Below are 115,000 nucleotides of genomic sequence, written 5' to 3' on the forward strand. Positions count from 1 at the left end.
AAGTACCGCTCACTTATGACCTAATGATCCCATTGAGCGTGAACATCGAAAACAAAGCATTGTGACCAGATATCATACTTAGGAACAAAAAAGAGAAGAAGGCATTGCAAATTGAGGTGTTAATACCAGTGATTTTGAACTAAACAATGCGGAAATCAAGAAAATGACCAAACACCAAGAAGACCTCAAGAATGAAGAGAAAAGATCCTGGACACTGAAGAATGCCAAAGTTGTAAGCTGGAGATATGGAAATTATGACAAAGAACCTCACAAATATATTAAAAACCATCCCTGGGAATATTACTACAAACAAACTACAGTTGGAAGCCATCCGGGGCTCAGCGATGATCCTGAAGAGAGCCCTCGGCACCAAACTTTGAAAACAGAAAACTTCACAACTTGGTCCGTGAATTGTGACCCCCTTACCAAAATGATGGGTGGATACTTTGAGCCCGCCCTTCGAGGACTCCATTCGGCATTCTGAAACCCGCATATGTAGATACCAATCAATGACACACACACACACACACACACACACACACACACACACACACACACACACACACACACACACACACACACACACACACACACACACACACACGGATACTGTGAGACCTGGTCGGTCTATTTCACCTCCTGATGAAACCCACCCACTTGTGGAGATAGCAGGCAACAGCAACTTGCACAGACACACATGTACACAGACACACACACACATTTTGAGACCTGGTAGGTCTCTGTTTCACCTCATGAAACCCATCCACCACATGTGAAGAAAGCAGGCAACAACAGCAACTTGCACGTACATGGACACACATGCACACATACACATGGATACTTTGAGACCTGGGGCGTGTGAATTTAAAACCCACGCTATCTTCCTGGCAAAGGTCTGCATGCATGCATGTGTGCTCGTACATTCAGCGACCTTTGCACCCCACCTGTCGGATCACTCCAAATATGATTCGTACATGCTAGTCTCCTCAACAGAGAGAGAAGGTTGGGGAGCAGGGGGATGGGTGGAAGAGAGATAGAGGGTGGGAAGAGGAAAGGGGGGAGGGAGGGGAGCGGTCAGAAAGAGTGAGGGGTGGGAGAGATGGGTAGGGTTGGGAGGGGGGAGAAAGAGGAGTGGGATAGGGGTGAGAGAGGCAGAGGAGTGAGAGAGGGGAGGAAGGAAGGAGGGAGAGGGGTGATGAAGGGAGGGGGCTGAGGAAGCCAGAGGGGTGAGGGATTCCGGATGCTGTAACGCCCAGCTCATCATCCATCCGACAGATGGCACACACATTCATTAATCACCCGGCCTGTGAAATACCGGGATGACAGTTTAATATAGCTGGGTCGGGATACGAACCCAGGCGACAGCGAGCAAGCATATGTACCTCTTGGCTTTCCTGCCGTGATATGACAATTCATCATTTCATAACTGAAAACATGTTTTACTCATTGTGATCAAATATTTTTTTTGTCTTCCTATCTTTCCTTCCTATTCATTATTTTTTTTTTTTTGCCTTCCTATTTTTTACCTTCCAGTACAGAACCATTGAAACTGAAATGCGTACCAAACAGCTTCACCAAGCAAAACGGTTGAATAAACTTTTCAAAACTAAGCGTTTAATTTTCATTTGTATCTATCTATGCCGAAGTGACGGGTAGTATAATGGAAGATCGTACAAAAAGGGGAAACGTCGTGGAAAATAAAATTTCACATTTTCAGCGAGCCAGCCACCGCCTGTTGCACCGCAGAACAAGACGTGGCTAAGAACGCATGCGAGAGACCCTGGAACTTTGTTCAACTCCATCGACGTACTCAGTGTTCAGTGACAGTGTGGATATTGTAGAGCGCTTGCTAAGTGGCTTCAGCACTTCAACGAAATAGTTCATAAGAAACAGCTCGCTTGGCACGCGATGAGCAATCACTGAACCGTCATATTAAACATACACCTCCTAAACTCCAGAGACACCCGAAATGTCAAATATGTCCAAATTGGACAAATGAACACTTTTTAGGAGTCAGAACTGCTTGTAAGTTCGATTTTGGAGCTTAATTTTCTGTAATTCTGCTTAGTTTAAGAGATTCTCGAGGTTATGGCATGTGCTAAAATGGAATAAAGCCGCGAATGCTGGCATCTCTGGGCGTTTATAAGGATTGCAATGTATCCAGCGATTCGTAGTGATGATGAACAGGCATTCGATAATATGAGTGAGGAAAGGGGAAAAAAAAGGCTTAATCGTTAAGAAATCGTTGCGGCCTGTTCCAATCAAGGCATGGTTGAGCAGGCCAGAAAACATGGCGGCTTCAGACCCCAGCGAAGTTACCTAGGAAACACCTTACGACCCCAGAGAGCAAGGTGGCCAAGGAAGCGCCTGATAAAGGACATAATTAAATAAGGTCGTTAATTATCTTCAAAAGGGGTGTTTTAATTTACCCAAACACCCAATTTTCACTCATACACTTCCTTAGAGTTTTGTTATTATGCACGCAAAGTTTTAGGACACTGGGTTTCATGTTTTTGGATTTATTGAGGAGACACACACACTGACACACACTGACACACACACACACACACACACACACACACACACACACACACACACACACACACACAAACACACTTTTATTAGTATAGACGAGCAAATACCACCCGTTGCTTCGCTGACGGTAATACGAAAGGGGGGAGGGAGAAAAAGAGGGAGGAAGAGGGAGAAAGTGGTGGGGGAGAGAACGGGGAGAGTGAAGAAGTGGAGGGGAAAGGAGAGAGGAGGGAGGGGGAGCGAGGAGGGGCCGGGGAAGGTAAGACATTGTGAGGTGAGAGGAAGGAAAGGCAGACGTGCGGTGGAGCCTTCATTACAATTCAGACCGTCTCATCAAAATGATTCTGCATAGAATAACAGTGAGGATGAAAACAAAACAATGTCTGAAGTCCATTTTCTACCAATTATACAATAAACACGGCCCAGAGACAAACTCCCGTCTGGAGACAATCTCCTGTCCGGCCAAGTCTGGAGAAAAACTCCCGGCATTTACACCTCCATTTACACCTCGCTCTCCAAAAACATGGACCAACTTCTATCCTCTCATCCCAACTCTCTCTCTCTTCCTCATACGTGATGACTTCAATTGCTATCATGCCAGTTGGTTGAGTGTGGGTACCTCTCTGACCTGCCATGGCACTTCAGCAAAAGACTTCTGTGACTCATTAGGACTGAATCAATCGGTCAACTTCCTGACCTGGTTCTAAAACAACTGTACTCCATTTATTTTGGATCTTATTTTGACCAATTTTCCTGAAAATATCTGTTGTTCTTCCTCTGCTCCAATAGGTTCATCTGACCACGTCCTTGTCAAAGTGGACATCTCTCTGGCTGTTATTAGAGAACCACCATAGCGCCGTTGAGTCTGGCATTTCACTCAGGCTGACTGGCAGGTTCTTCAAGCAGCCATCAAACTTAGACTGGTCTCCCATCGCTACTTTCTCCAACATAAACTCATTCTGGGAATTCTTTCAAAGAAACTTGCTCTCCCTCATGCACAGATTTGTCCCCTCGTCTTCAATTGTCCTTCCCTTCCTCATGCCCATGGTACACTGAAGCTTGTGGCAAGGAAGTTGTCCTGAAACAACTTGCCTTTGCTCATGAAAAGCAAATCCAACTGAAGGTAATCTCAGTTCCTTCCATAAAGCTCAGCACAAGTGTCTACATGAAGCTCTACCCTCAGGAGAGCCAGAAAACAACATCATTCTAATCTCAAGTCTGAACTCTCAAACCTCTATCCCTCCTCCAAATCCTGGTGGTGTCTAATCAAATTTGTTTCTGGTGTCTGTTACCCCTCCATCCCCTCCCTTCCCTCAAATGGCCACACAGCTGATACCGCACATGAAAAGGCTGAATGCCTGAACTCCGTGTTTGCTTCTAAATCTTGTGTCCAAAACCCATCGCTTTCTGTACCCACCTTACCCAGTCGCACCCAGCTGTTCCTGGACTCTGTGTCCTTTTCTCCTTTATATGGTATCCAACGCCATCTCCACTCATGGCTCGCAGACTTCCTCTCCTGTCACAGCCAATGTGTGACCCTAAATGGAGTTCTCTCATCCCCTCTTCCTGTCCAGGCTGGAGTTCCTCAAGGCAGTGTTCTGGGTCCTGTTCATTTTCTGGTTTTCATCAATGATCTCTCTGACTCTCTGGAAAATCCTCTTTATCTCTTTGCTGATGACTCCACCCTCTGCCGTGTCATCTGTCATCCCTCAGATCGGCAAGCAGCAGCTTCTTTGCTCATTGCAGATCTGGATAAAATCACAAACTGGTCGAACATGTGGAACATGTTTTTCAATCCTGACAAATCTCACACTCTCACTATGTCTCTCCGAAAGGACCGTCTGGAACCCCCCTCCCCCCCCAATCTACTTTCTCAACAATCCTCTTGAAGAAGTCCTTTCATTCAAGATTCTGGGCCTCACTACCTGCCATGATCTTTCCTGGTGAAGCCACATTTCCAACTTGGCCTCCAAAGCCAGTTGCCGACTGGGCAACCTCCATGTGCAAAGTCCTTCCTCTGCCCATCTGAGGTCCTGACCACATACAAAGCTTTCGTTGTGTTGTGCATTGTGTGTTAGCTCTCATAAGAGTCTCGACAATGTATACAAAAAAAAATGTCAGCGTATGGTTGAGCAGGCCAAAAAACATGGCGGCTTCAGACACCAGTGAGGTTACCCAGGAAACGCCTTAAGACCCCAGAGAGCGATGTGGACGAGGATCACCTGATGAAGGATATAATTAAATAATGCCGTTTATTATCTTCAAAGTGGTGTTTTAATTAACCCAAACACCCAATGTTCACTCTTACAATTCCTTGGAATTTTCTTGGTATGCATGCAAAGTTTCAAGCTGCAAGGTTTTATGGTTGTGGAGTTATGGAAGAGACAGACACACTGACATGCTGACACACACACACACACACACTTTGCCTTTTATTAGTACTGGTACGTGCCCGTACGTGCGTGGCCATACGTGCAAAAAAAAAAAAAAAAAAAAAACTTTCAAACCGCGTGCCAGAAACAACCACACAGGCCGTTCCTTCGCTCTCGTAAATGACGACTTGATTGGGGCAATGTGTTTATCTATAAATGCGCATAAGAAATCGAGAAATTATTAGAATACAGTAAGTCATCACTATCCGGAAGTGGTGCGTGCCCGTACGGAATGTTCACATGCATTCCACGAATTATTGCTTGCATTGAAGTAACAACTGCTGTTGTAACTTACACACACAGAGTTAATTAAAATCCAAATTAAAATCAACTTTACCTCCCTGTCTTTGCTTGCCATGACATTCGCTGCCATTGACCATTGCCACTCCTACGCCACGTAACTAAATGGCGCCCTTTCCCCATCGGCCATGCCTACGCAACGTGTTCTGTCATTGGTTTGATAAATAAATCCATAACTTGGGAACCACTTGTCCGATTAATATCAAACCTTGAAAAGGCACATCCACAGGGCCCGAGCAATACACTTGGCAAGTTTCAATTAGATCGGACCAGTGGTTGTCGAGAAACAGCGGTCACACACACACACACACACACACACACACACACACACACACACACACACACACACACACACACACACACACACACACACACACACACAGCTGGAATTATGGATAGATATAGATGACAGGAAACCCTCTTTTAAAAATAGTATCGGATTGTAAGGAACATTCTCATCTTTAGATTATGCATCATTTTCAAGATGTTCAATATCAATGCGATTATGGAAGCAGATTCTTTCCTGAAATTTGCTTCATTATTATAGAGTCAAACAATTCAGGGTATAAGGACCATCTGTTTATTATGTTATCATGGGGAAGGTCAACAATTCCACCACATTTGTGAAAGTAATAAACAGATGGTCCTTCAATGGGATTCCAATGTAATATCACCCCATTCAAGAAGACATTGCTCACAAAAATAAATAGAACGGTACTCGGGAGAGCGCATATCCCCGCCAGACTGAACAGTTTACGTTTTGTATTCCACTGATAGGCTGGATCTGGATCCGGACCTCCAAAACCCAATCAGCTTATTCTTGTCACCTAACCAACTCATCCACCTAATTTTGTCATAACTCGTCAGCAACTTTTTTGAAATATCATGCTATATATCGCTTTTGGCCCCATTATTCTCTCGATGGTGATCGACGAATCACTTAAAAAATTAAAAAGTTCTCGTATCCAGATTCAGAATCAAATCTTCACCAAAATCAAATCGATTGGTCCTTTTTTCACACCCAACCTGTATACCAAGTTTCGTCTGGATCAGTCCACAACTTTTTGAGATATTGTGTAATATTTTGTTTTTCGCCCAATCACTCAATGGTGAAGAATCACTTTAAAAATTCTCAGATCTGGATTCAGATCTTCACCACAATCTAATCATTTCGTCCTTGTCACACACCCAACCTTTCCACCAAATTTCGTCTGAATCCGTCCACAACTTCTTGAAATATCCTGTTCACAGACAGACAAACAGACGGACAGACAAGCAAACAGCCGGAGGGGAGAACAACCTCTGGCCCACCTTCAGTGGCATGTGAAAAATTAAAAAAATATCCTATTGGGATCTGGATCTTCACCAAAATCGAATCAATTCGTCCTTGGCAGACACACAACCTGTCCACTAAGTTTAATCCAAATCTGTCCACAACTGTTTTGAGATATTGTACTATATATTATTTTTGATCATATTGCTCAATGGTGAAAAATCACTTTTAAAATGCCAGATCGGGATCTTCACTAAAATCGAATCAATTTGTCCTTGCTGCATACCCAACCTGTCCACCAAATTTCGTCTGAATCCGTCCAAAGCTTTTTGGGATATTGTAGTCAAAGACAAACAAACAAATAGACAAACAAGAAGACGCCATGCAGAGGATGATACTTACGATATCCCTAAAACAAATTTGACCATTAAAATAATTGGTGGTTGAATTCAGTGACGTGATTTGCAAACTCTCTTCAAATTTCAAGTAATTCGAATGAAAATTGACAAATTTAGAAATTTCGCCTTTGTTGCCCTTTTGACCTTTAGACCTCAAAAAAAAATTGGAGATTGAATTCAGTGATCTGATGTGCAAATCCTGTTCAAATTTCAAGTCAATTGGATGAGAAGTGAGGATTTCAGAAATTGCCCCTAAATTGTTGACCTTTGGCCTATGTTGACCTAAAAATTCTTGTTGTTTGAATTAAGTGACCTGATATGCAAATCCTCTCCAAATTTCAACTGAAGTGGATGAAAATTGATGATTTTAGAAATTTTGATAAATTTGTTAACCTTCGGCCTATGTTGACCTTTTGACCTCAAACATAATATGCTTCTTGCTTTTGACCAACTCTACTATTTCATGAAGTTTCGTGAAGATTGGTTTAAAAATTTGACCTGTTGGCGATTGACATACAAACAAACAGAAAGACAGAATAACGCATGCGACCAACAAATATAGATGAAACATCTTTGATATTCGCAAGTCACAAACAAGACAGGGGTGAAAACACCTTCAGTGGCAGAGCAAACGAACAAAGAAACACACCGATTATGTAGTCTTCAGTGATCAGTGATCCTTGACCCAAACCCTAACCTTAGAAATTTCACCGAGTTATAGGAATAACTTTTTAGGAGTTTAGGTTTAACTGTGATAATGCGATGGCAATAAAATAGTTGATCCTAACTTTGTGTTCTTGATGACATGGCTAACACAATAAATTTGATTGGGGAAGTTGTCACGAGTAGAACTGAAAACGACGGCGTGGACAACATTTCCTCGAGTTACACATTGGCATTGTTTAAATGGAGACTGCTATGTTGTTAAGCATTGCAGAATACGCCGTTCCGTCGGAGTGCTTGCTTGAGCACTTTGAATCAAGCAAGCCACTTGGCAAGCGATAGCAAGCTGTTTTCTAATGGAACACACGTCTGAGCATCGGAAGGTTAGACCACCAATAATACTCAAGGGTCATTCCAGAGGTCATTGAAACGATTCTTATGTCGTGTATGTCTTGCATGTTATGACTCTTCACCCGGCCGAGTAATGACAGAGTCGAATGAGGGTTCTCGAATGATACGATTTATTTCAGAAGATGGCACTACGCATGCGGAATGCAGCCCAAAGGCCCTTCAGTCAGGTGCCCCCGGACCACATTGAGATTTTTACTTCAAAACAGTTGTATATATAATCACACAAAAGCAAAACTGGGTGTGGACTATAAGTGTGTGCTAAGGGATAAAGAAATAAAGAAATAAATGCGGCAGTGGGCTTCTTTCCCCCCTCCCTAGGGGCCCTCAGGGAAGTTGAATCAGTCAATCCTCAGATTCGCAACCCAACAGTTCATCTTGCAAACTAATAACTTTCTAAGACTCCTACACCCCTACACTGGCACCTGCTGATAGCAAAGGCGAAACTCTGGTGATGACTAAGAACAGGAATGTGTGGGATATCAGCATACACAGTTTTCCCAAGGACATGCTGTTGTGCAGCTGCAGAGCCATAAAGGGTTATCAAAGACATAGTGAAAACAGCATGATACATTTAAAGCAACATTTTAAAGCAAGGTTTGAATCCTGACAGCTGATAAATATACAACTATTGACGATTGATTATTCAATTATGGCTCAAATATGACCACCTAGCATATAATCATCATAACAGTTCCCTCCTTGGTCATATTTGACCATACCCAGCCATACCTGATACTCACCAACCGAGTGGATCCCTCTTTGGTTCCTGTAGCAGCTACCCCTAGGCCCCCGTGCCTGCCAAACGGGATTTGCAAATGCCGTGGATAGCCATCAACATTCCCCAAATGAGAAGTCCCCAACTGCCGGTGGTTCAGGTTAGCTTCTGTTGTCTTTTGTCTTGCCCACTGCCACAAGTCTCCCATTAAGTTGTCATATACAAATTTGATGTTAAGTCCACACAATATTAAAGGCACTACAAGTCTATACAATATTAACAGCAACATTATTATTTAGGCAATTATACTCGACCCTAATTACAACAATAATATTTACAATATGCAAATGTAATAATGGGTGAGCAGCACTGTGAGCGCTCAAGGCATGGTGTAAGCTCCTTTCTCAACTTGCGCTAGAAGACAAAAGAGTCTCATGAGATGCATATTTACATATAAGGGTCATACAAGTATTTTCCATACATGCCTTCACTACCTGGTATTGTCCATTTTCCACGATTATGCATATGCTAGTCAAAACACTGCCACATCTATCATAAACCTCCATCAGCATTTTACTTGTAGATTTCCTTTCTTTCTTGTTACAACTTCCTGTATCTTCGTGTGTAGTGAGATGCGTGAGTCCATGTTTGGCTTACCTTTTCACTTGAAAGTTCGTTGAGTAATCAGTAATACCTGGAAGAGTCTTCCCCAGGGCGCCCTCCGCCAGAACACCTTGTTGGCTCCTCAGCTGGTGGGGGTCGTGTCTGGTTGTGGCCCCATACAGAGGTCCTCGGGGTCTTCCTCCATGAGTTCGCTGTTAATTATTATGATGGCCTGGGTGAGGGGTGAGGCTTCACAGCATTTCTTTAGACAAATGGAAATGAGACGTTTGATCAGAAATACTCCAAAAATGATTCCCATGATGATTAGGATTGCTGCCCCTACCAGGCACAGTAACCAGTCTCCCCAGTCATGAAATATAGATCTCCACCCTGCGTAACCCTCCTTGCGTTCCACTCGACCGCTCGTGAGAGCTTCAAGCCTTATAGGTGAAAACACCTATAAGTGAAATGTGTTCTTCTCCGGGAGGTTACTGTATTTTCACAAGATTTCACAACTATACTCCAAAAGGGTTCTTTAGGGGCCCATGGAACTTGGATAATTAGAGATGCGTGTTGACCCCATATGAATCCTATTTGTGCAAAGTGCCCCCGCTGGGTTTTGTCTTGCGTTTTGTTCTGCCAAGCCACTTCTGTCTTTTCTGCATTTTCTGACGTCCCCCCCTCCCAACAGGTTTTGTCACAGCATAAGACCATCGAATCGATTTTATTTCCTCGTTTCGTTCTATCAAATCATAAGTTTCCTCGGCTTGGACGCAAGACAGTTCTATGAGCTGCTGTGGCTGGATGGTTGTCAGCCCTCTGGAAATGAGTGTTGCGGTCTTGCCAGGTTCCTTTGAAAATATCTTTACCTTATCTAGTTCTTGGTTGTATGTTTTCCCCAACCTTGCGTATTCACCTGCTTCCATTCTTTCTCCAGCCGCTCCCCTCCTCTGTCGCTGTGGGGTTGGTACTGGTTCATTTCCGTGTCCCCCTTTGCCACGGAGGTGTATACGGTTTCTTTGGCTTGAGTGTGTTAGTGTGTTGCCTAGTGATAGGTCCCCCCACAAAGGAGTAGTGTGGGAGTTGCATGTTGTGTCGTCAAAGGTTCTGTCACTGTCTCCGTTACTACAAGGTTTACAGCATGCCACTGCACTGAACACTGCAGTCAACTGCAACATTATTATTTGCAACAACAACAACTGCAAGATTATTTTTAAATGATACCTCCGTATGAGGCTCCAACCATGACAAGAGCTTGCAGGACTGGAAGTTGCTCTGGGTGCGTGGTGAGTGGATGTGAAGGCCGAAGACCTTACTGTACACTACTGTAGATTTTGATCAGGCAAGCATACCTTCCATCCATCTCCTTGTCTGACGGCCAGTAAAGTGTTCTGGTGTTCGTTGCCCCATCTTGTGGTTCTGGGGCGCATCTCAATCTGTTCACCATTCTTCCTAACTCCCCTGCACTATGTCCGTTACTAACTGCCATTGAGATGTGCGGTGTTAGTCCTTCTCTGTGCTTCATTAGTTCGCGCTCTCTGGCGGCTTGTTTCACCTCCACCGCCGCTCCTTCCTTCCCGATCCATCGGTTGGTTGTCATCAGAGAGCGTTTGACGGTGTAATCTCTATGTGCTTTGGCCACGTATTCATAATCCTGCCCTGTTTCATCGTAGTCGACAGTGAGTGCAGTGCAAAGCCAATTCCATTCCATTCCTTCCAGATCGATGTCGTTGCTAAGCAACCGTTCCTCTACATCCCTTTAATTCCGCTTATGCTTCCCAAATCCAATGAATTTATCCTGACAGATAGAGGCTCATATAAAGACAACAGACATGCTTTTCTGTCCGCTTCCAGACAAACAGCTCGACCCCGACAGGCAGAGAATCGAAACGCTCCCTCGTCAAGGCCCACGATGGCTGCGTGTTCAAACAGCACGAGCTCCGCCCGTAATTTTTCCCAAAAACACAGCTATCCTCATCAGTGCGTAGCCTACCAAACGTCCTTGTTCTTGGATGTCTGACATGTAAACAAGGACAAATGTGTCCAAGAGCCACGTCCTAAAGGTTTTGTCTTTACCAGAATAATAATAATAATAATAAGAACAACGCGGAACTCTCTTAGAGCCGGCGTTCGCTACGCAAGACGCGGCTAAAAAGATAAACCCACTTTAAATAAAATCCGTTCCTTGTTCAAAGCATTTAAATCCCCCTTTCCATCTATCCTAAATCCCTCGGTCCCGCGTCTCTCCCGCGGCTATTTTTTTCCCTTTTTCGGTCACGAAGCCCAATCAACAACAACAACAACAACAACAACAACCGGAACAAACATATATCACAGCCTTGTTTCAAAGTATTGTCGCTTCTATGTACCGATAGCGCGTGCACTCTCCTCGAAACACAAAATCGAGCGATCCTTTGAAACGTCAATGTCCATATTAATTAATTTTACCACAAAGCTATCTCTTTAAAATCTAGTTTGTCCACCATATTCAAAATCAGCCGCCTCGAGAAATTCTCGTACATTGCTCCGACAAGCAGGCACGTTCACAGCAGGGTGTTAATTGCACTTTCAAGTTTGACAAAGCGCGCTGGGCCCATGCGTGATTACGTCATCACGCACTCACATGAGCAATACATCTTATCAGCGCGTTGGTTTTTACGATCAAACTCACGTAACAAATATTTGACGACATCTCAAATACGTTCGTTTTAAATCGGAATTTTTACAGAATCCTAAGAAGGGCGTCCCCAAACTTTGTAAAATGTGCTAATCCATCTCGTAAACCCTCACGATAAGCTGTCCTTCGACGGGACGATTTCGTGCTTTCGTCGCGCCCGTTAAATCCGACGGCACGTCATGTGACTCGCAAAACCCCATAAAATAAGTTTTTTCCCAGATTTACGAAAATCAAGTATAAAACATGCTTAATGACCCCAACAATGAAACCAGAATTGAAACTGACGTTAAAACGAACCCGTAACGTCGATCAGCCTTACGAAACATGCAAAGTGGAAACAGAACTGAATTTGAATTTGAAATCAAAATGATGCTCCGTGGAGACCATCCATTTATCACGTATCACGTACAGTGTTCAAAGCCAAAACAGCATACAGAGTTTATCGGACCATGAGAAAACCCGAACGTTGGTCCATTTGACATCCCACAGCACGAGTACTGTAGGGAATTCTCACACATAATCCCCAAACTGTCTGCTGAAGTGGTTTTAATTATTCAATTCCCCATCGAGTTCACACACACACACACACACACACACACACACACACACACACACACACACACACACACACACACGCACACACACCCACACACACACACACACACACACACACACACACACACACACTCTCTCTCAATGACATTTGCCCATCACTATGAATTAACAACACGTGCAGAATCGGTCATCATCGTCCTTCCTCCGGATTTGGTGTGCGCAATTCACCTCGTCAAAAGTCTTCACATTAACGATGACGACCAATCATTATCTCCATACAAACATACAAGTTGTTCCACACATACAAGTTCCAGGTTGGAACACTCAACTTACGTCTAGCACAAAACTCAACCTTCCCCACCACATTGTATTCACAAATACATCCAAATAGGTAACTCTACAAACAGCCCTTCTCCTGGCTCATTAACCTTGTGTTTTTTTCCCGTTGGTTCAAGATTCCCTCTGAATCGAATCGCTTACGTCCTGTCTCACTTTGTGACTCCGTTAGCCACGCTGCAAACGCTCTCCAGTGTTTTCCACTTTCACCGATAACTTTAAGTGTTGTTCCTTTGGGTAACTCTATGTTCTTTGCAGAGTTATTCCCCATCTTTTGTTCTTATCTTACCAACCGCCTAATAGCTGTAAATCGTTTCTCCTTTTACACCGGGACCGAAATCCCTTTCAATCAGCCGCCTAATAGCTGTAACTCGTTTCTCCTTTTACACCGGGACCGAAATCCCTTTCAACCCGCCGCCTAATAGCCTCAAAGCCCAATGAAGGCCTCTAACCTTCCCTCTCTATGGTACAGGATTCCAACCTGTTTCCTCCTTATTTCACACGGATACCTTTATCCTCGACCCTTACCGGTTCTAACATACGGCCTGCCAGCCCTCTTTGTGCCCTTCAAACAAACCGCATTCGAATCACCTCATATGTTTTACCGTTACTGTTCTTGATCCGAGCAGATCCTGGAGCTGCGTCCAGCGGGGCACTGCCCACCAAGTGTACAGTTTTCACCTAACTAGGGCTCCCTGTCTTAGGTGCCCTATACGTGCAATTTCCACGTACCTTTAGCTGAACCCTTGCGATCGCTGTACACCAAGTGGAGTCCCGCCGTCCACACCGCCAGCATCAGTCGAATCCCATCCTCGTCGCCAATTGTTATGACTCTTCACCCGGCCGAGTAATGACAGAGTCGAATGAGGGTTCTCGAATGATACGATTTATTTCAGAAGATGGTACTACGCATGCGGAATGCAGCCCAAAGGCCCTTCAGTCAGGTGCCCCCGGACCACATTGAGATTTTTACTTCAAAACAGTTGTATATATAATCACACAAAAGCAAAACTGGGTGTGGACTATAAGTGTGTGCTAAGGGATAAAGAAATAAAGAAATAAATGCGGCAGTGGGCTTCTTTCCCCGCTCCCTAGGGGCCCTCAGGGAAGTTGAATCAGTCAATCCTCAGATTCGCAACCCAACAGTTCATCTTGCAAACTAATAACTTTCGAAGACTCCTACACCCCTACACTGGCACCTGCTGATAGCAAAGGCGAAACTCTGGTGATGACTAAGAACAGGAATGTGTGGGATATCAGCATACACAGTTTTCCCAAGGACATGCTGTTGTGCAGCTGCAGAGCCATAAAGGGTTATCAAAGACATAGTGAAAACAGCATGATACATTTAAAGCAACATTTTAAAGCAAGGTTTGAATCCTGACAGCTGATTAATATACAACTATTGACTATTGATTATTCAATTATGGCTCAAATATGACCACCTAGCATATCATCATCATAACATTGCATACCAGATAAAAGGATCGCACCCAATTTTGTGTATTGATATACAGTTCCGACCAAAGGTCGACACCCCCTTTCAAAATTTGCACCTTTTGTTGCCTTTATAGCCTGGAGTTAAATTGCATTAAATCAGACTTTTTCCACGTTTATTTACATATCGTAACCCACAACTTCCAAGTGAAAAACAAATTCTACAAATATTAGAAAATTAATTAAAAATACAAAACCAGAATATCTTCATTGGATAAGTGTCCATCCCCCCCCCCCCGAGTTAATACTGATATGATGATACATCACTATGACGTCATATCAATTTTTATGATGTCATTCCTATTTTTTTTACATTTTTTGTTTCACAATCCAGAGTTTTCATCGGATCTTCGTGAAACTTGCCATGTATATGCAGAAAGCCCACGTGCAGGGAGTAACCATCTCCGATTTTGGAAATTCTTCCTAGAAAAAAAGTTGATGTCATAATATCACCGCTAATGGAAATCGCTTCTACCATTATCTCCGAAACTAGGCAAGCTGTTTGAATTTTGTTTGCGGGAATCAAGCCGGGCATTAGCACAGATAATTTATCACAAACCTGATACATCACAATGTCATATTCGTTTTTATGACGTCATCATTAAGAGGAGGAGGATCTTAGCTCATTTGAGCTTGTTTTAGAAAATTGGCCGAAAGGGCCTTTTCTTGGCACTTTGGACTCAGTTATTGCCTGGGGAATGGTCTCAAGAATATATCTGTCAAGTTTGGTTCGGTTCCGTCCACTAATAACTGAGAAATAACAGTTTAAAGAAAATGGGTCGAAAGGGCCGTTTCTCGGCCCAAAGGGCCGGAGTCGCACTTTGGGCTCAGTTATTGCCTGAAGAATGATCTCTAGAATATACCTGTCAAGTTTGGTTCGGTTCCGTTTATGAACAACTGAGAAATAGCAATTTTTTTAAAAATAGACCAAGAGGGCTGTTTGTTGACCCAAAGGGCAGGAATCGCACTTTGGGCTCAATTAAAGCTTGGGGAATGGTCTCTAAAATATACCTGTCAAGTTTGTTTCGGTTCCGTTCACTAATAACCGAGAAATAACGATTTTTAAGAAAATGGGCCAAAATGGGCCGTTCCTCGGCCCAAAGGGCCGCAATCGCACTTTGGGCTCAGTTAATGCCTGCACATATGTGTCTAGTATATGCCTGTCAATTTTCATCGAATTCTGTTCACGAATAATGGAGAAATAGACGTTCAAATGAACTGTACACAAGAAAAGAGAGAATGCCAGCGGCGCCTAGACCCAGTGGGGAGGAAGACCCCACGGAGTAACAACAACAACCACCCAGGTAAAGTGCATGAAGCAAAACATACCTACTGCTTATGATTCAAAACACCTCACTGCATTGGAAAATGTGCGGATAGGAATACTGGACTGTAAATTGTGGATACTTGTAATACTCTTCCCCACCTCGAGTGGCGTTACATGATATACTTTTACAAAGAGAATTTACGTCCCAATCCACCCCTCTGCCCCCCCCCCCCAAGAGCACCGGCAAAGATAAAACGACGCCTATACATTAATTGGGGTCATGCTGATCCTATGTAGCAAGTCTGGATGTAACCAGACCAGAACTGTAAGAGGAGTACAACAAACAAATAAACAAACAAACACACAAACACTGGTCCATGAATTATAGTGGGGATCCATTATAGCTGTGGGAATGATCTTTAGGGGTTAATAAAACTGTTTAGTCGAACGATAGTTTTTTTCTGAGCATTTGTTTAGATAAGCATGATGTACTATTTGGCAATGGATATGCGTCATCACTCGCATAAGGTTTGAAATGATACAGCTGCACAATTCCCACAAAAGCGTTTCGATTACTAATTTTAAATCCAACTCTTTCTTCAAAATCCCGCATCAGCTTCAACATACTGAGAATCTTCAGAGTTACTAATGATGGTGGAATCAGTATCGGAATCTGAGCTCGAAATGCACTGTTTCTCTACGTAAAGCCGCCGTTTGGATCAAAGTGGGTTCAATGTGTGAGTCACTGGCAAAATTGAAAATCAACACTCCAGGGCTGTTTTTTGACACTTCATGATTGGCAAAAAAAAAACTTCAATTATTTTTTTCCCTTAAAATAATTAGACCGTGATTAATGATTCTCAATGGTTTTCATGAAAAAAAAATTGTTTGGGTTCCCCTTTAAAAAGGGCATCATCCCATCAAAGAGAATGTGCAGGTGTGATGTATCTGCATCGAGAAAGTCGGCCATGAGCCTCACCGCAGGAGCTGATTGCCAAGGTAAAACAGCATTGAAGAAGTCTGCAATTGCTTCACCAAGGGAGCTCCCTCACACGGCACAGCTCGAGGTTTGTCAGTTGCTCATGTGGAGAGAGAGAGAGAGAGAGAGAGAGAGAGAGAGAGAGAGAGAGAGAGAGAGAGAGAGAGAGAGAGAGAGAGAGAGAGAGAGAGAGAGAGAGAGAGAGAGAGAGAGAGAGAGAGAGAGAGAGAGAGAGAGAGAGAGACACACACAGAGAGACAGAGAGACAGAGACAGAGACAGAGACAGAGACAGAGACAGAGACAGAGACAGAGACAGAGACAGAGACAGAGACAGAGACAGAGACAGAGACAGAGACAGAGACAGAGACAGAGACAGAGACAGAGACAGAGACAGAGACAGAGACAGAGACAGAGACAGAGACAGAGAGAGAGAGAGAGAGAGAGAGAGAGAGAGAGAGAGAGAGAGAGAGAGAGAGAGAGAGAGAGAGAGAGCTTTGAAGAGAGTGACTGTTGCACTGGAGGAGAGACAGCTGTTCCTGCAGAAGAGAGGAGAATGCCTGAATATCTGAGTTTGCAGAGCTTAGTGTGCCAGAGCTGTGAACATTTATTTCCCCCAAAGCAAAGAGGGCTTTGAGGGGAGCGATGGTTATGCCGGATTGCACCAGAGAGCTGCTGATGAGTCAAATTCTGCTCCAGCACTTCTGCACAGCTTGCCTCCGGGTTTGAAAGCGATCTCTTTATGTTGTTTTTGTATTCCTTGTGAAGTGTTTTTGTCGAGTGAGTGAACGGGCGCTAAGATAAGAACTGTTCACAAATCTGCGTCACTTGGGATCACATTGTGGGTAATTTGAGGGAATATTGTTTGTTGTTTATTGTGCACTGCTTATTGACCATTTCTTGTGGCTTTTATTTTAATAACAATCCATGAACTGATACTCCTGCCTGACCTCCATTTTTGCTGCATGAGTGGTTGAGTTCTCACGATCGGCTTCAACAGCGCATCCTGCCGCCATAGCCGACGTACGCATGCCAACACTCTCCTTGTGTTGTTGCTTCACAACCACTCCACCTGGCCTCACCTTTCAAACAGGAGGTTTTACACAACACAACCTTACTCTGACTATCTTAAAGGTTAACACTCACCACCTTCTCAATGCACATATTACATACAACTTATCTCTAAACATATAACTCACACAGGGAGAAATCTGAGCTGTGTGATTACACGGTCAATGCGACACTTGCTGCAATCTCGCTGTGGAGCCATCAGTGTGAGAGCTACCACACTGCCTGCAGGACTCCATTATGCCTGCCATTAGGCCCTGCCTCCACATACCCTTCTTTGTTGTGGTTAACTGGAATGCAAGTATAATTTGTGTGTACTGCAACCATATCCTGATGTAGTTATGTTAGTTTTATGCTTCACGTTGGAACACTCATTTGAAACCATTGGGTCAATTTTATAGCATTTATGGCCGATTATGATGGGGTGCTTCCACAGTTGTGTATTATCGGCCGCACATCAGGGGCCGCGCTTGAGGCCACCAGGGGCCACCAGTGGCTCGTGGGCCATGCAATGAAGAATAGGGATATAGCTTGTCATAAGACCATAAGACTATAATATGGAACGTGAACACATAGGTGAGATATCTTATTGTATTCGATATTTGTCAGACATAATTACTTCCACTACAGAACGTGGGTGGAGGTTATGTTTTCACTCCTGTCTGTTTGTTTGTGTGTCTCCTTGTCTGTGAACAGGATATGTCAAAAAGTTGTGGATGGATTCAGATGAAATTTGGTGGAGAGGTTGGGTGTGTGACAAGCACGAATGATTAGATTTTGGTGAAGATCCGTATCTGGATACGAGAATGTGTAATGTGATTCCTTACCATTGAGATGTGGGGTCACAAACGAAATATAGCATGATATTTGAAAACGTTGTGGATGAGTTGGTTAGGTGACAAGAACAAGCCGATTTGATTTTGGTTCGGATCCTGATTCGGTCTATCGGTGGGATACAAAATGTAAACCATTCAGCCTGGCTTAAGTATATGCACTCCACTGAGTGACGTTCTAGTTTTTATTTTGTGTACATCAAAGTCAATAAAAGTTAAAATTATCACAAGGACTTTATGGACACGCTCTATATAGGCTAGTAGCCTGGGTTCGAATCTGGATGCAGCAGTAAACTATCATCATGGTGTTTCATAACAGGGTGAGCTGTCAATGTGTGAGCCGCTCCTCGGATGAATGACTGGCGTCTGTTCTTCTAGCATTAGTTTCCTGGGCATTGAGGAGTGAAGACTCCACGGTGTCCTTTGCAAAGGGTAGGATAGCTATCACTGGCACACTGAACAAATTCCTGCCCTGACTGACTGCTCGGAAGGTAACGGCAAACCACTCAGCATAACCTTTGCCAGGAAACTGCTTCAACAGCACCCACACTCTGTAAATAATATGATACGTCTCATCTCATCCTAAATTTAAATGGATAAACTGATTGATTGAATGAAGATGGTGTTGTAGTGCAGGCATGATGGGTGAAATAGCTTCCTCCTGTGTTAAAGTTGCAATTGTATTTCCTGGTATACCCTGATGATGTCCCTGTGCTGCCCCACTGTTTTCCTCCCCCTCCTCGACAACCCCATTGGAGACCCCTTCAGGTTCAGGATTCATCTGCATTCCCAACACTGTTTTGATTCAAACTTCCTATTTCCCCTTCTTCCAGTATTTCCCTTAACGTATCTTTGCTCTCCTCCCCATGTAAGGCACCCTCTTAATTATTCTTCATCCCCTTTTTAGCCGTTTCCACGATGCACCGATCATGACTGACATGCACATCACATCCTCAGCACCATCAGCTCACTCACCATCTCTTCGACATTGTCCCTTTTTGTAATTCCGTCTTGATACAATCTACTCCTGCTTTTCATGAATGTAAGGTATAGACTGACGATGTGTAAGAACATGTAAGATGGAGAGATCTGAAGTAGTCTGCAGGAAACGTGGTTCAGGAAACTTTTCCTTTCGTCCATAGTCTTCGCCGTAGAGACGAAGCGTTCAATGTGCCTGGCTTTTTACACACAGTGACCGATGTGGAATTCTGAGGGGCTTTGCAGTAGGAGACATGAGTCCGTGCATCTGTCACTGTCTCTCTTTCTCTATATTTATCCTTTGATAAATAGACATCCCTCTCCATGCTAATGCTCTCTGGACATCATCTGGATGCTGCTCCGTTTGAATGTCTTTGATGAACTGTTTATTTGGGTGATCAGTTCAAAATGGACATCCAAGCCCTGTGTTAATTTAAACTTTTGCAAACTTACGTGACTGTTCTACTTCTTTCTTTTGGATGGTGCTTGAAGATGTTGCCCCATTAGAGATCTCTGCCTGAATCCTGCAGTTCTTTCTCTCAAGTCTTTGCAACTTTACCCAGAATAGTTCAAGCTCATAAATTTGAGCACCTCACCACAATCTTCAAAACAATCTAATAGCTCCTGGTACGTCAACGTTAAGATTTTATATAATGGCTTCATCCCCACAATGAACAGTAAACTGGGAATTCCATCTGCCGGCATTAATTGGTGGACGTTAAAGATACCACGGTGTCCTTCACAAAAAGAGTTGAAGCACCCTGAACAAATCCCAAATTTCTGCTCTAACGTACAGGGGGCAGTGACCTCAATCCCTAGCTAAGGTTGGTGGAGTACAGCTAGCCATATGGCAACTCAACGGACACAAGACATACGAGATGGTTGCTCATTAACCTCCTCGTAGGTGCAGGGATCCGCCGTCGAATGACTTGGTGATCTCATATGCCGAATTAACAACCGTTGGTGGGAAGATGATCTTCGCACCTGAAATCCAATGGTTTGGCTCATCTGAAACCACTAATGATAGGACGTGATGGCAACCCCATGTGACTTTAATAGTTTGGCTTGTACCAATGATGAATTTACAATTGTAAATAATAGAATGCACCGTTTTGTAAATAATAAATACGAGCAACACAAATGGTACAAGGTACGAATTCAATAAGCTTCCACGATGCCAAATGGGCAACCATAGTTACATATACTCACAACAAAAAGAGCAATCAGAGATTGCAGACCCTCGCCAGGACTAGTTTTGTGTGGTGTTTGTTTACTGGTGTGTTACGTAATTGGAACTGCCACTTTATAACTGCTGGTAGTAATGACCAGGTACCAAGACACCCCGCTTTGATCAGACACCTGACTGTGATCCATGACGTATATTATTATTTAATTGAATTCAGAACAGTATTTAAATAAATTCAATTTAAATCAAATGGAAGACAAAATACTGTAGGCACAGTACTGCATTGGAGTCATCAGAAGGAACCCAAGCAAGCAAAAAGCAAAGATGAAGTTATCAGGAGGAATCTGGGTAGGATTCGGGTCTCAGCTGCTACTCCTCAAACCCACCCAGGCACAGCCAAATGAGCCTTATTCCAAAAAATATATATATATATAATAAATAATAACCCAGATTCAAAAAATTAAATAAATCTGGCTGCCAGATCATGCATCCAATCAGGTTGAAATTTAAAGTATATATTCCCCGTCACTACTAGATCATAACCATGAAGTTTCATGTTGATCGATTAAGCAGTTCAAGAGAAATAATTTTTTTAATTTTTTTGTTCAATCCAATATGGATGCCAGACCATGGTGACCTATCAATTATTCGTGAATACTCTGTTAATCGCAAAGCTTGGGGAAGGTGTGTGACGTTCCCCCTTGATCTGTCCAGCTATTGTGGAGAAGAATGTACTTTTTTAAAAGGTTTTGGGGTAAATCCAATATGGATGCCAAATCATGTGATCTATGATGTCAAAGGTGGGATCATTTTGTTCCTCATGGATAGGCGGTCATAGCTGTAAAGTTTCGCCTTGATCTGTTCAGCTATTTCAGAGAAGAAGAGTTTTGAATGTTTTTTCTTCTTAAAAACAATACGACTGCTGAATCACGTGACTGATAAAGTCAATGTTTTTTTTTTTTACTGTGGACCAATTTATCACGAGAAGACCCACAAAAATTTTCCTACTGATCGGATGTAGCGTTCTACGTCTGCAATTATGATGTCATTATGATGTCATGACGAAGGCACCTATGACCTCAAAAAAATCATCCTGATTCCCCATGAGGAGTATTTGCCATGTGCCAAGTTCTAATTTTTTCCTGTGTGCGGTTTCACAGATACAAAGGTCCAAAGTTTTTTATTCTTTCCAACATGGCTGCCACACCATGTGACCTATGACATCATAATTATCATTAAAACATTCTACATAAGTCGTCAGTCGCTCCTATTGTGAAAATTTCGTATTAATCTGACAAGGGGTTTCAGAAAAAAACCGGACTCACGTTCTGCGTGGACAAACAAACAAACAGACAAACAAGCTGGTAGGCGACATGGGTGGTCGCTATATAATTGCATACTAGTCATACAGTTTTTGACGGATCGGGCTGAAAATTTTTGACAAAGAGGTTGATTATAGTGTGCATAAAAGCGCAGAAGCCAATTTTTGATTTTCGAAAAAAAATAATTTCAAAGTCCCGTTGCTAGGCAACGGTGGTGTCCATAGCAACGGTGCTCAAAATCATACAACTAGATCCTGGTATGAACCTACCAGTCAAGTTTCATCACAATCGGTTGACTCCTCTGGCCTCCAGAGCTGTCCATTACATACAAACAAACAGACAAGCCAGTAGGCAACATGGGTGGTCGCTATATAATTGCATACTAGTCATACAGTTTTTGACGGATCGGGCTGAAAATTTTTGAAAAAGAGGTTGATTATAGTGCGCATAAAAGCGCGGAAGACGATTTTTGATTTTCGAAAAAAAAAATATAAAAATATTTTCCCGATTTTTTTTGAAAAATTTCAAAGTCCCGTTGCTAGGCAACGGTAGCATCCATAGCAATGGTGCTCAAAAGCATACAACTAGATCCTGGTATGAACCTACCAGTCAAGTTTCATCAAAATCGGTTGACTCCTCTGGCCTCCAGAGCTGTCCATTACATACATACAGACAGATGGAAAACCTGAGAATAACGGTAGTCGAGCGACCACCCAATAGTCTAGCGACCACCCAACAGACGGAAACCCTGAGAAAGGAAACCCTAACAGCGTGGTCGGATTGTATCGGGATATGCACCGACGGATGGACGTTCAATGACTGGAGTGCACAAAGGTGTGATTCAGCAAGTAAAACAAGTTGCCCCAGCAGTACAAGTAACCCATTGCATTGTGCACAGAGAAGCCTCAGCAGCTCACCACTTGGAGCCACAACTATAAACTGGCTTTTTGCTGCACTATGTAATGAAATGGGAGCTCATCACGTCCACCTGTTTCTGCACAGCGAGATCCTCTGGCTGTCACGTGGACGAGTATTGCAACGTGAATCTGAGCTGCACAAGGAACTGGAGGAATTCTTAACAAACGCGAGCTACAGCCATGCTAGCCAATTCAAAGACCAACTCTTTCTTGCCAAACTTGCATATTTAGCTGATATATTTAACCTTCTCAATGATCTCAACCTTTCATTGCAAGGCAAAGATTCAAACATTTTGATGCTTAATGACAAAGAGATGGGATTCATAAAGAAACTGGGTGTGTGGCGAACTCGCTTGGAAAATGGAATTACTGGAATGTTTCCGCTGCTCACGGAATTTCTCAGTAATTCTGAAATTTGATTGCCCAGCATCAAAGCATTTTTGACTGCTCACCTTATTGCCTGGGATACGCAATTTGAGACCCACTTCGGAGACATTTCAGGTGACAAGTGGCAGTGGATCTGTCCACCGCTCTCCGAAGATGTCGTTTCAAACACAAAGCTTGGCTGCCGAGTCCAAGATCAGCTGGTGGATTTGTCATGTGATGGCAGCCTGAAGGTAAAATTCAGAGAGCAATCTCTCAGGGCCTTTTGGCTGTCCGCTGAAAAGGACTATGAAGAACTGTCAGGTGAAGCAATAAAAATATTGCTTCCATTTGTAACAACCTATGCTTGTGAAGCTGCATTCTCTTGCTTAACAGCCTTAAAAACAAAGTACAGATCTCGGCTCCAGACAGAACATGACATTCGTGCCTGTCTATCCACAATTTCTTCTCACATTGATGGACTGACAGGGAAGATTCAAGCCCAGAGCTTTCATTAAGTTGAGTAAGTTATAGCGAACGCAGTGAGCTTCATACTTAACGCGTGCACATGAGAGAATAGGAAACAACAACAACAACAACAACAACAACAACACAATACCCCTGCCTATTTGGAATCCGTGTCGTTGGCTATGACCTTTTGCTTTCGGTTGTTGTTAAACGCTGTGCGGTGTATAAACACGATTGGGTTTTGTTTCTATCCTGTGAATATTACTTAACGCGTGCACATGAGAGAATAGGAAACAACAAAAACAACACAATACCCTGCCAATTGTGAATCCGTGTCGTTGCCTATGACCCTTTTGCTTCCGTTTTTGTTTTGTTTCTGGTTTTTGTCATGGGGAATGATGCATGCCGGGAGATAAAGGCATCGTCGGAGACATGAAAGACCCAAATATCAGACATGGTGCATATTTCCTCCACTGATTTTAATAAAGATATCTCCCGCATCATCAAAAAATAATTTTTAATCGTGATTTACGTTATTTGATCGCTGATTCCGAATCCAGGCCGAAGTAACCGGAAACTGCGTATACATTTGTGAACAAGTTGTAGGTAAAGCACGGACTTCTTAAAATAACCTGGACCAGCAACGGCCTCTGTCGACTGAAGTCGCCATGTTGCGTTACCAATCCGAATTCACAGATTGAATATATGAGAATTTGTGCCGAATTTCTCGCTGGAAACAACATTTTTGTACAGCTTAATTAGAAGAACAGGATTTTCATTTCACTAACAACAGTCCATTATCACTACCAAGCGAATATAAGCTCTGCAGCACGAATCAATCAGGTGAGTGAGTACGAGGTGTCACAATTCTCATGAATGATTATCATATCATATGTCATATGATCTGATGATAATCAATGTAATGTGTATAGCTAACCCCCTATGGCTTATAATATTTGTATTATTATAGGCCATATGGCAGTAGCTTTCAGCTACCCCCTATAATAATAGGCCTTATGGCCTATAATTAATAATATATTGACCAATCATCAAAACATTGAACAGACAACGGACAACCTTAATAAATATGATCTATAATCTACAGACTAACCTATGGCCTCCTATTAATATGTGTATATTATAGAGGGTAGCTTTCTGTAGTAGGTCGAAGCATATTGAATCAGTACCAGTCTCATTAATGTTTTCATGATTGATCAATATATTGTTACGAATTTCGGTCCACCCGGCGTGCGATCGGGCACGTAACTCGAATCGCGACCACGTCGCCCACCGGAACGGACAATTCAGTCGTGCCCCTCCTTGGAACTATCGCCGGGAGCTAGTCACGGGTGGGTCTTTCGACCCCACCACAATCGTGCCAATCGGCCACCCGCGCAGGATAGGGTTGTTCGCCAAACTCGACCTACCTAAGTACCTGCGCGGGTCGTTAACCGGGCGATCGTACCTCGCCGCTACACCCTTCTACCAATTCCTTCCGTGATGCAAGATGGAACTTTCAAACAAAGGAAAGGACGCAACAAAACGGGGAACAGTTGAACAAGTACATTTATTCCACACTCAGACAAGGCGAGCACGTATTCACAGCCATACAGTAGAAATGCAATTTACAAGCAAAGCAATGAAAGTAAGAATTACAACCAAATAAAGCAATGTTTATTTACATGCACTTAAACAGTTTCTACTTTACAATACACGGCACCACAACACGCATTCACACAAAAGCAAAGGAAAGACCCCCTCAAAGGCAAGGGAGTCAGACTGGGCCCGTAGGCCTAATGCGAGTGGAACCTGGAGGAGCGGCCAGGTCCACGAGACCGAAGGGTCCTACCCGCGTCCTCGTGGTGCGATGGCGGGCAAGCCGCGATGTCAGCGTAGCTGTGCCTGGCTTCGTGCCCCTGGCGTGGTCGGCGAGCTCTCTCTGGCGCTCCCCATCTGCCTTTCCCGTCGGCTGCGAGCTCCGTCTCCCGACTCGAATGCCCCGCCGACACTGCAGACTTGACTTCTTCTGCCGACACTCCGCCACTGCCACTCCACTGCTCCCACTTGGTTCTCTGCCGACGTACTGCACCTTTTTTTCTTCCGTGAGCTCGCGCTTATATAGCCCGGGGGAGGGGCGTCTGTAAATTTCTGGATCACAGCGGGTTCGGAGGCGGGGCTATGCCACCCCATGCTCAGCCATTGGATGGATGAAAAGGGGGCGTGAAGCATTCCTGATCTGATTCTTGAGGCGAAAGGAGCAAATTCACAACCCATGGCCCGGCGTGTGGTAGAAAGGCGGAGGTGGTGGGAGTTTGGTTGTTGACGGGCGTCGTTTGAGAATGGCGGTGAAGCGATGTTTGCGGGGTGGAGTTGTGGAGGTAAAGAGGCGAAGGTGGTGGTGTTTGAGTTGTAGTTGCTTGGGGGTGATGTTGGTGGTGGCGATTCGGTTGTTGGGGGATGATTGGTCCAAAATAATGATAGAGAAAAGAAAAAGGGCTAACTCAAAGGATCGCAGCCCTGTGAACATGGAAATTCCCTCAAAACAACGGTGAGGAAATCTAACTACACACATATTTATCGTCATAACTGATCTAAGGACCCTTTATGGTGTATTGCGAATTTCCACAGCCGTAACAATATTTTAGGCCATAGTGAGTAGCTCAAAGCTCCCCTGTATGGCCTATAATATATTGATCAATCATGAAAACATTGAACAGACATTGGACAACCTTAATAAACATGATCTATAATCTACACACTAATGAGACTGGTTTAATTTGCATTGACATATAGAAGCTGACGATCAACTATTATAACCGCAGTAGGTTGAAACATAAGATATGTCGAAACCGAGGAGAAACACTTCAATGCAAATGGTTAGTAAACTATTGATGTGCAAATAGGATCAGTTTGCTGAATTTTTAACCTCCACCATCTTCGAAGATGGATGGAGGTTACTGTTTTCACCCCTTTCTGTTTGTTTGTTTGTTTGTTTGTTTGTTTGTTTGTGAACAGTATTATGGAAAAACTCCTCGACGGATTTCGACGAAACTTGGTGGGGGGGGGGTTAGGTATGGTCCAAGGATCATGCCATTAAATTTTGTACTTGGTCCCCCCCTCCCCCCAAAAAAATTGTTGGAGAAAAATTTTTTTTTTTGCATTTCTACGTTTTGTGATTTCCAACCCCCCCCCAAAAAAATAGAGAATTTTTTTTTTTTGCATTTCTACATGTTTTAAGTGATTTCCAACCCCCCCCCCCCAAAAAAATAGAGAAATTTTTTTTTTGCATATCTACATGTTTTAAGTGATTTCCAACCCCCCCCCCAAAAAAATTGTTACCCCCCAAAAAAATTGTTAGAGAAAAAAAAATTTTCTTTTGCATTTCTACATGTTTTAAGTGATATCCAACCCCTCCCCCCACCTCAAAAAAAAATTGTTCGAGAAAAAAAAAATTTTGCAACTTTTTTTTCAACAAAATTTCGATTTCTTTTTTTGCATTTCTACATGTTTTAATTGATTTCCAACCCCCCCCCACCCCCAAAAAAAAATGTTGGAGAAAAGAACTACAACTCTATCAGCACTGTTGACGTCATATTTAATGAATAAGATAGAAGGTTCACTTGAGTGACCCAGCAGTATTGGCAGCGGAGGTTTTGCACTCTCCCGAGTGCTCCCCCTCTAGTTTTCTGATGGGTTTATCTTTCAATCCAGTGTTCATGGTTCGAACAACATGGTGGAGACGAACCTTTGTATAGCACTCACAGATGTGCTGTATGAGAGACAAAATTGAATTCTAGACGCCTGGAACTCATTTCCGGCGTATTCCTGGATAATATCGTTTTTTTACATTTTCTTTCGAATTATCGACTTACTTTGCCATCATTTAGATTGTAATATTGGCGTTTAGCGTTTAAATTGTAACTTCTTGAAATAATACTCTAAAAATAGATTGACGATTGAAAGAGAAAAAAAAGCATCAATAATCGCATTCTTACCGATGAAAGGTGCATATGGAGCTCTTCCCAGACTTGTTATTGCATCCGAACGCCACGCACTGTGGCATTTTTACGTTTACCGGTTCAACATACTGGTAAAATAGTTAAAACTCCTAAGGTATCTACAGGTTTTTTGAATTGCGCGTGACGAGCGAGTGGCAACGCAACATGGCCACTGAGCCATTTCCGGTGACTTCAGTTCTCACTGCTGCGAGTCGATGGCATTGCTGGTCCAGGTTATTATAAGAAGTCCGTGACGTAAAGTCAGAAGCGAATGAAAGAAGAATTCTACGTTCACTTCAAGTATTTTTTTTGCAGATGAGATCCTGTTCTAGGTGGTGTAGTTGTTGTTGTGAAGGTAATGTTGAGGTAATATTTATTTTTTCAGATGAGATCCTGTTCTAGGCGGTGTAGTTGTTGTTGTGAAGGTAATGTTGAGGTAATATTTATTTTTTGCAGATGAGATCCTGTTCTAGGCGGTGTAGTTGTTGTTGTGAAGGTAATGTTGAGGTAATATTTATTTTTGCAGATGAGATCCTGTTCTAGGTGGTGTAGTTGTTGTTGTGAAGGTAATGTTGAGGCAATATTAATTTTTGCAGATGAGATCCTGTTCTAGGTGGTGTAGTTGTTGGTGTGAAGGTAATGTTGAGGCAATATTTATTTTTTCACATGAGATCCTGTTCTAGGCGGTGTCGTTGTCGTTGTGAAGGTAATGTTGAGGTAATATTTATTTTTGCAGATGAGATCCTGTTCTAGGCGGTGTTGTTGTCGTTGTGAAGGTAATGTTGAGGTAATATTTATTTTTGCAGATGAGATCCTGTTCTAGGCGGTGTAGTTGTCGTTGTGAAGGTAATGTTGAGGTAATATTTATTTTTTCAGATGAGATCCTGTTCTAGGTGGTGTAGTTGTCGTTGTGAAGGTAATGTTGAGGTAATATTTATTTTTGCAGATGAGATCCTGTTCTAGGCGGTGTAGTTGTCGTTGTGAAGGTAATGTTGAGGTAATATTAATTTTTGCAGATGAGATCCTGTTCTAGGTGGTGTAGTTGTTGTGAAGGTAATGTTGAGGTAATATTTATTTTTTCAGATGAGATCCTGTTCTAGGCGGTGTAGTTGTTGTTGTGAAGGTAATGTTGAGGTAATATTTATTTTTTGCAGATGAGATCCTGTTCTAGGCAGTGTAGTTGTTGTTATGAAGTTAATGTTGAGGTAATATTTATTTTTATCAGATGAGATCCTGTTCTCGGCGGTGTTGTTGTTGTGAAGGCAATGTTGAGGTAATATTTATTTTTGCAGATGAGATCCTGTTCTAGGCGGTGTCGTCATTGTGAAGGTAATGTTGAGGTAATATTTATTTTTGCAGATGAGATCCTGTTCTAGGCGGTGTAGTTGTTGTTGTGAAGGTAATGTTGAGGCAATATTTATTTTTTCAGATGAGATCCTGTTCTAGGTGGTGTAGTTGTTGTTGTGAAGGTAATGTTGAGGCAATATTTCTTTTTTCAGATGAGATCCTGTTCTAGGCGGTGTCGTTGTCGTTGTGAAGGTAATGTTGAGGTAATATTTATTTTTGCAGATGAGATCCTGTTCTCGGCGGTGTAGTTGTCGTTGTGAAGGTAATGTTGAGGTAATATTTATTTTTTCAGATGAGATCCTGTTCTAGGCGGTGTAGTTGTTGTTGTGAAGGTAATGTTGAGGTAATATTTATTTTTCATAGCAAAAAGACTGTTTAATTTCATATATTTAACAAGCGAATGTCCGAAGAATTCTACGTTCGCTTCTCGGCTTTGCCTATTCCATATTATTTATACTCTGCCCTCTTCATGTATTTATATCACTGAAAATGTGAAGCAATAACACTACAATTGTTAAGTTTTGTAGTGTTATCATTTTAAAACTAATTTAAACACATTTAGAAGGGTCTGCTTTTTTCGACTACACAAAAACGCTCGTTGTGCGTAACATCACAATGAGTCTGGCATTTGCACAAAAAAATCGTTTTAAAATGTTGTGAAAAAAGTGTGTAAGTGGTCCAAAGGAAAAATATAGACACCAAGGTGGTCCATGCATTGAAAAAGGTTGGGAACCAGTGAGTTAAAACATTCTCAGATCCGGATCTTCACCAAAATCGAATCAGTTCGTCCTGGGCACACACTCAACCTGTCCACCACCCACAACTTTTTGATATATCCTGCGAACAGACAAACAGACAGACAGGGGGTGAAAAAGAACCTCCATCACCTTCGGTGGCATTCTCATATTGTATCACAGAGCAACCCTACCTTCGATGCGAAGCCAATAAAATGAAAATAAAATAAAATAATAAAGCCTTTTTATTCCTTAAAATACATGGTTTTGTTGAAAAACGGTGGTTGGAGACTGAAGGGATCCGACTTTTTCTTAAAAGGAAGATTTTTTAAAACAAAAATTGTGAGATTAAGTGGATGTGAGTGGTTAAGCTTTTGTTGATCATGATTAAATGTGTGCATTTCATTTGGCACTCATGTTTGGGGACTCAATTGGTTCGGATCATGTTAAAACTTGATGTGATGGTGGACCTGGCGATGACGTCACGGCGACACATATTTTGTCGAGCTCCGGTATCTCAAAATTTGCCATGAATACACCGCTGCTTGGTAACCATTGCGCATATTTGATGCGCCTAATGGCCTGAGTTGAGGTTCCCTGTAAGAGAGCCCAGAGCTTTTTTTAAAAAAAGTGAAACTAATACAAACAACACGATCCGCGGGTTTCGGAAAGGAATCTGTGGATCCGTGTGGGATTACGTCAACCCTTTATACTACACTTGCGTAATGACGTTTACAGCCTTTGTACACTTGCGTAATGACGTATTACTGCTTTTTACACGTGCGTCGTGACATAGAACCGCCTCTGTACACGTACGTAATGACGTAATACTCCTTTTGTTCTATACAGATGACGAATTGCACTCGTACCGAAAGACGTATTGCCTTTGCACACTTTATCGATTACCATTCGGCGCTGAAACTAAAAAAAAAAACTTTTCCCTCCCTCAGTCCGCGCATGCGCAGTGCGGACCCCTTTGTGGAGGCAGCCAAACGTTGCAGGTTCGATTTCGGGCGAGGCGCGGGCAGCGGTGCCGATCGAACGGCGAAAGGAACGTCACCTCGATTTTACCCCCTTCATAACCGCAAGCATGTCCGGCCGCTCGATCCGAGCGGAGACCCGGAGCAGGGCCAAAGACGACATCAGGAGGGTCATGGGCGCCATAGAGAGGGTCAGAAGATGGTAGGGATTGATTATCCATTTCCCTTTTCTCATCGTTCCGTGTTTGTTATACCGTGAGGTACATGCAGATATGCCCGAGTGCTTCCTCTCCCAGGTTACCCCCTCATCTCAACTTGTGCCGCCTTTGTTTGGGTTTGGGATCCGGGGAGGGGCTAAAGGGCGGGGGGAGGGTTCCGATGTGCGACTTCTCTTCAATTCATTTTTAAATGCATGAATTACCGAAATATATTTTAAATCGTCTGTCCCTCTGTCTCTCTCTGTCCCTCCCTCTCTGTCCCTCCCTCTCTGTCCCTCCCTCTCTGTCCCTCCCTCTCTGTCCCTCCCTCTCTGTCCCTCCCTCTCTGTCCCTCCCTCTCTGTCCCTCCCTCTCTGTCCCTCCCTCTCTGTCCCTCCCTCTCTGTCCCTCCCTCTCTGTCTCTGTCTCTCTCTCCCTCTCTGTCTCTCTCTCGCTCTCACCCTCTCTGTCTCTCTCTCGCTCTCACTCTCTCTGTCTCTCTCTCTCTCTCTCTCTGTCTCTCTGTCTCTCTGTCTATCTGTCTCTCTGTCGCTCTCTCTCTCTCTCGCGCTCTCTCTCGCTCTCACTCCCGCTCACTCTCTCTCTTCTCTCTCTTCTCTCTCTTCTCTCTCTTCTCTCTCTTCTCTCTCTTCTCTCTCTTCTCTCTCTTCTCTGTCTGTCCCTCTCTCTCTTTCTTCTCTCTCTCTGTCCCTCTCTCTCTCTTTCTATTCTGTCTCTGTCTCTCGCTCTCTCTTTCTATTCTCTGTCTCTCTTTTTATTTTCTTCTGTCTCTCTGTCTCCCTATCTCTCTTTCTGGTCTCTGTCTCTCTCTTTCTATTTTCCTCTGTCTCTCTCTCCTCTCTGTCTCTGTCTCTCTCTGCTCTCTCTCTCTGTCTCTCTCTCTCACTCTCTCTCTCTCTCTCTCTCTCTCTCTCTCTCTCTCTCTCTCTCTCTCTCTCTCACCCTCTCTCTCTCACTTTCTCTCTCACTCTCTCTCTCTCTCACTATCTCTCTCACCCTCTCTCTCTCTCCCTGTCTCTCTCCCTGTCTCTCTCCCTGTCTCTCTCTCTCTCCCTCTCTCTCTCACTGTCTCTCTCACTGTCTCTCTCACTGTCTCTCTCCCTGTCTCTCTCCCTGTCTCTCTCCCTGTCTCTCTCCCTGTCTCTCTCCCTGTCTCTCTCCCTGTCTCTCTCCCTGTCTCTCTCCCTGTCTCTCTCCCTGTCTCTCTCCCTGTCTCTCTCCCTGTCTCTCTCCCTGTCTCTCTCCCTGTCTCTCTCCCTGTCTCTCTCCCTGTCTCTCTCCCTGTCTCTCTCCCTGTCTCTCTCCCTGTCTCTCTCCCTGTCTCTCTCCCTGTCTCTCTCCCTGTCTCTCTCCCTGTCTCTCTCCCTGTCTCTCTCCCTGTCTCTCTCCCTGTCTCTCTCCCTGTCTCTCTCCCTGTCTCTCTCCCTGTCTCTCTCCCTGTCTCTCTCCCTGTCTCTCTCCCTGTCTCTCTCCCTGTCTCTCTCCCTGTCTCTCTCCCTGTCTCTCTCCCTGTCTCTCTCCCTGTCTCTCTCCCTGTCTCTCTCCCTGTCTCTCTCCCTGTCTCTCTCCCTGTCTCTCTCCCTGTCTCTCTCCCTGTCTCTCTCCCTGTCTCTCTCCCTGTCTCTCTCCCTGTCTCTCTCCCTGTCTCTCTCCCTGTCTCTCTCCCTGTCTCTCTCCCCTGTCTCTCTCCCCTGTCTCTCTCCCCTGTCTCTCTCCCCTGTCTCTCTCCCCTGTCTCTCTCTCCTGTCTCTCTCTCCTGTCTCTCTCTCCTGTCTCTCTCTCCTGTCTCTCTCTCCTGTCTCTGTTTCTCCCTCTCTCTCGTCTCTCCACTCTCTCCCCTCTCTCTCGTCTCTCCACTCTCTGCCCTCTCTCTCGTCTCTCTCTCCTCTCTCTTCCTCCGTCTCTCTCTGTCTCTGTTTCTCTCTCTCCTCTCTCCTCTCCTCTCCTCTCTCCTCTCTTCTTCCTCTCCTCTCTCCTCTCCTCTCTCCTCTCTTCTTCCTCTCCTCTCTCCTCTCCTCTCTCCTCTCTTCTTCCTCTCCTCTCCTCTCCTCTCTCCTCTCTTCTTCCTCTCCTCTCCTCTCTTATCTCTTCTTCCTATTTTCTTCCTCTCCTCTCCTCTCTTCTTCCTCTCCTCCCCCCTCTCCTCCCCTCTCTCCTCCCCTCTCTCCTCCCCTCTCTCCTCCCCTCTCTCCTCCCCTCTCTCCTCTCCTCTCTTCTTCCTCTCTTCTTCCTCTCTTCTTCCTCTCTTCTTCCTCTCCTCTCTTCTTCCTCTCCTCTCTCCTCTCTTCTTCCTCTCTCCTCTCTCCTCTCTTCTTCCTCTCTCCTCTCTCCTCTCTTCTTCCTCTCTCCTCTCTTCTTCCTCTCTCCTCTCTCCTCTCTTCTTCCTCTCTCCTCTCTCCTCTCTTCTTCCTCTCTGCTCTCTTCTTCCTCTCTCCTCTCTTCTTCCTCTCTCCTCTCTTCTTCCTCTCTCCTCTCTTCTTCCTCTCTCCTCTCTTCTGCCTCTCTCCTCTCTTCTGCCTCTCTCCTCTCTCCTCTCTTCTTCCTCTCTTCTTCTTCCTCTCCTCTCCTCTCTTCTTCCTCTCCTCTCTCCTCTCTTCTTCGTCCTCTCCTCTCTCCTCTCTTCTTCTTCCTCTCCTCTCTCCTCTCTCCTCTCTTCTTCTTCCTCTCACCTCTCTTCTTCCTCTCCTCTCCTGTCCTATTTCTCTACTCTCTTCTTCCTCTCTTCTTCCTCTCTTCTTCCTCTCTTCTTCCTCTCTCCTCTCTTCTTCCTCTCTCCTCTCCTCTCTCCTATCCTCTCTTCTTCCTTCCCTCCTCTCCTCTCTTCTTCCTTCCCTCCTCTCCTCTCTTCTTCCTTCTGCCCTCTACTCTCTTCTTCCTCTCCTCTCTCCTCTCTTCTTCCTCTCCTCTCTCCTCTCTTCTTCCTCTCTCCTCTCTTCTTCCTCTCTCCTCTCCTCTCTCCTCTCCTCTCTCCTCTCCTCTCTCCTCTCTTCTTCTTCCTCCCCTCTCCTCTCTCCTCTCTTCTTGCTCTCCTCTCCTCTCCTCTCTCTCTCCTCTCTTCTTGCTCTCCTCTCCTCTCTCTCTCCTCTCTTCTTGCTCTCCTCTCCTCTTGCTCTCCTCTCCTCTCTCTCCTCTCTTCTTGCTCTCCTCTCCTCTCTCTCCTTGCTCTCCTCTCCTCTCATCTCTCTCCTCTCTTCTTGGTCTCCTCTCCTCTCATCTCTCTCCTCTCTTCTTGCTCTCCTCTCCTCTCCTCTCTCTTCTCTCTTCTTGCTCTCCTCTCCTCTCTCTCCTCTCTCTCCTCTCTTCTTGCTCTCCTCTCCTCTCTCTCCTCTCTCTCCTCTCTTCTTGCTCTCCTCTCCTCTCTCTCCTCTCTCTCCTCTCCTCTTGCTCTCCTCTCTTCTTGCTCTCCTCTCTTCTTGCTCTCCTCTCTTCTTGCTCTCCTCTCTTCTTGCTCTCCTCTCCTCTTGCTCTCCTCTCTTGTTGCTCTCCTCTCTTGTTGCTCTCCTCTCTTGTTGCTCTCCTCTCTTGTTGCTCTCCTCTCTTGTTGCTCTCCTCTCTTGTTGCTCTCCTCTCTTGTTGCTCTCCTCTCTTCTTGCTCTCCTCTCTTCTTGCTCTCCTCTCTTCTTGCTCTCCTCTCTTCTTGCTCTCCTCTCTTCTTGCTCTCCTCTCTTCTTGCTCTCCTCTCTTCTTGCTCTCCTCTCTTCTTGCTCTCCTCTCTTCTTGCTCTCCTCTCTTCTTGCTCTCCTCTCTTCTTCCTCTACTCTCTCCTCTCTTCTTCCTTTCCTCTCCTCTCTTCTTCCTCTCTTCTTCCTCTCTCTTGAAGGTTTAAAAAAAAAAAAAGTCGATATGGCTGCAGAATTACGTGACTGATGAGGTGAAATTTATTTTTTCTGTGGCAGGGGACTTTTACTCAGAGAGTAGTTAATGCATGGAATGGCCTCCCTGGAAAGGTACTGCACCAGAAAATGTAGATAAGTTTAAATTGGAATTAAATAGGTACCTGGAAGTTATGGAGATAGAGGGGTATCGGGATGTTGACAGGACTTTTCGGTAGCTTGAGCATTGATGGGTGATTGTGTACGGAGTGCTGTTGGTGGGGGTGTCTCGTCAAGGGGTGTTGTGTGGTTGATTTTGTATGTTTTTAACTCGGCCCATGCCCCCTCTCCTGAGGGGAAGAAGAAGAAGAAGAAGAAAAAAAATTAGTTATTTAAAAAAAAATTATGCATTTTCTGCCTTGGATCTTGTGTGGATAAATTAGTATGGTGTTCGTGCAGGCTTGATGGGCTGAATGGCCTCCACCTGTGAGATTTCCTTGTATAAATCATTCTACTTGAGTAGTCGCTCCAATGGTGAAAATTTCATCTCAATCCGACAAGCTGTTACGGAGAATAACACTAAAGTTCTGTGCAGACAAACAAACAGACAGACAAATGAAAAATCGTGCTTAGCACGACACTTGGCAAATTAGTTGACCTTTCTGTGTGGTGGTCCAAGCTGTAATGTCATGGAATGTGTGGTATTTATTTGTTCGTACATTAATAAAATGACATGACATCACAAATAACAATTATCAGGCGCGTGTTGTCATGGTAACGGCAGCAGATTGAAAATTTTCACAACTAATTTAAAGCCACCATGTGCCATTCAACAACTTATCATCGGTGTTTGTTGCCTTCATTCTGATCGTAGAAAATATTTGAAAATACCTCGGAACATTGCTTTTCAACCAGTTTTACGATCCCGTTATCAGGTTTGAAATATGTTGTAAAACAAAAATATGTATTTTATATGTGTTTTTCATGTTTTGGGTGACCCTGACCTTGATCTTGGGTCAATTTCGATCAAACATTGTACACATGTTAATATTACATGCATAAATAGACAGTATAAGTTTCAATATAATAAGTGCAAAACTGTTTGAGAAATAGCCATGTGTAATTCACAAAATTCCCATTGGTTTATAATGGGCGATAATATAAAGTGATGCAGAATCCTGATCTTGAACATCACCAAAAGTTGCATATCTTTTTGCACTGTGGATTTCTATCATCTGTTAAAATTTCATCCAAATCGGTTAAGAATTGTGACCTGTACAACGAATATAATTTTTTTTTAATCATGCCAATAGCTAAAAACTTTGACGTCATACTCTTGCGAAAACTGTGCATAATTTGTACTAAACATGCATTTTAAAACATTTAGATATTCCATTGACGTTTGTTTTGGCGTCAACAGGAAGTCGCTACGACTTCCGGTCACTGAGTTGTGTCCAAAAATGTGTTTTCACGTTGTGTGACGTCACGTCGTGGCATTTAGTCCGATTAAGACGGGGTTTGGACACAGACCGTCTCAGGTGGATTGCCTATCAGGTGTTAAAATTGAAGAATGACTGGTCCAGCCGTTTGGTCTGTAGACGACCGGACAAACAAACAAACAAGCAGTCATAGACTGGTACTTACGAAATCGTCAACTTGACCTCTGACCTTGTCTAATAAAAGCTGTCTCTAGAGAAGGTAGCGATGCAAACCAGTAGTTTTTACGATGATTCTGTACCAAACCATCAAAAATCGAATGTTTGACCTCACTGTGACCTTGACTTTTGACCGATTTTGACCAAAATCTAATCAGCGCTAGCCATCACCCTCCTGAATCAGGTGGTGTAATTTGACATTGGTAGCTTCTTCTGTTCTCGAGTTATTTTTTTTTGATGTTTGACCTCACTGTGACCTTCACCTTTGACCGATTTTGACCAAAATCTAATCAGCGCTAGCCAGTACCCTCCTGAATCACGTGATGTAATTTGACATTGGTTGCTTCTTCCATTCTCGAGTTATCGTGCCAACAAACAAGCAAACAACCAAGTAGTCATAGACTGGTACTTACGAAATCGTCAACTTGACCTCTGACCTTGTCTAATCAAAGCTGTCTCGAGAGAAGGGAGCGATGCAAACCAGAAGTTTCTACGATGATTCTGTAGCAAACCATCAAAAATCGAATGTTTTGGATGTTTGACCTCACTGTGACCTTGACCTTTGACCGATTTTGACCAAAATCTAATCAGCGCTAGTCATCCCCCTCCTGAATCACGTGGTGTAATTTGACATGGGTAGCTTCTTCCATTCTCGAGTTATATGTACCAAACCATCAAAAATCGAATATTTGACCTCACTGTGACCTTGACCTTTGACCGATTTTGACCAAAATCTAATCAGCGCTAGCCATCACCCTCCTGAATCAGGTGGTGTAATTTGACATTGGTCGCTTCTTCTGTTCTCGAGTTATTTTTTGTTGATGTTTGACCTCACTGTGACCTTCACCTTTGACCGATTTTGACCAAAATCTAATCAGCGCTAGCCAGTACCCTCCTGAATCACGTGATGTAATTTGACATTGGTTGCTTCTTCCATTCTCGAGTTATCGTGCCAACAAACAAGCAAACAACCAAGTAGTCATAGACTGGTACTTACGAAATCGTCAACTTGACCTCTGACCTTGTCTAATCAAAGCTGTCTCGAGAGAAGGGAGCGATGCAAACCAGAAGTTTCTACGATGATTCTGTAGCAAACCATCAAAAATCGAATGTTTTGGATGTTTGACCTCACTGTGACCTTGACCTTTGACCGATTTTGACCAAAATCTAATCAGCGCTAGTCATCCCCCTCCTGAATCACGTGGTGTAATTTGACATGGGTAGCTTCTTCCATTCTCGAGTTATATGTACCAAACCATCAAAAATCGAATATTTGACCTCACTGTGACCTTGACCTTTGACCGATTTTGACCAAAATCTAATCAGCGCTAGCCATCACCCTCCTGAATCACGTGGTGTAATTTGACATTGGTAGCTTCGTCCGTTTTTTTTTGTTTGTTTTTTTTTTGTATACCTTGGTCGAGGCTAGTATGAGAGCTAACACACAACTCACAGCAAGGAGGCATGAGACAAGAGGGGCGGGAGTGGAAGGGACAAAACAGTGGGGAACAGACACATTAGGTGAACTGTGGAAGGGAGAGGGATGGGGATGGGACGGGGAACATGGCGAAGAGAAGATGGACATTTCAGGGACTTTCAGGAAGGAAAGCAGGAGAAATGAAGGAAGTGGGCTTGGGTGGATTATCGGGGGTAGAAAAGATCGAGGATTTGGATGGGGGAAGATAAGAGGTGGTGGTGAACAGCTGTTTTGAAAGCCTGGAGGGAAGAATGGGAAAGAATAGAGTGAGGAAATTTATTCCAAAGGCGGGAAAAAAGAGGAATGAAAGAGTGAAGATGAGCAGTGATTCGTGATTTTGGTAGTTTTACTAGAAGGGGGTTGTTGGCGGACCTTGAGCGCCCTGTGGAAATGTGGTGGGGACATCGCAGAGAGAGCAGGGGGGGGGGCAAGGCTGGAGAGGAGTCGGTAGAAGACAGAAAGACCACCGACCAACCTGCGGTGATTGAGTGAGAGGCCCAAAGACTCAGCTTCATTGCGGGAGATGCCGATGATCTTAAATGCCCTGGTTTCGACAGCGTGAAGCCGAGAAAGGTGGGAGGCAGGAGCACCAGCCCAAAGGGGAGAGCAGTACTCCATCAGGCTACGGACAAAAGCTTTGTAAGTGGTCAGGAGCTCAAGAGGGCCGAGGAAGGACTTAGCACGACGGAGGATTCCCAGTCGGCGACTGGCTTTTGAGGCGAGGTTGGAAATGTGACTTTCCCAGGAAAGGTCATGGCAGATAGTGAGACCTAGAAGCTTGAAAGAAAAGACTTATTCCAGAGGATTGTTGAGAAAGTGGATGGGGGGGTTTTGTAAACGGTCCTTTCGAAGAGACATAGTGAGAGTGTGAGATTTGTCTGGATTGAAAGACATGTTCCACGTGTTGGACCAGTTTGTGATTTTATCCAGATCTGCAGTGAGTGAAGAAGCTGCTGCTTGCCGGTCTGAGGGATGACAGATGGTACGGCAGAGGGTGGAGTCGTCGGTAAAGAGAAATAGAGGATTTTCCAGAGAGTCCGAGAGATCATTGATGAAAACCAGAAAAAGAACAGGGCCCAGAACGCTACCTTGAGGAACTCCAGCCTGCACAGGAAGAGGGGATGAAAGAACTCCATTTAGGGCCACACGTTGACTGCGACAGGAGAGGAAGTCTGCGAGCCATGAGTGGAGATGGCCTTGAATACCATGGGAAGAAAGTTTGGTGAGTCGTGCAGGGTGCCAGACTGTGTCAAAAGCACGTGATATGTCCAGGGATACGGCTCGGATTTCCTGTCTGGCATTGAGGACCTCCATCCATTGATGGGAGAGCAGAAGCAGCATATCCAGGGTAGAGTGACCTGGTCTGAAACCAAATTGATGATTGGAAATCAAGCCATTGGAGAAGAGGAAGGATTTCATATCTGAGGCGATGATGGATTCCATCACCTTGCTGATGATTGGGAGAAGGCTGATTGGTCTGTAGTTATAGGGATCTGTTTTTGCACCTTTTTTATGCAGGGCAGTGATGTTAGCAGATTTCCAAGCAGATGGCAGATGACCTTGGGCAAATGAGAGGGTGAATAGAACAGAGAGAGGGTGAGCAAGAGCAGAAGAGCAGGCTTTGAGGACACGTGGGCTGATGCCGTCTGGACCGGTTGCAGAATCTGACTCGAGGTTTGAAAGCAAGCTCTCCACCTTGTCAGGAGAAAAGGATACAGAGTCCAGGGACAGTTGGGTGCGACTGGGTAAAGTGGGTAGAGATAGTGATGGGTTTAGGACACAAGATTTAGCTGCAAACACCGAGTTTAGACATTCAGCTTTATCACGTGTGGAATCAGCAGTGCGGCCATTTGAGGTAAGGGAGGGGATGGAGGGGGAACATACACCAGTAACAGATTTGATTAAACGCCACCAGGATTTTGAGGAGGGAGAGAGGTTTGAGAGTTCAGACTTGAGATGAGAAAGATGTTGTTTTCTGGCTCTCCTGAGGGTAGATACACACTTGTTCGGAGCTTTGTGGAAAGAACTGAGATTGCCCTCAGTTGGGTTTGCTTTCCATGAGGCAAAGGCAAGTTGTTTCAGGACAATTGCCTTGCCACAAGCTTCAGTAAACCAAGGGCGGGAGGAAGGTTAGGACAACTGAACACGAGAGGGGATAAATCTGTGCATGAGGGAGAGCAAGTTTCTTTGAAAGAATTCCCAGGATGAGTTAATGTTTGAGAAAGTAGTGATAGGAGACCAGTCTGTCAGTTTGATGGCTGCTCGGAGACCCGGCCAGTCGGCTTGAGTGAAATGCCAGACTCGACGGCGGTGAGGTGGTTCTCTGATAACAGCCAGAGAGATGTCCACTTTGGCAAGGACGTGGTCAGAAGAACCAATTGGAGCGAAGGAAGAGCAGCAGATATTGTCAGGGAAATTTGTCAAAATCAGATCCAGAAGAGATGGAGTACCATTGGTTGAGATCCGGGTCGGGAAGTTGACCGATTGAGTCAGTCCCAATGAGTCGCAGAAAGCTTTTGCTGAGGTGCCATGGCAGGTGAGAGAGGTACCCACACCTAGCCAACTGGCGTGATGACAATTGAAGTCATCACATAAGAGGAAGAGAGAGTTTGGATGAGAAGATAGAAGATTGTCCATGTTTTCGGATAGTGAGGTGTAGATGGAGTCATCACTGTTCGGTGGACGGTACAGTACACATATAAACATGAGGTGGGAGTGGAGGGGAAGCCGAAGCCAGAGGTATTCCTGGGGGTGTGGGGGAGTGAGAGCAGTGCATGGAGAGTGAGGAATAGAGTCTTTGATGAAGAGAGCAACACCTCCACCAGGACGAGGCTCAGGTCTATCATACCATAAGAGGGAGTAGCCAGGGAGAGATACTTGGGAGTCAGACACGTCTTGGGAGAGGAAAGTTTCTGTTAGGCAGATAATGTCTGGTTTGTCAGTGGCAACCTGTATGGAAAGATCTGAAAGGTTTGAGCGAAGGCCCCGGATATTTGAGGTCCACACTTTTAATGAAGAGGAAGGGGAGGAGGCTTTGGGTGCAGGAGGTGGAGGGGGAGGGGGAGGGTAGGACAAGGGACGAGGGGGGCAGGTAAGGAGGGTTGCTGAAGGAGTGTGGGGTATTGCAGAACAGCGAGGGGAGGGGGCCGAATGAGGAGGAGAAAAGGCTCTGTGGTGGTGGGGGAGAGGGGGCACAAGAGACAAGGAAGAAGGCAGTTGAGGATTTGAGGAGGTGGAGTGAAGAGATGGAGGTGAGAGGGCAGTGGAGGGAGGCAGGTTGGTGGATGAGAGGAGGGGCAACTTTGAGAAGGAAGAGTGAGGGGGATGAAAGGTGGGAGAAAGGTGAGGGGGGGATTTTTGAGAGAGGTGAGAGGGAGGCTTGGAGGGAGAAGAGTGGGATGGTTGCTGTGAGGGGTGAGGGGGGTGAGTTGGCACTGAAGTTGGAAAAAAAGAATGGTTGATGGAAAGCGAGCATCCATGGCAAACTGTGGTTTTTAAAAGTTTTAGGTCAGAGATGCGATTTAACACAATTCTTGATGGATGCAATGAAGGCGAATTCAGAGCATGGAGAGAAGAAGCGCTGTAATAGTTGGATTTATTAGGCAAGGAATGAAGGAGAGGTCGAAATGAGAGCAGTCTGTTAAAATAGCAGAAGAGTAGTGCATTGTGAAACAGTAAAGAGTACCACATGTGTGAGAGAGGAAGATGAAGCATTATAAGATCGTTTTTGTAGTTAAAAAATAATGTATGAGAGAGTTCAACAGATTAGGTCATGGAAGTGTAAAAAAAAAAAAATCGAGGAAGAAGACGAGGAGGAGGTTAAGAGGAAGAAGAAGAAGCAGAATCGGGAGAAGGTGAGCGTGTTGTTGTTGTTGTTGGGTATATATATATATATATATATATATATATATATATATATATATATATATATATATATTTTGTTCATATTAATATATGAGAGAGTTCAACAGATTAGGTCATGGAAGTGTAAAAAAAAAAAAAAAATCGAGGAAGAAGACGAGGAGGAAGTGAAGAAGAAAAAGCAGAATTGGGAGAAGGTGAGCGTGTTGTTGTTGTTGTAGGGTATTTTTTTTTTTTTTTTTTTTTTTGAGATAAGAAAGAGATTAGTTGGGAGAATGGGGGATGTTTGGAAAGTGGGGAGGATCAAAATTGAAGGTAATGGGGAGGATAGAAATTGAAGGTAATGGGGAGAAAAAACAACAAAAAAAAACAAAAACGATCGAACACCGAGTGGAACCGGTAGGCCCCAAGCCTAGGCCTAGGCCTCAAGCACAGGTAAGAACGTCGACAAAAATACTCACAAAATAGCACGATTTTTGAAACAAAACCGAACTAGCAACACACAGTAACATGTAGGTGAGAAAATTAAACAGTTAAAATGGGACAAATAACAACCGGAAACTTAGCTTTGAGAACGTCAGCAGGGAGCCCCAAAGGAGACCTCTCGCTGCTCTAAAACCGGAACCGGAAGTCAAGTTATCGAGTTCTCGAGTTATCGTGCCTACAAACAAACACACACAAACAAGCAGTCATAGACTGGTACTTACGAAATCATCAACTTGACCTCTGACCTTGTCTAATAAATGCTGTCTCTAGGGAAGGTAGCGACGCAAACCAGAAGTTTCTACGATGATTCTGTACCAAACCATCAAAAATCGGAACGTCGACCAAAGCAAAAATCTCCATTTCTCCACGCAATTATTTAATATTATTTTATCAAAGTCGCAAAACCATAATATTCGGCCATCCACCAACAATCTTTACATAATCCAACGGCTTAGCGAGTCAGGCATGCGGCGATAACCTTTATTGGGATAAAAAATGACTTTTAAATACCATGTTTATCGAAAACACCATCAGCGTGCACACGGAAAACCTTTATGTCATCAATGATGCCTCTGCTCGAGCGCGCTGCACCACGTGACGAGCTGTGACACGGCGAGTGAAATATTTTTTATACAATCTTAAAACGTCTCCAAAACATCCGATTTTTATTTTTTTTATTTTTTTTTTTTTTAACCAGAATTTCGACAACCGAGTTTTAAGCGTCCTAAGCGATCGCAAAAACCGAAGACAAAATTAAAATCGAAGTTAAAACGAACTCGTAACGTCGACTGAAGCAAAAATTTTCCATTTCTCCACATGGATTTACGGAATTATGTTTGACCTCACTGTGACCTTGACCTTTGATTTTGACCAAAATCTAATCAGCGCTAGCCATCACCCTCCTGAATCACGTGGTGTAATTTGACATTGGTAGCTTCTTCCGTTCTTGAGTTTTTGTGCCTACAAACAAACACACAAACAGAGGACGGAAGTCATCAATATACTTACGAAATCTAAAGATTTCGTAAGTAACAAACAGACAGACAATAACACACAAAACCAAATAATATACTTCAAAAATCTGAGATTTTTGCAAGTAACAAGAAATTGCTCATAAAGCAACACTTGGCAAAACTGAACGAACTTCAGTGGCACTTGGTGGTACCCATACCTCATACTTGACCCAAAGGTCAACTTTTTTAATTTCTAAAATCCTCAATTTTCATCCGCGTGACTTCAGATATGAAGAGTATTTGCATATGAGGTCACTGAATTCAACAAAATATTATGAGGTCAACATTGGCCAAAAGGTCAACATAGGCCAAGTGATCAACACAGGCCAAATTTCTAAAATTGTCAATTTTCATTCCATTGACTTGAAATTTGAAGAGCATTTAAATATCAGGTCACTGAATTCAACCACCTATTACTTTTGAGGTTATCATAGGCCAAAAGGTCAACATTGGCTACATTTCTAAAATTGTCAATTTCCATCCGATTGACTTCAAATTTGAAGAGGATTTGCATATCAGGCCACTGAATTAAAAAAAAACACCACTATTTTTGAGGTCAACTTCGGCCAAAAAGGTCAACATAGGCCTAAATTTGTGAAATTGACAATTTTCATCCAATTCACTTCAAATTTGAACAGGATTTTCATTTCAGCTCACTGAATTCAACCACCAATTATGTTTGAGGTCAACATAGGTCAAAGGTTCAACATAGGTCAAAGGTCAACAACTTAGGTGTAATTTCTAAAATCCTCAATTTTCAACCGATTGACTTGAAATTTGAACAGGATTTGCATTTCAGGTTAATGAATTCAACCAACAATTATTTTTAAGGTCAAATGGTCAACATCGGCCTATTTTCTAAAACTGTGAGATCGGGCCAAAAACTACATATATAATGGTATCTTTAAAAGTTGTGGATGACATGTGACAAAATTAGGTGGATTTGAGTTGGTTAGGTGACAAAAACAAGCCAATTCGATTTTGGTTCAGATCCAGCCTATCAATGGGATACAAAACGTAAACTGTTTAGCCGAGGTGAAACTTTACACGTATGACCGCCTATCCATGAGGAACAAAAGGTTCACACATATGACGTCATACTGTAGGTCACATAGTTTAGCAGCCAGGTGAAACTTTACACGTATGACTGCCTATCCATTAGGAACAAAAGGTTCACACATATGACGTCATAGGTCACATAGTTTGGCAGCCATATTGTATTTACCCTTAAACCCATAAAAATCTTCTCCAGAATGGCTGGACAGATCAAGGGGGAAACTTCATACAAATGTTCCCTAAGCCATGGGTATACAAGTTTAAGGAATAATTTATAGGTCACATGGTTTGGCAGCCATATTGGATTGAAGAAAAATATGAAATAATGTTTTCTCTGGAACCTCTTTATCAATTGACGTGAAACTTCACAATTATGATCCTCAGTGATGGGGAATATATGTTTTAAATTTCAACTTGATCAGACAGACTCATGGTCTGGCAGCCAGAATTGTTTCAATTTTTGATCTGGGTTGTTTTTGATTCATTTATTTATTTATTTTTGAATAAGGCTCACTTGGCTGTGCTTGGATGGGTTTGAAGGTGGAGGAGTTGCAGCTGAAATGGGAATCCTATCCAGGTTCCTCCTGATAACTTCATCTTTGCTTTTTGTTCGTTTGGGTTCCTTCTGATTACTCCAATGCAGGACTGTACCAATTTGGTCTTCCATTTGATTTGAATTGAATTTATTTTAATCCCATTCTGAATTCAGTTGAATAATAATTTTTAAAATGTAATGGGTTAGGGTCAGGTGTCCAATCAAAGCAGGATGTCTTGGTACCCGGTAATCACTGCCTGCAGTTATAAAGTGGTAGTTCTAATTATGTCTCATTAATTACGTAACACACCAGCACACAAAACTACACAAACATCACACAAAACCCAATTGATATGGTTTGGGATGAGTTGGACCACAGAGTGAAGGAAAGGCAGTCAACAAGTGCTCAGCATATGTGGGAACTCCTTCAAGACTGTTGGAAAAGCATTCCAGGTGACTTTCTCATGAAGCTGGTTGAGAGAATGCCAAGAGTGTGCAAAGCTGTCATCAAGGCAAAGGGTGGCGACTTTTGAAGAATATGAAATATAAAATATATTTTGATTTGTTTAACACTTTTTTTTGGTTACTCCATAATTCCATGTGTGTTATTTCAGAGTTGTGATGTCTTCACTATTATTCTACAATGTAGAAAATAGTAAAAATAAAGGAACACCCTTGAATGAGTAGATGTGTCCAAACTTTTGACTGGTACTGTAACTGTTGAAAGGTATCAATTTGGTGAAGTCATGTGATGATCAGGTCATTTGAGTGCTCGGCAGTGTTGTTTTTCCTACATTGGGGTTTGTAGAACAACATTGAAAAGCCTTGATTGATCACGCCCTGAATTTTAGGTGAATTGGCAATAACATATGAATGCATTGAACACCAAACTTGTGATATAAATGCTTTTTTGTGCTCATTTTTGGGTCTGATGGTGGGTTCAGTTTGTGGTGAAAGACATATTTTCTACTTGCTTCTCCAAATCTCAAATGACTGTAAACTTCAGCTTGTACCCTCCCATCTACCCCCTCATTGATTATATTTTCAACACCATCTCTTTGTACTTTCTCGGTTCCTTCTCCACCCAGGGAGAAAAAGTGGGTGACTATCGATGACACATCATTGCGAATTTACAAGTGGGTACCTGTCATAGAGGCAAAGAGCGATGAGGTACGAAATGAGACTCATGACTCGGACTTTTAATGCATGTTGTTCACCCTCAGCTGAGCATCTTCTGCTCACTCAGTCACTTTGGCACTCTGCTGATGTTAGCAAAGATAAATTTGTTGGCTCAACAGCTATTTGTTGAAGGCCTTGATCTTGCTGTGAATGTTGCCATTGCGTTATTTGTACTTTGTTGATGAATACCCGAAAACAGCATCGGCAGTTACCATAGTGTTGTAAATATTGTGCAATATGACACACAACTAACATATTTGAGTGATGAAACATCCTGCCACCACACTTATTTTCACTCAATTTTGACATAATGCAACATTTCCTGAAGAATAAGAATAAGAAGTTCGTTCAGAAATGCTATTTCATTCCTGCATGTCAAATATTCAGAATTCCCTCCATAAACAAAAAGTTAAATTTTCGAGCACAATTCTTGCCCTAAATTTGACTTGGAATAACACAAGTGACTTGGTTTTGGAAGAATCAAGTATGAATTTGTTTATCTAATTCATTTATTTTGTGTGCTCAGCAATGAATAACTTGTTCTTCAATATAGAGTTGGATCATTTTCGTGATAAATATAGATGATTTTCTTTCTTCAGAGGTGATTTCAGCTCCGTATGGACTGGGGACATGATTGCATGATTGCACTGGGGGCATATGGGCCCATTATTATGCAGCTAAGGCACATTTATTAATGACTTCTGTGCTTTATAATGGTCGGGTTTTGTTTAATATTCAGGTTGAAGTGCCCAAATGAACCATTTTCTCATGTTTATGACAAGATCTTTCAGCTCAGTAAGTCAAGAAACATATTGTGATGGACGTCGTCTCCAGATAACTCCAAGAGTTGGGCACGTCTTAAAAACACATGATAGCCAGTCACCCCAGAACTTCCCGCGGAATCCCATGCCCAGTGTCTTGTCACCATACAAATAATACTGGGAAACGAGAGAGAACTGTGCCGGCGACCACGCAACAGATATTAATTAGCTGGCTGAGTGGGACCAATTGTTGCGTAACCACTTCTCATGATCTACAAGCCCAATTAACCCTTGGTTACCCAGCCCTCAGCTGCCTTATGTCGCCATCAAAACTCAGAACTAGAACTGCACTCGGTAGAGCGCATACCTCCACCAGGCTGAACATTTCACGTTTTGTATCCCACTGGTATTTTGGATCTGCATCTGGACTTTAACCATAATCTAATCGCCTTGCTCTTGTCACTGGGCAAAACCCAACCACCAAATTTTGTCATAACCCATCCACAACGTTTTGAAATACAGTGCTCTTTATCGTTTTTAGCCCTATCTCTCAATGTTGAAGAATTGCTTTTAAAATTCTAGTATCCAGATCTGGATATTCCAAATCTAAGTAATTCATCCTTGTCACATACTCAACCTGTCCACCAAATTTTATCTGAATCCGACCATAACTTATTAAGATATCCTGCTCACAGACAGACAAACAGACGGGTGCAAACATCATCTCCGTACACTATCGGTGGTGGAGGTAATAGTCAAGACCAAAAATGAGTTCAAGCATGTATTAGAACAAGCACATATGTACAAGGAGATTGAAAGGCATGTATACATTCCAGCTTATCCCATAATTGACATCCGTGCCCTCGGATCCTTATCAATCACTTATCAACATTACAATAACCTGGTGCCAACATGCATCCGTGGGGGAGGGGCAAGATAAGGTTTGAGATAAGAGAAAGAAGAAGATGTGGTTGTGTGGCATGCCCCTGCTCTCGGTCCCTCCTGCACGCCACCAACATGTTGCCCTCTCTGTTAGACAGAGAGGAAACCAACCCCCACACCTCATTGGTGTGTTTGAGCCTCGACCTCTGGTGGCATCTTGAGATTAGCCTCGGGTTTTTGGTGTACTGTCAACTTAACTGTGATTGATCGATCCATTTGGCGCAAGGTACTGGCCCTCAGTCCTCACCAAACCAGTTTGAGGTGGTTTCTACAAATGTTTGCTCGGAGGGTTAGAAGCAGAAGGCATGGTCCCAGTGCGGATCTTCAGCAAAGCGTTTGTGACGTGGGATGCAAGAAATGTGTGTAGAAAAGGATTTAAAACATGAAAATGACCCGTGTGAGATTTCTAACTCCACACTTGCAACGCATATCTGCTTCCATGAATACAATACACTTAAAAGATAAACAGAATAACTATGAAATAACGAGATTGTGTGTGTGCGTGCATGTGTTTCTGTCTCCCCATAGGTCCAAAACTACAACAATACAGTGTAGTTGAACATTTTGTTGAAAGGAAAATGATTGTTTCCTGTAATTTTGTTCTGAGAGGTATAGTAAGCCAACTGGGCACCTAAAAGTTACCTGTGCATAGAAATACCCACTGGTCACAGAAATAACCACTGGACATAGAAATGGCTACTTGGCACTTTGGACACCATTTTTCAAAAATCAGCCTGCACTATCGTTTTTAGCTCAACATCTTACCTTAGAAACTGTTTTCAAAAAAAAAACTGACCACCATTTCCCACCTGGGAAAGCCTAATTGAATGTCTTGTAATATTGTGTCTGTTTTTAAAAAAATTTGTATACCATGTCAAGGCTCGTGTAAGAGCTAACACACAGAACATATTACAAGTAGCAGTACATTCAAAGTACGTGACATCACTCGGGCGCCTTCGTGCAGCCCATGCAGACTGGGAGGGAGCGAAGTGCAATAATTGATTAATTGCATAATTAAAATAAATAAATAATGATTGTAAAATAATTAATTTCTCAATCAATTGCTGAAGAGCATACCTAAACCACCACTGTTTCAACAAATACTCTCTATAGCCAAATCACTAGGTCACTGTCATGTCCAAATATCAGCTTCCGAGCTCAAAAGATGCCTGAGATATTGCCAAGATGAGAAATAAAATAAATAAATAAATAATAAATCGATAATAATTAATTAATTGATTAATAAATAAAATACCGTTTTTGCCAAAGCACATTCATTTTTATCTCCAAATTTCAGCTTCCAAGATCAAAAAATGGCTGAACCATTGCCCGGACAAACAAAACAAACGGAGTAAAAACTGAGTAGTCCCTTCCTTCGACACCCGGCGATGTCATGCATTGCCTAGATATGGAATTGGGAAGGAGTGGTGTGAGAGGCAGGAGAGAGAAGCACGAAACAGTGGGGAACAGAGACGCTAGGAGATCTGTGGAAGGGTGAGGGGTGGGGTGGAGTACATGGGGTAAACAAGATGGTGTTGGGAAGGATCGTGCCATTAGGGAAAGAAAGCGACTTTCAGGAAGGAAAACTGGGAATTTGAAGGAGGTGGGTTTGGGGTGGATTAACAGGGGTAGAAGAGATCAAGATTTTGGATGGGGGAAGATGTGAGATGGTGGTGGCCGTGAAAAGGGCCGTGACGACAGAGCTCCGGAGGATTCCAGAAGAAGCCTTCCGGGGGTGCATCGAAGCGTGGAAGCAGAGGATACACAAGTGTGTGAGACTGGAGGGAAACTATTTTGAAGGGGACAAGCTGTGATTTCAATATATTTTTGGGAATAAAATTTCTGTCAAGTCAGTCCCGTTACTTTTTAGACGGACCTCGTACACATTATAGCGGCCTCTGGTGGCTTCCAGACAGATGTCAAGGCCAACGTTGCCCAGATTCTGAAATGCCTACACCCAAAATTTGGGGCCTCTAGTTGCTTTGGTTCAGCCATGAAAGAATAACAAATGCACAAACACATATGTTCTCCTCTTCCTCTTCCCTTTATAAGGGGTGAGGTCCAAAGGTGCCAAGCTTCTGCCCTGCCTCGACTACAATACTCCATTTCTCTCTGTCCTCGGTAAACTCTCTCCAACTACTCCCGCCTTACTGATATCCCTCCTCACACAATCCTCTCATCTCAACTGTGGTCTCCCTCTTTTCCTCCTATCTTGCTCCCTCAACCTATCCACTCATATTGCCATTCTCTCTTCGGCCATCCGCACCAAGTGCCCGGTGCATCTCAGTTGGCATTTCACCAATCTCCCCGTCAAGCTCATGCATACCAATTTCCTCCCTCAGTTCATCCATCCTGTCCACACTTTTCACTCGCACAATCCTCCTGACCCAGTTGTTCTCCCAAACTTGCAGCCTCTGTTATTGTCTCTCTGTCAGTGCCACCTTTTCCAGACCGTAAAGGTAGGCCGACGTTACACATGACAGATCTTTCCCTTTCAATTTCCTTGATGTCTTTCTGTCTGTCATTAATCCTACCACCCTCCTCCACGCATTCACACTCGCCTGAATCCTCCCATGCACCTCCGCCTCCTCCGACTTACCATACCTGGTCACTATTTTGCCCCCCCCCCCACCTCCCAGATACTCAAATCTATTTCCCTGTCTGATCTCCTTCCCCTCTAACCTGATATTTATTTATTTTCTCTGCCAACTGATCCATGTCACCTCAGTCTTCTCCATACTCATCTTCAACCCATGCTTCTCAAAATTTCTCATTCCACTCCCCCAGTACTTCCTGCATCTCCCACCTATTCTGCACCACAACAGCTAGATAATCTGCATATAACATCCACCCCAGAATACCCCTCATGTTTACCTTCCTGCTTACCAGCTCCACCACCATGATAAACATGAGTGGGCTGAGAGCGCATCCCTGTCTCAAACCGATGTTCACACTGAACTCCTCAGACATCGGAGGACCACCCTTAATTCGTTCCCCTGTACATCCCTTCCACCACCGTAACTTCTGCTTCCGCCACTCCCATCCGTCTGTGTCACCATCACCGTCTCTCTCGGGACAGTGTCTTAGGCCTTCTCCAGGTCCACAAATCCCAATGTCATTTCACCTTGCACCTCCAACCTCTTCTCCACCAGCTCTCTGAGCGTGAACATCCCATCCGTCATCCCACTACCCTTTCTAAACCCCTGCTGCTCTTCTCCGATCTCCATCTCCACACTCTTCCTTATCCCCCCCATTCAGAATCCTCTCCAGCACCTTCATTACATGACTTAGGAGCATAATGTCTCTGTACCATCCTGGATCTTGAACGTCTCCCTTTCCCTTCCATATCGCTGCAGTTAACACCTTAAACACAAACTCTTGAAAATATGTACAGTGTATAGATTAACCTGTACCTTTGATGCAATAGATTTATAGCTATTTATCAACTTTCAATGTAAAAAAACAACCTGACTGGTTAAATACAATTCCCCTTCATTCTATCGCCTTTAATGACTTTTGTCAGGATACACGTGGCCAATTTGTGACCACACAGAGCAAATGATCAGAAACTTCTTCCGGCAGTGATACAGCAGCCATGACAGGTTTGGTGTCTAAAGGAAAAACCTCGCAAGTCATATCGAGATGGTTTGTGATTCAGAAGGTTTTACCTTTGGACGGTAGAGGTCTCCAGTCATGTGGGCCTGAAAATGCATTGTTTAAAACTTTTTGTATCGGTTAAGCACATGAGAACCATTCGTTGAACTTTGTTGCTTTGTTGTCAGTGATGACTTTTTTTTTTGATGCATTTGGAGTAATCATCTAACAATTCGGTTTTAAAAAGAATAATCTGTCTTCATTGCCAAATAGAAGCTGAAATAAGGAAAAGCGATTTTTGTGGGCGTTATTCAAATTTAAACCATGTAATTTCAATATGAAATACTTCGATATCTTAAGAGCAAACGTACAACAGCTCAAATCTTCTCTTCCCGCTCTAAATCAGAAGGTTCGCAAGAAACCAGGAAAAGAAGGAAAATTCGGAATGGATTCTGGAACTTCAGAAAATGGAATCTCTCCGACTATGGTTGAGCTCAATGGTAGGCTTTGTGATTTATATTTGTGTTTCTGATTGTTTCGATTGAAAGGCTGTGTCCTAGTTTTCCTATCGATATTACTTTTCCTTTTTTTCCCCTCTGACCTATTTGCATGTACAGATGAAAGTAGCAGTCACAGCTCTGTTCCAGATGCTTCACCGCTCAAGAGGGAGGGGGGATCGAGTCCAACGCAATGTTCCCAAGAGCTTCCAGAATCACGTGATGGTGGTAATGGACTATTGGTTTCTTAGTTTACTTGGTGATTGTACATATTTGGTGTACCTTGATTTGGAGTTCTGCACCCAGTTGCTGAAAGCTAGGATAAGTGCTATCCTGTGGATAAATTGCTTGTCCGAGGATAAAATTTCCAAAGTTTTCCACACAGTGTGGCCTGAAAGTTCCTAACCTGGTGAAGTCCTTCAAAATACTTTTAAAATGGTACTGTTTCCTCAGTTGATGATACATTGTCGGTTATTTTTATTTTTATTTTGGTATATACTTAGTCGAGGCTCGTATAAGAGCTCACACACAGAACGTATAGCAAAGGGAGTAGGAGAGAAGATGGGGTGAGAGAGGTAAGTACAATCATAGTGGACAACAGAGATATCAGGAGATCTGTGGAAGAGAGAGGGATGGGGTGGGGGAGGGGTGCATAGGAAAAATAAGATGGACATTACAGGGACTTTCAGGAAGGAAAACATAATTTGAAGGAGGTGGGTTTGGGGTGGATTAACGGGTAGAAAATATCATGGTTTTGGTTGGGTGAAGATATGAGATGGTGGTGAACAGCTGTTTTAAAGACCTGGAGGGAAGAGTGGGATTGAAGAGTGTGTGGGAGTTTGTTCCCGAGGCGGGAAAAAAGACAGATGATCGAGTTGATCGAGATGATCGATCGATGATCGAGAGACAGAAAAAGAGCTCATGTGTTGCCAAGGAAGGACTTTGCACAATGGAAAATGCCCAGTCGGTGACTGGCTTTGGAGGCCAGCTTCGAAATGTGGCTTTTCCAGGAAATATCATGGCAGATAGTGAGACCCAAAAGCTTGAGTGACAGAACTTCTTCGAGAGGATTGTTGAGAAAGTTGATGGTGTGGTGGGGGGGGTGGGGGTGGGGGTTCCAGATGGTCCTTTTGGAGAGACAAAGTGAGTGAGTGAGATTTGTCAGGATTGAAGGACGTATTCCAAGTGTTTGACCAGCTTGTGATTTTATCCAGGTCTTCAGAGAGTAAAGAGGCTGCTGCCTGCTGATCTGCGGGATGAGAGATTATACGGCAGAGGGTGGAGTCGACAGCAAAAAGTTAAAGATTTTCCAAAGAGTCAAAGATTACAAAAACACAGGGTCCAGAACACTGCCTTGTGGAACAACAGCCTGGACAGGAAGAGGAGATGAGAGAATTCCATTAAGCGACACACGTTGACTGACAGGAGAGGAAGTCCGTGAGCCACGAGTGGAGATTGCCTTGTATACCATAAGAAGAGTGTTTGGTAAGCAGTGCGGGATGCCATACCATATTGAAAGCTCACGATATGTCTCGGGAGATGGCTCTGAGCTCATGTTTGGCATTGAGGACCTCCATTCATTGTTGGGAAAGCAGAAGCAGCATGTCCAGAGTAGACTGACCTGGTCAAAATCCAAATTGATGATCAGAAATCGGGCCATTGGTTGAGAGTAAGGATTTCATGTTGGAAGCGATTATTGATTCCATGACCTTGCTGATGATTGGGAGCAGGCTCATTGGTCTGTAGTTGAAGGGATCCGTTTTTGCACCTGTTTATGTAAAGCGGTAATGTTTGCTGATTTCCCAGCAGATGGCAGATGACTTTGAACAAATGAGAGGGTGAATAAAACAGAGAGGGTGTGCAACAGCAGCAGATCAAGTTTTTAGGACACGTGGGATGATACTGTCTGGTCCGGTTGCAGAATCAGAGTCGAGGTTTGACAGCAAGCTCTCCACCTTGTCGGGAGAAAAGGACGCAGAGTCCACGAGCAGCTGGGTACGACTGGGTAAGGTGGGTACAGAGAGCGATGAGTTTGGGACAAGATTTCAAAGCAGAGTTTCGGCATTCAGCCTTTTCTCAGGCATTGTCAGGTGTGCAGCTATTTGAGGTAAGGGAGAGGATGGAGCGGGAACATACACCAGAAACAGACTTAACCAGACACCACCAGGATTTGGTGGAGGGAGACGGGTTTGAGAGTTCAGTCTTGAGATTAGAAAGATGTTTCCTGGCTCTCCTGAGAGTAGACACACACTTGTTTCAAGCTTTGTTGAAGGAACTGAGATTGCCTTCCATGAGACGAGAGAGATTGAGAGGGAGAGATTGAGAGAGATTCTTTGAAAAATTTCCCAGGATGAGTTGATGTCGGAGAAAGTAGAAATGGGAGACCAATCTAGAAGTTTGATGGCTGCTTGACGTCCCTGCCAGTTGGCTTGAGTGAAATACCAGACTTTTCGGTGCTGAGGTGGCTCTCTGAGAACAGCCAGAGATGACCACTTTAACAAGCATATGGTCAGATGAATTGATTGAAGCAAAAGAAGAGCAGCAGGCATTTTCAGGGAAATTGGTCATAAACAAATCCAGAAGAGGTGATGTACCATTGCCTGAGATCCGGGTCAGGAAGTTGACAGATTGTGTCAGTCCCAATGAGTCACAGAAGTCCTTTGCTGAAGTGCCATGGCAGGTGAGAGAGGTACCCACACCCAGCCAACTGGCGTGATGACAATTGAATTCACTGCATATGAGGAAGAGAGCTTTGGGATGAGAGGATAGAAGTTGGTCCATGTTTTTGGCAAGCGAGATGTAAATGGAGTCATCACTGTTTGGTGGATGGTACAACGCACGCGCGTGCGCACACACACACACACACGAGGTGGGAGTGAAGAGGAAGCCACAGCCAGAGGTACTCCTGGGGGTGTGGTTGAGTGAGGGCAGTGCATGGAGAGTGAAGAATACTTTTTTGATAAAAAGAGCAACTCCGCCACCAGGATGAGACTCAGGTCCATCATCCCGGAGGAGGGAGTAACCAGGGAGAGATACTAAGGAGTCAGAGATGTCTTGGAAGCTGAAGGTAATGAGGAGAAAAGACAATAAAAACTATTATGTATACAAACGAGGAAAGGGTTAGGCCTAAACAAAACCTATATGAAAGGTCCAACAAATACTCACAAATTGGCACAGTTTTAAAACAAAAAAACCTGAACTAGAAATACTCAGTAAACACCGAGACAACAAAATAACAGTAAAAACGTGACAAAAAAACGACCGGGAAAACTTATATTTGAGAAAGTCAGCAGAGATGATGATGACACGACCAAAGCTCAAGAACCAGAACCGGAAGTTAAGTATCGGATAAGAATTTTAACCACAGGATATCTCTTATCCAGTGGTTAAATTATCCAACTTTTGAGCAACCAGGGCCTGGACTGGAAACTTACAAGGCCCTGAAAATCTTGGATATCATACCTTAAAAACCGGGACATTTGGCAGTGTCTTATGTGAGTACAAGAGTATTTGAGGAAAGCAAATTTCTTATTTTATTGTATTAAATAAATCCCAATAAATCCCAAAGTGAATAATTCTGAGGCGGCCAAATTTCAGATTCCTAAGGCGTGTTTCCCTGGTCAGACATTGTAGCTAACCTTAAAAGGAAATGACTCGCATTTCAAAAAAAATAAAAAAAATAATAATTACCGCCTAATACTAGATATGATCATGAACAAAATGTTTACTTTACATCCTTGTAATAAATGAAAAAGATACCATAGAGCAGCAGCATCAACAAATTTCCCAATAATTACTGTGGAGGCAGCCATGTCTTGCCATTTAGTGTCCTTGATTCGCTGTGGAGTGTCACCTGCTTTATCAAGCACTGCTAGAAAACAGAGGTGTTTGAGGTGACAATACAAGAGCAAAGGGATTGTAAAGGTACAGCTTGAATGAGAAACTCGAGCAAGCATGTAAAAGAGTAGTTTCATTAGTACCCACCAAACGAGAATCGTTTTTGGTTTGTTTTTTAGTTGTTTTTTTTTTTAATACAATAATCTCGGATCACAAAGGAGTTAAAATGACAAAAGACAGCAGATTCACAAACTTCCAAATGTGGAGGTTTGGAGGAGGAACAGTACAAAAAAATGAGTCACAATGGCTTGGGAAGGAACATGATGGGAAAGAGCCATCATGTGTAGAAAATATCATGGATGTGTATGGTTGAGGGTAGGAGGTAGTGATAGGTAGTGCATTTGAAAAAATGAAGTGAGGAAGATTATGTATCGGACACAGGGAGACGATTCCACAATTGAAAGAATAAGGGACGAATTAATGCATGTTGGAAACCAGCCTGGACTTTGAAATGGTGAGCATATGAGAGTTTCTCGAGTATCTCATGCAACCTGGGGTGGCTTTGGGAGGTTACATGTAGGAAAGGGTGGGATGAGCAAGACCAGATGTAAGCTTGTATAAAATAGAGGCCACCAACTTGCCGTCGATCGGAGCACGACAGTCCTTGGAATAAGATGGGAAGCAGGAAGAAGGTGAAATTAGTGCAGTAACGGAATTATGGGTGAGGACAGGTTTTATCTTGTCATATTGTGTTGTGCTGGGTCATCAGGTCAAGGACCGGCCTGGTGTTGGCTTTGTGGTTAAGGTGGCTGGCTTAAGATCCGAAGATCTTGAGTTCAAGACCCTGTCGGGCTGTTGAATTAATACCAGATTGGGTTGACTCAGCCTGTCATCCTTTCAAAGTCAGCAAAATGTGTTGTGGTAACAGGGGAATTGCGTTAGTGGCACAGCCACACCCCCAGCCAATGATGCTACCAGCAGCCTTGTGCTGCACACGGAGGAGGAGGAGGAGGAGGATCAGGTCAAGGAATTGCTGGAATTAAGGAATTAACTTCGTGAGAATGTAAAAGAAGGCACTGACTTCCCTCTCCTCCCCCCCGCCCCCCCCACCTTCCTTCACCAATTTCAGACTCTGTGATCACCCCTCAATCTGAACCATCCTCTGGTCATCCTCTTCTTACTTCTCTTGGAAGAGATTCAAATTCACACAGTACAAGGAAGGTGAGGTGTGTGCGAGTGTGCGTGCGTGCGTGCACGCTCATACCAATTCTGTACAAACAAGTTATTTGCTAACACAAAATTGCATACATAACTTTAAAAGCTGTGCAATATAGCAATTAGCTTTTACACAAACCATTCACTATTGCGAAGGAGAATGTTTGTTTGTTTATCTGTAGTTATGCCAAAGACACCACGCTGGAGCTCAAATTGTATTTCATCATATTTTCAGGTTTGATAAATGGTGTTCATCCTATTTACAGATTTTGACAGTGATGTCATATCATTATTGGCTGATCTCATCCTGCTACCTGATTACATGTACTCTTACAGCACCACAAAATCTTGAAATGATGTGGGTAGATGTTCACAACCACTTTGAAGGCTCATCTAACATACCTACACATTGAATGGATAACAGCTGTTCTTTAACTAAAAAAAACCCCAATAATGTTTGTATGACAGCATGGTGCACCATAAGCTATTCCTTGTGGTGCACCTTGTACAACTCCTCATGGGCACCTTCAACTACTCCCCATTCTTCTACTCCCCATGGTGCTACCCATTCATCTACTCTGCATAGTGCTCCCCATTCATCTACTTTGCATGGTGCTCCACATTCATCGACTCTGCATGTTGCTCCCCATTCATCTACTTTGCATGGTGCTCCCCATTCATCTACTCTGCATGGTGCTCCCCATTCATCTACTTTGCATGGTGCTCCCCATTCATCTACTTTGCATGGTGCTCCACATTCATCGACTCTGCATGTTGCTCCCCATTCATCTACTTTGCATGGTGCTCCACATTCATCTACTCCCCATGGTGCTCCCCATTCATCTACTTTGCATGGTGCTCCCCATTCATCTACTTTGCATGGTGCTCCCCATTCATCTACTCTGCATGGTGCTCCACATTCATCTACTCCCCATGGTGCTCCCCATTCATCTACTTTGCATGGTGCTCCCCATTCATCTACTTTGCATGGTGCTCCCCATTCATCTACTCTGCATGGTGCTCCCCATTCATCTACTCTGCATGGTGCTCCCCATTCATCTACTTTGCATGGTGCTCCCCATTCATCTACTTTGCATGGTGCTCCACATTCATCTACTCCCCATGGTGCTCCCCATTCATCTACTTTGCATGGTGCTCCCCATTCATCTACTTTGCATGGTGCTACCCATTCATCTACTCTGCATGTTGCTCCCCATTCATCTACTTTGCATGGTGCTCCCCATTCATCTACTTTGCATGGTGCTCCCCATTCATCTACTTTGCATGGTGCTCCCCATTCATCTACTTTGCATGGTGCTCCCCATTCATCTACTTTGCATGGTGCTCCCCATTCATCTACTCTGCATGGTGCTCCCCATTCATCTACTCTGCATGGTGCTCCACATTCATCTACTTTGCATGGTGCTCCCCATTCATCTACTTTGCATGGTGCTCCCCATTCATCTACTCTGCATGGTGCTCCCCATTCATCTACTTTGCATGGTGCTCCACATTCATCTACTCCCCATGGTGCTCCCCATTCATCTACTTTGCATGGTGCTCCCCATTCATCTACTCTGCATGGTGCTCCCCATTCATCTACTTTGCATGGTGCTCCACATTCATCTACTCCCCATGGTGCTCCCCATTCATCTACTTTGCATGGTGCTCCCCATTCATCTACTTTGCATGGTGCTCCCCATTCATCTACTCTGCATGGTGCTCCCCATTCATCTACTCTGCATGGTGCTCCCCATTCATCTACTCTGCATGGTGCTCCCCATTCATCTACTTTGCATGGTGCTCCACATTCATCTACTTTGCATGGTGCTCCCCATTCATCTACTTTGCATGGTGCTCCACATTCATCTACTCCCCATGGTGCTCCCCATTCATCTACTCTGCATGGTGCTCCCCATTCATCTACTTTGCATGGTGCTCCACATTCATCTACTCCCCATGGTGCTCCCCATTCATCTACTTTGCATGGTGCTCCCCATTCATCTACTTTGCATGGTGCTCCCCATTCATCTACTCTGCATGGTGCTCCCCATTCATCTACTCTGCATGGTGCTCCCCATTCATCTACTCTGCATGGTGCTCCCCATTCATCTACTTTGCATGGTGCTCCACATTCATCTACTTTGCATGGTGCTCCCCATTCATCTACTTTGCATGGTGCTCCACATTCATCTACTCCCCATGGTGCTCCCCATTCATCTACTTTGCATGGTGCTCCCCATTCATCTACTTTGCATGGTGCTCCCCATTCATCTACTCTGCATGGTGCTCCCCATTCATCTACTCTGCATGGTGCTCCCCATTCATCTACTCTTCATGGTGCTCCCCATTCATCTACTTTGCATGGTGCTCCCCATTCATCTACTTTGCATGGTGCTCCACATTCATCTACTCCCCATGGTACTTCCCATTCATCTACTCCCCATTAAAGTACTCCTCATGGGCACCATACATTACTCTTCATGGTGCACCTTAGACTGTTCCCCATGGAACACCTTAAACTACCCCTCATGGTGCACATTAAATTATTCATCTACTCCTCGTGGTGCACCTTAAACTGCAGTTCGTGGTGCACCTTAAACTGCACTTCGTGGTGCACCTTAAACTGCACTTCGTGGTGCACCTTAAACTGCACTTCCTGGTGCACTTCAAACTTGTAAACATACGATAAACAGCCATCGAGCACTTACAGAAGCATCCGATTGTTAAAAGTGGCAAGGAACTGACTCGTGGTGTCGATAATTTTCTGATGACCAAGATGACCAAAACTAGATTTGATTTTTGCTTTAACTTTTTTATGCCCCCATTTTTTTTCGGCTTCCACCAATGTCATTGTGTGTTCATGCATTGATTGTTTAAACCACAAATTCATAATTGAACAATTTTTTATGGCAAAGAACTATTTTATCATGACAGTATATACTAGAACCATACTTAGTAGAGCACATACCTCCACCAGGCAGAACAGTAAAAGAGCAGGTTTTGGGTCACTGATGACTTCGTGTGATTCGAAGGTTGTAAGCACATTAATAATTAATCGTTGGGCAATTATTTTCTTACATTTGAAACAAAATATGCAAAAATTGACTTTTACGTCAAAACTTTTGTCAGTGATCGAAAAACAGTCCAGAAGTTACCGAAGATGCTATGACGTCACATTCTCCCCCTAAACTTCGTGAACATTCGGAAACAGCGTGTGAACAATGGCGAGATGCGAATCAGAGAGCGATTTCAGCGGCGATGAAATTGAGCGTTTTCATTCCGATATTGCCGTGGACGAGTCGGAGGATGATGGGAATTTATACTATGGAGTTTCTGGCCCTGAGCCATATAAATTTGAGCCACTTGCAAGCGCCAGAAAACGGCCTATTTCATGTACAAGTGGCAGGACTGACTGTCCGGCAGTTCACACTGACAGACTCCACCAGACAGATTGGTTTGTAGATTTTCATTTTCTTGTTCGATGCGTAACATAATGTAAAGTTTGATTCGTCTGTGACTTGATATAATAATTTTTAACCCTCTCGTCACTCAAGCATCAGAAATAGAACGAATCAATAATGGACCCAAATATATTATACACCGTAGCCTTGGCCTTGAAGTCTTTCTGACAGCTGAGCTTGACCCCAGCGAAAGTGAACAGTTAGAACAAACCCCAACTTTCAAGAGACTGTTGTGGCATATCTATCTATAATTCCAGGTGTGTGTGTGTGTGTGTGTGTGTGTGTGTGTGTGTGTGTGTGTGTGTGTGTGTGTGTGTGTGTGTGTGTGTGTGTGTGTGTGTGTGTGTGTGTGTGTGTGTGTGAGCGTGCGCATCACCGCTGTTTCTCGACAACCATTGGTCCGATCTAATTGAAACTTGCCAGGTATATTGCTGGGGCCCTGTGGATGTGCCTTTTCAAGGTTTGATATTAATCGGACAAGGGGTTCCCAAGTAATGGCCATTTATTTGCCAACCAATGACAGGACACGTTGCTGCGTAGGCGAGGCCGATGGGGAAGAGATTCTCAGCCGCGTTCCCCATTACGGGTTACAACGTACGGACTTCCGGATAGTGTATTCTAATAATTTCTCGATTTCTTATGCGCATTTATAGATAAACACAATGCCCCAATCCAGTCGTCGTTTACGAGAGCGAAGGAATGGCCTGTGTGGTTGTTTGAAAGTGTTTTTTTTTCGTGTTTTGTTTTGTTTGTTTTTGCACATACTTTTTTTTTTCTTTTTTTTTTTCTCTTCTCTTTGTGTTTTTCCTTGCGATGACATTGCGAAAGGGCAAAATACGTTGGCGCTAATTGAATAATTGGCCATTAAAACTAAATTGCGAATAATTGTAGGTGACACAGTGTGAGAAGATGAAGCAGGAGCCAGCTGAGGAGGAGAAGGCTGAGTGGTGGGCACAGCGTCATGCTTCATTCTCACTTGAGCAGTTGTTTTGAAACGAGCTCACTCATTGCGTTGCCTTCGTAATCCTCGGCTGTGAAATGGTCACCACAAATAACAAGTCTATCCAAAGGGTCCTCTTTACCCGTTTTCTTTGGGGGAAAATTCGCCCGTTTTGTTTGTACAAATCTTATCCACTGCCGGCGAATGTTTGATTCCTTCAGGAATCGGTGGGAGCGATTACCCGTTTTCCAGCCATTTTCGCAAAACATGACGACACACGTACGAGGCATGATGTCCAAATATCCAAATAACTTTGTTCTACAATAATTCAAAATAAAAAAGGATAATATAGACAGTTGCAAGCTCAAAAAAAAGCGAAAGAACGGCCCGCTGAACTGGATACTTCTTCAATGAGCGAGTGAGCGTCCGCTTTGTTTTGGAGAACGTGACGTCACCATCCATATATGGCACGCTGCTGTTTTTTCAACAGCCTCGATAAATAACAACTCTGGAGTTAAATTTCATTAATCTTCCCAATAGTTAGGCAACCACAATAGTTTGCATCCGACTATTTAATGCACATATAATCATATTGATAAATTTTCAGAACATATTTGGTGACCCGCAACCTGCTCTTTAACGTTTTGTAACCCACTGATAAGCCAGATCTGCATCCAGACCTCAACCAAAATCTCATCAGCTTGTTCTTGTCAACTACTCAACTCATCTACCAAGTGTTGTCATATCGAGCTACTTAGCGAGGTACCTGTGCTACGCACGGGTGGGAGCCCAAAGTCTCAAAAGAAAATGTTTTTGAGAAATTTTATAATTACAGCTGGATGATGTAAAGGTTTTTAAAAGTTAGTTGTAAAAGTAAAAGCAATTGGTTGTAAAAACGACGTCTATTTGCCAACATTTGCAATTGCTTGGAAAAGCGATGATGTCGCCAGCCGACGTTGGCCTGCCAGACAACATCAGATCGGCCTAACGTCGAGGCAGACGTTGGCCTAAAGTAAATGTTTATCTGGGTTATCACACATTTAGCACTTTCCTATATTATAAGGGCTGTTGCTCACCATGAATGTGCTCTGTACCCCCATTAGAAGCGTCGTGGTACACTGCCAGTGAATCACTGAGAGCCGGAGACTGGACTGAGTTTTAAGAGGATCAGTGAAAATTGAAAATGGGGGCGGGAGAGGGATGAGGAACAAGAGAACTCTCATGAGATTGGGGAAGATGCAAGAAGTGGGAGGGCGAAGTTGTTTTGTGAATGAACCTTCAGTCCTTCACCACCTTCACTGTGCTAATAAGTAATAATTTCAACCTTTGGCAAGGAAATGCTTCACTATTACGTTTATTGAATGCATTAAATGTTCAAAGGCCATCCAATTATCACATACGCAAATATGGCTGAAATATGAAGGTATTTCCAGGAAATATCATGAGCTTTGTGTTGCTAACGTACTTCCAGTGTGGCAGTCAGCTGATAAATGATGAATAAAAGTAATAAGGCAAATAAAGGTAAAGTTTGAGGGCCCCTAAAGATGAAGAACCCCTGGCCTGTGCTCCACGGGCACCATTATTCCAGGTGTGACGTGAAGGGACTCCAAAAGCTGCTGGGCAGAAAATTTGGTGGGGCTGGCCCCAAAACTGTGGGAGTAGTACTGTGTAAAATATAAATACCTTTAATGATGATGAAGCTGTTAACAATGACTGGTTTCCCGAACCAGTAAATGTTTCCACATGCGGTAAATGGCGAAACTGCAAATGTCGAACCTGTGAATGTGCTGAGAGACAGACAAACAGACAGACAAACAAACAGACAGACAGACAGACAGACAGACAGGTTTCATATGGGTGGAAACTCAAAATCATAATTGTTTGAGAAATTTATGAAACCTCCCACCCACTTTAGGACACCCGCTGGGACCCCAAAAGGTTCCACAGAAGGTTTGGTGGGGCTAGCCCCAAAAATGAGGGAGTAGTTTTGGGATGGAAGGATGGATGGACAGACAGACAGACACTCCTACTTTATTATACTGTAATGATATATCGTTTTTGACCCCACCTCTCAATGTTGACTCATCACTTGAAAGATTGAAAAAAAAATTCTAGATCTGGATGCGATCTTCACCAAAATCTAATCAGTTTCTCTTTGTCACACACCCAATCTAGTGACTAGTAATGCAACATGAGCAGCACTGCCCCTCGATGCCTGAAAGTAGGTGCCATGGTCACAGCATGATTATATAGGACAATAGGGAAAGGCAAATCGATATTGAGAGGAATGATTAATGGACAAGTACACTATTTGCAATGCAGGCAATAACTGACCGAATCTGATAAATATTCTTGCTGAAAGGATGTGTGAGGTAGGGAGTGACTCCGAGGATCGGGTGTGCCATGTCACGAAAAACGTCTCGAAGCCCGAAATTGTACCTGACATTTCTCGGCTTTTCAGAACTCATAACTCGAAGGCCTTGGTGTAGTTATTTGAAGTTTACTGGCAAAGAACGTGTCCTTAAGGATGGGTTAATCCTCCACATTTACAATTTAAGATTTTTTTTTTTTAACACAGTACTGGCTTCCACTAGGTGGTGCTATACGATAAACATACTGTACATAGAGAATTGGAGTTCTTCCCCCAACCCTGAACCCCCGGGGGTTATGAAAAAAAAAATTTCTTCTGATGCACACCCTGAGTACAATCACCACTTTTCAACTTATTTTGTCTAACGGCATAACGTCAAACAAACAAACCCATAAACAGACACTTCTCACATTATATAGGTCCTGTTATATGAATATTATTTTAAAAAGGCTGACTCCAGAATGTGGATTTCAAATTGAAAAGAAGAACAAACGAGCGACGTGCACATTTGGTACTTTTGCCATAGTGGTAAGGACCCAGAGGGAGGAGGGTCAAATCCAGCTCAAGGCAACACGATTAAGGATGTGGATGAGAAGCTTGTGGATCCTGAAGTAGTCTAAAGGATTGTCATTAACAAGCTCAAATGAGCTAAGATCCTCGTCCTCTTAATGATAACGTCATAAAAACGAATATGACGTCATTCTGATGTATCAGGTTTGTGATAAATTATCTGTGCTAATGCCCGACTTGATTCCCGCAAACAAAATTCAAACGGCTTGCCTAGTTTCGGAGATAATGATGTAGGCGATTGCCATTAGCGGCGATATTATGACGTCAACTTTATTTTCTAGGAAGACTTTCCAAAATCGGAGATGGTTTCTGCATATACATGGCAAGTTTCACGAAGATCCGATGAAAACTCTGGGTTGTGAAACAAAAAATGTCAAAAAATAGGAATGACGTCATAAAATTGATATGACGTCATAGTGATGTATCATATTGGCGGTAATTCATCTCTGCTAATGCCCTGTTCGATTCCCGCAAACAGAATTCAAAAAGCTTGCCTAGTTTCAGAGAATTTTTAGGCGATTTCCATTAGCAGAGATATTTTGACGTCATAACTTTTTTTTAAGGAGGAATTTTCAAAATCTGAGATGGTTACTGTCTGCGCAGGGTATTTTTACATATATATGCCAAGTTTCGATGAAAACTGTAGACTGTGAAACAAACAAGTTTCAGAGATAATGGTGATATTATGACGTTAACTTTTTTTTCTAGGAAGAATTTCCAAAATCGGGGATGGTTACTGTCTGCGCGTGGGCTTTCTGCTTTCCATGGCAAGTTTCACAAAGATCCGATGAAAACTCTGGGTTGTGAAACAAAAAATGTCAAAATAGGAATGACGTCATAAAAATTGATATGACGTCATAGTGATGTATCATATGTGCGGTAATTCATCTCTGCTAATGCCCTGTTCGATTCCCGCAAACAGAATTCAAAAAGCTTGCCTAGTTTTGGAGATAAATTTTCAGGCGATTTCCATTAGCGGAGATATTTTGACGTCATGACTTTTTTTTCTAGGAGGAATTTTCAAAATCGGAGATGGTTACTGTCTGCGCAGGGTATTTTTACATAAATATGCCAAGTTTCAGGAACTTTCGATGAAAACTGTAGGCTGTGAAACAAAAAAGTCCACAAGAACAACAACGTGAGTAACACTTAGAGATCCTCCACGAGGATCTAAAAATCCACCTTGTCTGGTCGACACGTGATGCAAGTTTATACTTCATGGGTGATTTAAAGCAGCTTGGGTGACATTAAATGTTTACAAAAGCTGAAGTCTGAAATGGAAAATAAAAAATGATGACATCAGAAAATTTAAAGCAGATTTGCCACTTATCATTTATCCTCTCTATCGCTCCCCCTCCCCCACCCCCACCCACCTTCCCCTTTGTGCTTCCTCCATCCCTCCCCTTAATTTTTCTTTAGCACCCTGGCTCCTCAGCTGAAAATTCTCCACCAGCCAAACGCCAACGCTCAGACACAAGTCGCTCTCCACCTGCCAGCTAGCCATACTCGGCTACTCCCTGCCTTCTGACCAGCCAGCATCTCCTTCATCTGCACACCAGGCAGCCAGCACCTGGTCACTCTATTCGCCAGTGATACTCTCACTGCTCTTTGTGTGCTCACCAGGCAGCATCCACTGACTTTGCCTACCAGTAAGCTGGTAATCAACTCTTTTCAAGAAAACTAGCAAGCACTCGAATACTAGCTCTTGTGAAGACTGAAGGGAGTTTTGGGATGAACTTGATGCTTGGGTAATTTTGGTGCTATGTTGAGGCTGGAGGTAACATTGATCATCTTTTGAGGCTGATTGTAAGTTTAATGCTTGAATGATGGTGCGTTTTGTGATTGAGTGAAGCTGAATGAGACTTTGGTGATTTGAGTGAGGCTGAGGTTAAATTTGGACTTTAGGTCAGCCTGATGTGGAGGGGAATTTCGTTTGCTGCTAAGGTGTGACCGTCTGTGATTTTGGTGCTTGGGCAAGGCTGAGGGATAGTTTGGTCCTTGGATGAGACCGAGGATGAGTTTGGCATTTGGACATGACTCAGGACAAGTTTGGCACTTGGGCGGGGCTGGGGGCGAGGTTGGTGCTTTGGCGGGGCTGAGGGTGAGGTTGGCGCTTGGGCGGGGCTGAGGGCGAGGTTGGTGCTTTGGCGGGGCTGAGGGCGAGGTTGGCGCTTTGGCGGGGCTGAGGGCAAGGTTGGCGCTTTGGCGGGGCTGAGGGCAAGGTTGGCGCTTTGGCGGGGCTGAGGGCAAGGTTGGCGCTTTGACGGGGTTGAGGGCGAGGTTGGCGCTTGAGTGGGACAGCCTAATTTTGGTGCTTTGGTGGAGCTAAGTCTGAGTTGGGTGGGGCTGAGAGTGAGATTGACACTTCAGCATGGCTGAGGCTTAAGGGTGAGTTTAGTGGTTGTGGATGAGCGAATTTGGTGTTTGAGTAGTGCTAAAGGCGACCTCGGTTGTGGAGGACCCGAGTGCTTGATTATGGATAGAAGTGACAGAAGCTTGAGCAAGACTCGATATAGTGAGTCGTGGAAGCTCTGGGTGAGCCATTGGAGATTTAGTTGTTGGTACAGCTTGAGTTGACATGTCAAGAATGATGATACCTCGAGGTTTCTGTTTAAATGCCCGCTTTCACGGCGATTTGTGAATGCAAAAGGGAAGGATGAAGAAACACACAGGGCTTGTGCAAAAGCCTTTAAGGGTTAGAGTCTGTTGCAATGCAAACCATATTTTTTGACATTTTTACGTTCGAGTCACTGTGACTTAGTTGCTGTATCTCCTTTAAATGATTTATTTAAAAAAATTTTTTTACAAGTAACTTGTGCTGTGTCATTCATTTGAGGGAGTATAAATGTATGGTCATTCAATGCCGCCAATTTATTTGGAGGACATCGTTTTCTCATGTGATCATGATCATTGGTGAATCATGTTTTGAGTTTGGTCCTTGAAGCCCTCCAACAGTTTACATTTCACTCTAAGTAAGCATTACAGCATCTATGAGCATTTTCATGAAGCACAAGCCTCTGCACATTCCAGCCAAGTACTCACTCTCCAATCTTTGATGACCAGACTAATACTGCGAGGCAAGTGGTGATTGTGCAGACTGACGTAAGCTGTGCAGGCATTTAAATTTCAGCTATGATACTGGCCAAAAGAGTTTGGGCATTTTAAGCACAATACGCGACTTTCAAAATGATGTAATCCACCCCCAGAATGCTCAGTGCACATGCGCAGAAACCCCTAAAACCCACCACGACGAGAGACATATATTGTATGTGTCAGGTAAGGATTGTTCCTGAACATAGCTCAGAGCTTCTAAAATAAGGCAAAAATACGTGGAAAAGTGCCTGAGGGAAAGGGGTGTACCTCTGCACAATGAAATAGATGCATACCAGGTGGCATAGTCTCCCAAAATACAAATGCAAGCCTTTGTCCAAAGAAGCTTGGGTTTTTGCCTTCCCTTTGAAAGCATTATTTATTAACCTCCACCATCTTCGAAGATTGATGGAGGTTACTGTTTTCACCCCTTTCTGTTTGTTTGTTTGTGAACAGTATTACGGAAAAACTCCTCGACGGATTTCGACGAAACTTGGTGGGGGGGGGTTAGGTATGGTCCAAGGATCATGCCATTAAATTTTGGACTTGGTTCCCCCCCCCCAAAAAAAAATTGTTAGAGAAAAAATTTTTTTTTTTGCATTTCTACATGTTTTAAGTGATTTCCAACCCCCCCCCAAAAAAAATTGTTAGAGGAAAATTCTTTTTTTGCATTTATACATATTTTAAGTGATTTCCAACCCCCCCCCAAAAAAGTTTGAGAAAAAAAATTTTTTTTTTACGTTTTCAGTGATTTCCACCCCGCCCCCAAAAAAATTGTTCCCCCCCCAAAAAATTTTTTTTTTGCATTTCTACATGTTTTAAGTGATTTCCACCCCCCCCAAAAAAAAAAATTGTTAGAGAAAAAAAATTGCAACTTTTTTTTTCAACAAATTTTTTTATTTTTTTTTTTATTTTTTTTGCATTTTTACATGTTTTCAGTGATTTCCAACCCCCCCCCCCCCAAAGAAAAAATGTTGGAGAAAAGAACTATAACTGTCAGCACTGTTGACATCATATTTAATGAATAAGATATAAGGTTCACTTGAGTGACCTAGCAGTATTGGTGGCAGAGGTTTTGCACTCTCCCGAGTGCTCCCCCTCGAGTTAACCTCCGCCATCAAAGATGGATGGAGGTTACTGTTTTCACCCCTTTCTGTTTGTTTGTTTGTTTGTGAACAGTATTACGGAAAAACACCTCGACGGATTTCGACGAAACTTGGTGGGAGGGGTTAGGTCTGGTCCAAGGATCATGCCATTAGATTTTGGACTTGGTCCAAAATCCAATATGGCCGCTATGGCAGCCAATTTTAAAAAATATTTGAATTTTTTTTTTTGCATTTCTACATGTTTTAAGTGATATTCACCCACCCCCCCCCCCCAAAAAAAAAATTGTTAGATAAAAAAAATTTTTACAACTTTTTTTTTCAACAAAATTTCGATTTCTTTTTTTTTGCATTTCTACATGTTTTAAGTGATTTCCAACCCCCCCTCCCCCCCCCCGCCCCCAGAAAAAAATTGTTAGAGAAAAAAAATTTGCAATTTTTTTTTCAACAAAATTTCGATTTTTTTTTTTTGCATTTCTACATGTTATAAGTGATTTCCAACAAAAAACATGCCAAAATTATAATTGCGGCTGATTTTGGAACTTCAGGGGAATATACCCACGTAAAATCAATTTCTGTCTCAAGGAATCTAGTTATAACGAATGAATTGAGTATGTAAAAGTTAAAAGTAAAAGGGAAAGTTGCGAACTATAACTCTGTGAGCACTGTTGACGTCAAATTGAATGAATAGGATATCAGGTTCACTTGAGTGACCTAGCAGTATTGGCGGCGGAGGTTTTGCACTCTGCCGAGTGCTCCCCCTCTAGTTGTATCCTGAAAATACAAGGTTTTTGTGTTTGGGTTGTCATCCATGGAAGAGTACAAAACATTACAGCTGTTCCATCTTGTGCCAAGCAGAAAATAGTTTGCTTAAAACATTGCCTCTTCTCATATACAACGTTTGACCTTTTATTAGGAACAAAATGTCAACAGAGTGGACGTGCTACTCACACAAGTTGCCAAGATAATTTAATTATATAATAACCTTTACCCGCTGTGTTTTTTGTTTTTTTTTATCCTGTGGAAGGACTGATATTTTTGGGTTTTGATGGACTGAAGCTTAGGTGCACTGAATGCAGTTGCAACTAGGATGGCACTCGGTAGAGGGTATACCTCAACCATGCTAAACACTTTACGTTTTGTATCCCACTGAGAGGCCAGATCTGGATCCGGACCTGAACCAAAATCGAATCGGCTTGTTCTCGTCACCTAGGAAACTTATCCACCAAGTTTTGTCATAGGTTGTCCACAACTTTTTGAGATATCATGCCACATATCGTTTTTGGCCTCATCTCTCAACAATGAAGAATTACTTTAAAATTAAAAAATTATTGTTTCCAGGTCTTCACCAAAATCGAATTAGTTCATCCTTTTTACACACCCAACCTCTCCACCAAGTTTCGTCCGAATCTGTCGACAACGTCTTTTTTACATATCCTACTCACAAACAGACCAGGGATGGAAAACATACCTCCACCACCTAAGGTGGATGGAGGTTAACTGGAACAGCATGCGGTAGAGCACATACCTCCACCAGACTGAACAGTTTGTTTTGTATCCCACTAATAGGCTGAATCTGAATCTGGACCTGAACCAAAATTTAATCAGCTTGTTCTTGTCACCGAACCAACTCGTCCACCTAGTTTTGTCATAATCTGTCCATTGCTTTTTGAGATATTGTATGATATATCATATTTGGTCTCATCTCTCAGTGGTGAAGAATAATTTAAACAATTATAGTATCCACATCCAGATCTTCAGTAAAATCTAATCCATTCGTTCTTGGCAGACACCCAACCTGTCCGCTATGTTTTAGCTGAATTCTTCCATAGCATTTTGAGATATCGTGCTATATATCGTTCAATGGTGAATCACTCAAAAATTCTTGTATCCGGATCTAGATCTTTACCAAAATCGAATCATTTCGTCCTTGTCACACACCCAAACTCTCCACCAAATTTCGTCTGAATCCGTCCATAACGTTTTGAGATATCCTACTTACAGACAGACAGGGGTGAAAACATAGTCTCTGTCCACCTTCAGTGGCGGAGGTAATAGTGTGTATTCTTCGTGTATCGTAATAGTTCAGTTGTGATTTCTCTTGTCTTTCATTTGTGAGAGAGTACATATGGTAATGAACTCTCTATTTACATGCATACGATATCGTGTTGAAAAGTAATGCCTCCTATTCTTTTTCTCCAAAACAGGAAAAGATATTCGAATGAAATTAAGCACAGTCCATACATTATTTCTTTCCACCACTGGGTGTGAAGTTTGGTGATTCTGATACTGCGGGTCGAATTTACGAAAGGCGTTTAGCGAGCATCTTGCTAACACACGCCTAATCCTTAATCGGTGACAAAAACCATCGTTGTAAGCACTCAGCTAATCACCCATCCAGATAGCAATTTACGAAGGGAAATAAACAGCCGTTTAGTTGTGTGTGTCCAGCTGATGATTAGCCTGCACTGTTAAACACCGCACATATCTCCAACATCCAATCATGATGCACCTGCATAGAATCGCAGCACCACGGACAATTGTTAGAGGGGTTTCAACGCATTGCCCCTCATCGTAAGTTGATCCAGGTCATCTTGCACTAGATTCAGCAGCCAACGAAATGATTCCTTCGAGTCTGCAAATCTGGACAAATTTGATATTGTCATACTTCCCCAGAGGATTGCATCTATCCTCAGATTCTCAATGCATGTCGGTGAACTGCCCTATTGCTGTCCTCTTTGCCTTCTCTTGAGCTAATTCAAGCAAATGAGCCATGTAAACTACCAATTATAAGACACCTATGCTTGTTTCATGGCCTTAAACGCACTCTTAAACATGCTCTCACCGACGTGTAGAAGTTTCTTTGTTATTTAAACGTTTGTGATTAGGTTTTCAACTCGAATTAGATAATCACTCTTCAGTGATTGGCGACTAATTTTGAACGGGTGATCATCTCATGATTAGCGATTCTACGCGTGTCTGACTTTAATAAATTCGACCTGAAATGTTTAATTGCTGCATTAGTCAAGATGGCAGTATGACATTTTCAGTGCTGGAGATGAGAGTTGGGATGACTGACTGGAGATGACAGTTGGGTGCACCATTATGATCCTGAGAGTAAAAGACGGTCCAATGGAGTACCACCACAAAGGATCACCAGCTCTGACTCAATCAGATTTTCATCTCTTCGCCAAACTTCAGAAACACCTTCGTGGAGAACATTTTTCTTCCGTCGACGTCAAGACCACTGTGAAGCGCTGGTTAAGTCAACAGGATGCAGTTCTATTGTGACGGCAACACAAAACTACTTGAGCATGGGAAGGAAGGTGTGGACCGCAGTGGTGATTATGTTGAGAAATAGATGTGTGCCACGGTAGAATAAAGATTAATGTTAGTATCTGTTTCATTTGAATGTCTTTATCTATTTTGAAGAAACAAAATGAGGAGATATTACACGTGTTTGTATAGGGCGAGAAGTTTGATCATCAAGGTGAATATCGCAGTGAGGTGACCTCAATTGATTACCTTTACAACCTGGCTGTGATGTCGAGTGATTACCTTTACAACCTGGCTGTGATTGAGTGATTACCTTTACAACTTGGCTGTGAAGTCGAGCGATTACCTTTACAACCTGGCTGTGATGTCGAGGGATTACCTTTACAACCTGGCTGTGATGTGGAGCGATTACCTTTACAACCTGGCTGTGACGTCGAGCGATTACCTTCACAACCTGGCTGTGACGTCGAGCGATTACCTTTACAACCTGGCTGTGACGTCGAGCGATTACCTTACAGCAGTGGTTCCCAACCTTTTCTATGCCCCACACTCCTAGGAAATGTTCGATTCATGTTCGCACCCCCTATAAAAGTGATATCACATTTGAAGATAAAGAAGTCTAATTTATAATTATTGAACCACATACAATACTGCAGGTGAACAAATTGAACTTAAAAAATAAGCTTTTACCTCGGTGCATAAAATGCAAGTATAAATTGAGCAATTCTATTCCAATTTATTCAGAAAAAATTGTAAACGGTAAAATCAATCCCAATAGTGAACATAAAATTCTATGACATCTTTGCTCCTGCTTCTCATTCACGATTTTGTCAAAATGTGGAACTTTTTTGCTGACTGCGATCTGTAGGTCTGCGCTGTGGATTCAGGCGATTCCTAGATTTTGTCTTGATTGACAAAAGAGAACTGAGTCCACATTCACACAAGTAAATTGTTGCAAATGGAATGAGGACGTGGAGTGCGTTTCCACCAAGTCTTGGGAACATATCCATTGCTGCACACCAAAACTCCTCCAAAGTCTTGCTTTCAAATTGCATTTCAAGAGTTCGATTTGTCCGCAAATCAATAAGCTCTTCTTTCAGCTCTTCATCATCTGATATTTTCTCCAAATTATAAGAATATGGATTCATGATCCATTCTTCTGAAATCTTCAGGTCTCCAGCAAGAAAATATCCATCAAACGATTCTGACAGCATTTCCAAATAAGCCACAATTTCTTCACGCACAGTCGGAGTTATGGATCCAGCATCATCAACCATCTCTTCTCGTGAAGGAAAATTTGAGAGACTGCCTCTTTCCATCCTTCGACGCCAAAGATGTAACTTTTCTTTGAAGGAATTCAACTTTTCACAAGCCTTCAATATGTTTATCCCTTTTTCCTTGAAGAGAAATACTCAGGTCATTCATACGAGTGAAAATGTCAGCTAAGTAAGCCAGCATTTGGGCGAATTCCTGTGATCCCAATGCCCCAACCAGATCACATTCACGCTCCTCCAGAAAAAAAAAAAACTTTGATTTCTTCCCGCAGTTCAAAGAAGCGGGTTCGAAGTTTGTACTCGTGACAACCAACGGACTTCTGTGTGGAAAAGCCAAACTGAATGTTCACAACCCAGATCCTCACAAAATGATTTGAAGATGCGATGGTTCAAAGCTCTCCCCCTGATCCAGTTGTTGATCTTCACACAAGTATCAAGCAAGGACCTTCTTCAAATTTGGAGGCAATGTTTTTGATGCCAAAGCATGCTGATGATGAAAACGATGGGTAACTTGCAAGTCTGGAATCTCCTTTTTCATCAATGCAGAAATTTAAATAGTACTCAAAACACGTTTCTACACTGTTTTACAATTAACTGATGTCAAATATAAAATACTAACTTCAAGACGATAAAACAAGAAATTGTTAAATTACCATTATTCCGCAAAAGTGCCTAAATACTAGTTTTCCGAAAGTTTATAATGTTCACGATTAAATTCTATTGATAAAGTGTTCACCAGTGGTAGTACTCAATAATACGGATGGCGGTCAACGTGCTAAGATAAATCACACTCAGTATGGAGACACAGTGCAAATTTGTAACAAGCTGCAACAGTTTTCCAGCCCATCACCGGGTGTACTACAACCAGTCACTCGCTCGTAAAAATGAACAAAGACAAATATCTTACTCCGACAATGTAGGCATAATGATGTACAATGATTGTCAGATGTTGCGTTATAATGCTTTTAAAAGCAATACTCTGACAATCAGTTACTTTACTTGTATGTTAATTCTGTTAGATTCTCCTTTTGATTATAAATAAATAAATTTTTTCTTTTTCATTTTTCTTTTGACAAACACTCGGAAACGAGATTACTATCTACGCAATACAACCACCGACGACCACTTCTCATGGCACACTGACAGCGGGCTGAGTGATGACTCGTCACTCAAGGAAACAACCCACTCTTTGTCGCACCCCCTGAAATTCCATCTCGCACCACCAGGGGGTGCGGGCACCCCAGGTTGGGAACCCCTGCGTTTCAGCCTGGCTGTGAGGTCGAGCGATTACCTTTACAACCTGGCTGTGATGTCGAGCCATTACCTTTACAACTTGGCTGTGGCGTTGAGCCATTACCTTTACAACCTGGCTGTGGCGTTGAGCCATTACCTTTACAACCTGGCTGTGATGTTGAAACAATACCTTTACAACCTGGCTGTGATGTTGAGCCAATACCTTTACAACCTGGCTGTGACGTCGAGCCATTACCTTTACAACCTGGCTGTGACGTCGATCCATTACCTTTACAACCTGGCTGTGACTTCGAGCCATTACCTTTACAACCTGGCTGTGATGTTGAGCCATTACCTTTATAACCTGGCTGTGATGTTGAGCCATTACCTTTACAACCTGGCTGTGACGTCGAGCCATTACCTTTACAACCTGGCTGTGACGTTGAGCCAATACCTTTACAACCTGGCTGTGACGTCGAGCCATTACCTTTACAATCTGGCTGTGACGTCGAGCCATTACCTTTACAATCTGGCTGTGATGTTGAGCCATTACCTTTACAACCTGACTGTGACGTTGAGCGATTACCTTTACAACCTGGCTGTGACATCGAGCCATTACCTTTACAATCTGGCTGTGATGTTGAGCCATTACCTTCACAACCTGGCTGTGATGTCGAGCCATTACCTTTACAACCTGACTGTGACGTTGAGCGATGACCTTCACAACCTGGCTGTGACGTCGATCCATTACCTTTACAACCTGGCTGTGGCGTTGAGCCAATACCTTTGCAACCTGGCTGTGATGTTGAGCCATTACCTTTACAACCTGGCTGTGACGTTGAGCCATTACCTTTACAAACTGGCTGTGACGTTGAGCCATTACCTTTACAACCTGGCTGTGATGTTGAGCCATTACCTTTACAACCTGGCTGTGACGTCGAGCCATTACCTTTACAACCTGGCTGTGACGTCGAGCCAATACCTTTACAACCTGGCTGTGACGTCGAGCCATTACCTTTACAACCTGGCTGTGACGTCGAGCCATTACCTTTACAATCTGGCTGTGACGTCGAGCCATTACCTTTACAATCTGGCTGTGATGTTGAGCCATTACCTTTACAACCTGACTGTGACGTTGAGCGATTACCTTTACAACCTGGCTGTGACGTCGAGCCATTACCTTTACAATCTGGCTGTGATGTTGAGCCATTACCTTTACAACCTGGCTGTGATGTCGAGCCATTACCTTTACAACCTGGCTGTGACGTCGAGCCATTACCTTTACAACCTGGCTGTGACGTCGAGCCATTACCTTTACAACCTGGCTGTGATGTCGAGCCATTACCTTTACAACCTGGCTGTGATGTCGAGCCATTACCTTTACAACTTGGCTGTGAGGTTGAGCGATTACCTTTACAACCTGGCTGTGGCGTTGAGCCATTACCTTTACAACCTGGCTGTGATGTTGAGCCATTACCTTCACAACCTGGCTGTGATGTCGAGCCATTACCTTTACAACCTGGCTGTGACGTCGAGCCATTACCTTTACAACCTGGCTGTGATGTCGAGCCATTACCTTTACAACCTGGCTGTGACGTCGAGCGATTACCTTTACAACCTGGCTGTGATGTCGAGCCATTACCTTTGCAACCTGGCTGTGACGTCGAGCCATTACCTTTACAACCTGGCTGTGACGTCGAGCCATTACCTTTACAACCTGGCTGTGATGTCGAGCCATTACCTTTGCAACCTGGCTGTGACGTCGAGCCATTACCTTTACAACCTGGCTGTGACGTCGAGCCATTACCTTTGCAACCTGGCTGTGACGTCGAGCGATTACCTTTACAACCTGGCTGTGACGACTGATTTACCGTCACAATCTGGCTGTGATGTCGAGTCAATCATTCTGCTCCAATTTCACATGCAATATGTAAACAGCTTCTAATACTTCTTCGTTGTAATGACAGACCTTCCTATTGCGATCAAGTTTGTTTGTGAAGCATAATGTTACGTCATAAAGTTCTGCAGTAAAGAGACAGAGCTGAGGGTCGGAGGCGGAACCTTGGGGAGACATCTCCTTGGGAGACGAGGCGGAGCCTGGGGAGAGTTGGCGGGGCATGGGGAGACGAGGAGGGGCCTTGGGAGACGAGGAGGGCATGGGGAGACGAGCTGGAGCCTGGGGAGAGTTGGCGGGGCATGGGGAGACGAGGCGGAGCCTGGGGAGACGAGGAGGAGCCTGGGGAGACGAGGAGGAGCCTGGGGAGACGAGGCGGGGCCTGGGGAGACGAGGCGGAGCATGGGGAGACGAGGGGAAGCCTGGGGAGACGAGGCGGGGCCTGGGGAGATGAGGCGGAGCCTGGGGAGACGAGGCGGAGCCTGGGGAGACGAGGCGGGGCCTGGGGAGACGAGGCGGGGCCTGGGGAGACGAGGCGGGGCCTGGGGAGACGAGGCGGAGCCTGGGGAGACGAGGCGGGGCCTGGGGAGATGAGGCGGAGCCTGGGGAGACGAGGGGAAGCCTGGGGAGACGAGGAGGAGCCTTGGGAGACTAGGCGGGGCCTGGGGAGACGAGGAGGAGCCTTGGGAGACGAGGCGGGGCCTGGGGAGACGAGGAGGAGCCTTGGGAGACTAGGCGGGGCCTGGCGAGACTAGGCGGGGCCTGGGGAGACGAGGCGGAGCCTTGGGAGACGAGGCGGGGCCTGGCGAGACGAGGCGGAGCCTGGGGAGACGAGGGGAAGCCTGGGGAGACGAGGCGGGGCCTGGGGAGACGAGGCGGAGCCTGGGGAGACGAGGCGGGGCCTGTCGAGACGAGGCGGGGCCTGGGGAGACGAGGCGGGGCCTGGGGAGACGAGGCGGAGCCTGGGGAGACGAGGGGAAGCCTGGGGAGACGAGGCGGGGCCTGGGGAGACGAGGCGGAGCCTGGGGAGACGAGGCGGAGCCTGGGGAGACGAGGCGGGGCCTGGGGAGACGAGGCGGGGCCTGGGGAGACGAGGCGGAGCCTGGGGAGACGAGGCGGAGCCTGGGGAGACGAGGCGGGGCCTGGGGAGATGAGGCGGAGCCTGGGGAGACGAGGGGAAGCCTGGGGAGACGAGGAGGAGCCTTGGGAGACTAGGCGGGGCCTGGGGAGACGAGGAGGAGCCTTGGGAGACGAGGCGGGGCCTGGGGAGACGAGGCGGGGCCTGGGGAGACGAGGCGGAGCATGGGGAGACGAGGCGGAGCCTGGGGAGACGAGGCGGAGCCTTGGGAGACTAGGCGGGGCCTGGGGAGACGAGGCGGGGCCTGTCGAGACGAGGCGGGGCCTGGGGAGACGAGGCGGGGCCTGGGGAGACGAGGCGGGGCCTGGGGAGACGAGGCGGAGCCTGGGGAGACGAGGGGAAGCCTGGGGAGACGAGGCGGGGCCTGGGGAGACGAGGCGGAGCCTGGGGAGACGAGGCGGGGCCTGGGGAGACGAGGCGGGGCCTGGGGAGACGAGGCGGGGCCTGGGGAGACGAGGCGGGGCCTGGGGAGACGAGGCGGGGCCTGGGGAGACGAGGCGGGGCCTGGGGAGACGAGGCGGAGCCTGGGGAGACGAGGGGAAGCCTGGGGAGACGAGGAGGAGCCTTGGGAGACTAGGCGGGGCCTGGGGAGACGAGGAGGAGCCTTGGGAGACGAGGCGGGGCCTGGGGAGACGAGGAGGAGCCTTGGGAGACTAGGCGGGGCCTGGCGAGACTAGGCGGGGCCTGGGGAGACGAGGCGGAGCCTTGGGAGACGAGGCGGGGCCTGGCGAGACGAGGCGGAGCCTGGGGAGACGAGGGGAAGCCTGGGGAGACGAGGCGGGGCCTGTCGAGACGAGGCGGGGCCTGGGGAGACGAGGCGGGGCCTGGGGAGACGAGGCGGAGCCTGGGGAGACGAGGGGAAGCCTGGGGAGACGAGGCGGGGCCTGGGGAGACGAGGCGGAGCCTGGGGAGACGAGGCGGAGCCTGGGGAGACGAGGCGGGGCCTGGGGAGACGAGGCGGGGCCTGGGGAGACGAGGCGGGGCCTGGGGAGACGAGGCGGAGCCTGGGGAGACGAGGCGGAGCCTGGGGAGACGAGGCGGGGCCTGGGGAGACGAGGCGGAGCCTGGGGAGACGAGGGGAAGCCTGGGGAGACGAGGAGGAGCCTTGGGAGACTAGGCGGGGCCTGGGGAGACGAGGAGGAGCCTTGGGAGACGAGGCGGGGCCTGGGGAGACGAGGAGGAGCCTTGGGAGACTAGGCGGGGCCTGGCGAGACTAGGCGGGGCCTGGGGAGACGAGGCGGAGCCTGGGGAGACGAGGCGGGGCCTGGCGAGACGAGGCGGAGCCTGGGGAGACGAGGGGAAGCCTGGGGAGACGAGGCGGGGCCTGGGGAGATGAGGCGGAGCCTGGGGAGACGAGGCGGAGCCTGGGGAGACGAGGCGGGGCCTGGGGAGACGAGGCGGGGCCTGGGGAGACGAGGCGGGGCCTGGGGAGACGAGGCGGGGCCTGGGGAGACGAGGCGGGGCCTGGGGAGATGAGGCGGAGCCTGGGGAGACGAGGCGGAGCCTGGGGAGACGAGGCGGGGCCTGGGGAGACGAGGCGGGGCCTGGGGAGACGAGGCGGGGCCTGGCGAGACGAGGCGGAGCACCCGGATTGTTTTTACGTTTATAAATAAGACGAGTAAGATGGCGGCGCCCGTGGTCGCGTGTCGCTGGATTCACCGGGCGCTTTTGGTGGGATTGGCTGAGCCTGGAGGTCGCGGTGTTGTGCGGTAAGTTTGGTACAAACTGTAAGTGAAGTCACCTGATGACTCCCGGGTTAAGAAGGAAGTTGTTGGTTCAGTCGGGTTGGATCGGCGTATTTAGCGGTCACTTCGGGCATTTCGTGTGTTCGGAGTGCGGGAAAAGTGCTCGGGACATCCCCCTGGAACTGGACCCGTGTTCCGTATGTCAAACGTTTCTCGTACAAATGTCTGGGTGTTCAACTTGCGGAGTTTGATAAACGCGGAACAAGTAGTTAAACCATTATCTCATGAATGGAGAAGTGGTTGTTGGAGCTCACAGCTGCTGTCTTCACTCGAGAATCCAATGACCCCTTATTATACATGTGATCCCTTCGAACGAACAAACATTCATCAGATTTCGTAACGATGTCGTTGGTGCGAAAATCAAAACGACAAACAAAACGGCATTTAACTGGAAGGGCACTCGGCCGAGCGCACAACCTTCACCACGTGATGTCTGATCCAGTGGAACATATCGGGCACAATCAATACAAGTTTGAAATATCATTCCATCCAGTACCATGTCGTTTTTAACCCTGTCTCTCAATGGTGAAGAATCACGAAAAAAATTCGAGTCGTCTGATCCAGATCCGGATCTTCAGCAAAATCTAATCAGTTCGTCCTTGTCACACACACAACCTGCCCACAAAATTTCATCCAGATCCGTCCACAACTTTTTTGAGATATCCTGCACACAGACAAACAAACATGCAAACAAGAAAAATTGACCTCGTGCAGAGCATGATTCTTGCAAATTCCATCCCCCTCCAAAGTTTGCCATGGATACATCAAATTGTCAATTTCATTAAGATTAAAATTCACAATATTAATCAAAGCTCAGGTCAATCGGATGAAAATTGATTTTTCAGATAAAAATTGATGATTTCAGGAGTTTGACCTTGAGTCGACCTGACCTTTTTGACCTCAAAAATAGTTGGTTTTCCCAATTCAGTGATGCAATATGCAAATCTTGATCACATTTCAAGTCAAACGGATTAAAAAATGACGATTTCAGAAATTTGTCCTCAAGATGACCTTTGACCGCAAAATAAATAAACTTCTCAGTTAAGATTACCTCGACAACTTGGTAAAGTTTCATGACGATCGGTTTAGAATTGTGACCTGCAGGCGATAGACAGACAGAGACAGACAGACAGGCAAACAGACAGAATAACAAAATCGACTGATCAATATACTTGAAAAATCTTCGATTTTGCAAGTAACAAACAGAGGGGTGAAAACATAACCTGTTTCACCTTCGGTGGCGGAGGTAATCGGCCTGGCGGAGGTATGCACTTTCAATTCTGTCTGTTTGTTTGGATGTCAATCGCCTGCAGATCACATTTTTACTCCAACCTTCACCACCTGGTAGAGGTAGTGAGTGACAAGCTGTATGCCTATTGTTTTTGAGGGCAAAGGTCAAGGTCACAAATCGTCAATATCCAACCGATTCACAATATATATATATATATATATATATATATATATATATATATATATATATATATATATATATATAACCGGGCGTAGTGGCGTGCGCCTGTAATCTGGCTACTCGGAGGCTTGGGTTGGAGGATCACTTGAGGATGGGAGCCCTGCGCTGGGCCGCTCTTTGAGAGGGTGTAGGGCAGCCCAGAATCATGGCGAAACCCAATCCTTATCCCTGTGTCGTAAGAGGCGACCAGGGTTGCGTCAGGAAGGGCATCCGGCGTAAAACCTATGCCAAATCAGTATGCAGATCATAACGGATGATCCGCTGTGGCGACCCCTAACGTGAGTATATATATATATATATATATATATATATATATATATATATATATATATATATATATATATATATATATATATATATATATATATTGTTGACTCAGGGGCGAGAAGACCACGATGGAGGGGGGGGGGGGGGTGGGCTCCCTTGCGTTCCCGCCAGACTCTCCAGAATCGCAAGCCATCGCACACGGATAACTCCGTGACGTGGCGTGTCGCTAATCGACCATGAACGCCAACTCAACCACGTGACTTATGGTCCTCCGTCTACTGGATACCGGTTACCTAATTGTCACGTGATCTAATTACTGGGAGACATGCCCTCGGTACACCTTGTTCAAACCGGATCACCTTACCGGATCAGATGCAGCTGAGTGTAACTGCTAAGGACGTACAGACCAGAGAACAGGTCGTTGGGGGATAACGTCCCGGCGAAGCTAGGATACGGACCATGCTGGATCAATGAAGGAAAAGACAAAAACGAGCTGGGAACATTTCTGTACAAGTATTTATTTACAATTAAGCGAGGAAAGGTATGTGGCACAGTAAGTGGGGTTTATTGGTATGTGCAGCAGGGATAGCAAGGAATTTGTGGGGTGTGACAAAAAAATGACCGTTTTTACAGCCATTTTTCCCTGCTGTGCAGGGGTTGGCTTTTTCTTGAGGCAATGTTTTATGGCCGGATGCCCTTCCTGACGCCAACCCTGGTCGCCTCTTACGACACACAGGGATATGGTACACCTATTCTAACCGGGGCATACATCGGGACCAGTACACTGTTACTCATTTCGCCGACCTCAGAAGGATGACAGGCTGAGTCAACCCCCTGGTGTTAATTCAGCAGCCAACGGGGCTTGAACTCAGGACCCTGGGATCCCAAACCACCACCCTAACCACTAAGCCAGGGTGTGACAAAAGGCAAGCAATTTACAAAAGCAGACACAGAGCAGACTTATTCCGTTATATCTTCTACAATCAACATATGCTACGACAGGTGCCCACACAACATACACATACACATACACATACACATACACACAGTGGCCTGTATTCATCCCCCTCCAAAGTTTTCATATTTCGATGCCTCCTGAGCTTATTTCGTGATTCTTTCAAATCAAACTTAGTACAAAATACAGGAGAATCCTAGATGAAAACCTGCTTGAGTCAGTCATGAATCTGAAATTGGGTAGGAGATTCACATTTCAGCAGGACAATGATCTGAAACACAAAGTTAATGCTACACTGGAGTGGCTGAATAAGAAAATAAATGTTCTTGAGTGGAACCAGTGAAAGTCCTGACTTGAATCTAATTCAACATTTATTGTGGGACTTTACCATTGCAGTCCATTGACGATCCCCATCAAACTTGGCAGAACGAGAGCAATTTTCATGTGAGGAATGGGAAAATATTTCACCATCCAGCCAGTCATTCCGTCAGTGAGTCAATAAACACTCGGATCTTCTCCAAAACTACACACGATTTTGATGAAAATTGACCACAACCTTCATCACTCATAATGTACTAAAGTTTGTTCATGGCATTAAAAAAAACAAAAAAAATCAGGGTCTAGATTGGTCAAAGTGCATCCAGGTTTTACCTCACAATTTTGAGGAATGTCCTCACTTTTACACACAATTTTGAGGAAAGTTAACTTCAACCTTCATCACCCGTGATGCTGTAACTAATGATCCTATTTTCACCAAACTTTGTAAAACTTCTGAGGATCAAGGCCTCCCGATGCCTTGCAAATCCCATCAAAAAATTGCACATTAAGTAGATCAATTTAAAGGTCAACATGATTCTGGGATTGCTACTTTTGATTTCTTCTCAAAAAATGAATCTGATTTAGATGCAACTTCGTAGGAATCATCTCTGCATGGTGCTTTTCCAAGTTTGTTCAAAATATGAGCTAATTTGCTTATTTTGTGGGTCATCCACACCTCCCAGTGATTTCCTTGTCCACCAGATGAGCACAGGGGCATTGCCATTGTTTTTTCACAAGATTTGGGATTTTTCCCAGTCGTTTTTTTTCGTTTCCCAGTTTTTTGCCAAAGCATATCCATCGTGACGTGCACACCTGCCGCACACACTTGTAAGCTGAGAAATATGATTTTTGTCTTTACAAAGTCGAGGCTCATGGAAGAGCAACAAGTCGTGCACCTGTGATGGATGGTGAGACCCACATCATAACCCCCCCCCACCCCCATATGGTGCCATTTTATTTTTCATACCTGCATGTATAAATGATACTTTGTTGCTCCAACCATCATAAGTGGCTCCAATCTCAAACAAATATTCCCTCCAGTCCCTTGTGATTGCTGCCCATATCTGTGTCACCCTATCCTTCCACACTTACCTCAAACAATTGCACTCATGTGAATCCCCTGCACCACCCTCCCACCTGCCAGGTGTATATCCCTGTGTACTCTCTCTCTCTCTCTCTCCGCACTGCTCTGCAGTCGGTCTATTGACCTTCTGCCTTTACACTGTCGGCTCTTCCATGAGCCTCAACCACTGTATGCTTAAAATTATTGATTTTTGTTGTAGGGCATTGTGACACAGCACACTGGTAAGGGTGCAGGACATTATTGGTATGAGCAATACAGTATAACGGTAGAATCACCTTGTGGCGAAGGAAAACACTTGAAGTGTCTTGGCACTCTCTTAGTACTTTTCTTTTTTGTACGATTTCATTTTGCATGCTTAATTGTACCTGATAGGATCGACAGTTGCTCAGACGTAAAGTTTGGTGGGTTACTCGCTAATGCATTGTCATTTGTACGTAAATGCCATTGCCAGACGGTGGTTGGGGACATCCGCTCCTGCACCTGGAAGGGCAAAACCTGGCTGGCTTCGCACTCTACTCCCACCCACAGTGGACTCCCGCACCGATACCCACTCCAACCTGCTATCCAAGACTGAGAGCAGCAATTTGTACAAGCTGCAGAGTGAGTTTGAGAGGGACAATGTATGTGTGTACCACACAACAATCACAAATCAACCAGACTACCTCACCGACACCACTTTTAAAGGGGACATTGTGAGGGTGACAAGCAAGGCAAATATAAATTATGCAAATTCCCCCTCCTCCATTGATGCATTGGATTGTGGTTGGTTAAGTTTGTGCTTGATGAGCACATTAGCTACAAAATGACCCAATGAAGAATGGTTTTCAACAGCCCACCTTGTCAAACAACTAGGAAATGCAATTAAGTTAAGTTTAATGCTTTAAAAACTCAATTTCTTCTCAACTCTCCAATCTCGTTTGAAAGCTCTACAATTACACCGTGTGATACAATAAACCTACTAGGTTCCCATCGTGTGCTGCCTTTTTTGGCTGCTGGTTGCAGCATCGGTTAGGGGCGTGACTATGCTGCTGATGGTGCCCCTATCACCAGTATACTGGTGCTCATTTCGCCGACCTCGGAAAGATGACAGGCTGAGTCAACCCCCCCCGGTTGTCAATTCAGTGGCCAATGGGGCTCGAACTCAGGACCTAGGTTTGATTCGTCCTTGTATGGAGTACTGCTCTCACATCTGGGGAGGTTCCAGCTCCACATACTTACTGGACAGAATTTAATACAAAGTTATTCGACTTGTCAACTCTACCAATGTGACCTCAAAAACACGACCCGCTCAAATTATGCTGCATGGTAGGGTCTCTTTCTCTTTTATACAGATATCACTTTGGTTTCTGCTCGCAAGAACTTGCTGCTTGTGTACCTCCACCATTAGTGAGCCCAAGGAATACTCGACAAGCCACTACATCACATGATTATTGTGAGGCCATTGGCAACTCAAGGGTGGGCCGTTACGATGTTTGTTTCTTCCCCTTCACTGCCAAACTCTGGAACTCTTTACCTTTTCACGTCTTCCCAAACACTTATGACCTTCCCCTTTTCAAAAAGCAGATTTTTTTTACTTTCTCAAAAATTACACTATTCTCTCTTTCCTTACTTTTCTATCAATGCAGTTCTTTTATTTAATGCTTGGCCTCGATGAGGACGATTTAGTCCGTGACTGAAGCCTTCAACATTAAAACAAGGACAAATGTGTCCACGAGCAGCGTCCTAAAGATTGTCGGCTAAAAAAAAAAAAACAACAACAACAACAACTTCCGATATTTCGTCACGTGCCTTGATTAAGCCAATAGCGAAACTCGTCATAATGTATTTACGAAATAAATAATGTATTTACGAAATTACAAGATGATAAATGGAATAATCTTAAAATAGTAACGTGAACTTTTCGAAACTTTAAAGCAAATGTCCGAATATATTTAAAAGTTCATGACAGACGCTCTCAAAAGGCACCATCTATGTGAGGATGTGTACATGTGCTCAGTATTTAAGGCGATCCGGATCTTGTATATACAAGAGCCGAGTCTTGGAGATTAAGGTTTTGTCTTCACAAGAAGAAGAACAAGAACAAGAACAAGAAGAAGAAGAAGAACAATGCCGAGCTCTCTGAGCAGCGTTCGCTACGCGAGACGCTGCTAAAAATAAGAATAAAGAGATGGTCATTTTTTGGTTGGGTTATGTTTACTTATTAGGGTTAGGATTACCAGCCTTTTCACAATCACTTGTTTTTTATGCTAACACCCACAACCTCAGCTTATCCCTGCTTCCAAAGGTGGTTAGCATACCTCTATAAACATCCTGTTGATTCCATCCATTGTTCTACCTGTCTGCCAACACAGATCGATGCTAGGCTTCACCAGCAAGACTAGTTCTGCACTCCACGTTGTTTTTATTTATTTATGCTGAAGATGCTGGTGGCATTGTTTTCATGTTGTCCGTCCGTCCGTGATCAATTTTTGTTACCACGATAATTTGTGAACCACTGAAGGGATTTTTAACAAAGGTGTAATATGATGCAAGGATGAACCAATTCGATTTTGGCTTCAAAGTGTCGAAGATCATGTGACCTTTAGCTGAAAGTAGCAGATTTTAGTGACCACTAGACAACCCGTAAACCCGTTGTGACAGCGGTTGATGGAAACAATCATTTTAAGAAAAAAAAAAAAAGATAGCTCCAGCGAACTATACTGCTGAGGTTGTTTGCATTGATCAAATTCTCCCAGAGTACTTGACTGAATCGGGTATTGATTTTTTTAATAATTTTTTTCGTTGCCCGATTGGAACGAAACTTGATACTGCACACCGTAGGCAAATGGTGAATAAAGTGGCCCTAAAACTTTTGCGTTATCGTGTACCGTTTTGGCTGTATTTCGGAAACGTACATATGTACATATATATATATATTGTTACGGTCTTCGCGCCCGCCGGCGTGCGGACGGCCACGTAACTCGAATCGCGGCACGTCGCCCACCGGACGGACAATCCAGTCGTGACCCTCTCGGACTAACGCCGGGAACCAGTCACGGGTGGACCTTTCGGTCTCACCGCGATCGAGCCAATCAGCCCCCGCGTGGGATAGGGTTGCTCGCCAAATTCGAACTACCTAAGTACCCACGCGGAGGGTAGACCGGGCGATCGCACCTCGCCGCAGGTCGACTTCGGACACGGGCCACTTAAGCGACCCGTTCCGTACTATCAGAATAACCGAGCGGTGTTATCGTCGACCTCGACGGTTCGATTAATTATCGGGCGTATTCAGCCCACTACCAACCCTTTACGTGAAGCAAGATGGGGATTCAATGGAGGAAAAAGACGAAGCGAAGCGGGAAACAGTTCAACAATAAAGCACATTTATTCTCGGCACACGGGAAGCACACAAATACAATTCCACCAAATGCACACAAAAAAGAAAACACAATTCCATTTACACAAAAAGCAAACATAAAAGTGAAAACACAGTGCAGAGCTAATACCGACTACCGAGCACACGGCAACACTTATACAATTCTACTTCACAGACGGCGCCGACAACACATACCCAAAACCAAGGAAAAGAAATACCCTCAAGAATGAGGTAGGCCTGGGGCCGAGACCTGGTCGGGCCTACCCGTCTGGTGATGAGACGCGGAGCGGCGATGGCCCCGCAACCCGCGGGCCTCGTGGACAGTGCCTGGCAGGGGGTGGGAACGGGGCCCCCTTGGTCGCACTATCTCAGCGCGGGGGGGGGGAAACAGGAGGGGGGTTGCTGATGCTCGGGGTATAGAGGATCTTTATTATGTGCGCGACGAGCGTCTCCACCTCGGCCAGGTCGCGCTGCCGGCCTCCCAGGGGTGCAGCTCCCTGCACGACGCGAGTACCCCCTCGTCCGCCCTCGCCGCCTCTCCACAGCTCGTCCCCTCCGTTCCGACTTCAACGCACACGACGAGCAGCTCCACCGCCCGCGAAGTCTTGACTCTCTGTTCCGACTCCTTCGCCTCGTTCCGACCTTTACTACTCGTTCTCGTTCTGCTGACTCTTTCGCTCCGACTTTTACGACTCCTTTGACTGACGAACACCGTCCTTTTATCCCCCCGTAACTTCGCCTTTGACCCCCTCCCTTTGACCTTTCAACTCGCTCCCCATTGGCCCGAGAAAAAGTGGGCGTGAAGGCTTTTTGATCCACAAATTTGCATATATCGATCGCCCTGGGGGCGGGGCCAGTTCGCCCCTCGCTCACCGATTGGACGGCAAAAAGTGGGCGTGTGTCGTTTTGGATCCGTTTTTGAAGCAGAAAATCCGTGATTTTGTACACGCTGTTCAACGTGCGCCCTACACGAGTCCAGCATCGGTGCCCATGAGTGGCGCGAGATGACGGTGATGCGATGGTGGCGAGTTGTGACGGTAAAGGTCATGGCGGTTGTGGTGAAGCGGCGTTGTGGTTGGTGGTTGTTGTTGTGGTTGTGATGGTGGCGATTGGTCCAAAATAAAGATAGTAAAAGAAAAACAGCTATCCTGAAGAGTCGCAGCTCGCATAAATGACATGTATTCCCACTAGACAACGGGTTTGGGCCTAACTACACATGCACTTACCGAGATACCTCACCTAAGGGACCTGAATGGTGGTTTGCGAATCTGGTAACCACAACACTACCCCCTTCCCTTTTTACAGACTCGTCCCGAGTCGTCAAATTTTCGTGTGCCATCATGTGTAGTTTTCCCCTAGTACATTTTACCTACGGATCCCTGAGTGCGACATTCATGGTATTCGTGTCCCCAAAATAAATAACCTGAGGGCTGCGTAACTATCTAAACAAACTCACTCACACGGACGACTTAAATAAAATTGCCGGCGCTAGACAGACATGCCGGGGGGCGCACTCATATTTACAGTACATCTTACCTTAACTTACAAATTTTACACTAAACCATGGCCCAGGATCATTGAACTCTGCAAAAGAAAGCAGTTAGCAGGGAGCCAAGTTGCCCACATGCAGTCTCTGACTCAAACAATGCAGGTGACAGGGAACGTGGCTGGCTGCTCACACGCAGTCCAAGGCCTTCCTTTTTGAACTGAACTCAGTGAACCACAACGGTGCTTGGGCTGCACAACGCAGTCTCCGTGCCAGCTCAAGTGGCACACGCAATGAGCACAACGAATGGATGCATGAACACAAACACGGTGCACGGGCCGCCACTGCAGGCCCGTGTTGTAGCTGCCAACAGGGCAGTTCTTGCAGCTTGCAAACTGTTGCTTTCAGATCCTGGCGCACATGGAAATGAACAGGGGGGGGCAAAGCAAAAATTGAACGGGGCTTGTGAACATGGGCAGTGGGCATGGCATGGCAAAGGTGAGCAGGCAAACACAGCCCGCAGAAGAAGGCCGCTGCAGGCAAACACAGCCGGCAGACAAACTGGCCGGCACAGGCCTCGAAGAAAAACAGCCAGCAGCTGAACTGGCCGGCACAGGCCTTGCAGCACACAGCTGCCGATGATCCAGCCGGCACAGGCCTCGCAGCAAAACAACAGCTGCCGATGAAGTTGGCCGGCACAGGCCTTGAAGAAAAACAGCCAGCCGGCAGATGAAGTGGGCCGGCACAGGCCTTGCAGCAACACAGCCAGCAGATGAAGCTGGCCAGCTTTTGCCGTTCAGTGGAGGTTGGTGGAGGGAGTGCGGTGGTGCTGGCCACTTGGAAGGCGGGCTCGGACCTACCTTCCTGTCTCCCTCCCACCTATCGCCTTTGCCTGTCACTGTACATACCCACTCCCTTAATTTGTCAAACCCCAATTTAGCCCCAACTTATTTTTTTTGTTGTTTTTATTTTTACTTACCCACTATAAATCGTCCCCTAACCCCCTTTATCGTCCTTGTTCGGCTAACCTATCCTGTCACCTAGCCTACTCCCAACCCCTACGTTCCCTTCCCGGAGGGGAATAAGGGAGAGCTAGCGTCCTGTGTCGAGGCCCAACGAAGCCTCAGAATGGCCTCCCCAGAGTTCGGCGATCTAACCCAAAGTGGGTCCAGCGGCCCACAACGACAGCGAGGGGATGGATGGTGCGGAGGGGTACATCTCCTAATCTACCCTAACCATTAACTCTTAAACTACCCCGGGGCTTTCAACAAGCGCCTCTCGCTTAAACTATTGGTTCTATCAACCCAGATTCCCGTCGCCTGTGTTGGTGTCCTCACAATTTCGGGCCTCGCCCCCCAATTTTCTCTCCGTGCCCTCACACGGTCTCCTGGCTGGGACACGTGGCTCCCTTTGGCAGGCACGACCCTCTGCCGAATCTCCCGCTATGGCACCCCCGGGCACTACACTGCCTCCGAGCCTACCAGCTCCCTAACACCGGGGAGTGCCCCCCATGGCACCTCCCCTGAAACGCACACGTGGCAGGCCGGCCTCCCGGGCCCCTTTCCGAGGGTCACCCGTGCCCACAACACTGCCCACGCGGCTAATGGCGCCCGGGCCCCCGCACCAAGCAGGCGCACCCGTGCCCACTACGCTATCCCGGCCCCCCATGGGCCCATGGCCTACCGCGGCCGACTAGCCTGGTGCCCGGGGTACCCACTCAGCGATACTCACCTTTCGCAGCCACGCTCCCAAGCCCGTCAACAGGGCTCCTGCACCCCTCCAAATGGGTCTCGAGCCTACTTTCCCACCAACAACAAAACGACCTCCATTTTTCAATTTGACTAACCCAGCTAACTCACTCTACACTGACCCCGGGGTCCCTTGGGCGGGAGTCACTCCTCCCCCCAATCACTCATCGCACCATGCATTCCCCATTCACTCCACACACACAGACCCGCTGGCCTCACTCACTCATCATGTACTCACCTCTCAACTCTTCAACACACACACCGCTGAACTCTGCCATCCTTCTAACTACATCCCCTAACTAACTCGTGCTCCCACGTCGTCCCTTAAACTAGTAGCACGTTCCTTTTAACACTACGTAGCTAAACTACGTCAACTCTACACATCCAAAGTCTGTCACTGTCTCCAAATGTCCCAAAAATTATTTACCCAACCTAAATCTCGCTATCATCCCTCTACCTAATCCATTCCACGGACCCCATGAGGACTTACCCCTGCCCCATGGAGTCGGTCTAACTAAGCTAACCCTTCCCCCTAACTAGTTTCCATCCTGTGCCCAGGCAAGGGGGTCTTTCACCCCTTGCCCAGGAATCCTGTACACCCGAAAGTGAGGCTTTCTCCTTTTTTTTTTCCCATGCGCAGCACCTGCGCGGCAACTCAGAGCTCGCGCACTTTGCACCCGGCCGTGACGTCATGCAGCTGCACGTGTTCCTCGTCCCTCCTTGGACGGGACCATCCGGTAGAGATACCCCTCCTGCCGAATTCCAACCCCACGTGCAGCCATGGCGTCACCGCGCGCATAAAAAAAAAACACAAGCCCCACGTCTCGAGGGGTTCCCCACGCGAACACATGTGCTTTGCCCGTTGGAGCTTTACACACACGATCGCGTGGAGAACCCGTCCGGTCCAAATCCATTTACCTGCCTAACTTTGTCCGTCCGCGGGATCGGCAAATCCACCGCGTGCGTTTCCGGACCGGGACTTCACTCTCGCAAGCGAGCACGTGGTGGTCTCGTGCGTTGCACAGCACGAACCGCGTGCTCGCGGCTGGGTGAACCCGGCACGGTCCCCGAAACAACCACAGCCGCTACTCGGCTTTCTTTCTTCTGTCGCCTTCGTCGTCGCCATTCAACCCACGCACACCTGCGTGTTACGACGCACACAGTCCACTCCATCACATTCACACTGGGAGACGCGGCTGCGTGCTCCCGCATGCCAACCGACATCTCCCTCACATACCGCTCTCTCACACACACGGTCTCCCTTGCACTCGGCCGTTCACTCACGCGTGCGGGGGCACTCACCCGCGGTGCCTCACTCGCACTCCGTGCCTCATCCACACACGCGGGGGCACTCACCCGCGGTGCCTGATCCACACACCGTCCCTCACTCACACACGCGGTCTCTTCCACACACCGTGCCCCACTCATACACGCGGGGGCACTCAACCGCGGTGCCTCATCCACACACGGTGCCTCACCCACACACGCGGGGGCACTAACCCGCGGTTCCTCACCCACACACGGTGCCTCATCCACACACGCGGGGGCACTCACCCGCGGTACCTCACTCACACTCCGTGCCTCATCCACACACGGCGTGCTGGGAAGCACGCACTCTGGCACCATCGCCACCACACCACTCACACGTGGTGCCTCACTCATACTGGCCGTTTCACTCACACACACGGCCTCACTCACACCTTGCACCACACACACAGGGACAACCACACTGGGGATTTGTGTCCCCACAAGGGTCTCCGGGGCCTCTACACCCCCCAAGCTCTCCGTGCACCCGTCCACAGCACTCGTCCCCTCAACCTCGCAAAGCACGACCGAACTCACCTGGTCGTGACTCGCCTCAAGGGGGCATACTCCCTCCCCTCGTTCCTGGAGGAGGCCATCCAGGTGCTCGCACCGGGTCCCAACACGCTCCGCGAGCTCAACCCCATTGTCCTCCACTACCTCCGTGTGTGTGTGCGCGTCACTTACCCCGTCTTCATCGTGTAGTCTTCCCTCTATCGTTCCCATCTCCCGTGTCTCTGCCAACTCTTCACCCTTTACCTCCCTTGTCTCAACTATTATTATTTCCTTTGTCGTCACCTCGTGTCTCGTCTCACACGTTTTGGTCTCCCCATTTAATTTTTCCCTTTCGGTCATCGTCACGACCCTCGCCCAACACGTTCCACGAATTATTTTTTCACCCGCCTCCACCGCGGGCCTGTCAGCCGTTGCACCCCCACCCAGCTCGCCTGCTCCCACACGTGAAGTCGCCATTCCCAGCTCCCTGGTCACGGCCTTCATGCCCGCCTGCAGGCATCGGCCCATGTTCTGCGTCTCACCCCGCAGCTCTTTCATTTCTTCCCTCATTTGCTGTGTATTCGCATCCATCGTCGTTTTCACTTCATTTGTATTTGTATCCATCGTCGTTTTCACTTCATTTGTATTTGTATCCATCTTTTCGTTCATTTGTTCGTTCATGCCTTTCATTTCGTTTTTCATATTCGCCTCCATCTTTTCGATCATTTGTTTGTTCATGCCTTTCATTTCGTTTTTCATTTCATTTGTCATTGCCGCATTCATTTGTGCCAGCATGGTGAATAGCTGGGCCATGTCGGATGCACTCAAGTGAGCCGTTTCGGCAGGGGTTGGGGAAGGGTCTTGGTGGAGAGGGGGGGGGAGGTGTCATACACCGCGGCCGCTGCCGCACCCACCTCGGGTCCTGGGTTCAGTTGGGCGAGTCCGTGTTCCTGCACAATCAACATTTCCTGCTCGGGGATTCCATCCTGGACCATGGATCCTACACATTCTACATCCATTTCTAATACCCCCGGCTCCCGCTCGCCTTGAGACGCCATCTTGCTTCTCGTGAAGGGTTAATTTGCTCGCTCGTAATTTGGAGGGAATCGGGGGTCGCTTCTCTCACCCCTGGACCGATTCCCGTGAATTTCGCTGGAGACAGGAGAGCCTGTTGTCCCGCTCTCCAATACCAGTGCCGCGAGGAGGGCGATGAATTTGTATCGCACGACCTGACACCAGTGTTACGGTCTTCGCGCCCGCCGGCGTGCGGACGGCCACGTAACTCGAATCGCGGCACGTCGCCCACCGGACGGACAATCCAGTCGTGACCCTCTCGGACTAACGCCGGGAACCAGTCACGGGTGGACCTTTCGGTCTCACCGCGATCGAGCCAATCAGCCCCCGCGTGGGATAGGGTTGCTCGCCAAATTCGAACTACCTAAGTACCCACGCGGAGGGTAGACCGGGCGATCGCACCTCGCCGCAGGTCGACTTCGGACACGGGCCACTTAAGCGACCCGTTCCGTACTATCAGAATAACCGAGCGGTGTTATCGTCGACCTCGACGGTTCGATTAATTATCGGGCGTATTCAGCCCACTACCAACCCTTTACGTGAAGCAAGATGGGGATTCAATGGAGGAAAAAGACGAAGCGAAGCGGGAAACAGTTCAACAATAAAGCACATTTATTCTCGGCACACGGGAAGCACACAAATACAATTCCACCAAATGCACACAAAAAAAGAAAACACAATTCCATTTACACAAAAAGCAAACATAAAAGTGAAAACACAGTGCAGAGCTAATACCGACTACCGAGCACACGGCAACACTTATACAATTCTACTTCACAGACGGCGCCGACAACACATACCCAAAACCAAGGAAAAGAAATACCCTCAAGAATGAGGTAGGCCTGGGGCCGAGACCTGGTCGGGCCTACCCGTCTGGTGATGAGACGCGGAGCGGCGATGGCCCCGCAACCCGCGGGCCTCGTGGACAGTGCCTGGCAGGGGGTGGGAACGGGGCCCCTTGGTCGCACTATCTCAGCGCGGGGGGAAACAGGAGGGGGTTGCTGATGCTCGGGGTATAGAGGATCTTTATTATGTGCGCGACGAGCGTCTCCACCTCGGCCAGGTCGCGCTGCCGGCCTCCCAGGGGTGCAGCTCCCTGCACGACGCGAGTACCCCCTCGTCCGCCCTCGCCGCCTCTCCACAGCTCGTCCCCTCCGTTCCGACTTCAACGCACACGACGAGCAGCTCCACCGCCCGCGAAGTCTTGACTCTCTGTTCCGACTCCTTCGCCTCGTTCCGACCTTTACTACTCGTTCTCGTTCTGCTGACTCTTTCGCTCCGACTTTTACGACTCCTTTGACTGACGAACACCGTCCTTTTATCCCCGCGTAACTTCGCCTTTGAGCGCCTCCCTTTGACCTTTCAACTCGCGCCGCATTGACCCGAGAAAAAGTGGGCGTGAAGGCTTTTGATCCACAAATTTGCATATATCGATCGCCCTGGGGGCGGGGCCAATTCGCCCCTCGCTCACCGATTGGACGGCAAAAAGTGGGCGTGTGTCGTTTTGGATCCGTTTTTGAAGCAGAAAATCCGTGATTTTGTACACGCTGTTCAACGTGCGCCCTACACGAGTCCAGCATCGGTGCCCATGAGTGGCGCGAGATGACGGTGATGCGATGGTGGCGAGTTGTGACGGTAAAGGTCATGGCGGTTGTGGTGAAGCGGCGTTGTGGTTGGTGGTTGTTGTTGTGGTTGTGATGGTGGCGATTGGTCCAAAATAAAGATAGTAAAAGAAAAACAGCTATCCTGAAGAGTCGCAGCTCGCATAAATGACATGTATTCCCACTAGACAACGGGTTTGGGCCTAACTACACATGCACTTACCGAGATACCTCACCTAAGGGACCTGAATGGTGGTTTGCGAATCTGGTAACCACAACAATATGTATATATATATATATATATACACACACACAAGATGAGAATTTTAGTAATATATAGATAACTTGTGAACTGCTAAAGATATTTTGATCAAACTTGGTGCAGGTATGTACTATGATGCAAAGATGAACTGATAAGATTTTGGGTCAAAGGTCATTTGACCTTTAATTGAAAGCAGGAGATTTTCATTACCATGATTAACTCATGAATCGTTGAAGAGATTTTTTACCAAACTGGACACAACTATGAATTGCACTACAAAGATGAACTGAAAGAATTTGGGCTTCAAAGGGTCAAAGGTCAAGTGCCCTTTAATTATAATCTGTGTTGCTGCACTAATTTATGAACCACTCGAGATTTCAACCATACTTGACATGCTTATGAACTGATTCAATTGTAGATTGAACAGGTCAAAGGTTATGTGCCCTTTGAAAATCATTTTGCAGACCATAACTCAAGTTAGAAGCATCTGATGTTCTCGTTCTCTCTCTCTCTCTCTCTCTCTCTCTCTCTCTCTCTCTCTCTCTCTCTCTCTCTCTCTCTCTCTCTCTCTCTCTCTCTCTCTCTCTCTCTCTCTCTCTCTCTCTCTCTCTCTCTCTCTCTCTCTCTCTCTCTCTCTCTCTCTATCTATCTATATCTCTATCTCTATCTCTATCTATATCTATATCTATCTCTATATCTATCTCTATATCTATCTCTATATCTATCTCTATATCTATCTCTATATCTATCTCTATATCTATCTCTATATCTATCTCTATATCTATCTCTATATCTATCTCTATATCTATCTCTATATCTATCTCTATATCTATTTCTATATCTATCTCTATATCTATCTCTATATCTATCTCTATATCTATATCTATCTCTATATCTATCTCTATATCTATCTCTATATCTATCTCTATATCTATCTCTATATCTATCTCTATATCTATCTCTATATCTATCTCTATATCTATATCTATATCTATCTCTATATCTATATCTATATCTATCTCTATATCTATCTCTATATCTATCTCTATATCTATCTCTATATCTATCTCTATATCTATATCTATATCTATATCTATATCTATATCTATCTCTATATCTATCTCTATATCTATCTCTATATCTATCTCTATATCTATCTCTATATCTATCTCTATATCTATCTCTATATCTATCTCTATATCTATCTCTATATCTATCTCTATATCTATCTCTATATCTATCTCTATATCTATCTCTATATCTATATCTATATCTATCTCTATATCTATCTCTATATCTATCTCTATATCTATCTCTATATCTATATCTATCTCTATATCTATCTCTATATCTATCTCTATATCTATCTCTATATCTATCTCTATATCTATCTCTATATCTATCTCTATATCTATCTCTATATCTATATCTATCTCTATATCTATCTCTATATCTATCTCTATATCTATCTCTATATCTATCTCTATATCTATCTCTATATCTATCTCTATCTCTATCTCTATATCTATCTCTATATCTATCTCTATATCTATCTCTATATCTATCTCTATATCTATCTCTATATCTATCTCTATATCTATATCTATCTCTATATCTATATCTATCTCTATATCTATCTCTATATCTATCTCTATATCTATCTCTATATCTATCTCTATATCTATCTCTATATCTATCTCTATATCTATCTCTATATCTATCTCTATATCTATATCTATATCTATATCTATCTCTATATCTATCTCTATATCTATCTTTATACCTTTCTCTATATCTATCTCTATATCTATCTCTATATCTATCTCTATATGTATCTGTATGTCTATCTATATATCTATCTCTATATCTATCTCTATATCTATCTCTATATCTATCTCTATATCTATCTCTATATCTATCTCTATCTATCTATCTCTATCTATCTATCTCTATCTATCTATCTCTATCTATCTATCTCTATCTATCTATCTCTATCTATCTATCTCTATCTATCTATCTCTATATCTATCTCTATCTATCTATCTCTATCTATCTATCTCTATCTATCTATCTCTATCTATCTATCTCTATCTATCTATCTCTATCTATCTATCTCTATCTATCTATCTCTATCTATCTATCTCTATCTATCTATCTCTATCTATCTATCTCTATCTATCTATCTCTATCTATCTATCTCTATCTATCTATCTCTATCTATCTATCTCTATCTATCTATCTCTATATCTATCTATCTATATATATCTATATCTATATCTATCTATCTATCTATCTATATCTATCTATCTCCCTCTCTCTCGGGTTGATATCTAATGCGTGGGCAGAGGCATATCCATTGGAATGCATTCGCATCAAATTCATTTACAGGAGACCTGATGTGATGTATGAGCTGTGGAATTAGGCACGTGATGTGGGTGGTTTGCACATTAAAAATATAGGGTTGCATTGATATGATAACATTTTCTATGTCCCCGAAGTGCTTCATCAAGCTCGGCATACTCGCGTTTGACCAAACTTGCCGACCGTGTGACGTATTTGTGCTTTTGTGTGATTTCTTGTTTTCAGTTCACAATGTGAAGCCCGATTGTCTGGAGGAATACAACAAGTTGGTGTGAGTTTATTGTGTGTAAAGGACACAAGTAGACCCAAATGGGGAGGCAAGGGGAAAAAAAGAGAATCAAAGTAACAGCAGTTTGGTTATAATGAGCTCGTCTTGTGTGCCTGTGCACCTGTGACATCATTTCGGTGTTGTCTGCAGAGAGCAGGTGCTTGCTCCAATCCATTCTGGCCTTGCCTTACCCTGTGAGCTTTTGGGTAGCTGGAACACCTGGTATGGTGAGCAAGATCAGGCAGGTATCATTATCCGTGTACAATTTTCTTTGTCGACCTTTTGAAATACTGTTTTCCTAATACAGAATTCCCAAAACAATGGTACGGCTAACCAAAGTGCCTTGCTTATCATTTTTAGTCAAGACTCTTTCTTTTTATTAAAATAGATTATTGTATTCGTTTTTTGACGAAACTATTATCCAATGTTTCTTCCTGCTCTTCCCCTCTCCACCTCAGTGCATTTGTGGCATTACTCTGGGGGTTATCCCTCTCTCACCATGGTGATGAACACACTGAAAGGAAGCCAGGTAACCATATGACCCCATACATTTATCCCTGTCCCTTTCTTTAACCTCACACTTGCTCATCTTTGCAATAAGCAAAAAAATGGTAATTCTTCCAAAGATATCATCATGCACCATGCTTCTCTGTACAGTGTCAGTTCTGCCAAAACATTTTCTTGGCTCGCGTTACAATCTTGGATTCATCACCACTTCGATGTAGGATATTCAGCGGAGTGTGCAGGAATTTGTAATTTGTTCAGGGTGCCAACAATAGCTTACCTATTCTTGGTGAAGAACACCATGAGGTCTTTAATGTCCACCAACTAATGCCAACAGACTGAACATCCAGTTTAACGTTCATCTTAGGGATGATACACACACACACACACACACACACACACACACACACACACACACACACACACACACACACACACACACACACACACTAAATCACCTCGGCCTGTGAAACACCAGGGTGACAGTTTATAGCTGTCCTGAGATTCGAACCCAGATTACACAGCTCAGGTGAGTGTATGTACCTCAAGACTATTCTGCGAACCCTTGTTCTAATGCATAGTTACAAATACCTTTGCAGAACTCTTTGTCCAGTACAAACATTTTTCTTTTTATTTCCCTGTCTGTACACATCAATATTTATGCATATTCTGTGCGCGGTTGCCGATTTTATGAAGTACAATAAGCATTTAGTACCACATTGTTGATAAAAAGGACATGATGCGCCATTGGGCTTTCTTCACATGCAGCGAGCTCGAAGGGATCATTTATGATCGGAGATCTTCCGACGATATCTGTCTCGGGAACGCCCCGTCTGCGTGACAACCAATGTCCATTTATTTGTCGAGCAATAAATCTGAATATTTTGCTCTCTCTCGTCCCGTTTTGTGTCACTACAATGCGCACGGAGCTGCGTCCGCTTCAACTTCACCTATCGGGTGCGTTGTCGCATTTGATAATTGCACGAATTAATCGCTCTTTGCATAATTGTCACGTTATGTGACTCCAACCGGAGCCCAATATTGCGCTGCCTCATTTTGGAGTATGGAAGTTGAAGTTTTGTGAAGAGCTACATCACGCTTCACATATTTGATATCCTGTACCTTTACGTTCACCATTGTAATTTGCTTCCTAGATATTTTGACTTGATTATTTAGATCCCGGAATTTGGTCATTTTCTTGACTTCTGCGTTGTTTTGGCCAAAATCGCTGGGAACACCTTAATTAGCAATGCCGTCATTTCTTTTTTGTACCTCAGTACTACAACCGGCCATGCGTGTGTGCATGCGTTCGTGCGTGCACCGCCACCGGTCATCAGCTCCACTTGTGAGTTGAGTCTGAACAGAACCTTCCTTGGTCCCAAAGCACCAATCTCCAACCCAGCAAGGAACCACGACTCATGGACCAAACCATCTCCTCATTCATGCTCCGTTTCTCTCTGCACCACCAGGGGTTTGCCTGATCTCACCCAGGGACATCCCTGCTTTCTCGGACATGGCACGCCGCTGCCACCAGTCGCCATCACCACTCATGGTCACATCTGTCCATGTGGAGAGGGAGTCGCACCGCGGAAGGGAGTCAACAAAATGGAGTCGTCCTCGGTGGGAGGGACAAAGTGTGCTAAGCTGCACGTCTAAGCCACGTCCCAAGCGCCTTCGCCTCCCCGAAGCCATTGTATTCAGCGTGGTCCTCGACCCCTCCGAAGCTCGGAGCCACCCTCAACGAGATGGTGGTGATGAAGCCCTCCAGGCTGCACGGCCAGGCTGCATCCCAAATGCATGTCGATCGGTGCAGCACTATGCACCCTGTGTGTGTGGCCCTCGACGTCATTGAAGCTGCCTCAGCTGCAGGACCAGGCCGTATCACAAACACATGGTGAACGGCGTGACACCGGGTGGCACGTGCGCGATCATCTTTCCTGCCAAAGCTCCTACCCTCGTCGCAGTCTTCGCTCCCATCAATCCCTGATGAGAAGGAGGCGGCAAAGCGCACCGCCTCCCCCTCCCCCTCACAGTGTGTGTGCGTGCAGTCCAGGGCTTAACTCTTTTCTTTTTTAACCATTTGCGCTTTCGTCATCCAATTTTCAACAAAACTTTATTGTGAGAACAGGGAGAAGACTAAATTACAATTGGGTCAAAGAGCAAAGTCACAGTCAATACAAATCGGCCTTATCTTCTTGAAGCACTAATGGAGTGCCCTGCCAGATGTCAAGCACGAGAAAGGTGGGTTGTTTTTTATTTTTATTTTTTAATGCTTCCATGTTTATTTATTTATGAGCTTCAGTGTCTGTCCAGGCCATAACCTTTTAACCATTTGAGATTACGTAATTAAGATTTCAACATACTTTTATTATGAGAAATATTAATAAATACTCGATAAATTTTGCAATTTTTGTTTTTAATTTTTTGTTCATCTCCTGTTTTTGTCAAGTTTAGTTTTCAGTACAAAGCGGACGCGGATGGGCTTTGCATTTTGGGATGCTTTCTACTTGTGTATTGTATTGGTATTGTTTTATATTGATGTCCATTACATCATTATATTAGTAAAATATCAGTTCCCTTTGCCCTCCTTACATTTTATAAATTTATCCCAATTCTCTTGATAACCATGCAGGAGTTTGCAGAGTTCAGGAAGAAGAGAAGTGCAATGCTCATTTCTAGGAAGAATCAGCTGCTGCTGGAGTTCAGCTTTTGGAATGAACCTCAGCCTCGGGCTGGGCCCAACATCTATGAACTGCGTAGCTATCATCTGAAGGTAAAATTTGTGGAATGAAAGTAGTGTTCAAAGTTTTCAAAAAATAAACAAAAAAAAAACCTTAACTCTCCCCCCCCCCCTCCAACCCCTCTTTTTTTGTATTTCTCACCAGCTTGATCGGTCCTTAAACCTGACATTGTACCTATGTTATTGCACCCTACCTTTACCGTAGCCTGGCACACTGATCGAATGGGGTAACAACTGGTAAGTTGTCCAACGCTCCTGTTTGTCCAACATTGTGCAAAGTGCAAATGGTGCTAAACTCAAGCAATGTGCAAATGAACAATGATGCTTTTAATAGACACCGATCAACAAAGTAAATTCTGATTGGACGTTTTCTACTGAATTGTCATCACCTCCCAACGGCCTCGGTAGGAGGAGCCTGTTCAGTGTTGAACACTGAACAAGTTCTTCTCACCGAGACCGCTGGGAGGTGATGACGCATCAGTAGAGAACGTCCAATCAGAAATGATGCTTTTCTTTTTCTTTTTTTCTTAACCTATAAAATGTGTTTTTTATAATATAGTTCTCACTGACCTTTATAATAGTCTTTCTTGAGCTGAATATTTCATGCCGGTGAACATTTTCTCTTCCAACTACCAGGGCAAGAGCGATTCGTTACCGGCAGGATGATGATGAACCCGTTGGAGGATTCTTCTCGCAGATTGGTGAACTAAATGTAGTGCATCATCTTTGGGGTATGGCATACAACTGGACAACTGTCTCGATGGTAGCAGTGCACCACTATTTATTAGAAAAAGGTTTTGTTGCCATAATTGACTATCCCAATTTTTAGCTCCACATGCTGCCATCATCATGACCAGAAGCACTTTGCCATGTAGGTGTAGGTGTGTCTTGTTCGTAAAAATAGGTTTCAATGCCCTCCACGTGAAAACCTTTCTTAAAATCTCACTTGACCAGGAAACATCAAAATCGGTGAGATGGCAAGCTGTGCATATTCGAGACAGTAGTAGGCCCTCAAGGATTGCTTATTGTAATGAGGGTAGGTCAACTGATCATGCGTTCACTGGCGGTTTTGTCTGAGTTTGAGTGGGCTCACCAACTGCTCTCGTCTTGGCTTGAGTGTGCTCAACTTCTGTTTAGTCTCAGCTTAAATGTGCTCACTGTCTGCCGAGTTTCAGCTGGCAGTGTGCTCACCATTTCTCTTTTCTGGGCTTGAGTGTGCTCAACGTAAAGCTGTTTCGAGTTTTGTTCATCATGAAAGTTTGAATATACTAAAGGCCGCCACACTGGTCCAGTGTTAGCAGAGCATGCTGAACATCGAAGAACTTCGGAGGAATTCTACAATCAAGCCAGCTTTCCTGTCTGAATTTGGATGGTGGACATTGAGAAGATTATATGGTGTCTTGAAGAGTAGGCCATTGTGTGCCAGTATGTGGATGAATTCCTCATTTGGAGCTAGTTGGATAACAAGTTCTACTTGAGCTTTGCAGACGGCACAGGCACGGAGGGCTAAATGGCCTCCTTTTGCACCTAACTCTCCTTGTATTGTGAGAGGGGTTAACAGGGGTAGAAAATTTCATTGTTTTGGATGAGAGGGTGATCTGAGATGATGGTGAACAGCTGTATTGAAGACCTGGAGGGAAGAATGGCATTGAAGAGAATGTGGAAGTTGTGGAAAAAGAGGAATGAATGAGTGGAGGTGGGCAGTGATTCTGGATTTTGGGTACTTCCCCAAAAGGGTGTTGCTGGTAAATTGTATGCACCCTGCAGAAGTCTGAAGGGGCAAAATATGGAAAGAGCAGATGGTGCAAGACCAGAAAGGATCAAGTATAACAGAGACCAACGACCTGTCTGCGATAGGGAAGTGATAGGCCCATTGACTCAGCTTCGTCACAAGAAATTCCAATAATCTTGAGCAAGGTTTGAGGCAGGGGTACCAGCCCAGAGGGGAGAGCAGTACTCCAAGCTGCAGGTGAAGGCCTTGTAGGTCGATTGAAGTTGAGGTGTGCAAAGGAGACTTTGTATGACTGAGGATACCCAGTTGGCAACTGGCTTTGGAGGCCAACTTAAAAATGTGGTTTGCCCAATAAAGATTGTGGCTGATAGTGAGACCCAAGAGTTTAAGTGACTGAATTTCTTCAAGGGGATTGTGAAGAGAGTAAATTGAAGGGTTTGCCAGATGGTGCTTTTGGAAAGAGACAGTGGGTGTGACATTTGTCAGGATTGAAAGACATATTCCAAGGGTTTGACCAGCTTGTTATTTTGTCAAGGACTGAAGAGAGGGAAGAGGCTGCTGCCTGCCTACCTGAAAGATGAGGGATGTCACAGCAGAGGGGGCAGTCGTTCGCCAATAGATGAAGAGGATTTTCCAGAGTGAGAGATTGTGAACGAAGATTAAGAAGACGACTGAGCCAAGAACACTGCTTTGGGGGCACTCCAGCCTGAACAGGGAGAGGAGATGAAAGGATGTCGTTGAGGGCCACATGTTGGCTACGAGAGTGGAGGAAGTCAGTAAACCTTATGTGGAGTTGGCCTTAAATACCAGAGGCAGAAAGTTTGAAGACTGATCAGGCGCATGGAAACGATTTGTGTTGCTGTGTATTCCTATGTTTTTTTTTATAAAAAGTATTGTTAAAATCATGCATCTTGGTCACGTTCACCAATGAAAGCTTCCGAAAAGTCGGCAGAAAAAAACCTTCCTTCCCCACTTGCGCTACGCACGAGCAGTCAGTTATTTATATTGTGGGTACTTTTGTATTTGCAAGCTAACTTTCCAGTGAATGTCGAGAATGCGCATGTTTGTGAATGCCTAATTACAATGGTGAAGCCGTGACATGGGTTATGTAAGCGCTGTATAGTTGACTTGAGGAAATGGAATCACTCTCGCAAAAAATTCAGGAGAGCGATTTTCAGCTCTCGGAGATTTTATAAACGTGAGATGATGATCTTTGCCAAGTTACCTAAAATAAATAATATATGACGGTGAGATCTCCTGCAATGAGAGTCTTTGGGCCTCTCACTCTCTCACCGCAGGCAGGTCGGTGGCCTTTCTGTCTTCTACCGTCTCCTCTCCGGTCTTGCCCCCCCTCCCCTCACTGCTGTGTCTGCGATTTGTCCCCACCATATTTCCGCAGGGCGCTCAAGGTCCGCCAACACCCCCTTCTGGTAAAACTACCAAAATCACAACTCACTGCTCACCTTCACTCTTTCATTCCTCTTTTTTCCCCGCCTTTGGAATGAACTCCCTCACTGTTCAATCCCATTCTTCCCTCCAAATCTTCAAGACAGCTGTTCACCCCCCCCCCCACATCCAAAATGATAATTTCTCCCCCAAGCCCACTTCCTTCCAACTTCCAGTTGTTTTTTTTCCTGAGAGTTTGCTTCTCTATCCATCTTGTCTACCCCATGTGTCCTCCTTTACCCCTCATTTCTCCCCACACCCATTGTTTGTCTAATTCTGCCTCTATTTTGTCCTTCAACTCTGCCGTTGGTGTTTCTCTTTCTCTCTTATGTTGTTTTTGTTCTGTTGCGTCCTGATCCATTTAGTCGTCTTGTTCTTCCATGAGCCTTGATGGTATATTAAAAAAAAAAAAATCAGAGGAGCAGGAGACATTTGTGGGAAAAGTTCAGAAAGGAGGATTTGCCATTTGGAGAAATTTGGGTCAGAAAGTTCATAGATTGAGTGTGTACCACAGAGTCTTTTTTTTTTGTTTGTTTTTGCTGAAGTGCCATGGCTGGTAGGAGAGGTATCAACACCCACCCAATTGGCATGGTGACAAATGAAATCACCACATCTGAGGAAGAGAGAGTTGGGATGAGTGGTTAAAAGTTGGTCCATGTTGTCTGAGAGAGATGTCAGTAGAGTTTTCACTGCATTGAAGATGGAACAACACAAACAAACAAGAGGTGGCAGCAGAGGGGAAGTCAGCAAAAGGTACTCCTGGGGGTTGGGAGGTGTAAGTTCAGTACACAGACAGTGGGAAATGAAGTAATTGATGTAAAGTGCAACTCCGCTGCCATAGTGGGTTTCAGGCATATAAAATTGGAGGAGGCAATTGCCAGGGAGAGACACTAAGGAGTCGGGAGGAAGGATTCTGTTAAACAGATGTTTGGTTTATCAGCAGTGGCCTGAATTGAGAGATCTTTCAGGTTGTAGCGGAGGCCTCAGATGTTTGAGCTCCACACAGTTAGGGATGGGAGGAAGCATTGGGAGGGTGCAGGAAGAGGGGGTTTGAAGGGGAAAGATGAGGGTGTGGGGTGAAGGGAAAACATTGAGGGGGGACTGCAGGAAGAGGGGGCATGAAGAGGGGGGGACACAAAGAAAGGATGGGGTTGGAAGGACGTGGGCTCATAATAGGGGTGTGAAATATTCAGTTTGATGGTATTGAGAAAAGGGAGAGATAAAGAATGAAGTACAAGCAAATTGAGATAATTTTGGAAAGAAGAAAATAGGTCTGTTTATTTATTTAAAGTGAGAAGGGGAGGCAGAAAGGACAATAGTTGGGGAAAAAGAAGCGGAAAGAGGAACTGGCATCAAAATGGACAGAAAATATGCCAGCCAGCTATCTGAGGAGTTTCACGAAAAGAAATTTGACAATACAGCACGATAAGGTGCAATTCAACACAGAAAATTGGATGAAAACACAAACTGCAACAAAGGGATGAAAATATAATATGACGGATACAGTTCGGAAAACTTAGCTTTTATGAGGTGGAAGCATCAGCTGCAGATTCAACTGACAGGTGGAGCAATTCCTGAACCGGAAGTCCCATTCAAGGAAGAAGTTGTGGTGGTGACATATTTCCACGTGCAAGTCGCGGCAGTGTACTTTCGAGCAGGTAGAGAGGTATGTACATGCTGCGTGTACAGAGATTTTGTCGTTCACTGTAAAATAAATGCCAATATGACAATTGCACCTCACAGAACCTCAATCTCGACGTATAGCTGTGCAAGGAATGGTTGGAGGTATGGTACACCAATATATTTGTTCAATATTTTGTGTGGTAGAAAGTGAGACGCTTGTCCTTGTGTGCAGCATACAAAGATCTTCAAAGTCGAGCAGAAACGCGACAGGCAGCATGGAACAAGGAAGGATGGGAGGAATGCGTGTACTATACCGGTATCTGTCACATTCCCTCAAATAATCTATCGGGTTTTGATCCTGCTTCTGTCCTTTACCTCTGCAAGAATTTTGATTTACAGAGAATTTGATGATGTACGTCTTACATTTATAGGACCTACTCCTGACAAGAAAAACTTGAGTAGACATTTAAACTCCAGGATGTTGTTTGCAGCTGCCATTTTACAAAATGGCAATTGTCTCTGTGTTTATCTCAGGAACTATTGCATCGAGAAAGTAAATTTTGGTGTCAAAATATAGGTTTTTCTGGTTCAAAAAGCACAAATAATTATAGCTGAATCTATTTGATTGCAATTTCGTCACTGCAGGAGTACTTGCATGACCCTCATGGGGTGGGAGATGGGGGAAGCCTCACCACAGGGGGCAAGCGGCAGCAGCTATACGAGCCGACATCGGAGAAGGGCCGAAAGAAGTCCCATCAGAGTGCCAAGAGAGGAGAGGAGGGGAAGGGAGAATGCAATGAAGTCTGTATTATGCTCAGTCCTACAGTCAGCCCAGCTCAAGCATGCCACAGTTCGAACTATCCCTGCCGTGATGCGAGCCATTCCAGTTGCAGTACACATCTACTCCTAAAAGCACGAGTGATGGGGCCCTCACTTGCAAGCCCATTGGCAACCCATGTGCACCTCCATTTCTGTCCTATTCTTTTGTCAATCTTGTTTCCCGTAACAAATATTTGCATGCTGAGTTGGATAAAGACGGGCGTACATTGTAATCATTTTGGTTAAGTGTGTTGTGCCGATCGAGTTTTTCTTCCTTTCTCTTCATTAATTCATGTATTGTCTCGCCGAAATAGGTGACCCTTATTGTCAGTAATTCTGTCTGTTTGTTACTTGGCGAAATCTTCGATTTTGTCAAGCATGTTGGTCTGTTCCGTTTGTTGGTTTGTTTGTTTGTCCGGTCGTCTACAGCCCAAACGGCTGGACCAGTCGTTCTTAAATTTTTACACCTGATAGGCAATCCACCTGAGACAGTCCGCGTCCAAACCCCGTCTTAATCGGACTAAACATCACGACATGACGTCACACAACGTAAAAACACATTTTTGGACATAACTCAGTGACCGGAAGTCGTAGCGACGCCAAATTAAACTTCATTCAAATATCTAAATGATTACTAAATGCATCTTATTACAAATTACGCATAGCTTTCGCAAGCGTATGACGTCAAAGTTTTGCCTATTGACGTCATTTAAAAAAAAACATTTACGCTCGTGTGCAGCCGAAACTACTAAAGCAATCGTTCTCAAATTTTAACACGTGATAGCCAATCTTGCTGAAATAGTCTAGGATCAAATCATGTCATAATCGCACTAAACGTCACGACGTTACGTCAAAAAAAGGTGAAAACAAGCTTTTGAACATAACTCGGTAACCGGAAGTCGTAGCGACTTCCTGTTGACGCCAAAACAAACTTCAATGGAATATCTAAATGTTTTAAAATGCATGTTAGTACAAATTATGGACAGTTTTCGCAAGCGTATGATGTCAAAGTTTTTAGCTATTGGCGTGATTAAAAAAAAAAATTATATTCGTTGTACAGGTCACAATTCTTACCCGATTTGGATGAATTTTTAAAAGCTGATAGAAATCCACAGTGCAAAAAGATATGTGACTTTTGGTGATGTTTAACATCAGAATCTGGATTCTGCATCACTTTATATTATCACCTATTATAAACCAATGGGAATTTTGTGAATTACACATGGCTATTTCTCAAACAGTTTTGCACTTATTATATTGAAACTTGTACTGTCTATTTATGCATGTAATACTAACATGTGTACAATGTTTGATCGAAATTGACCAAAGGTCAAGGTCAGGGTCACCCAAAACATGAAAAACATATAAAATACATATTTTTGTTTTACAACATATTTCAAACCTGATAACGGGATCGTAAAACTGGTTGAAAAGCAATGTTCCTTGGTATTTTCTACGATCAGAATGAAGGCAACAAGCACCGATGATAAGTTGTTGAATGTCACATGGTGGCTTTAAATGAGCTGTGAAAATTTTCAATCTGCTGCCGTTACCATGACAACGCGCGCCTGATAATTGTTATTTGTGACGTCGCGTCATTTTATTAATGTACGAACAAATAAACACCACACATTCCATGACATTACAGCTTGGACCACCACACAGAAAGGTCAACTAATTCGCCAAGTGTCGTGCTAAGCACGATTTTTCATTTGGATGTTTGTTCGTTTGTCAGCATAATTGGTCGTAAACGTGGCGGATTTTGACCAAACTCGGGTGGTCGGTACATCTTTTGACCTCGTGCTTTGGAAATTGTGATGGTTGCTAGGGACGCTTTGGTTCCCTAGCAACAACCGAAAAACCTTCAAAATCGGTACCGTTCACGCGAAATCAATTCCGAAAGCCATTATCCCACATCGGGTTATGAAATTTGGCACGAATGATCTACAGGTGATGCTCTATCAAATATATTCCGCTTTTTGTGATATATGGAATACTTTACCCGCAGCGCCCCCTACAATTAGGGTATGCGCGAAAATTGGCGAAAATTGAAGGCCCCCTAGCGACGAGGTGAGTGCATCGATACGAATGAAACTTTGCAGATTCATGGTACTCTGAGTACTACAACTTTGCCTCAGGACATATTGAGCGATTTCGCTTAGGTCAGGGGTCAAAGGTCAATTAGTGCAAAAATCGATAATATGCGAGAGCTGGAGGTGCCTTCGCGCCAAATGCTACTCCTAGGGTTATGGTCGGATGGTCATGAAAATTCACACTAATCGTCTGGAATACATTGTGCACAAACGATCGAGCTGGATTTTCGATTTAGATCTTTGTTCATCCACAGCACCCCCTCAAACTTTGGGGATTTCCGATTTCAAACTGCATTTTCGGTACTTTTCACAGTTGATGGAACTGGATGAGATTTGATATGCATAATCTTAAGGTGATTCCCCATCCGCTATATGACATCCATTTTGCTCTATATCTTACAGTTTCCATGCTCGGCGACCCATCGCCGCCTACCGGCTTGTCCTTATTATTATTACTCATCATGCCTGTTTCCTTTTAAAAGCATTGTTGCCGTAGAATCGCCCTCCAGTGTAACCGAATTCTTCTTAAAACTGACTGCACAGGCAAATGAATCAACTCCTTTAACCACATCATACTGTGGAGTCGTTATGTGTGCACAGAACGCCTCTGCTGGGCGTCTTGGGAGTTCATCTCTGGCAGTTTCGCTTCACGAGTCAAGGAGACGAGTCAGATACAATCATACGAAAAAAGGGATTTAGTTTTCTGTCGGTCTTTGTATGTCTGTGGCCGAGTCATTCGGACGTTACTAATCCATTCTCAACCAAACATGCCAGGGGGACTTGGGGTCGTAAAAGAAATACATAAGTTTATAACTACTTGGTTTGCCCCCTCCTGGGGGTTCCAGTTATTACAAGTGATGCTTCAGATGGTTAAATTGTCTGATGAGTCGGAGGCCTTCCCCTTATTTTTGCAGTTGCTTAGCCTATGATGTTTTCGGCTTCGACTGCAAAAAAATCCGAAAGAATTCCCATGTTTTTTATTGGCTTTTTCCACCTTGGAAAAGTGCAATGTTAAGGTGTTTTCATAGCAGCATGAGCGTTGTTACATGCTGTTATAGCGTTTCTCAAAGACCGCTTCTAATCACAAAAATAACTAGAATGTCATGCGGTAGAGCACATACCTTCATTAGGTTGAACAGTCGACAATTTGTATACCACGAAAAGGCCGGATTTGAATCCGGACCTGAACCAAAATCTAATTGCCTTGTTCGTGTCACCTAATCAACTCATCCACCAAGTTTTGTCATAACCTGTCCACAACTTTTTGAATTATCGTGCTTTTCAGTGAACATGTCATTTTTGGCCCTTTCTCTCAATGCTGAAGAATCCAGATCTTCACACAAAACGTAATCATTTCGTCCTTGTAAAACCCCAGCTGTCCACCAAGATTTGGCTGAATCCGTCCATAACTTTTTGAGATATCCTGCTCATCGACAAACGGATGAATACATAATATCCGTCCATCTTCGGTGGCTAAGGTGACCAGAAAGAACAATCAGAGATTGCAGACCCCTGCCAGGACCTTTGTGTGGTGTGTAGACAATGCATTGTCATTACAAATCTGTCATACAGCGGACAAACAGACCTATTCGGTTTTATTGTATGGATTCACTTTCTCATTGTATGTATTTTATGGACATACATTCTTAATAGTACATGCTTTATCAACATACTAAAGCCTGGTGTCTGATTAACAGTTGAGGTGGTTGGCTAAAGATGTTATGGTCGAGTTTGAGCCCGTGTTGTGCCGTTAGATAACATCAGGTGGGTTGACTCAGCCTGTCATCCTTTCGAGGTCGGCAAAATGAGTCGCACAGCTGCGCTCCCAGCAATGATGCAACCAGCAGCCACAGGCTGCATACAAAATAATAATAATAAACATACGCAGTGTAATAGTGTTACGAATTTGGAAATCGATCACACTCAACATTCAGGTCCTTCAGCTCGGTTATCTCGGTAAGTACGTGTTCTATAGATAGCTCGCCTTCCATTGTTTAATGGGTAAATCGATGTAAATGCGCTGTGATTTACTTTAATAGTTAGGGTTCAATCGGAACAACAACAAAGGAGAAGAAGAAGAACCCTCCCGTCCTGAGATTCAACAGCCTAAACAGGAATGACGGTTGGGGCGGGTCCGGCAGAAAGCAAGGTAAACAGCCCCCACCTGTGGTTGCGGGGGGGGGGGCGGCGCACGGAAGCGAGGCGGGGCTGAGAGGGATAAGAAGGGGACCCTCTGCTTGGCTCGAGGGGGTTGTTCTGGTGCTGGTTCGGTTTTTGCTCTGCTTCGTGGTCTGGTTCGGCTGGCTCTTCTTGGTTCGTGGAGCTCTTCGTGGTCTCTGCTTGGTTCCCGGCTTGGTGCGACTCCTTGGCCTCATCTTGGTCGGTGGTTCTTCGGGGAAGCGACTCATCTTTGCGAAGGATCGGCGCCTCGTCTCACCAGCACGTGTTCCGGAGAGCGAGGGGATCCGCCGGAGCTCGGAAAGGATCGCGGGTTGCGGTGGTTGGAACCAGCTCGCCCTCGCTGGTGCCCGGTCCGAACAGCTGGAAGACCACACAAGGTGGAAAGGTGCCAGATAGGTCCTGGGCTTCAGCTCATCTGTCCCTCCAAGCTGAAGTCCGTATTAAAGGCATCAGCCACCATTTATTGGGTGTGTATGTGTGTCCGTGGGCCCATCTCACAAGTAGAAAACTGTTAAGTGCTTTGTGTGCTGTATATAATTGCATTGCATTTCTTATATTCGGTATAGCTCTGCTTTATGTGCTCCCCTCATTTCCCCCATTGCAGTATAAACTAGAGGGGGAGCACTCGGTAGAGTGCAAAACCTCCTCCGCCAATACTGCTCGGTCACTCAAGTGAACCTGATATCCTATTCATTCAATTTGACGTCAACAGTGCTCAGAGTTATAGTTTGCAACTTTCCCTTTTACTTTTAACTTTTAAATACTCAATTCATTCGTCATAACTAGATTCCTTGAGACAGAAATTGATTTTACGTGGGTATATCCACCTGGAATTCCAAAATCAGCCGCAATTATAATTTTGGCACGTTTTTTTTGTTGGAAATCACTTATAACATGTAGAATTGCAAAAAAAATAAAAAATAAAAAATCCAAATTTTGTTGAAAACAAATTTGCAAAATAATTTTTCTCTAACAATTTTTTTTTGGGGGGGGTTGGAAATCACTTAAAACATGTAGAAATGCAAAAAAAGAAATCGAAATTTTGTTGAAAAAAAAAGTTGCGAAAATTTTTTTTCTCCAACAATTTTTTTTGGGGGGGGGTTGGAAGTCACTTAAAACATGTAGAAATGCAAAAAAAAAAAAAATTCAAATATTTTTTTCAAAGTGGCCATTTGGATTTTGGACCAAGTCCAAAATCTAATGGCATGATCCTTGGACCAGACCTAACCCCCCCCCCACCAAGTTTCGTCGAAATCCGTCGAGGAATTTTTTCCGTAATACTGTTCACAAACAAACAAACAAACAAAGGGGTGAAAACAGTAACCTCCATCCATCTTCGATGGCGGAGGTTAATAAACCCCAATTGTTCAATGTTTTCAGCTCGTCCACGTTCCTTCTTTCATTGACTGAGCACGTCGTGTGTGAGGGATTAGTTGGCCATTGCCGTGGTTGCAGGAGAATTCGGTCCGACGTTTCTCGGCGATTAAAACCGCTCTTGATCGCACACGGAACGAGCTCGCCAAGCGGCTCAGTTTCGTATGAGTTCCGTCGAGGGTGAAATTCCCCGGTAGTTGGATCACGGGGGTACTTAGGTAAATTGAAGTTGGCAATCGACCCTACCCCACGTGGTCTACCCATTGGCGGATTTCGGTCTAAAAGGGACCCGTCTTCTCTGGACTTTTCCGGAGAAGTACGATCTGAATTCCGGGCGATCGGTCGAGTCGACTTGCGGCTCCGTCTAGCGGTCGCGCTCACGGCCGACATCCCGGCCCCATAACAATAGTACGTTCTTTCGAGACATACTCGTAATAATATACTTTACGGACAGACTCGCATTGTAATTGTACATACTCTATCAAAGTACTCGGTTGAAAAAGGATAACGTGTAATGCTGACTACTACCAGGTGGCATTTGTGGCCTTTGTTAGTTTCTCTGTCTGTCTGTTCATAATGTGTTAACAAACAGAACCAAATGCAATACCCTCTGGTGAGGGTAATAACAACAATGATATTTTAGTCGTAATATAACATTAACATCATTACAAAACATTAATATTGATAATAATTGTATTCACAAGAGATACTCATGATAATTGGCAATAATAAGGATAATAACATGACTCCCCCTGGTCACTCCTGTAGGGAGTGGGTGTTTTGAGTATTGTTAATTCTCCTTGAAAATGGTTACCACATGACAAGGCTATATTTGAGCTTCTTGACCCAGAAAACCGATATTTTGACACAAATATTTACTTTGTGGATGCATTGGTGTTCTTGTTTAATGGTCACAATTATTCCCATGTTGTGGGGTTGGATGGGGGAAGCTTGGTCCAAGTCCTTCACGAACCAGCTGGCCAGGCCCAACGTTTGACTAAGGTTTGGGCAAGTATTTAGCCATGGTGCCAGCAATAGCTCACCTATTCTTTGCGAAGGACACCGTGGGATCTTTAACGTCCATCTGAGGAACGGCACACACATTGAATCACCCTGCCTGTGAAACGACAGGATGACCGTTTGGAGCAGCTGGACCGAGATTCGAACCCAGGCTAGCTCGACAGCTCGGAAGGGGAGTGTGTGCACCTCCAGACCATCCTGCCAGCCCTTCCTCGATGCAATAGTTCCTAAGATATAAAGTGTGCGCCCAGATATTCACCATTTTGGAATATAGTGGCTGCAAAACTGATGCATCCTCAAGTTTAAATGTCTACCCATGTTTTCTGTATGGAGTAGGTCCCGCAACAAACACATACAAGGAATCAAACACTACATCAAAATATTTGTGTGGGTATGGAGTAGAGCCAGGAGTATTTGATGTTGTCCATCCTTTGTCTTGCTCACCTAAGCATCATCTTCTCTCCCACATTACCCCTTAATGTTTCCTTCCAGAGGCAATGATTCAGCACATGGAGTCTCGAATATTAATTCCTCTGAAGGTTTCTCAACTACAGTGATGAACACATCCTCGACCCATTACGTTACCTTGCGTAAGAGCCTCGGTTTTGTTTGCATCGTGCATGACAAGGTTTCGTTCCTATCATTTCACCTTATTCCTCTCACGTCGCTTCTCAGTTTCAAAGGGTGATCAAAAAGTATCGAGTAAACGGTATGACCCCGGGTCTACCAGCGACAGGCATGTGATGCACCACCACAGTTGCTTCAATCGTTTATTTCACCAATTGTTTTTTTTTTAATTAGTATTATTATTTTTATATATATATATATATATCAACTCGAAAGCACTTGTAAACTTCCCGGCGTTTATCTGGCGAGATATTCGGCTTCCGTCAGCCATGTTTATTGTGCTAATCAGAAAAAGAAAGGAACAATCAAAGAACTTGATACGGAAAAGCAATAAAAGTTTCCCCAAGTTTAGTCGGCACTTTGGGATCACCCTGTATATAATCATTTAGCACTCTGTCACATTGGCATCAAATGCCTGAGGTTTTTTTTGAAAGCACGGTGTGAACATGTACTTGTTGTAACGGTACGCTGTTTGAGTGTACCAGCACGTGTGCGATTTTGGTTGTGCGAGTGCTGTTATTTTTCTTTTCTGAGCTAGCCGATTAAAACCTTTGCCAACGAGTGCCTGCCGTGCCTTCGGAACGAGCGACGACTTGTCTGCAGATCGTCGATAAAAAGTGCATCGGGTACACGATCGCGAAAATGGTGGCTTTGTTAAAGTTTACGTCGACCCTTCATGCCCGTGTGCAAAACGTTGTGGTTTGAGACTGATGCAAATGGTCATTCATCTTCCTGCTCTCACTACACCACGTTAATTGTGTGGACATGTATCATAAGCGGTCATTGTTACATAAGTTGTGAAACCGAAATTGGAGTTTAATGTGTGAAATAAAGTTAAAGTAATGTTGGATTTTGTTTGTTTGTTTTTCTTTCGTTGTGGAGCTCGGTAACCCGTCCGACTGTCTCATTTTATTAAGAAGTAGCAAATACAACTGGTTGCTCCAAGCTATTCCCCTTTCTTTTCTGAGGTTTCCAAGCTTATTTTTCAATATCTGAGCTACCTTGTTATTTCCTTGACGTGTAGCACAACATCCTGGTTCTGTGTGCACACTGAAATTGATTAAAATCATTTTAAGGCCCACAGAGGATCTTGTACATTAATTGTGTAATGTGCGCAGGTCAAGGACATTAGACCATTGGGCTCTGATTGTGAATTACAAGGCCAATCATCACCCATGAAGTGTATGTACAACCTGAGAAGGTATCCCTTGATGGGCTATCTATTCATCACTTGTGTGTGAAAAGGCTTGAACTTCACCTGTCTCTCACTATTGCTTCCCCATCGCAGATTACCCCCCCCCCCTTTTCCCTGAGTATGCCTTCAACCAACCCCTCACCTTTAATATTTTTAAATCCCACACTCCCTCACCCTTCCTTCTTTCCACAACTTCACCTCTCCCCACCCTATAGCAATCAGTAACATGACCCCTAACTGGGGCATGAGTTCAAAGTTTTCCAATAATGGTGGATTTCCCCAATTTATTTATTTCCCCCCTCCTCGTTCCCCAAACCTCCTTGATATCCCAAAAAAAAGCAAATAGGTCTTTTTACTAGCTGAAGTCAGACATCATTGCGAGATGGTCAGAGGAAGCTGTTCTCACGTCCTGATCGCATAACACAACTTGACTTTTTGTTGTAATTTAGAGCGAGTGATCGGGTCGGCTGCACGCTTTACTACTATGAATGCCTATCACGTGAAATGTATCGTGATTTCTTTGCCTTTTT

The 115,000-nt window shown here is 44.7% G+C and overlaps 2 protein-coding genes and 1 long non-coding RNA gene across 10 annotated transcripts; 2 read left to right on the forward strand and 1 right to left on the reverse strand.

Moving 5' to 3' along the window:
* Positions 1 to 8,101: 8,101 nt before the first annotated feature.
* LOC147018204 (uncharacterized) lies at positions 8,102 to 63,160 on the reverse strand. 2 transcript variants are annotated; one of them, XR_015062315.1, is made up of 5 exons: positions 63,059 to 63,160; positions 35,049 to 35,213; positions 29,819 to 29,956; positions 23,396 to 23,554; positions 8,102 to 14,818 (listed from the first exon to the last, which is right to left on the reverse strand). It is a non-coding gene; the product is annotated as an uncharacterized LOC147018204 (long non-coding RNA). The 2 variants fall into 2 exon arrangements; XR_015062314.1 differs by lacking the exon at positions 63,059 to 63,160 and adding an exon at positions 35,348 to 37,348.
* LOC147018205 (B-cell CLL/lymphoma 7 protein family member A-like) lies at positions 30,701 to 67,128 on the forward strand. 6 transcript variants are annotated; one of them, XM_085897674.1, is made up of 6 exons: positions 30,701 to 31,035; positions 46,035 to 46,116; positions 51,832 to 51,922; positions 52,040 to 52,147; positions 56,886 to 56,982; positions 65,736 to 67,128. In XM_085897674.1, exons 1-6 carry the CDS (start codon positions 30,944 to 30,946, stop codon positions 65,842 to 65,844), a joined length of 579 nt encoding a protein of 192 aa, XP_085753800.1. In that variant the 5' UTR covers positions 30,701 to 30,943; the 3' UTR covers positions 65,845 to 67,128. The 6 variants fall into 6 exon arrangements, with proteins under 6 accessions (XP_085753800.1, XP_085753799.1, XP_085753801.1 ...); XM_085897673.1 differs by having other exon boundaries at positions 30,709 to 31,035; positions 51,829 to 51,922; XM_085897675.1 differs by having other exon boundaries at positions 30,714 to 31,035; positions 51,829 to 51,922; positions 56,886 to 56,977.
* An 11,746-nt stretch (positions 67,129 to 78,874) lies between these two features.
* LOC147018206 (protein NipSnap homolog 2-like) lies at positions 78,875 to 114,125 on the forward strand. Of its 2 annotated transcripts, XM_085897671.1 has the most exons (10): positions 78,875 to 79,033; positions 83,616 to 83,764; positions 97,074 to 97,119; positions 97,267 to 97,361; positions 97,575 to 97,645; positions 100,253 to 100,393; positions 100,566 to 100,597; positions 100,997 to 101,091; positions 105,394 to 105,477; positions 113,141 to 114,125. In XM_085897671.1, exons 1-10 carry the CDS (start codon positions 78,948 to 78,950, stop codon positions 113,203 to 113,205), a joined length of 864 nt encoding a protein of 287 aa, XP_085753797.1. In that variant the 5' UTR covers positions 78,875 to 78,947; the 3' UTR covers positions 113,206 to 114,125. The 2 variants fall into 2 exon arrangements, with proteins under 2 accessions (XP_085753797.1, XP_085753798.1); XM_085897672.1 differs by lacking the exon at positions 105,394 to 105,477.
* Positions 114,126 to 115,000: the final 875 nt, after the last annotated feature.

This window comes from Eptatretus burgeri, chromosome 10, assembly GCF_056783735.1.
Source record: "Eptatretus burgeri isolate ZD-2024b chromosome 10, Ebu_testis_v1, whole genome shotgun sequence".
NCBI classification, from domain to species: domain Eukaryota; kingdom Metazoa; phylum Chordata; class Myxini; order Myxiniformes; family Myxinidae; genus Eptatretus; species Eptatretus burgeri.

Coding starts and splice junctions, on each gene's coding strand:
- LOC147018205 (XM_085897673.1), top strand. CDS start 30,944: ATGTCCGGCCGCTCGATCCGAGCGGAGACCCGGAGCAGGGCCAAAGAC. Junction 31,036..46,034: donor ATAGAGAGGGTCAGAAGATG/GTAGGGATTGAT, acceptor TTCTCCACCCAG/GGAGAAAAAGTGGGTGACTA. Junction 56,983..65,735: donor CACAGTACAAGGAAGGTGAG/GTGTGTGCGAGT, acceptor ATTTTTCTTTAG/CACCCTGGCTCCTCAGCTGA.
- LOC147018206 (XM_085897671.1), top strand. CDS start 78,948: ATGGCGGCGCCCGTGGTCGCGTGTCGCTGGATTCACCGGGCGCTTTTG. Junction 79,034..83,615: donor GGAGGTCGCGGTGTTGTGCG/GTAAGTTTGGTA, acceptor TGCCATTGCCAG/ACGGTGGTTGGGGACATCCG. Junction 101,092..105,393: donor TGTAGTGCATCATCTTTGGG/GTATGGCATACA, acceptor CCTTGTGTGCAG/CATACAAAGATCTTCAAAGT.